The sequence below is a fragment of the Aulonocara sp. 'chitande type north' Nkhata Bay genome, linkage group LG23 (genome assembly GCF_057382095.1).
Source record: "Aulonocara sp. 'chitande type north' Nkhata Bay isolate Kocher_YH1m ecotype deep benthic linkage group LG23, A_spYH_male_GT1.1, whole genome shotgun sequence".
In the NCBI taxonomy this organism is placed as follows: domain Eukaryota; kingdom Metazoa; phylum Chordata; class Actinopteri; order Cichliformes; family Cichlidae; genus Aulonocara; species Aulonocara sp. 'chitande type north' Nkhata Bay.
The window spans coordinates 41,694,737-41,809,747 of NC_141365.1; the positions used below are offsets into that span (position 1 = coordinate 41,694,737).

General features: G+C 40.8%; 3 protein-coding genes and 1 pseudogene across 15 annotated transcripts; 2 read left to right on the forward strand and 2 right to left on the reverse strand.

Annotated features, from left to right (window-relative positions):
* The first annotated feature begins 25,145 nt into the window (after positions 1-25,145).
* Positions 25,146-29,350, forward strand: LOC147302462 (uncharacterized; annotated as a pseudogene).
* Positions 27,792-33,383, reverse strand: LOC147302463 (uncharacterized). 5 transcript variants are annotated; one of them, XM_086283045.1, is made up of 15 exons: positions 32,914-33,383; positions 32,608-32,671; positions 32,175-32,400; positions 31,987-32,062; positions 31,584-31,864; positions 31,466-31,504; positions 31,286-31,359; positions 31,103-31,180; positions 30,629-30,834; positions 30,448-30,547; positions 30,188-30,350; positions 29,979-30,085; positions 29,737-29,881; positions 29,473-29,599; positions 27,792-29,323 (listed from the first exon to the last, which is right to left on the reverse strand). In XM_086283045.1, exons 2-15 carry the CDS (start codon positions 32,613-32,615, stop codon positions 28,986-28,988), a joined length of 1,968 nt encoding a protein of 655 aa, XP_086139171.1. In that variant the 5' UTR covers positions 32,616-32,671; positions 32,914-33,383; the 3' UTR covers positions 27,792-28,985. The 5 variants fall into 5 exon arrangements, with proteins under 5 accessions (XP_086139171.1, XP_086139169.1, XP_086139170.1 ...); XM_086283043.1 differs by having other exon boundaries at positions 31,466-31,501; positions 32,608-32,747; XM_086283044.1 differs by having other exon boundaries at positions 27,792-29,290; positions 32,608-32,747.
* Positions 33,384-36,051: 2,668 nt separating this feature from the next.
* tubgcp3 (tubulin gamma complex component 3) lies at positions 36,052-52,401 on the reverse strand. 3 transcript variants are annotated; one of them, XM_086283258.1, is made up of 23 exons: positions 52,202-52,401; positions 51,034-51,141; positions 50,133-50,200; positions 49,474-49,551; positions 48,850-49,058; positions 46,992-47,170; positions 46,324-46,436; positions 45,048-45,173; positions 44,849-44,917; positions 44,629-44,761; positions 44,367-44,533; positions 42,359-42,469; positions 42,134-42,242; positions 41,198-41,387; positions 40,978-41,113; positions 40,817-40,885; positions 40,579-40,714; positions 40,312-40,400; positions 40,085-40,216; positions 39,846-39,986; positions 39,626-39,742; positions 39,419-39,513; positions 36,052-38,178 (listed from the first exon to the last, which is right to left on the reverse strand). In XM_086283258.1, the coding sequence occupies exons 1-23, from the start codon at positions 52,275-52,277 to the stop codon at positions 38,112-38,114; spliced, it is 2,718 nt and encodes a 905-aa protein (XP_086139384.1). In that variant the 5' UTR covers positions 52,278-52,401; the 3' UTR covers positions 36,052-38,111. The 3 variants fall into 3 exon arrangements, with proteins under 3 accessions (XP_086139384.1, XP_086139383.1, XP_086139382.1); XM_086283257.1 differs by lacking the exon at positions 36,052-38,178 and having other exon boundaries at positions 38,185-39,513; positions 44,629-44,755; XM_086283256.1 differs by lacking the exon at positions 36,052-38,178 and having other exon boundaries at positions 38,185-39,513.
* A 1,116-nt stretch (positions 52,402-53,517) lies between these two features.
* atp11a (ATPase phospholipid transporting 11A) lies at positions 53,518-106,332 on the forward strand. 7 transcript variants are annotated; one of them, XM_086281621.1, is made up of 33 exons: positions 53,518-53,894; positions 79,230-79,352; positions 83,410-83,499; positions 84,124-84,204; positions 84,317-84,424; positions 84,894-85,022; positions 85,315-85,418; positions 85,588-85,635; positions 86,391-86,455; positions 86,579-86,660; positions 87,876-88,026; positions 88,109-88,306; positions 88,418-88,531; positions 89,676-89,735; positions 89,814-89,980; positions 90,125-90,196; positions 90,351-90,424; positions 90,537-90,640; positions 91,775-91,956; positions 92,529-92,780; positions 92,865-93,042; positions 93,145-93,247; positions 93,531-93,676; positions 93,933-93,992; positions 94,072-94,199; positions 94,850-94,985; positions 96,245-96,268; positions 97,654-97,719; positions 97,805-97,908; positions 98,033-98,198; positions 101,078-101,196; positions 101,952-102,030; positions 104,004-106,332. In XM_086281621.1, the coding sequence occupies exons 1-32, from the start codon at positions 53,850-53,852 to the stop codon at positions 102,001-102,003; spliced, it is 3,531 nt and encodes a 1,176-aa protein (XP_086137747.1). In that variant the 5' UTR covers positions 53,518-53,849; the 3' UTR covers positions 102,004-102,030; positions 104,004-106,332. The 7 variants fall into 7 exon arrangements, with proteins under 7 accessions (XP_086137747.1, XP_086137746.1, XP_086137749.1 ...); XM_086281620.1 differs by lacking the exon at positions 104,004-106,332 and having other exon boundaries at positions 101,952-102,697; XM_086281623.1 differs by lacking the exons at positions 101,952-102,030; positions 104,004-106,332 and adding an exon at positions 100,063-100,165 and having other exon boundaries at positions 101,078-101,215.
* The last annotated feature ends 8,679 nt before the right edge of the window (positions 106,333-115,011 follow it).

Here is a 115,011-nt window from a genome sequence, read left to right on the forward strand (position 1 = left end):
CAAGGAGAGGGCAAGGTAGAGGTGTAAGAATGCGTGGTGGTGGCATTCCAAGGGCTGCAAGAACAGTAGTCAGTGATGAAATTCATGCCACTATCATTGACCATGTAATCAACCATGGTCTTTCACTAAGAGAGGCTGGTGAAAGAGTGCAGCCCAATTTGAGGCGGTCAACGGTTGCCTCCATTATACGCATCTTTCAACAAACCAACAGGTAAGTATTGCATTTTACATGGATTGTTTCTATTCTCACTTGACATGTCAATATGGTCATACAGTAATGCATATGTTGAATTTTTTGTCTTTCTAAAGAATGCAACGTCTTCCACCCTCTGGGGGAAGATGAAAGCTCCTCAGTAATGATCAGGAGCTTGCCATTGTAGAAATGGTTACTGCAAATAATGCAATAAAACTGCGTGAAATTCAAACTAGAATTGTGGCGGACCATGAGATATTTGACAATATCGATAGAATCAGCCTCACAACCATTACGCGGACATTGTCCAAACACAGAGTGCGGATGAAGCAGCTCTACACTGTTCCCTTTGAGAGGAACAGTGAGAGGGTCAAGGAGCTACGACGACAATATGTCCAGGTACAGTGTATATTCAATCCAATGTCCAGTTCTATAAGCTTTGCACTTTGCAAGTAGGTAACCTACACAATACTAGGTTACAGTACAGTATGGTATACAGTAATAACATGACTTACATAAACTTTGTTTCAGAGAGTTATGGAATTGGAGGCCAACCAGGCCCCTCATGAATTCATATACATCGATGAGGCAGGATTCAATCTGGCCAAAAGGCGTCGACGTGGACGAAATGTAATTGGAAAAAGGGCCACAGTTGATGTGCCAGGACAGAGAGGGGCAAACATTACCATGTGTGCAGCAATTGCAAATGCAGGATTACTCCTTCACAGATGTCAGGTTGGACCCTATAATACAGAGCGCTTGCTTGCCTTTCTCAATGATCTCCACCAGCGCCTGGTTCCAGAGCAGGGTCAGGAGGGTGAAAACATGAGGACCTTTGTAATTACCTGGGACAATGTGGCTTTCCATCACTCGCAAGCAATAACAACATGGTTTGAAGTCCACCCAAGACTGGTAAGTCTCTTCCTTCCACCCTATTCACCTTTCCTCAACCCCATAGAGGAGTTTTTTTCTGCATGGAGGTGGAAGGTTTATGACCATCAGCCACATGACCAGATGTCCCTCCTTGAAGCCATGGATGCTGGCTCCAGGGACATCACAGTTGACGATTGCCAAGGGTGGATCCGACATACCAGGCGGTTTTATCCCAGGTGCATCGACTTGGATAACATCAGATGTGATGAAAACATGTGGCCTAACCCTGAAGATCGCAGAGATTAGATGCAAATTTTTTGCCTTTTTTTAGCCCCCCTCCCCCCCTTTTATCTTGGCTTTTTGCTGTTGTTTTTTTGTTCAGAATGCTCTTGTGTGTTTCATGGATATTTTGTTCACTGTAAGCAATACTGTAGAACTTTCTCTGTCCTATCATACCGTGTTTCTACTGTACCTCCTGTAGTAAACAGTAAAGAAACAGAAACTTGTTTGCTTTTTACTGGAATGCTTTCGAATGTGAACATTACTGTACATGTGGACATACCAACCACATGACGGATTGGGGCTGCAGCTGCAGTAATGCGGACGCTGCACTGGTCCGTCGTGTTGAAGAGGGAGCTGAGTGTAAAAGCGAAGCTCTCAATTTACCGGTCGATCTACGTCCCTACCCTCACCTATGGCCACGAGCTGTGGGTAGTGACCGAAAGAACGAGATCGCGGATACAAGCGGCAGAAATGAGCTTCCTCCGAAGGGTGGCTGGCCTCTCCCTTAGAGATAGGGTGAGAAGTTCGGCCATCCGGGAGGGGCTCAGAGTAGAGCAGCTGCTGCTCCACATCGAAAGGAGCCAGCTGAGGTGGTTCGGGCATCTGACAAGGATGCCCCCTGGGCGCCTCCTGGGTGAGGTGTTCCAGGCATGTCCCACCGGGAGGAGGCCCCGGGGCAGACCCAGGACACGCTGGAGAGATTATATCTCTCGGCTGGCCTGGGAACGCCTTGGTATTCCCCCGGATAAGCTGGAGGAGGTGGCTGGGGAGAGGGAGGTCTGGGCCTCTTTGCTTAGGCTGCTGCCCCCGCGACCCGGCCCCGGACAAAGCGGATGAGGATGGATGGATGGATGGATGGATGGATGGAAAGAGAGAGAAAGAGAGCCAGGGACAACAACGTCACATTGGAAAGGTATAGTAATCATCCACAACTATTTTCAGTTGCGGAGGATAAAAGATTCACAAAGTTTATTCATGCAGGCCCATATGACAGAGAATGTGCATCTTCTTTTTGTTTTCATATTTATATTTAATTGTGTTGTGGTTTGCAGTGTTTTGTGTTGTTTCACTTTAAATTTGTTTAAAAGGAAAAAGCTGAAAATTTAAATAGTTAAAAGTTGAAATGTAAACATGTTTTTGTATTATATGATTTATTTATTACATTTTATGTGAAGTGAATAAATAAAAGCATATTTACGGTGGCCCCTAGAGACAAAGCACGTACAAATTCCAAAACATGTACAAACACAACAGAAGTGCTCCAGGATGCTAGGCGCAGTGTTGAGCTTTTGTTACCTAGAGGCTACACAAGCCAGCAAGTACCAACGACCGGATTTGGTGTGTGGTAGTAACAGGTAAATGAACATTTTTTTAAATTATTTGAATATATGAGTGCCTGTGTACAAATACACAAACAATACACGTATGCTTTCAATTGTGTAATTTAAATGATCTAGGGAGCTCTGTTTTGGAAGTTCAGTTAATGCTAGAAGTGTGTTTTGGAGTTTGTACATGTTTTGTCTCTAGGGGCCACCATATATATTTATATATAAACATATATATAAATAAAACCACTGTTTTTTTTGTTTGTTTGTTTACATTAGTAATTCCTTTTGTGCATAGTTTTATATTGTTGTTAATAATAAATAAATTAAAGCAACAAAATAACCTGAAGAGCCGGTTTGGAGCCGAAAGAGTCGGATCTTTTTAGTGAGCCGAGCCGAAAGAGCCGGTTCTCTAAAAAGAGCCGGAAATCCCATCACTAGTTATTAGACAGACCGATGGGGGGGAGAATAGAGAAAGGGAGGAGTGGATTATTACGAGATTTTGAAGGGCACCTCGGCAGGTTTAATATTGAAGTTAGAAAGAAGCCTCAATATCAGAATTCATAAATATTGTATTTCATTTCACTGTGATTTCCCTGGCTGGCTCTCATCAGAGAAACACACACCAATATCCTATTATAATTTGAGATATTCAAATCTTCTATCATTGAGCTGCCTCATCAGCTCTTAACTCACTAATAAGACGCTCAAACAAATTCTAGTTGGAGTGCTTGGCTTTGTGGGGTCGTTAGCAAGTCTCAGTCAGGGGGCTTCCTAATTTAAAACATCTGGAATGTGTGTATATTCACAGTTATGTGTATGACCAATACACTGCATTCATTTGCATTTCTTTCCTGGAGTTTATGAATATTCCATGCAGTAATATACAGCAATTTCGAAAAGGTATATATGAGACATATAGAAAGCAGGTGTGAAAATGGAGCTGTTCCACCAGTAAGAAGACCTCATTAAAAACATAGTTGACCTCTATAATAAAAATGACAGAAATATGCATATGGAAAGATGTGCTCTACATCTATTCATGTAAACATGGAGTGAATTTAATGTTTTTTTTTCTCTCTAAAAAACCAACAACATAATTTTCAACAAGACTTGTAGTCAGCCTGGGGTGAGCAGTTAAGTGTGGTTGAAGGAGTGAGCACAGGGAAAACAAAGGCAGCTCTATATATTCCCAGCAATGTTTTATTGCTATTGTTATTATTATTATTATTGATTTCTTTTTAAATTCATTTAGGAATAAAATGAATTTATCAATGGGCGGATGGTGTTTCCCCCCCATTAGTGAGCACTAATAGAATTGCAGCAGCTTATGTTAATAATCATTTACCAAACAATAACTCATGGATGCATGCCTCGTGTGTTGCACTGGGAGATAAGAGATGTTGCAAATGTCATTTTGCACATGAAACGTCCTGCATCCAAGGTGCACATTAGAACAGGATGAGACAGGCGCCTCTGCCTTCTTTATGGCTCGAACGACGTAACAATGTTTGCTGACATAAATCTGTTACAGTGGAACAAATGTAAAGCTGTGCCAGCTCAGACATGCTGTGGGTCACCTCCTTAATGCCCACTGACATCTTGAGGTCTTCTTCAAAGTGCTGCCACACAAACAGCGGACAGCACCTCTTAATGAGTGCAGCAATTTGCAGCTTCTTGAGGATGAATAAGGGGTTTGTCTCCGCTGTGGAACGATCACTGTGGGAATGGGAAAGAAGAGCAAGATGGTTCCAAGTGGAAAAAAGAACCAACGACAGGTAAGTCAGCATGTTGGTTCATTCACAAAACAGCTGAGCTATAGCAGGTAGGAGCCATATCGAGCGCCTTTTTTTCCTCCCCACATTTTTAGAGAGGGGCTTTTGAAGTCACAGCTCCGTGGACTGAGAGAAAGAGGGAGGGCGCACTTCCTTTGGAGATTTCTGAGAATAGGCCCGCTTTATTTCTGTCTACCTCTTTACTTCTGCGTACAAGGGGAAAAATGGACTGAGGAGAGAGAGAGAGAGTCAGGCAGACAGAGAGATCAATGCCTGACTGCAGCACAAACAGCAAGAAAAATAAAGTGTTTTTCTTTTCTGTTAGGGAGCAGTAGGTGTGCGGGCATGGTGACCTTGGCAACCGGGAAGTGGAGCACAACATGATGCGTGTGTGTGTGTGTGTCACGGGCAGGGGAGGAGGTCAACATTTCCAAATGGTAAAATCAATAGTTCTTCACTTACAGACGTGCAACGTGTGTTTTCAAAATAAAAGCCGCTCGGCCCTACATTCGAGCAGCTACTTCAGGCACACAATAGGTAAGAAGCTTTTTAGCCCAATGAGTCAGATGGTTTTGTCAGCTGATGACGATGATGTGAGACACATCGAACCTTCCAGCAGTTTCACCCGTGGGTGCAGCCGCCACTCAACCATTTCAGCCCGTTCACAGCAGGTAATTGTCCAGATCTGTGCGGTGTTTGTTGTACCAAAAAGTGGTCTTCTTCCAAACACTAATTTCCAATGTTTCCGTGTGTTTTTATTTTTTATGTGCAATGTCTTTACTTATATTGGTTAATATACTTTAGTGAGCAGGATTTACGACGAGGTCATATATGAAAAATTTTAATGAAGATCTCAGCCTGGGTGTTTATTGTCTTATGTAGTCTGGAAGATGAGTGGATGGTGGGGTGGGTGCAGTTTTCTCTGTGGTGGGGTTGGGTGGACTGTCCCGGGCTCTGTGGGGCCGGGCGGCGCTGCTGCACTGGGCCCGGTCTGGATGGGCCTGGGCCCCCTTTCCCTGGCGGGTCGCGGAGTATGGGGGTGCCTACTGGGGTCAGCGGGGGAGCTGGCCCCAGGGAGGGGTCACTTGCCCCTCCCTTCCTTCCCTCCCCATCTCCAGCCGCCTCCCTCTTCCCGCTCCACCACAACCACCCACACATGCAGGGCCTTGGAGTAGGGGTATGTCACCAGGGTGCAGAGGAGGCTACCCCCCCCTCTGTCCCCTTCTGGCTGCCTCTGCCTCAATTTTATCCCACAACTTAGACATTCACATTACTCACACTCTCATTACACATACATATAGGATCTTGGGGGTGGGCACGATACACGGAGTCCAAAGTACCATCAGGGTGTACACCCCACCCCTGGCATCGTTGCCCACCTCTCAATTTTAAATACACGTAGACATTGAGGGCTAGCAGGAGGGACCATGCGCTTACCTGCTGCTCTCTGGCAGGTAGCTCCAAGCCCTCCTGGGTTTTAAATGCACCTTAGAACACACATGCATCAACATTACAATGAGCGGGTGGAGGGAGGTTCGGAGTCTTCTCTCACCCCCGTTCTCTGCGACCTGCTGGAGCAGGGGGGCTAGGACTAGGAGGAGGAGTTGGCCGTCCGACTGCGGTCTGGAGTGTGGAGCCTTCCTGCTGCTGCGGAGTCGGGGCGGTCTGCCTCCCCCCACCGCAGGGAAAAGGGAAACACCACCTGGGTCTGGGTGCAGTTCCCCCCTCCAGGGGCGGGGGCACCTAGACCCGGTTTGTAGAGTACGCTTGGGGAGTGTGATCGTGTGTACAACGTCTCTTTATGTCTGTCTCCACGTTGGTTGAGTGTGGAGTAAGTGCATATGAGAGCATGAGGGTGGGAATGGATGTTTGTATCTGTGTGTGCCTGTATGTCTGTGTCTATATGTCAGGTTGGGTGTCAGGCGCCACCTCTCTGGGGACATCTCAGGCCCTCCAAGGTTTGGAGGCCTATCTCCCCCTACCACCACTTCCCCTGCCAGTGGCGGACCCCCTCAGACATCGGTGCGTTGGTGGTTCTTTGTGTCCGGGGATGGGCGTCCAGGTACACACCGGCTCACTCCTTGGCGGCCGCTTATCGGGGCCTGGAGCCTGGGGCTCGCTCGGGCCACTTCGGTGGTGGGGTGCCCCCGGCCTCTCGGCCTGGGGCTCGGTCACTCAGGCGCAGCTGGCTGCCGGCGGAGCTCACGGGCGCGTCACTGCAACTCCCCCTGGCTTCTGCTCCGCGGCTGCTGAGTGAGCCCTCATCTGGGACTCTCCTCAGCTCTTTCCGGGACAGTGGCGCGGCTGCCCCTCTGTTGGTCTTCCTTGGTCTCTTGTGTTCTGGGGGCCTCTGGATGTCTGGAGTTTTGATCTCCTCCACACCTGCTTCACGCCCTGGAGGACGGGGCTGTGGCCCCCCCACACCCTCTAGCAGATTATTACATGAAGGAACCTTTTAAAAAAACAAAAAACAAGCGCGTCCATGCTCACAGGTGTACACACGGGTGATCACACCCACAAACTACACCCTTTTTGGCTCCTACCTCAAAGCACACTGTGTTCTGTTGATCTTATGTGCTGCACAATAATGTTTAACATTTAGTATTTACTGTCATATTCCCATATATCATTGTGATGTTGTTTATTCTATTACTCTTGTTCTCTTCTGCTTGCTTTCTTTTTTCTTTCTCAGCAGGTGATCCAGGTGATTGATATATGCATTTTTTTTCTCTGCCCGTTCTGTTGGTTTTTGTCTTTTGCCCTTCTCCCCCGTCCCTCTTCTCAGCTGTTTCTCTTTCCCTCTTTCTTTCTCCCCTTCTTTCCCCCAGTCAAGTCTGTCCCGTATTCAGTAAGTGAAAATAAAATAAACAATAAAAGGTGAATCAAATGGACCATTACGGCAAGGCTGGGATGGTCAGTTTGGTAAAGTAAATCCGTTGGGCATCTTTCTTTGCCTTTAGACAACAATTCTGATGGCAAAAGAGCCAAACGGGACAGGCCAAAAAAAAACAAAACAAAAAAAAAATAAAAAAATTTAATGGCCTGTTTTCCAAGTATCTTATCTTAGTATCTGTCTATTATTGTATCTGCATTATAGCCAATCTGGTCCTCTTTGGCCACTTATAATTAACTTTACAGAACTATTGTTATATTTGTTACAATTTCAGCTAAAGTCTTGGCCAGATCACGCTTAAAAATACATTTTTAACATCAAAGAGATTTTTAAACTGGATAAATAAAGGATATCTAAAAGTCACTTTGCCAAAAACTAATTGTGGCATTCTTGTGACACGAATATTGTTTGTGGCTCAAGATGACTTGATATCATTCATGATGGATACATTTGACATATATTTCCCATATTACTTACTTACAGCAGTTTAAATACAGACAATAACTTTGGCAAAATACTGGAAATCAGTTTTTGGCACAGCTGTTATGCAATTAGGTAAAATCGTAGAAAAGGAGGGGAGGGGGAAATAAAGAACCTAACTTTGTTAAGCTGCTCTGGTTGACATTTTTTCTAACATTTCGCTCGGGCTGTTGTCAAAGCCATGAGATGATTTGGGGCTTTGGAAGAGGAGGTAATACATTAACAGGTACACTGATCACAGTTTGTCTTCAAAACTGCCGGAAACACAGCATATAACAAATCACTGCCTCTCCAGCGGATAACACATGGAACCATTACGGAGACAGTCAGCAGCATTTATGGGCCTTTGTGTTGAGCTGTATTACAAGAAAATCAACTTAAGAGCACCTGCAATACTTTAGAATGATGGACTGCTGTTCCGCATAATCATATCAGCCTAGGAATAAGACTGATGTTTAAAACTGTGAATATCTCTGGCATAATACTTTGAATCCTTTAAAACCCTTAATGCTCTTGTTATTTATTTATTTTTATTAAATACTTTGTAATCTAAAGTGTTTTGGTCTTCAGTGAGTGTCACTCTGAGTCTGTACCTAATGCAGAAAAGGTGGCAGGAACAGTGTAGGACTAATATTACATCTTAGTCACACCTTTGGCTGTACAATGGCTGTAATAAACTACTTTTGCTGTGTTACATGTTTGGATTATAAACGAGAGTGTACCGCCTTTTTCATTATGTAAAATAATGTAACTGCTACACTTCCATACATTCATCCATGTTAATTAAATGCTAGGTTGTAGCATATCCAGGGTTTTGGAGGGCAGCACAGATGGAGCCAACAACAACAGCTTGGTGGAATCGATTCTAAATATTATTTGTGTTATGTAAAAGTGGGGGGAAAGTATTTAGAATGTACATGAATAAAAGTTATAGAAGCTTAGTTATATAATAAAAATACAGTCAGTGTATCAAAAGTAAAAATACTCATTATGTATGATGGCACAATTGAATTGGATAATAATTATTGATCCACTGATGTCTCTTCAACCATGCAGCAGTCGATGATTTTGATTACTTTTATAGTTTAATCTATGCTAATGCAATTAATCTGCAAAATAATAAGTAACCTGACCTTTAAAATAAATGGTATGGAGTAGAAAACACAATATTTGCATCCAAATATAGTAGAGTAAAAGCAGAAATCAGCAAATGTAAAAACACTTAAACATGTACTTCAGCAAGGTACCTCTGTAAATTGACTGTATTATGTTCCTGCAGGTCCTGTCCAGGCTCTCATCCAGTGGTGTTGGGCACTGTATAATTAACAGTACTCTAGTCCAGTGGCAGACATACAGACACACCACTGAGAGTATCCCAGTTGTCATAGGGTGAACGGTGTGGAACACCCTGGACAGGTTGGCAGTCTATCGCAGGCCCAACACGGAAAGACCAGAATTACCAATTAAACTCACAAGCATGTGTTTGGACTTCACAAGGAAGCTCGAGTATCCAGAAGGAAGCCACGCAAGCATAGGGAAGAACATGAAAACTCTACACAAGAAGGTCCCAGATGACTGGTGGATTCAATCTCAGGACTCTGTATCTCAGGACACTTCTTCTTCTTCTTAAAAAAATCTCACTGTTGTTGCATACTTTTGAAATAAAAGGATCAAAAAAGGTTTTCATGCCTCATCACCTTTTTTTTTTTTTTTTTTTTTTAAAGGTTTCTTCCTGTTAAAACTGAGTTTTTCCTTTCCACTGTTCAGGCCAATTGCCCGATCATATGAGGTTGTATAATTGTTTGGGTTTTCTCTGCATTATTTTAGGGTCTTTGCCTTAGAATATAAAGTGTGTTGAGGCAACTTTTGGTGCTATATAAAAAAACTGAACTGAATTGAAATTAAAAGGATTGTTATGGGGAGCATATCAAAAGCAAGATCATTGTAGCATGTTTACCTTTCTTGAATAAGCAGTAAACACAAAGCTGAGGTGATGCAATTCCTGTCTTCAGTCATAAACAACTTCAAGTTCTGGACAATTGGACCACCTTCTCAGAAAAATGAGTGTAGGTTTCGGATCTAACCAGTGTCTGTTTGACTCTGAGCTTCGACATTAATGTTTTGATTTAGTGCCTTTGTACCCCAGGAGAATAACACACAGAGTTTCCCCCTCATTTTCCACTGCGTGATAATTAGCAGCTGCTGTACAAACTAGACATGTGTTGAATATTTTCTGAGTAAACTAATTATTAACCAAATGAATTCGTGTGCTTATTCCCAGGACGCCATGCCAAGAATGTATATTTGTCAAAATGACCTTTGCATTTGTCTCGTGTGCACACAGATGTATCATCCTCATGTATAGCCCTCGGACTGAACAGTAGAGGAACAATGATGACATACCATCTTTTGTTTTCACTGCTTAAAATATGCGACAGATAGGCAAAACAAACCCACCCTTTTCCTCCCACGTCCCTCTGTCTGTCGATCTGGCTTTCCCTCTGTTTTTGCTGTCTGTCAGCGTTGGAGACGATGGCATTTCCAGTCTGCAGACAGCTTCTCCCATCAGGCCTCATGACTGACGCTGGAACTCTTGTGCATGCGCATGAATACAAGAGCGATAATAAACGATTCTCTGCTCGTACTTTAATGTGTCCATCAATCCATTTCGCCATCTTGGCTGAATAAATATCTTTAAAGCAGCTGCGGCTTGCCCTGCACAAATGTCACACCCAGTAACTGAAATCGCACTGGCTTAATGGGCGGTGGTGTCAATCAGCTGTTTGTCCATCCAGCACTTTGTTCCACTGCATTAAATCTCAACAACCTTTTTTTCACTAGATGTCATGAGTGGGATACAGTATCAGAGTTCCACTTCAGATTTATAGCAGTGAATATTGGGCAACCTACTGAGACTAATGCCTATAGAAAGAAGTTGACTTTTCAGAGACAATTCTCATTTTCCCGCCATCACCAACACTCTGTGCACCGGCTGTCTTCATGACCTTTTTGAGAGTATCACACCTGGAGAGTTCACAAGATGATTTGCCTCACACGCTCTACTCTGGAATATTTGAACAGCGAAGTTGCATCATTCCCAAATGAGCACATGCACAGTGCTGATAAACCGCAGGTGGGAAACAGCAGTGAAAATGTCACCAGTGCTTCTTCTAGCTCCAGAGTAAAGGAAGATTTGAAAAGGAATGACACAAAGAGGGTTGTCTAAAAAAATCTCTATTCATCAAGTGCAATCAGACAGTCCAATCATTCATGTCCTCCATTTCACAGGCACAGTGTAAAAGTGCAACTCAATCAAAAGTCAGTCAGTGCATTCTGGCATTCATGCAATGTCCATATATAGCCCTAGATCTATATTATACAGTTTATAATTTCATTTTTTATATTTTTACCAATATGTTTGATAGTTTTGGACAGTCCCAAAAGATATATAGTCTCCCACCCAGCCTCAGCTACATTGCATCTTTTTCGCACAGACTGTAGATCTTTTGAAATTTTTAATAATTAAACGCTGCTCACTAATTTATAACTATTGACCCAGTCTGCACATATGGGGGGCATTACAGTTTAGCTTGTGATGGTTTTTTGTTTGTTTGTTTTTTAATCAATCTAATATAATTTACAATAATACAGAGAAACCCCAATAATCAGACAAACCTCCATGAGCAAGAACCTGGTGAGAGTGGGAAAGAAAAACACCCTTTTAACAGGAAGAAACCTCCAGCAGAACCAGGCTCAAGGAGGGGCGGGGCTATCTGCTGTGAGCGGTTAGGATGAGGGGAGGGAGACAGGACAGATACGTTGTTAGATTTATAATTAAATATGGATGCCAAACAAAAACGTGGCAATAAAGAGGTTGATGTGAAACTTCAAATGTTTAAAAATCTGTGGCAAGAAGACAACAGGTACAGTATAACACAAGCACACCATCAACTGTTCACTGTTCCAGAGGAAATGTCTTGGCTTCCTCTTCTCCCTGCTTTCACTTTTTTTAACAGAAACAGGAGGAAGACAGAAATGTGAGCTTCTTAAAAACTTCAGCTGTATTAAAAAAAGCAGAGAAAGAAAGAAAGCTCACATCAGTGGGACAGCGAGAGGAATCTGTCACAGCTTTGCACAGCAGGGCAAATTGTTTTCAATGTTGTAGCTCATTTTTCATCAGGAGGAGTGAGATAAGAAATTATTTAAATTCTGTAAAAGTCTCTTACCAGATCTGAACCTAAGATACTTTATATCAGGCGTGTGAAACAGCCAGAATCGGCCCAGTAAACAAGCTAATTTGCACCCCTGGACTGCTTTAAAAAATGTGAAGGAGGACTTTTAACATCCATCCATCCATTCGCTTCCGCTTATCCTTTACAGGGTCGCGGGGGGTGCTGGAGCCTATCCCAGCTGTCATAGGGCGAGAGGCGGGGTACACCCTGGACAGGTCGCCAGTCTGTCACAGGGGGACTTTTAACAGTGTTTTTTAATACATTTTTTAGCTTTTCCTGCTGACAAAGATCTCTCACGTGGTCAGTCACACTACAACAAAGTAATCAAGTAATACATAAAATGACAGAAAAGGGTTTTTTCACATTCTAGTATAGAAGTTGCAGCTTTTTCTGGGTTGTCAAAAAAAAAAGAAAAAGGGCATTTTTCACAAATTAACAAAAACTTTCTGTTTCATGATTACAGGACAGTCGATGTGTGATGAGCAACCAGAACCTCTAAGGTCATAGTTGTGCTGACATATTTCTTTAATTTACCACAGCATCATTATTTTTATCATGTCAAAAAACTGAAATGTACTTCTGAAATTATACTTCTTTTTCTTATATTAAGACAAAATGCATACTTAAACCAACACAAAGAGCAGTGTTTACTGGTTTGGCCCACTTGAGATCTATCATCTCACTTGAGTTTGACATCCCTGCTCAACATGGACCATCTACAAGTTACACCCACAGGAGTTTTTCAGCCATGGAAGCACATGCCATGAAGCTCCCGGCACACGGTTTTTGTGCTGATGTTAATCCCAGTGGAGGTTTGGAGTTCTTTGTGTCGCTACAAAGCTGTGTCACTGTGGTTCCTAAACATTTCCACTTTGCAGAAATACCACTTAAAGCTGGTGTGGAACATCAAAGAGAGGAAAAAAATTCACAAACTGATTTGTTCCAGTGGTGACATGCTGTTATAGCACCACACTTTAATTCACTGAGCTCTTTAGAACAACCCATTCTTTTACAAATGTTTAAAAAAGGTCGTCTAAATAGCTGAATTCAAAGATTAAGATGTGTGACCCAATAGTTTTTGTCCATAATGTTTACCGCAGATGAGGTTTATTACTTATCAGTGACACTATCGATGTCACAATGAGCCCTAAATCAGCGGCATGCTTACTCTGTATTTATTACAGGTTTAGCATGTGAGACTGTAAGGCCATATAATTCACTGTAGTAGGAGCAGCACACTGCAGCCATGAGTATAACTTGACAGCTCCCAGCCAAGACTGCATTGTCACGGCTCTCTGCAGCCTGTTGACAGGCAGCTCTGCTGTCCTGTGGACACTGAGGAGCTACAGCACCATCCACAACTGAAAATCATTTGATCCGGGGGTGATGGCAACTCAGCTGGAACTGTCGACATGTTGTCTGCTCCACGTGTTGAATAGTCTTCCCTTGTCTGAACGGTTGACCGCCCACAGAGGTGGCCTGATTCTTTTCCAGGCTGAAAGTGAGGAGGGAGATATCATCAAAAATGAAAAGCTGAAAGTACGCATTTAGAAGCGGAAAACACCGTCCTCTCCTTTGAGTTTTCCACCCAAATCTACCGACCTCTCAGTTGTTAAAGCAACACAGCACATTTGGACTAAGTATCAGAGGAACCAAACAAGGTCTCACTGCTTTTTCCAAGAGAAAGAGATGTGGTGATGACAGCTGAGACAAGGGCTTACTCAAAGAATCCAGAAGTGCCGGCGATGGTACGGGTGCGTGAGGCTTGCTTAAAATTCAAAATACAAAAGTACAGAGCGAAGCTGTCAAGAAGTAGATGTGTGCAGTAGAAGGGTAATGCAAGAGAGAGAAGGAGCAGAAAATATAGTAACCCTGCTGCAACATGAAGAAATCCAGCTGAGCTGAAGTAAGCTCACCTGCCCAAGTGTTTGAAGGTGGAAAGCTGGTGAGATGAGAGGCAGAGAAGAAGCACGTAAGATGGAGCAAACACGGATTAACAAGTGCAGGTGAAGGGCTCCTTTAATACCCGAGCGTCTCTTTATGAGTTATCTCCCGAGCCTTCCTCGTTCTGGTCTGAAGTTTTGTTTCAACCTTGTTTTTTGGGGGTTTTTTTGCTGGGTGTGTTCTCTGATCTGATTCTCTCCAAAAATTTAAGCTGTCAGCAACTGGAAGACTCAAACGAAATCATCCCCCCTTTCTAGTGTCCCTTTATGTGTTGTCTTTAATATAATGTTTGTCATTTTTTTCCCTTTTGAGGAACTAAAGAAATGTACACCTTCTCTTGTGAGACTTCAAAGAAAAGAAGGAAGCGCTGCACATTCAGAGTAACTCTGCTGCAATCTTTTCTGGTTTCCACACACTCCCACCTGACTGACACTGACAGCATTTACTACATCATATGTGGTTTTCAGCAATGATCAGAATGGATGCTAGTCCTATGTTTTTAACCACACATTGAATGTTACCATTCATCATTTATGGTAAAAATGGCAAAAATGGCAGAAAATTACCAGGATATTTCTCTTTTTATTCTTTTCTTTAAAAAGAAATATTTAATTTTTTAAGCTCTCAGATGCTTTCTTTTTCTTAAATAAGAACTCCCAAAAATAGACTGCCCTCTGCACGAGTTAAAACTTTCACAGTTTTGTTATAATAATAATAAAAAAAAATTTTTTAACAAAAGAAACAAAGTAACAGTTTTTACATAAAACTAGAGATGGCACGATACCACTTTTTTTATGTCCGATACGATACCGATATCATAAATTTGGATATCTGCCGATACCGATATGAATCCGATATAATGTTTTTTAATCAATAAAACTGTTTTTTAAATATCTTGCTGCATTTTGTATAAGTTCATACTCAAGTTTAAATAAACAACAACACTAAAGCTATTCTGCTATACCTGTATATAAAAAAATACACTGCATCTCAAAATATTTCATAGTTCAGCAATACTGATCAATCTAATAAACCTAAACCTACTCAATCCTTCCTATTCTGGTATTTTAAAGAGTACTTAGCAGAAATATTAAGCAACCTAACTAATAGGGTTGCAAACTCCCAGCAAAAAAAAAAATAGGGAACCACCCTCCATCTCATGATGCTTATTCAACGTATTCAACTTTAATTTGATGCAGTGTGAAAAGCAAATGCACAGAAATCAATTTATTTTGAAGAATAATTAAATAGATTCAACATCTTTCTTCATCAGAATTGCAGACTGCACAGATCACACCTTCCTAAAGGAAAAAGTACTATAGCTTACTAGGGTATATTAGACTTAATAGTTACTATATAGGGAGTGCAGAATTATTAGGAAAGTTGTATTTTTGAGGAATAATTTTATTATTGAACAACAACCATGTTCTCAATGAACCCAAAAAACTCATTAATATCAAAGCTGAATGTTTTTGGAAGTCGTTTTTAGTTTGTTGTTAGTTTTAGCTATTTTAGGGGGATATCTCTGTGTGCAGGTGATTATTACTGTGCATAAATATTAGGCAACTTAACAAAAAACAAATATATACCCATTTCAATTATTTATTTTTACCAGCGAAACCAATATAACATCTCCACATTCACAAATATACATTTCTGACATTCAAAAACAAAACAAAAACAAATCAGCGACCAATATAGCCACCTTTCTTTGCAAGGACACTCAAAAGCCTGCCATCCATGGATTCTGTCAGTGTTTTGATCTGTTCACCATCAACATTGCGTGCAGCAGCAACCACAGCCTCCCAGACACTGTTCAGAGAGGTGTACTGTTTTCCTTCCTGTAAATCTCACATTTGATGATGGACCACAGGTTCTCAATGGGGTTCAGATCAGGTGAACAAGGTGGCCATGTCATTAGTTTTTCTTCTTTTATACCCTTTCTTGCCAGCCACGCTGTGGAGTACTTGGACGCGTGTGATGGAGCATTGTCCTGCATGGAAATCATGTTTTTCTTGAAGGATGCAGACTTCTTCCTGTACCACTGCTTGAAGAAGGTGTCTTCCAGAAACTGGCAGTAGGACTGGGAGTTGAGCTTGACTCCATCCTCAACCCGAAAAGGCCCCACAAGCTCATCTTTGATGATACCAGCCCAAACCAGTACTCCACCTCCAACTTGCTGGCGTCTGAGTCGGACTGGAGCTCTCTGCCCTTTACCAATCCAGCCACGGGCCCATCCATCTGGCCCATCAAGACTCACTCTCATTTCATCAGTCCATAAAACCTTAGAAAAATCGGTCTTGAGATATTTCTTGGCCCAGTCTTGACGTTTCAGCTTGTGTGTCTTGTTCAGTGGTGGTCGTCTTTCAGCCTTTCTTACCTTGGCCATGTCTCTGAGTATTGCACACCTTGTGCTTTTGGGCACTCCAGTGATGTTGCAGCTCTGAAATATGGCCAAACTGGTGGCAAGTGGCATCTTGGCAGCTGCACACTTGACTTTTCTCAGTTCATGGGCAGTTATTTTGCGCCTTGGTTTTTCCACATGCTTCTTGCGACCCTGTTGACTATTTTGAATGAAACGCTTGATTGTTCGATGATCACGCTTCAGAAGCTTTGCAATTTTGAGACTGCTGCATCCCTCTGCAAGATATCTCACTATTTTTGACTTTTCTGAGCCTGTCAAGTCCTTCTTTTGACCCATTTTGCCAAAGGAAAGGACGTTGCCTCATAATTATGCACACCTGATATAGGGTGTTGATGTCATTAGACCACACCCCTTCTCATTACAGAGATGCACATCACCTAATATGCTTAATTGGTAGTAGGCTTTCGAGCCTATACAGCTTGGAGTACGACAACATGCATGAAGAGGATGATGTGGACAAAATACTCATTTGCCTAATAATTCTGCACTCCCTGTATACAGTAATGGATTTCTATACATTTTACATCAGATTAAAACTTTGGGTGTAAGATTCAGATAATCATTTATTAAAAGCTACACTTTTTATATGAGAATAAGAAAGAAAAGTATGTCTTTATGCCCCCTTTTCCCTGTTCATGCCCTATCGGCCCCCCTGGCTAAACTTTGCTAGATCCGCCCCTGCACAGTTAACAGCCATCAGCTGCATAGAAAAGGATCCTGGTGTAGAAAGTAATATTAAATAAATTCTAACAACAGCTTATCAAGGTTAAACGTGCTGCTGTTGTTCAGCCACTGGTTCAGCTGATCATTAAGCAGTTTTGTGATTCAAGTAGCTACAGGAGAGGGAGAAGAGGCAGGCTCCATATATCGGTTGTTAAGCTTAACGCTGGAATGCTTTACAAACATTCAGAGACGAACTTACACACTTGCTTTACGTCTCTCTGGGATCACTTCCTCAGAGATGAAATGCTGGTTTGGTAGCGAGGCTACAAATACACACAGCTGCTCTATGTGAGCACACTGCTCCGACGTGCTACGGTTATGAGCCGAGTTACGCCATGTTGCAAGTTTTGTGAGGTGCTTTTTTGATATTTAATGGATCGGATTACATTTTTTATTTCTCTCCGATATCCGATCCAGTAATTTATGTCAGTATCTGACCGATACCGATACGTAATATCAGATCAGTCCATCTCTACATAAAACATCAATATGTCAAAAATGGTGAAATACACCTTTAAGGCTATGACTCAGATTGAAACACATCATTGATCAAGGTGATTCTAATATTGAGTTTTATGATTTTTTCTGTGCATTCCAGCAGCTACAGAAGACAGAAACGTTGCCATGTTAGATACAGTCAGTGTTGATCACATGCCATTCAAAGATAATACATGTTGGCTGTGATGGGGTCTGACATTTTGTGGGGTGGGATGTGTATGAAAATGTGTTTTTCACTCATAAAAACACGAGATGGCATGATATCTGTTTTTCATGGAGAAACGTGTCCTCCAAATGGCCAAACGTTTTCATTTGAGAACAAGATCCTTTTTCATGTTTTTCTCCTGTGATTTTTTTTTAGAAGTGTTTCTGGAAGCAACTGAGGCAAGGTGTGAGTGGGAGTCGAAATGTCTGGGAAGGGATATCTGTAGGTGGCTAATATCAACCACCTACAATGTCTTTAGATCCCTTCTAGGGTGTTTCAGCCCCCACTCAAAACTTACCTCAGGTGCAGGGCAACATATCACAGAGATTTCACACCTTGGCCTCGAAGATGGGAATGACCTTTGCCTTTTTTGTGATGACCACATCCCAACAAGTCACAAGAACACCACATTTCACACAAGCTGTCACAAAAGGTTGTGACACGTGACAGAACACTTGGAGAATTTTTGTTGCTTTGCACTTCAGGGCCACTGTGATATTTTTACACCATTTAGCTGATTGTTTGATACTGAGGACACAACGCCAACATCGGCTACACAACGAAACGAGAGGAGATTGTTATTAACAACATTCCTGTGTGCAGCACTTGCCACAGCAATCTGCTTTGTGCACTTCGTTTGGGCTAATTTTGGAACATAATCACACTCGGAGGAAGGATAGCAAGAAAAAGCATTCCCAGTGCTTCCACTTCTTCTCACACTTAATTAGACGGTCACAATTAGGGAGACTCTAACCTGGGAAACCACTTCAAAAGGTGAAAGTTTTGAGCTGGATGAGGGGACAATTACTGCATCCTCAGCTTGGAGCGTGTTTTCACACCTTGTTCTGTATCCGGGCAAAGCTCTCAGACCTAACTGTGATCTGCCGGGCTAATTAGCCTCATTAAAATCCAACAAATGCAAATGTCCAATTAATTCAGCACTTCTATCTTCGAGACTATTGTAAAAGCAAACTGTGAACAAAAGGAGGTGGAGGTCTTGGACGTGCGGCCTTCAAGGAGCAGAAAGTAGTAGCGGCTGTGTTGTTTTGCTCTCTGCTGCAAACTGGGGTCCAGCTGGCGGTCATCAGAGACAATAGGGATCAAAAGAAGAGACAGGAATTCAGCCTTTTTTCTTTTTTTTGTTGAAAAGATTCTTTCAAATACACCTGCTGCCAGAAATGCCATTAAAATGTCAGCTGTCTGTTCCTGGTTTGACAACACACACATACAGGTTTTTTTCTCTTTCCCTGCCCTCTGTCTAGCCTTAAAACAGCGGTAGAAGGTCAAACAGGGCTTGAGTCGGTCACAGGAAAAGGAAGCTTTTCCTTTAATGACATTCACAGAGGAAATAATGAGGAGCACGGAGGGAAAAGAACGGCTGGCAGACTATTCTTCAGATCGCATTCATGCACTTGCAGCGAGCCTTGTGCATGATGGGACACGACAATATGCTTTGTTTCCGCAGGTCAAACTGAGTTTAATTCCTCTGCGGAAATGGAAGGGGCGTTACATGCTGTCCTCGTGTATCCGTTATTTAGTGAAAACTGGACCCCAGATTGAACTAACTGTCCCACTATTATCTATCAACTTTGAAGTTGTAGGTTGATGTTAAACAGAAACTGGAGCAAATATCTAAACACAACATTATAATTAGTAGAAATGTATCAGTCAGATCAAATAAGAAGAATGAAAAGCAACTTTCACTTTCAACTGCTTTCCAATACTATCTGTGCATGGCAGGCAATGCAAACTATCCATCCATAGAGCTGGAGCCTATCCCAGCTCTAACAGAGTGAAAGGTGAGGCACACACTGCTGATATTCTCCATGTGTATAATTCATTATACCAGCCATGTGCTTTACAAAGTCTCTGACATTTTTCCATGTAGACACAGGTTGACCTTGCACCATCATGTGCTCAGCTGTGATGCTACTCTCCTACACCTGCTGCAGACAGTGCTGAGAGCACTGTAAACATTAGTAACAATCCAGCTATGTTTTTTTTAACACACAATACAGCATCAATTTCAAGTTGTTCATCAGTTTCAGCTGCTTTGGTGTTAATGAAGCTAAAAGCAGGTGCACTAGAAGGGAAAACCCCTACCCCTAGAACCCCTAAAACCCCTAAAACAGCAATGATTTTTACATCTGGAAGCTACTAAAATGTTTTCTCTCCTCATCTTTTCTGACTGTTTTTTTTTCAGTAGTTTTGCATTTGGCTAGTATCAGTGTCACTACTGGTAACCACCTACAGAGGTTACACAGGTAGTCCAACTCCTCCAGGATGGTGCATCAATATGTGCCATTGCCTGAAAGTTTGCTGTGTCTCCATGGAAGGGCTGTATAAGACCCTTAACCCATCAGCTGACTGGTATCTGCTTCTTTGTGCAAGGAGGAACATGATGAGAACTGCTAGAGCTACAAAATGACCTCCAGCAGGACGTGGATGTCTCTGACCAAACAATCAGTAGCAGACTTCATGAGGGTGGACTGAGGGCCTCTAGTTGTCCCTACGCTCACTGCCTGGCACTGTGGAGCCCGACTGGGATTCGTCATAGAATACCAGAATTGGCAGGACCACCAGTGAAAATGGACTAGCCTGCTGCATGTTTTCACTCTGTTTTTCAGTGTGTTTTGATTCAGCCCTCTGTAGGTTGATCATTTTCATTTCTATCAAACAATGTGGCATCCTTTCATTCCCAGTTTATATCAGAATAGATATTCAGCATGACTTTTTTCCCACTGAGATGTTTCAAAGCGTTCCTTTATTTTATTTTATGTTATTTTCTGAGCAGTGTATTTGTGATAAAACAATGAAGTAGCAGCATGTCCAATATTTCAGTCAGGCCTAACCAGCATTGAAGAACATCATCATCATCAACAATGAAATTCAATCAGCCTTTAAAAGGCTGTTAAAAATGTGAAAGGAGAGATTCTACTAAACACACGACTTCAGTGCATCCGTGGAAGATCTGACCATCACGTCTGAGTGACTGTGAGCCCTGCGGCTGCTTAAAGTACAGACGTGACTGTTGGGCCAGCTGGATCTATGTGACAGGTATTAGAGAAGGTTCACTGCACATAGACAGATGTGAGGATACACAGGTTTGAAAAACACAGCATGCAAATAAACTCACAAATACAATTGTGAATTGGTCCTGTATTAGGTACCAACACTGAACAGTTTTTCTAAAACTGTGAAAGTGAAAATGTATTTGCTTTAAAAACACCAGTGCACAAAGAATGAACCAAAACCAGGCCAGTTTTTCTGGGAGGGCTTTCTCAATAAAAAGGTCAGCAATGAAAAGCTTTCTTTTCTGAGGGAAAAATGACATGAGGGGCCTTGGGAATACTGGGAGAAATGTTTGGAATGATCAGAAACCATTTCGATGTCATAGACCGGGGCTGACAAACACATCTGTGGGCTTAGTTATAACCAATACAGACATGTAGAGAGGAAGGAGCACAGAAAAGGAAAGAAGAGAAGAAAAAAAGAATGCAGATCTGTCTGTTCCAGCTCAGCAGTCAAGCCTCTCTGCCTCTCTGTACTCCCGCTTCCCAAATTGACAATTTCTTCAAAGTGTTATCTGCAAATATGAGAGGCTGTTTTTATAAAGGGCTGACGAGAGAGCGCTCTGGACAAGAAAACAGGTATTGACACACAAGTATACAGAGCATTCCAGCAACTGTCTGAGCAAGTGACTCGTGGAAAGAATTGGTTTTTCAGAAGAAAAAAAAAAGGAAAGCAGACAAATAGAAAGAGGCCACATGGACACTGTGTGTAACAGGATCTCGGGAAGAGGGATCTTTTTTTTTTTTTTTCTTTCAATCTGTCCCACAGAAAAGGTAGGACGTTTAATTTCTTAATAAAGAGCAGGTGAAGTAATCAGATCTCGCACACGGGCACGCTCAGAGAAACTGAAGCCACACAGAGCTGGAAAAGAGAAGCTGTTCCTCCCTCTAGTGGTTCAGCTTTTGCATAGTTTGTTCTAAAACATAAAGTGAGCTTATTACATGGGTGAGACAACGAAAACCACTTCATTGTCCTTTTGGACTAAATTTCATCTGCAGGTAAAAGTCTCTTAGCTGTTCACAAATTTAGAACTAAACCTAATGGGGGAGCTCAGAGTTGCTGCCTCTGAAACATGCTGCCTGCTGAATTAAAAGCCATCTCAACTGAGGCCCCTTTCAAACACAAACCGCATTTGAATATATATATATATATATATATATATATATATATATATATATATATATATATATATATATATATATATATATATAACCTGCCTCAGTACTACATGGAAGCTCCTGTCAGGCATCATATCGGCTAAGATGAACAGGCACATGGGTCAATACATGAGCGGGACACAGAAAGGAATTGGCAAGAATACCAGAGGTGCAAAACACCAGCTACTGGTAGACAGAACAATCAGCCGAGACTGCAAGACCAGACTGACCAACCTGTGCACTGCCTGGATTGATTACAAGAAGGCCTATGACTCAATGCCCCACAGCTGGATACTGGAATGCCTAGAATTGTACAAGATCAATGGGACCCTAAGAGCCTTCATCAGGAACTCAATGGGGATGTGGCGTACAACACTAGAGGCCAACTCCAAGCCCATAGCACAAGTTACCATCAAGTGCGGGATCTACCAAGGAGATGCTCTGTCCCCACTGCTGTTCTGCATAGGCCTGAACCCCCTCAGTGAGATCATTAACAAGACTGGCTACGGATACCGACTACGGAACGGAGCAGTTGTCAGCCACCTCCTGTACATGGATGACATCAAGCTGTATGCCAAGAGTGAACGAGACATCGATTCACTGATCCACACTACCAGGCTATACAGCAATGACATTGGAATGTCGTTCGGACTGGAGAAGTGTAGTCGGATGGTAACAAAGAGAGGGAAGGTAGTCAGAACTGAGGGGATTGAACTACCAGAAGGCAACATTGCAGACATAGAGGACAGTTACAAGTACCTGGGGATCCCGCAGGCGAATGGGAACCATGAAGAGGCCGCTAGAAAGGCTGCAACCACCAAGTACCTGCAGAGGGTCAGGCAAGTCCTGAGGAGTCAGCTGAATGGTAAGAACAAGATCCGGGCCATCAACACATACGCCCTGCCCGTGATCAGGTACCCTGCTGGGGTAATAGGCTGGCCAAAGGAGGAGATAGAAGCCACTGACATAAAGACAAGAAAGCTCCTGACCATGCATGGAGGGTTTCACCCCAAGTCCAGCACCCTGAGGCTGTACGCTAAGCGGAAGGAAGGGGGCCGGGGACTGGTGAGTGTCAGCACCACAGTCCAGGATGAGACAACGAACATCCAAGAATACATTGGGAAGATGGCCCCAACTGACCGAGTGCTCAGTGAATACCTCAGGCAGCAGAAACCCAAGAAAGAGGAGGGAGACGAGGAACCATCATGGAAGGACAGGCCCCTGCACGGTATATACCACCGGCAGATAGAGGAGGTGGCTGATATCCAGAAATCCTACCAGTGGCTGGACAAAGCTGGACTGAAAGACAGCACAGAGGCACTAATCATGGCAGCACAAGAACAAGCTCTGAGTACAAGATCCATAGAGGCTGGGGTCTATCACACCAGGCAAGACCCCAGGTGCAGGCTGTGTAAAGATGCCCCAGAGACAATCCAGCACATAACAGCAGGGTGCAAGATGCTAGCAGGCAAGGCATACATGGAACGCCATAACCAAGTGGCCGGCATAGTGTACAGGAACATCTGTGCCGAGTATAACCTAGAAGTCCCGAGGTCAAAATGGGAGACGCCCCCAAGGGTGGTGGAGAATGACCGAGCTAAGATCCTGTGGGACTTCCAGATACAGACGGACAAAATGGTGGTGGCTAACCAACCGGACATAGTGGTGGTAGACAAACAGAAGAAGACGGCCGTAGTGATCGATGTAGCGGTTCCGAATGACAGCAATATCAGGAAGAAGGAACACGAGAAGCTGGAGAAATACCAAGGGCTCAGAGAAGAGCTCGAGAGGATGTGGAGGGTGAAGGTAACGGTGGTCCCCGTGGTAATCGGAGCACTAGGTGCGGTGACTCCCAAGCTAGGCGAGTGGCTCCAGCAGATCCCGGGAAAAACATCGGAGATCTCTGTCCAGAAGAGCGCAGTCCTGGGAACAGCTAAGATACTGCGCAGGACCCTCAAGCTCCCAGGCCTCTGGTAGAGGACCCGAGCTTGAAGGATAAACCGCCCGCAGGGGCGTGCTGGGTGTTTTTTTTTTTTTTATATATATATATATAACACCCAGCACGCCCCTGCGGGCGGTTTATCCTTCAAGCTCGGGTCCTCTACCAGAGGCCTGGGAGCTTGAGGGTCCTGCGCAGTATCTTAGCTGTTCCCAGGACTGCGCTCTTCTGGACAGAGATCTCCGATGTTGTTCCCGGGATCTGCTGGAGCCACTCGCCTAGCTTGGGAGTCACCGCACCTAGTGCTCCGATTACCACGGGGACCACCGTTACCTTCACCCTCCACATCCTCTCGAGCTCTTCTCTGAGCCCTTGGTATTTCTCCAGCTTCTCGTGTTCCTTCTTCCTGATATTGCTGTCATTCGGAACCGCTACATCGATCACTACGGCCGTCTTCTTCTGTTTGTCTACCACCACTATGTCCGGTTGGTTAGCCACCACCATTTTGTCCGTCTGTATCTGGAAGTCCCACAGGATCTTAGCTCGGTCATTCTCCACCACCCTTGGGGGCATCTCCCATATATATATATATCTATATATCTATATCTACATATATCTATACATATATATTAGGGGTGCAACGATACACAAAATTCACGGTTCGGTTCGGTTCGATACTTTGGTGTCACGGTTCGATATTTTTTCGATACAAAAAAAATGTTCATGCCTTTTTAATTTGTCATTTATTAAAATTATAAATATATATTTTAACTCAAAAGTACAGTTTTTAAATTTAACCCTAACCCTTGTGCGTGTTTTTTATTTTGTCAGCGAATGCGCACCTGCGGACCACTTATGTGCAGCCCTGGTTATTTAGCTCGTCATATTGCAGCCACAGAAATTCTTTTGTCCATAAAACCATAAAGCTGCACTTTCTTTTTGCCTTATAGTCTGATTTGTCATAACTTCTCCGTTTTGTGGTAAGCTTTTCTTTGGCTGTCACTTCTTCACCCTAACCTGTCTTATTTGGCTCAGCAGAACTAAAATATATATCTGTCTGTGAAGGTTCTCAGTCATCCAGGTCATCATAGTCAAATATAAATCTATGGCGTTATTTTTGTGCCACTATTCTGAGCGGACGTAAAAAAAAATTGAGCGCACGTAAAAAAAAATTGCAGGTGCAAGTGTTGCATTTTGAGGAGAAATTTATTTTGAGCTTACAAAAGCTGAATTTGAGTGAACAAAATTCATTGCTGCGTGCAAAAAACGTATTTCAGTGTTTGCGCTTATCCATATACACACACAATAGCACCCCCTCTCGCTCAGTTTTTTCATTTGCGCTTGCTCGCAATGTGTTGCTTGCGCTCACAACAACATTCTCTGCTTCGTACGCTCAACTCTCTGTACACCGTTATAAGTGTGCCACAAAACCAACCAATCACAGACTTGGTTTCAAAAATTCTGATTGGCTCTTACGGTCTCCAATCAGCTGGCTAGCTACTGCTTTCCGGAAACACTGTCCGAAATGTAGCTAAATCCAGCTAAAATCTCTTAAACCCCAATTTGCGGATAATATCTTTAATCATTTTATTTTAAAATATATTATTTTTTAAGACTATTGTTGGTGTAGTAGAATGTAGTTGCATCATACAACCATGCCAACTGACTAATTTTTCCAAATTATACTTGAGTAGCTCTCTTTTATGTCGTCGAATACTGAATAGCAGCACGAAAAGAGCATGTCCCGGCCACATGTAAGTAATATAAAATCATTTTGTTAATTATTATTCGCTTGATAACTGACGTTAGCTAATTTGCAAACTATGCAAACTTGAAAAATGATGTACCTCATGTAGTTTGTTTTATGGGTTGTTTATTTTTGTCTGAGATACATCATTTCATTGTACTTGTCCATGTTCCTTGCTGCTTTTAACAGGACATACTGAGACAGCAAATGATGCATAGACTCCTCTCTAAACTGGAAGCTGCTTTAAACCAACAACCACTAAATCTGGATTATTTGGAGTTCTTGACTCGTCATGAGCTTGTTCTGTTTGAATCTTTCTCTCAGCAAATAGGCGGTCTGTCAGAGATTACAGAGGCTCTACAAAACGTTCATCATCTGGTTCAGTGTGAAATTAACATCAGCTCTGTGGCCATTATTGAACTGGAAACAGAAGTTGGTCTGGGACCTGGCCACCCCAAAATCGTACTAGAGAGAGAAAGACTCAAGAATTTGTTGGACATTCAGCTGCCAGTCAGCTGCATTGCTAAATGTCTTGGTGTTTCAAGAAGAACAATCTACAGGAGGATGCAAGAATTTGACTTGTCTGTGAGAGGAACATACAGCACAATGAATGACCAAGAGCTGGACAACATCATATCGGCTATCAAAAATCAGATGCCAAATGCTGGCTATCGAATGGTTCAAGGACATTTGGTTTCTATGGGTCTCCGTGTTCAGTGGTGGAGAATGATGGCCTCCATGCATCGAGTTGATGCTGTAGGGATCTTCAAACGGATCACAGAACTAGGCTGTGTTGTGCGAAGAAGCTACTCGGTGCGAGGCCCTCTCTCCCTGGTCCACATAGACACAAATCACAAGCTAATAAGGTAAAATACCCACTTATATAGCTCTAACACAAGTTGGGCAGAAAGATGCACGTTATACTTTAAATCTGCTTTAATCAACCTTATCTGATAGGTCTTTCAGTGTATTTATAATATTTTAAAAAGCACTTGATAGAGTAATATTAAGTAAAAGGAATACAGGATGTGTAACAAAACCAGCAATATTGTTAATTGTAAATTTTCTTGAGCAATTATTTACACTTTGTATATCGATATTTTCCATGATAACAAGCCTATCAACACATAATATGTTAAGTGCTCCAGAAAACTTAAAAAAAATCATGACAAGAGAACTAAAATATTTAGTCTCATTGAACTTATAAACATATAAAAATGTTGGTATTATTTTCAGCACACCTGACAAGTGTCCAGTTTAAGTCAGTGGCAAGTGTGCATACTGAAAAATTTATTTTCAATGTCTTACATGTTCTGCAAATCAAGCCTTAGTGAGATTGTTTTCCCTCTGAAACAGGTACAATGTTGTGATCTTTGGTGGAGTGGATGGCTACTCAAGGAAGGTAAAAGTGTAACTGTTATGTAGAATATTTGGTAGTTTTGAAATGAGAGCTTTATTAGGTTGTTTTTTTATGAACATCAATTATTCAGCAAGCCAACATAGTGGACGATTTGCAATTATTATTTTTTTAAATTTCTAATCAGTTCTTTACCAAAAAAGGTTAAACTAAAAGGCCATTTTCATTTTTTGATAAGTACTACCAATATTGATGTATAGACTACTCAAGCTTTGAATTATGGTTATGAACATAGAACCGTACAATATTCCTTGAACACTTATTATGAAACTGCATTATTAACTGAAAAACTATACATGATCTGAAACCAGATCTTTAATTTTCCATTTGTTTTTACTGCAGGTCCTGTACTTGGATGCAGCAACTAACAACAGGGCAAAAACTGCATTCTCATTTTGAGATCAGCCCAGCTTCACGGCTTGCCATCAAGGTTTTATGCCCTGATTTAATTTATATGCTAGCAACAAGTATCATTAAAGAAAACTTTAAAAATTCCTTAAAAATGTATTTTTATCATAGGGTTAGGGCAGATCAAGGAGTAGAAAACCTGGACATTGCACATTTCATGTTTGCCACAAGAGGAACAGGGAGAGCGAGTTTCATATCTGGAAAGAGTGTCCACAATCAGAGGTTAGTCTTTTGATGTTTTTTATATTATTATTGACTGCATGGGTAGATTGTTGTAGCAGTTCTGATATTGATTTGAAGCATGAAATACCTGAAATCCAAATTCAAATGTATTTACAGAGTAGAACGACTTTGGCGTGATGTCTGGATTGCAGTCACTAGCAAGTACCATGATATTCTTCACTCACTCGAGGAGGATGGCCTGCTTGACATTTCAGATGTCATTCATCTTTTTGGTGTCCACTACATCTTTGTCCCTCGACTCCGAGCAGATCTTGTCACCTTTGTTGGAGGATGGAATAATCATCCCCTCAGGACAGAAGGTGGTCTCACTCCTGAACAGCTCTGGTGTATGGGACATCTACAAGAGCTGGACGAGGGCGAGAGACTTGAGGTACCAGCTCATAATCTGATTTTTTTTTTTTTTTTTTTTTTTTTTTTTAATTTAAATGTTGAATTTCAAAATTTTAGTTAGCAGTTAACTCTGCTCTTCTGAAATTAACAAATTAAAACACTTGCAGCACATCTGGGAGATGCTTCTGGTGATTTTATACATTCTTGCTTATCAATTACCACTAATCTAAATTACAGTAAGAAGAACATGAAAACAAAGGCATTCTTTTTAAATTGTTGTATTTTAATGGAAAAAACGCTTACACAAAATAACATTCCTCCCAAAAGTACCTATTCTGGAATAATGACCATTATATATGTTTGTGGATTTGAAGGAGCTTCGGGATCCAGGCATTGACTGGGAGAGTGCTGTACTGCAAGAAGAATCTAACAGCACAGTTGTGGTTCCTGAAGTTGAATGCCCACTGGATGAGGAAACCCTGGAGGGGCTTCAGAGAACTATTAATCCCTTGGAACATTCTGAGTCACACGGTCGTGACCTGTACATACAATTCTTGCTACAGGTGTCAAACCAACAGTGACACTTAACATGGACGTGAAAGTCAACGTTCTTTTAAGTTCTCAAATACTGGATTTCTTTGCTAAAACATTCAGATTACAAGTAGACAAGCAAACAAAGCACTTGCTTATTATCTATCAACGTAGGACCCTACACAAAGTTTTGAAGTCTTGTCATTTTCATGAAACGGCTACGAACATCTTAACAGCTAATGTTTACAAACATTTTTACTCATTTAGTTTCCAAATTACAAGACAACAATGTGTTAAACTCTGTGGAATCCACCACCATATTTAACTGCTGCACTCATTATGGTTTTAAACACTGTGTAAGTGTCCAGATGCTGCACTGGAAAAGTCACAGTACAAGTGCATGCACTCACAACTGGGTAACAAATGGAGTGATCTCCCAGCCGCTCCTTACATTCATGGTCAAACTTGCATGTTATTTTGAAATGTCTCTTTTCATCAGGAAGGATGGGAACATGGGACTGGCCGGTCATCCACTGGAGCACATGGTGGACAGCAAGAGACTCTGATTTTTCACCACCTGCACCGCCTGTGTTTCCATCTGTGATGTTTGAAAATGTTTCTGAAGTCTTTTCTAAATAAAAAGCAATCTGGATTACAATGTTTTAAATTAACAACTAAGAATACTTTCTAGTGCCCTGCATGTTAAAGCAAAAATATTTAACAGATGCATACGGTATATATACAATACTATAGGTATATACAGCTAATACTATACAGTACCTGATACTTCAATCTCCTGCAAGAAATCTTGCAAAAAATTTATGATCTTCCTCTCAGTTCTCTCCCTAGATGTCCCTTTTTCACTGAAATGTGGTTGGCAGCTCATCATAATGAAATCAGCGTCTGGCTGTAAATAAGGAAATAAAGTAGATTATATTATAGATATATTGTTCATTCAAAACTAATAAATAAATACAGGATAACTACAGTAGAGATAAGTGGACTGTGTTTGGATCAGACTGAAGCTGCTATGTTAATACTTACTTTGAGGATTTTCCCAGGAACAAACAAACTGTGGCAAGCTTCAGGATTTACAGCCATCAGGTTCACAAGACCATACAGTTCCATGCCCTTTCGGAGCTGCTGTAGCATTGGAATCAGTCTTGTTGTAGAGTGTAAGACAATAGCACTTAAAAATAAAAATAAAAAAACAAAAAAACAAAATGAAAAACTAGTTGGGGAGGGGGGGGGGGGGTTAATGATCTCTCTGATTTTTTCTCCCTTACCGGATCATGCTTTCCTTACTATCCATCTTTATCTGGTTTGTGTATCCACAGCTGACAATTTCATCAGCCCACATCATCAGAGACTGTATGTCTGCTGCATCTTCAACCTGGAAATGTATAATGTGAAAGAGGAAATACAGAAGGTTAAAAGTGTTTAAAAACACCATACTCATAATATATCATGTGCCAGAGCTAAACCAGGTGCTCACTTTGCGGATGAGCAGGGAAGATTCCACATCTGCAACATCCTCCTTAGACAGACAGCTGAAATCAACCTCTCCTGAGCAGAGGAAATTGTAGCACCATTCTTTGAAAAAGGCAGGAGATGGGCCTCCTTGGGTGAGGCTGACTGCAATTATTTCACCAACAGTTCTGTGTAGACAAATGATTATAATTCATTTTCAGGTAACATTTACAAAAATATCGGATGCGTATTAAATGTAATACACAAAGCTCGTATGTAACCAACCTGAAGTTTTCATTATCAAGATCGGTCAGAGAATACTTGGGGTTTTTGCCCTTGTTCTCAAGTCCTTCAAAGAATCTGCTTTCAATACCTGAAATCATGTCTTTCATACAAAAAATATCCGCATTTTTAAGTTATCCATTATTTATTCACACTAGGACAAAACAGGTAATAGGCAACTCACCACTCAAAAACTCTTTCCTAAGTGCTCCTGTATCCACGCCTGCCTCTCCAATGAAAACCACCCTAAGAACACTGGTGGGAGATGCAGCTTTTTTTCTCTGCCACTGGAGAATGCCTCTGTCTGGAAGGTCTTCTCTGTCCACACACAACTTAAATTCTGTTGTGGTGTCGACTTGTTGTTCAAGGCAACGCAATACATCTTCCACGCTTAACAAAAACAGGGTAGAAAACATCCTAAGCTCTCAAAGAAAAATAATCATCTTTAGATTAAAAGAGGCTACCACATTAAACGTGATTAGAAATTATTGCAGCATGTTCTGTGCAACAACCTTTAACAATAATTTAAAGTAGTGTGATCATAAAATGTTTTATATGAAATTAAACCCCAGGTATTGTGTAAAAGATCTTACACATAATTTTAACAAATGGTTCTGCATAATAGTGTGTATATGAACTATAATAGAGCAAAAAGTACCTGTCTGTTGTGCATACTGAAGTTTGAGCTGGTGTCCCTGTAGTTTGGTCATTTTCTTCAGGCACCATGCATTGAAAGCTGATGACAAAACAAAGTTTAAAAAAAAAATAAAATAAAAATACATATGTTTGCGTGGACTGTTACTGATTAACATTTTTTCATAAACGGCTGAAAAAAGATTACCTATCCCCACACAGACTCGCATGGACTGTGATCTCATCTTCAGGAAAATCCTTAGTGCATATTGGACAAATAACCTACAATTCCAAAAATGGGTACATGTTAGGCATAGTGGGAAAAAGATCATTACCGATACAAAATTCATTGTAGTTACTATGGTTTTTAGTAATGTGCTAGGTTTACCTTGCATTTGCTTTTCACAATGCATAACTCCGATTCCTGCTGAATCAAAAAACAGTAATTGTGATACTATATTATTTAATCAAAATTGCTCATTTTGATTTCATCAAAATTGTCTCACCTCATCATCAGTCTCATCAGGAGAGAATTTTCCTTTGCACGTATTGATGTGTACTGCAAGCATCTGCAGAGGCATAACTTCATTACACTGGTAACATATCTTCTTTGGCATCTTTGAAAAGTGCTGTGAGTCGGGAGGTAGAGGAGATGTGTCTAATGTTTCCTGAAGAGGTACTATGTAAAAAGTGGATTTGCCACCTCCTGACACAGCTTTCAGTGTTTTGACAGAATATCCTTCTGTTTCAGGTGGAATTACAGTGAGCTTTCGTCGACCACTGCCACCTTTATTGACAGAAAAATAGCATAAACAATCAAGCAGCAAAAGTATCAACTACATAATCATAATGCAGTATGAGCACGCAAGAATGCCAAAAAAATACATAAAAACTGAATTAACAACAAACCTGTTGCCTTATGTAAGAGCCATCCTCCACAAAGATATTCCATTTTTGGAAAGGTTTCTTCCAGAAGTCTAGAAATCTTAGTTAAAAACACCGTTAAGCAGAATGGAACACTAAATGGACTGTGGCATATGATTCAGGCTAAATGCGTCTGCCAATGACTGATTTTAATACTGACTACACAAACTTACCTCTGCATGGTCACCATCTTCTGGAAGAGACACTGTTTGTCTCCCCATGCCAGCTTGTAGGAGTTCAAGCTCCTCAGCTGGCAAAGGTGTGTAGGATGTGTTTTTTGACAGCAAATAAAAACTGAGGCCTGTGGTCTTACTGCCTGCCTTAACAAGCTGCTTAGTAGATGTTAAACATCTCTTTTTACCACGGCTCAAGTGTGATTTGAAATATCCTGGAAATGATCTGTGGGATGAAAATGCATGAGTTTAAAAAATGCAGTGTTGCATAACATAAGGGTTATTGTTTAATAAAGTTATTAAATATGACATCAGTCCTTAATAGCACATTTTAATTTAAAAATCAATGTTGATAAATCCACAAACCAAATAACTTTAACAGAAAAGATTGCAAAAAGTTAAAATAAAAAAAACACACAAAAAAAGCAAAAACCTTGTCATCTCTTGCTGGATAGTCAGATTTCTAGGCTCCGGCTGCCCACTCTCTGTTGGCCTCCCTGAAGGATTTGTGGATATGTTGTTAAGCAGCAAAGACACCAGATTTCTTACTGCTGACTCAACTGCACCATTACCCTAAAAAACATGATTAGGATACACTGCCTCAGTAAGACAACTACGCTGGTAATTACCCATAAGGCTAGCTTAAACTCTACAGCTGCATCTGTAACTACAATTTCACAGCATATTAAACAGAAAGGACAGCAAATTACTAAATTCACACAAAAAAAATTAAACTCACCTGATACTGTGGTGTAGTATTATTGGAGCCATTGTTTGATTCTGCCATCTCTTCTTTAGCTGCAGAGTAAATCAAAAATCCCTCTATCTGCAAGAAGCGAGGCTGAGTGGACAGTGTTTCCGGTGTCCGGACAGCAGTAGCTAGCGAGCTGATTGGAGACCGTAAGAGCCAATCAGAATTTTTGAAACCAAGTCTGTGATTGGTTGGTTTTGTGGCACACTTATAACGGTGTACAGAGAGTTGAGCGTACGAAGCAGAGAATGTTGTGAGCGCAAGCAACACATTGCGAGCAAGCGCAAATGAAAAAACTGAGCGAGAGGGGGTGCTATTGTGTGTGTATATGGATAAGCGCAAACACTGAAATACGTTTTTTGCACGCAGCAATGAATTTTGTTCACTCAAATTCAGCTTTTGTAAGCTCAAAATAAATTTCTCCTCAAAATGCAACACTTGCACCTGCAATTTTTTTTTACGTGCGCTCAATTTTTTTTTACGTGCACTCAGAATAGTGGCACAAAAATAACGCCATATAAATCCTGCTGCTTTTACACGCGCACTCACATAAGCTCAGCGATTCTCTGCGCGATCAACCTCTCACATGTGTAAGCTGCGGGAGATTTCACTTGTCATGTTTGCATAGTAAGCTAACAATTAATAAGACGATGTCAGAGGAATTGGTGCACAAATTATCATCACTCACAGATCAGTGCTGTCACTCTCTATACACAGTTTGCACGATTGCAAAGTGAAAGCAAAAAAACAAGCGCAAATTCAAACGCGATTTCAATATGTCACATATTGACAGTGGCTCACCGATGCCAATGACATAATTACCCAGCTACATTTCTGAAAGAATGCAAAAGCATTGACATATATTTTTCCTACAATAGCCCGACGGGCAGGGAAGAGATAGATTTTGGTAGCCCGACTGAAAAGATCGCTAGCCCCGGACGTCCGGCTAGCGATATTGCGAGCCCTGTATCTGATTGAGGAATCACTCATCTTTGGAAAAGAGAGTTTATTACAGAGAAATGTCTCTTTCCAAAATAAAAGCTATACTATCCGCTTCTTCTGGGCTATATTCTCAGCAGCATATTAAACACATAAGGAGAATCATGTGCTAACAGCTGTCTAAATGACTCGGCTAAAGTTAGTAGCATGCTTGCTTGTTTTTTTTCTGCTTCCACTTGTCTTTGCACTAGGATGATGTCTGCGTAAATGTGCAGTCATATTCGTTGTGTTCCCACTAGTGCTTTCAGGTTAATCTCGTTGAAATGACCTTAACGCCACAACACGGCAAATCTCCATTAACGAGCTACCGCCGATCGCCCCGTGCATGGGGCTAGATGGCCAACATGTTAACGAGCTAACTGCGCTAACACACTAGCTCCCACCCATGTAATTGAGCATTGCATGGCAAACATACTGTTTTACTTTAGTCCATGACTCGCTTACCTTCAGGGTCATATGTCACATGAAAACCAAAATAATTCCAAACGCCAGATCTGAATGAGGGTGGGGGAGGTCCATCTTGCAAGGAGAGCTTAACTTCTGTCTCGCTAGCTTGCCCTGCGCTCTTCCTTCTGACGATGCTGTCTGTGTGGAGCGCTCAGTGAATCTGCGTTCGACTACTCCGCCTAGGCTGCACTGTCGAGCGCAGATCCACTGAGTGCTCCACACAGACAGCATAGTCAGAAGGAAAGTTGATAAAATAAATTAAAAATTTTGTATTGTTCGATACATATGCGTACCGAACCGAAAACACTGTATCGAACGGTTCAATATCGATACGAATATCGTTGCACCCCTAATATATATATATATATACATAGATATATTCACAGATGGTGATTTCTGCAAGTGTTCCTGAGCCCATGCAGGGATTTCTGTGATAATGCTGCCTGAGGGCCTGAAGATCACAGTAACTGATACTGATCTTTGGCCTTGTTCCTTGCACACAGAGATTTCTCCAAGTCTTTGGACTCTTTGATATTATGCACTGTAGTTGATGAGATATTCAAAGCCTTCACTCTACACTGAGGATCATTATTCGGAATTCTTCTTTAATAAAGCATACGAGTTTATTTACATTCTAATAAACTGAATAAAAATTGCAGTTCTTATTTTTATTATTCGAGGAGTCTGAAAAAGGTCATGCTCAGTGGAGCTTTTACTGGAGTGCACTTTTCTCGCTGCGTCTCACTCCTTAAGACATCTTCTATTTATGGGCTTCTTTATCCAATATTGAAGATACTACAAGACCTCAGTGTGCTCCCTTATCCCACAGAATAAGAATAGAAACGGGTAGAAAAATAAAGCTGACGGTAATCGTTGCGACTTGGGGACTATACTTTTGGTTAGCAGGTTGCTTATTCTTTGTTCTCTTTGGCTTCAAGCTTAATCCAGGAGGCTTCTCGGTCTCCTGCATGAATTATCTGCAATGACAGTTCCATAACACACTTCTGGGTCATTTTAATAAACGTGTTGTTCCACTGTTTATATAGCAAGACTGTGTCGCTGTCCTTGGTACTGAACTTAAACACACTCGTGACAGAAACTCTTTGATGCCTGTGATTGGGCAATACCGTCACCTCTCGTCCTCCGATTGGTGGAAACGTTAACTGTGCTTACTATATGTGGAAACAAAAACCTTTATGTTTTAGTCAGTTATGTAAGCACTTTTTTATGCACACCTGTTGTCAGTAGCTATAATAGGTAAAACTATGGTTAGCCACTTTATTAGTTATACACCTGGGAAAAATGGCAATGCATCACAACACAATCACATAAACCCAAAATTAATTTTAAAAAAAAAATCAAAGGGTTTTTAGGGCTGGTCATGTCTTATTTGATGAAACAGAGCTCTGCAGTGATTTGGCTTCAAAGAGAAAAGCTGGTCTGGTGTTAGTACAACATGGCCTTTAAAATATTATTTTCTATACTTTAGAGAAGATTTTCCCAGGTAAAATGAAGGCGAGGCCTAGAGTAAGTAAGAAGGATGCCTAATCAGGCGAAGCATATTCTTCTGGAATGTTTACCTAGACAAGGTCGATCCTTTTTGACTCATCCCCAGAAGGTGGCAGCAAGTTCAAACAAATCCAGCCCAGACGCAAAGCTGCATAGCACCACGTCCACCAAAGTAGAAAGCCACCACACATTGATATAAAAGCAAATTTATTAAAGAAAAAGCAGGACAGTTTGTATCCCTTTTTTGTTTTTTTTAAACTATACATTATGTGCTATACAACATAGACAGAAACATACAGCCCATAACCGCTGACCAGGTTCAGCTTTAGAGTGATACTTCATCTTTTTATGTCTATTTGAAGGAATTCATTGTCCCAAAGCATTTAAGTGGTCTTCAGACCATAAGCAGCACCCATGTGTTTCACTGAAAATAAAAAAAACAAACAAACCACACATCGAAAATCAAACTTGACTATCGCACACGTTCACACAGAGGGGCCAGGGCTTCTCAGAGGCTGTCACAAATACTGACAGTTTACCAAAATTGGAGTATAAATCAGCAGAAGTACATATTTTCCCTGTGAAATATTTTTCAGTCAGCAACACTGCTTCAAAACACAACTTAATATAAAAAAACAAACAAACAACACAACCAAAAAACCCACTACTAACAGATGTTAAAGTACTTATTATTTGAATGTATAATTAAACGCTAATGAGGGCGGGGCTAATAAGGGATTTGACAGTGACTGTAATTTGGGCCGTTAGTGAGCCTTTATCTGCAAATGTCAAAACTTTCACCTCACTGCACAAATCTGACTGATAATTCACCGCTTTGGACTTAAATGTTTTTTCAAAGCTTTTCCTCCTTATTAACAAAAACTCAAAGGTTATGAACACGAGGAGGACTTTCTGAGATTTGAAAACTAATAACTGACACATTTCCAGCCTGAATCAATGCTACAATACTTTTTCTCATATGAGGCACACCTCACTTTAATAGACTATTAAACAGAACTCTTATCTTTATAAAATCAGAAAAGCCTCAGAAAATAAAACAGACCAAGCTGACATTTATAAACAAATTATTATTTACACTCTCTTCTTAAAGAAACTCAGAAATCAGAGCGTTTTATATTTCCTGTGGTTTTCTCAGTGAGGAGGAGTGAGGTTGTTGTGGTTGCTGCGAAGATTGTGTTCCTTAAGATGATGCATCTCTTTCGTACGGACACAAAAACACAAAACTAAGGAGAGAAACAAAGTGAAACCCACACTTGCATATGATCTAAATCAACCCTTAACAGTCTTTCCATCGGCTGATACTCAGGTAATCTGATTATTTACAGAAGAAACCGGGTAAAATGAAACTAATGTTGATCCTTAATAAATAAAGTAGTCTGTATGAACACATTCTGCCTGCAAGTGCAACAGTCTGTGTGTGATGTGTGGTCAAGCTGACACTTTAAAAAAACAAAACAAAAAAGAAACACCCTGCACTGTAAGTAGGAGAGATTGGAACACTAGGGTTAGGCCGATAAACGGGTGTGCCAACTCTGATCACACTTCTTTAATATTCGATTCGCCTGTCAGTTTTAATGCTCCGACGCCTGCAGAAACACTCTTGTTGAGAAGCAAAGAGCACAAAACTGACAGTGTTATGAATATCGGCTGTATCGGCTGAACCGTAGTGAGAGCTCGGAGAGCAACAGGTGTCGCTGTGTACAGATGCAGAAACAGGTACAGACATTTTTGCATAAACACTATGTACATACATTATGTGTGTTGGGACTAGATTTGGGAACCCTGCCAAGAGGAACAAAGGTTTGTTGTTGTTTTCTCATGAGTAAGGCATGCCATGGAAGGTGGCCCGCTGTGACCCGGTGTGGTGGGGAGCTCAGTCGGACAGCAGCGTTCGTTACCTCCTCCTCCAGTTTTCCCAAAGTTCATTTTAGAATTTGAAGAATTCTCACTGGAATTCGAGCGCTGGACTTGCTTCCTTTTTTGATCCCGCTCAGCTGATTTCATTGAAGCCGTCTGCTTTGATGTCATTACTTGGCAACTGCCGCTGGTCCAGCAATCCCAGAATGCTTTTTGCGTTTCCTGGATCGCTCCTCCAAGGCATGACATCATCACCTCGACATGAAGCGCCTGAAGTCAGCTGTTCAGCCCGTGTCAGTGATGTCATACCCTGCACTCCAATGTGGGAAGCATCCAATGCTGCTGTTGCAGGATCAGATATTTGACAGTCGTCGCCCTCTGGTGGCACCAATTGAGGCGCGCAGCCTTGGCTCTCTGGCCCTGAAGAGGAAAGGAGTTGATTACACACACACACACACACACACACACACACACACACACACACACACACACACACACACACACACAAAAACCCCCAGATGATCTAATATTTTCTCTGTAAACTATAGATATGTTAGCAGTGATATCATGAAAGAAACCATTTCCCTTAGCAAATAAATAAATCACTGTTAGAAAAAAAGAAATATAAAATGACCATCAATTGCACTCTTAAGCTCCACGCAAGATCTCGCCTCCTGAACTGAGGGTGATCATGAGAAAGGTGGTGGATCAAGCATAAACTACATGACAGGAGCCTGTTAGTGATCTGAAGGCAGGTGAGCCAACACTCAGCAAGAACACCACTGGTAACCCACCATGTGGTAATTTCAATGGAACGCTCAAGGTCCTCCCTGATCATAAAGGCACATGCACAGGCCCGTCTTAAGTTTGCCAGTGAACATCCAAAGGATTCAGAAAAGGTTTGAGAGAAAATTCTGTGGTCAGATGACACCAAAATAGACCTCTGATGCATGAACTCGACCGACTGTGTTTGGAGGAAGAGAAATGCTGAGTGTAACCCAAAGAACACCATCCCCACAGTCAACCACGGAGGTGGAAATATTATGCTGTGGGGCTGTTTTTCTGCTAAGGGTAAGAAGAACCTAATGAACCTCTGTACCAACTACATTGGTAGTTGACATTCAAATCAATGTATAACTTTAATGTAATGTGAGTAATGCCTCTACATTAAAATGAAACTACCATAAAAAGTAGAGATTGTTCACATCTTTGAAAAAAGATTATTATTATTGTTATTTCCAGATTATTTCCCCCACTGGCTACATACTGTGGATGCAGCCTCAGACGCATTAGGCCGATTAGGTCATATCCTGACATGCGATTCATATCCACTGAGACCTGGCTACTGTAAGTCACATCAGTTATTTCCATTTAGAGTCCATCTGCACACTCAAAATGCTAAAGCCTCGAACAAATTAACCACTTCTCGGAAAATGCAGGAGTCATCAAATATTTGCAACATCACATGATGCATGATTTTCTGCATTTTTATGCGAGAACAATGCGCATAATTTTAGATTACAGTCACAGATTTAAGTAAAATTTATAAATGGACCTACTAAGTATTAGAACGGTAATAATTACAGTTTCAAAGGACACCAACTTAATGGAATAAACTTTGATATAGGTCATTTTGGTTTTGGAGTCTTTAAAGTCAAACCTGTAGTGCTCATTGAAGTCCAGTCTGAAGCTGAGGAAGCGCAGGCTCTCATCGGAACTGGTCATCAGCAACACCAGGAACTGTTGGACGATGCTCTGAGAGGGAGAGATGAAGGGAAGGAAAAAAGTGAAATGAATTGCAATGGCTGATTCCACTGAATACAGTTCATGACGAGCAGCAGCTTTAGGTGGTGGCTCGAGCTGGTACCTGATAGAAGTGTGTTAGGATCCGGAGCTGTGAGCGCATCTTTGGTATGGTTTCCTGGAACTCTTGAATCCTCTTCTTTTCCTCTGCTTCCTGCTCGGCCGTCACTCCCCACTGACCCTGAAAGACGACGCAAGAAACAGATGACATAGCATCACTCACTATGCATCCATCTCCAGCCAAAACAACAACAAATATACCTCTCTTCCCTTTCATTACTTACCTCCTCCTCTCTCTGCCGCCTCTTCTCCTCATACTGCAACCTGAGGCTGAGTTCCTCCAGCGCTGAGCGGTAGAGGGAGTCCTGGGCGCTTTGAAATTCAATGATTTGGTCAAATATGGCCCTCAGCTGGTTCAAAAGAGACTGGAGATACAATAACAGAGTTTCATTAGGGGTATGCAAAACAGGGAAACAGAGGAATGACTAACAGAACACAGAAATCTTGTGTGTTTGTGTGTTACCCTGCTGTTATTGTCCAGCAGGCATCTTGAAATAATGGTGTCTAGGAAGACGTCGTGGGCAGCGATTATGTGGTCGAGGTCCTGAGCCTGACGCACTTTGCTCCACAGCTCATCCCAGGAGCACTCCAACACCTGCGCACACATCACAGTTTACTACTGTAACTGATACGGTTTACTGAGGTTTTACAGCCTGCGATAGTAACAGCGCTGCTGCTAATGGACCTGACCTCAAAGGTGATGTAGTACTGCATTTGGTGGATGAAGTGGACCATCTCGGAGGCCAGGATGTGACACTGATGCAGCACGCCGGACAACTCTGCAGGATAAAGAGCACAAGGGCGGGTCATGTTATACAACAGGAAGTAGGCATGCTATCAAAATATAAATATATTTTGCCATAATGCTGCAAAAGATTACGTACAAAAAACCTGAAAGAAGGATGAGAGTTAATTTCAAGTGAGTTCTCCACTAAGTATGTGTGTGCGTTTAAGTACCAGGCATGGTTTTTAGTAACTTGGCGTTACACATCTGTCCCTTCCAGATGTCAGTCAGCGTGTACTCCATCCTCTTGGCCCTCCACAGGAAATTGAACACCCGCAGGTAGTGGCCCATGCACTCCCTCGTAAACACCTGACAATATACACACAGACAAATGGTAATACTCACATCTTCAAGCTTCCACATGCAAAAAAATAAAATAAACAGAACATGTAGGAGGCTGTGTGTAGTCACCGTTGAAATCGGTCCATCAACATGGTAGTCCAGACTGAAAACATCCCAACCTGTATCCCCAGGAGACACCTGGAGGCCACACAAGATGAGCCATAGTGAGAAAAAGGATCATTCTTCATTATTAATTCAATTACTTCCTAACAAGCAGGTGATGATGCTACCTCTAGCAGGCGTACGTCCAGCCTCTTGAGGATCTCAGCGTTATCATACTGAGCGTTGGTGGCCCTGACTGCCGTCTCCAAGATACCAGTCAGATTGTGTTGGTATAAAGTGGTGGCAGGACGGGCCAGCTCTGGTCTGCGATTAAAACATGTAGCATATGAGAAAATTAGGACTTGCAGCTTGATCATCAGTGTTATAGATCAGGAAGGAAAACCATACTTCAGTAGGTCCATAAGGTGTCTGATGAAGTCTCCCTGGCCCAGCAGCAGGTATCTCCTCATGGCCTGCAGGTGCTCCAGCAACAGGTAGTTACGGTTGAGGACATCCAGCAGGTACTTGCTGGTGTCGAAGTAGGCCGCGTCGATCTTCTCCTGGAACGCTCCCTCCAGGTCAGACAGCAGCTCTGCGGCTACGTGAGCAAGAAGGTATCAAATGGAGTTTCTCTGCTGGCTACATTTTACACATTAATGAATGGCGGTCTTTTATATAAGATGAAAAAAATTTATGAAACATTTTTAAAAGAATTTTTTTATATTAGAGTTCAAAACTGCTGATTCATGGACAAATATTAATATGGATTAAAAAAATGTACCTTATTTATCAAATTATTACAATTATTTATTCCTAAGCGTTTAGATTTTTGCTGTAATTTTGGACTAACCCTCCTATTTTCCTTTGGATTCAGGGTCAACCAAGTCTTTGAACTGTTCTACTAGACAATAAGAGAGAAAGAGAACGTCCTTCAGCTCATATTCTAAAAGCCACAGATCAAACTGGTTAGATGAAGTCCTACAGACAGAATCAATAGACTACAGCTGAGTATACCCAGTTCTTCTCTCCAGTCAAAAGGAGAGAAGGACAAGGCCCAAGAGCATCGACCAGTGTTCACTAAAAACAACAAACGTCAATACAGTGTAATGAAATCAATACGATGAAGACAGAACACACATATACACAAAAGGAGGCTCCAAGTTGGTTATGAGCGTATTTCATGAAAACACTAAAATTAAACCAACACAGCACTCTGAAAAAGCCAGCAAACCTCTATTCACAACTTCACCATACTGGTTTTTCTTCTTAATGTCCCATTATGGGCTGTCAGAAACAAAACAAATGGAAGTATTATCTATGAATTTGCTTTCCTGAGACGCTTACCATCTTTTGGAGTGTCTGCAGATTTCGACGCTGCCGTGATTTTGCCTGGCGGCGTTCTATCGTGGCAAACCTGATGCAGGAAGTTGATGGATTTGCCGATCAGCAGAACCTAAAGGGATAAGAGAAAGGGAGGAGATAGCAGCTCCTTTTCAGTCATTTCACAGTCTCGTCTACAAAAGCATGCTCTCTGGCATCCAGTGAAGACATCTGTGATGGCACGCGTACCTTGCGTGCCTGGTCCATGGTGATGAACGAAGGGATCATCGACTTCCTGAGGGAGTACTTGTCGTGCCACAGACGATCGGTCTTCACGTTGGGATCTGATGCTACAAAGAACTATGAACACACACATAGAAAAACACACACTTAACAGTTTTATTTTGCCTGCTGGGTTTAATATCCGGTGTAACAATCAGATAGGCGCTGGTACGCATGTTGACTTTGAAGGTATATTGACATACGCTACCCCACATTCCCAGTGATATTGATATAGCCTGAGGTTGCGTTACATAATCGTTTCTTTTAATTTCTCTATAGCCAGCACAGTGGTTGCATTTGACATTTTTTCCCATTACAACTAGCCCTCACTGTCCTCCATCAGCAAACAAGCCCTTTCCCATTCCCTCAGAAGTTCTACTAGATGTTGCCGACTTAGTCACCTAATATTGAGACACCTTCATCCACAAAACAAGCAACTTTTTAGACAAACTTCAGCTGCTTTTAGTTGAAGACCAGTACAGCCATATGAGCACAGTTTTCCCTGCATCTACTCCTTTCACTGAGTAGCAGCAGCACACTTAGCTGACTGCATGGCAGCTGATATGCACATGAACGACCAGTGGATGTGAACTAACTGTACTTATCCAGACAGGAAGAGGCGCTTGGCTGAACAGAGTCTAATGTAACATTTGTCACTGAACAAGTAAGTCTATAGTCAGTGTCCAGACCGTTGCAGAGGTTTCCATCCTTTGTCACATTCACTTAAATTATCCATTTACTTCAGTGTCAGTACAGCAGCCTCAACTGGCCGTCTAATGAGGGCGCTGAAGGCTGTGTACAAGGATACATTTTAAAAACTGATATCAACTGTCAGGCTCACTTTAAATTCATCGTTATGAAGCTGTGTGTGGCTGAAATAAGACTTTCACAAGCAGTGTCACTATGAAAACCACAAGGATGACATTTAAATGCCTGATCTACACGCAGAAGCAAACAGCCTTTTTGAATTCTAAAGCCTTAAGTTGGATTAAGTGTTTTTTAAGTAATTATTAAGTTATGAAGGTTTAAAAATGCTGCAAAAAATTGTATTAAAAAAAAAGTGCCAAATTTTGATCTACCTGTTTGTGTGCATGCATTGGTAAGCTATGTGATGCTAATGATGGGTAGCTCCATGTCAGCTACACCAACTACACATTTACTTCATACCATGCTTGGTTAGTTAAGTTGATTCTTGATCGTTTGTTGTTTAATGACTTGTACTTGCCTGAAATAATGAAAAATGTCCTACTACGCTCCAACTTCAAAGTGACAAGTTTTCAGTGGTAATAAAAATGATATATATTGTTCTGAAAACACAATGTGGCTGATGCAATAAAGTTGGGCCTAATTCTAGTTTGATTATTAATAACTGCACACTGTCAAATGTGCGCAGTTAAAAGGAGAAAACAGTGCGAATAAGCATTTACTGGCTCATTGCCTGAGAGTTCTGCAATGTTACAACCTACAGTGCCTTATTTATTTAAGCCTTTCAGCCATAATTACAGCTGTTGTTTAGAGTGCGTTTTCACAGGCTGTGTGAGATCTCCTGGGTAATTTCACTCCTGAAAGCTCCAGTAATTTCTAACTCTGTGTTCTTAAACACAGCACTTAAAACCAAAAGTCCAAGCGCTCGGTAATGGTCCGCGCTGGACACATAAATACTGTGTGCGCGAGAGCAATAGAAAGAGAGAAAGGGCGGGGAGAAATAAAGGAGACACATTCATCACTGTGGTCTCCATTACACTCCTCTCATCAGTTCTCATTTAAGGGGCCGTCCTGGCTCTCCTCTCTCTGTAATGTTCTCTCTCATTGGGGTCAAACATCAGAGAAGTCAGAGAGAACATGCGCTGTAATTCTCAGATTCTCTGTAAAGACATTCATCTTTCTCATTGAATTTTGATGCACTGCTCTGCATTTATTTTGATTACAAGAGGTTTTTATTACTGCGCAGAAAAGATCAGAGAGGCACGTGTACCTCGTGGTAGGTGTCTTCTAATTCCCCGTCGTATATCCACCTGTAGAGGAAGTTGAGAATGGGGTGTGACACCAGGCTGAGGATGTGTTGAACAAGCGCTCTCATCTGTGGGTCTCCCGTTTTCCCGTAGGCATGAACTGCTGAAGCCAGCTCGCCACCCTTACGACCTAATGACACACAATGCGGGGACACTTAGAATGCTATATTCAGTTTAGCATGTTCACCCACCTACATTAAAACCAACAAGCACACGTCCACACACCCTGGCAGAAGTCGACGAGGGCGGCGAGCGTTTTGAGCCTGACTTTAGGGTCGTACATCCAGACCAGCAGCCTCCTGAGGGTCAGACTGCTCTCTGTGCACACGGTCACACCCTGGTCATCCTCCACCTGCAGCTACAGCACAGAGAAATTACCTTAGATCAAGCGTCTGCTGATTTTTCCATTACACATTTCCTCATTGTCAGCACTAATTTTGTTTACCTGCGAGTGGAGGACAGAGAGCAGCCTGTAGTACTCCTTAAGCTCCTGGTGGAGTGAGGCACAGAAGCTCTGAGTGGAGAGGAGAGGTCGTGGGTGGAGAAACACAGAAACAGAAAGGTAAGCATTAGTTGAGGACTGTGTGATAAAACTGACGTGAACAATTAATTCACATGGCAAATGTGCACACGCACTCACATACCTGTCCAACCAATCCAAAGGCCCGGTCGAGGCTTCTGGCATCAGTGTACTTCCTGACTTTGTTGTGGAGCCAGCCAAGTTCAGCCAGTCTGCTGCTGGTGTCCCTGAGGGACTTGCACAGCACCACCTAGTGAGTCAGAGCACACATTACAACACATATAACAACATCTGCTTGTTTATTCTTCCACCAAGACCAGAGCGGAGGCAAAGCTATGTCCGTTTGCTAATTTATCAGCAGGACTTGGCAAAAACTCACGAGCTGTATTTCATTAAACTTGGTAGAAAAGTGGGCAAAAGTAGAACCCATTAAATTTTAGTGCAAATTCTGAGATGCAGCACTGGCTTTGGAAGACGACTGCATTATCATATTGTTCTTCTAGTTAAGCGTATGACAAAAAGGGCCAGCGTGATTTTTAATGCCATGTAGTAACTATTATGCATGCCATGATTTGACCCTGACAGTGATCCAAATACTGGAATATTTACTCTCAGCTTATTTTTAAACTATAGTATTAGTTTAATATTAGGCCTATGGAAAGGAATCTCTAGCACAGAGTTTATAGACATAATCAAGGTATAATTAAAATCTTAATCAGCCACTTTCATTAAATCGCTCACTATAATTTACGCAACACATCTATGACTAACAAGGCCGTCTTGCAGCAGACGACCTTGTTTCCGGGCTGAAAAGTTCGCATTAAATTTTCATCTGCTTAACAAAAACCTTTTATCACTGGAGCCTTACAGAGAGCTTAAGTGGCCAAAGCAGCCTCCAAAATATCTCCATCCTTGACTAATATATCTGTGCTCTCAGTGGCTCCGTCTCCATCAGGTGGACGGTGTCGGCAGATCGAACACAAGTCTAAGTTTAGCGTCACGGAGTGAGACTATGGGACAAGTTCCATCTATGGCCTTCCCATCGATAATGTGGCAAAAAGGGGAGGAGAGGGGGAATTAAATAAACTGACAGGACAGACAAAAAAAAAAATAGGAAAGAGAAAGTGGGAGAAGATCGATGTGACTCAGAGCCAAAAAGCTTTATATTGATCTGTTGAATCTTGGTTCTAAAGTTCAGTCAACAAAAACAGTCTTGATTTCATATCATCTATTATGCCTAATAAAGAAAAGTGATCTTTGAGCAGCTGGAGCTCCAGGACTTGGATCCGCTGCAAGTCACTGTGGGATGGTGATGATTATTACTCTATGAAATGTGTGTACCCTGCTGAGCTGATTGGTCTATTAAGAGCTTTTACAAAGCTAGACGCCAGTTTGGGTACCTTGCTGTCTATTTTGTAGCAGTTATCCTGCGCGCTCATCTTGATGAACTTGCCGTCAATTCCCTGGAAGACGTAAAGGATGTCCCGCACCAGCGCCGCCTCGTTCACCTCACCTGCGCACGCAGAATGTGGAGGATTATATTGTGTTAGAGGGGAAGTGAGAAATGAAAATGAAACTTTAAGATCTCATGGTACATGGATTTCTCAGATAAACTCAAATGTACAACAGGACAGACTGAATGAATAATGCAACACATGACACAACAATGGGAGACACAAGGGGACGTCTGGCTATGAGTGATAAATTGAGAGAGATCTGCTCAGAGCCTGCTCCAGGATACTTCCTCTGAATGCAACATGTTATGTATTTAGAATGTATGGAGGTCAAAAAGAGTTAACTTTTGTTATTAAAATGGTAAATGGCCTGTATTTGTATAGCGCTTTTACTAGTCCCCCATAGGGACCCCAAAGCGCTTTACACACCCAGTCATCCACCCATTCACGCACACATTCACACACTGGTGGAGGCAAGCTACAGTTGTAGCCACAGCTGCCCTGGGGCAGACTGATATTCAGTGCATAGTAAATGCACTGAATGTCATGGAGGGTTTTATTTTTTTGGCACGGTCGTGCAGACCTGAAACCCACACTGTATACATGTCACTCACCGGCTGGGTCACCATCTCGGCGAGGACGCACTACTCTGGCAGCGGGGACCGGAGGCCCGAGGGGTGGCCGAGCGGCGGGCGGAACCATAGCGGAGCTGGGCGAGGAGCTTACAGGCAAAGTCCAGGCTAACCGTGAACCCAGAGGCTGACCGCCTCCAGCTGCAGGCTGAGGTGGCTGGCTGAAACACAACAGGACATTTACTTTAGTTATGGCTGAGCCGTTCTGGATTTTTGTATATACATTTACTATGCACTGAATGTCATAATAATTAGGGATGACGCCATGTTCATGTTTACAAAAGACTGATACTCTTTTCAATGAAACAGTTATACTGTTCTGATCGAGTGGCGCCTTCTAGGGCTGAAAAACTAAACCAGCATGGGCCACTGTAGTTCCTTTAGTGGCCACTTAAGGCTCACATTTGCCAAACTATTCCTCAAAGCCTCGTTAAACATGTTAAAACAACCAACTTAACAGCATCAAAACCCTTCTTCCAAAAACATTTTCAGTCTAACCAGTCATTAAGAAGGGTGTGGTTAGCTTAAAGTCTAGGGCGTTTCATCTGTTTTTGCTGACAGTTTTGCAACCACAGCCAGCTGTAAGCAGCTGCTGTCTGCTGGACCTCACCTTAGATAAGTGGAGTGACTGAACTGAAGCTCTTAACTGTGCTGTTGGTGCCTTTTAAAGAATTTTAAATGCAATTAACTGACCAAAATGTTTGTGCTTCAGTTTTGATGAGTGAAATTAAATTATTAGTCCATTACTAATTAGCAGGTCCTTGTGTCTATACGCTGGTTACAGCTCCCTAACTAAGCTTCCTAGTGTTAGCTATTAAATTACACTGATTCTAAAAAACACAACGTGGCAACAGCCAGGATGCAAATATTGACAAAATAAGAGGTCATGCGAGTGAATACAGGATTGCCTTAGATGGATGTACTGTGTTGAAGTGGTTAGCACTGCAGAGTAAGAAGGTCTTGGGTTCAAATCCACTGGCCATCTGGGCCCTCTGTGCAACCTCAAGCTGGTGTCGCCGCAACCGCAGCACGTGTGTGCAATCGGTCAGTTTTTTATGCAATCGTAATCTGCCAGACTCACAGATTATATAAAGGGAGATGTTGAAACGTTATAAACAGTATAAAGTGCGTATAAATGGTATGGAGCTCACTGTTTGCATAACGCATAAATGGGACCTCAGCCCTGCAATATACTGGTGACATGTCTAGGCTGTACTCTGCCTCTCATCCAATCACAACTGGGACAGTGTCCCACCTTCCCCAAGACCCTGAATTGGATGTGGAAGAAAATGGATGATGTGGCTGACAATCACAGCAAAGAACAGAAATCTCACAATCAAGATTTGAGTTCAAATTTGGAATTTCTTTGGGAATTCAGCAGTTACTTTTTGATCCCTTGGAAAGTACTGGAACAGTCATTAAATAAAGCAATCCCAGCACACATCTTTGTACTGTTACTTAATTATCACTGTGTGTTGTCCAGAGCCATGGGAAAACTTGATGTTTTCAAGAGGATAAATTGCCTTTTAAAGACGCAAAGGTGAACCCAGACAGCCCAATGATCATTGTTTACTAAAGGCCCACTGCATTATTAATAAGAAAAAAAATGGGACTAAATGGCCGTTAAACTGTGTTATAAGGGGTCAAGCTGAGAGGAAAGAGGCAAGTTCACTTTCTGCTACTAAATGATACCTCTTGTATCTGACATAGGGCTTCTCACACAAACACATCAGAAAAACAACCCTTCACTGCAGAGCTTTTCGGGGCTGCCTAAAACCTCTGGTACGTGGCTTTGACATGGAAAGCTGAAGTTTTAACAAGCTGATATGAAGATGCTCACCCTGCAAGCAGTGGCTGTGGTGTTGGTGTAGGTCCGTTCAGTGTGTAAACTCCTAGACTTGAAATCCCACTGGTCCCGACACTAGCTGACAGGCCGGTGCTCCTCTCCCCATAGCTCAGGGCCAGGCTCTGTGGACGGGTGCAATAGAATGGGGTGGAGTGGGCGTCCCTGGGGAGGGCTTGGGCAAACAGTGCCCCGTAGTTTCCAACCTAGGAAGTACAATCAGACATTGAAGGTCTCCAGAATCAAGTATCAGTGCATATACACACGTAATCACTATGATCCAAAAGCTCGAGCTTTTAAACATTCAGTTTAATTTTCTTTCTACTCTTGGCTTTGTATGATATCACAGAGAGGGGATATCCTTATATATTCATCATGGCTCATAAGTTGCTATAAGCACTGAAGCTTCCACCATCTGCAGTTCAGATCATCTGTTTGTAAAGAGGTAGCCAGTCTGATGAAACCTCACCTGGGGTGTTGACCCAAGGCAAATGTAAGATATATAAGAATGACTTTTAACTCTGATTCATGTAAAGCTACTCTAATCTAAAAGATTTTGTGTGTGTGTGTGTGTGTGTGTGTGTGTGTGTGTGTGTGTGTGTGTGTGTGTGTGTTCCCCACCCTGCTGGATGGTTTGCGGGGGTCTTCAGAAAGGCTAAGCAACAAGTAGAGAACTGACCAGCGATGCTTTAGAACACCCTGCAAACAGGAAAACAACATTAAAAAAATACCACCTTCAAATCAGTTCAATTCGATCTCATTTACATAGCGCCCAATCACAACAACTGTCACCTCGAAGCGTTTTAAGGTAAAGACCCAAAATCAATACAGAGAAAACCCCAACATTAGACAACCCCTTATGGCCAAGCACTAGGTGAAAGTGGGAAGGAAAAACTCCCTTCTAACAGGAAGAAACCTCCAGCAGAACCAACCTCAGGGAGGGGCGACCATCTGCCATGATTGAGCAGGGGTGAGGAGAGTGAGACAGGACAAAAAGCACCCTTTGGAAGACTCTTTCATTTAATAAACAAAACAGTATTATTATCTGGAGGGGTGACTGTGGCGACTAGTGAGACTTATTAATAAACAAATAAATTAATATACAATTAATGACCAGTACTGTGTTATCAGCCCTTCAGAGGCTTACTCTGAACCAAATTAAACAGGTCTCTGTTTTATGCAAGCAGGCTGTATCATGCGTCAAGTGGGAAATTGTTCCATTAAAGCTTTAATACCTCTGTGGGTAATAATACCTTTCAGAGAGAAATCCAAATACCAACCTGTGTCTGAAGTTTCCTGTGCAGCTCCGAGAACAGAGCTGCATCCGCTTCTCTCCGCTGCTTCAGCACTGCAAGAGCATTAAGACCGACTGTGTTAGGTGGCGTTTCTCCTCCATGAATGGCTCATTTAACAGATGAACAAAGCTGGAAATGGTTCTGTGCCAAACAGGTTTTTAAATAACAAAAAGAAACTCTCCACAAATGGGATATTGTTAAAACTGCAGACCGAGACAAAGAAAAGTAGGAAATGTATTGTGGAGGTTCAAAGAGAAAGCCAGCAGACTGCAGCGCCCTTCTGAAAGCCCAAAGTTGCTCATCAAGATAAAGCATGCTGTGTTTGTATTTATAACTGCCCTCATATTGACAACCAACCCTCCAGCTCTGGTACACCCTGTCACTGCTGGCATTTAGAGCTGCAAGACAAATGCTATTTCTTTAGCAGTCACTGGAATACATTATTTCATATGCTCAAACTCACTCAAAATTAATTTCATTTAAATGTCTGACTGTTTCACATCATTAACCAATATAAAATATCCAGTTATCACTTTTGTGGCAATGTTGCAATTAAAATACACAAAGACTAAGCAAAAACTTCTCATAAGTCCACCTGGGATAAATAAATGCTGTACAGTAAGTGCTGTGCTATTTTGGTTTCACAGTCTGCAGCAAAGCTTGGATCAATGTTTTCCCACTAATGGTGTGACCTTGCTGCCATTTAATTCAAATAGGATTCTGTAGTATGGTGGAATAAAGATTTTCCAGCACATGTATTAAAGCTGGCATTCTGACATAAGGGGATCAGATGTCACAATGACTAAATGAAGTAATATACAGTGGATTATAATGGATTTGCTTTCACAGAGGGAGGGAGGAAAGCATCAATCCAAATGCCACTCACGCTCTTTCTTTATCTTCTCTGACACCAGGAACTCGTCTCGTTCAATAGTAGGGGCATAGTTACTGCCAATGACTCGTACTGCGTACTGGAACTGGTGGGCAACTTCAGCTGAAAAAACAAAACAAAAAACAAATATCAAGACATGACTAACAGCTTGAAGGAATGTACAAATGACAGCGTGTTGACTGGGGGATTTTTTCCCCTGTTACATCATTACTTTACTTATTTTCCAAAAGCACAAACAGGATATAACAAAATGAACTTGCAGACCAGGAGAGTGCAGATTTGCCATTACTTTAATAAGGATAATGTATGATGGGACAGTGTTACTAACACTTTAGATACATATTTTAAAAGCTAATTCTCATTGCAGTTGCTAACTACAAAGGTTTTGGGCCTTTGATCAAAAGTGACTTAAAAAAACAAAAACAAAAAAAAAAACACTGCTTCTGCCTCTATCTACAACAGGGGCCTGCAGCTAGCCAGGCAACTGCATCCAATTTACCACACAGATTAGAAACAGAGCTAAGTGGCTAGCAATCTAAAAGATAACCGAGAAAGGCGAAGCACTTTATTTGAGCAAAAGTAACGGTGTAAGACAGCGACTCGTGGAAGTACCGTGAAGCTGTTCAGCTGGATGTGCAGCATCTGGCCAAGCCAATTGGCTGACAGATACGCGAACCGAGTCCCCGCTACGTCCCGTTTTTCCTCACAGCTAAAGCGATAGCCACATAAAAAGAAATCAATATATTTTCTTAATAATTTAAATGTGACATTGTAGTGACATGTTTACTCCCGAAGGCCTTAAGAAATTAATAAAATCCTATCTTCAATTCGGCAATTGTCCGAAAGACTGAGCAGCAGTTATTTAAGTAAAACTTCAACCGTTTTCTACAATATTCAGTCTGCAAAACAAACCTGGTGAGTCGGCGCCCGCTGCTTAAAACGTTTGATAAACAGAAAAATCAGAGCGGTCTAATGTGAAATATTAATGCCGAATTTGCCACTGGAAGTTAATCACTCACATACTGCTTCGTGTGAAGCATGTATGATTAATAACAGGACGCGAAACAACAAAAAATAGATTTTTTGAATGAGGTTAGGTTTGGCAGTTCCTGACTACTACAGTAGTCAGTAGCGCGAAGCTTGCTAGCAGTAACGGATGTACCTTCGCTTTTCCCCGTGATTCTGCAGCAGAGGCTTTGGAGAAGGACGTTTGGCGATTTCTGATCCAGGGTTGCCATGCTCTCCGTGGCAAATGGGCAGTGTGTTCCCCCAATAAATGAATAAATGTGAATGAATAATATGAACTAACTCAAATCCCCCACTACGAGCAACGCCATTTTGACAACTTCAGGCAAGCTAGGAAGAATTTGACAACGACCAGCGCCATTTGCCTTCAAAATAAAAGCATACATGTTCTTACCTATTTCTTTTAAAAACTTGCACAACACTAACGAAGGCTCAATAAATAATGTACACATTAAAACTAGAAGCACTGTTCCGCAAAAAAATAACAAGACGATAATACATACGACGCCAAGAAAGACGAGGAAGACAAGATAACCAGATAAATCAATATGTAAGGGGAACTTGTAATGTAAAAAAGAACCTTTTGACTGGTAAGACCAAAGGTGCAACATGTATGCCGGATGTTTAATTATCTACCAGTCCCATTAATAAATAAATAATGAACGGCAAAAATACCAAAACAACTAAAAGCCTATTTATGACATATCATTAATAAAGTTGTTACAGTTTAAACCAAAATCCATCACGTAGGTTTTATTTTGAAGGTTCAATCAAGAAACCGTGGTTATTATTTCTATTTTTACGGCGGACTTTCAACAGAACCCGCCGAAAAGCGTCTCCAGGAAACAGGGCGCGGACAAGTGGATGAAAATATTTCCCTCCTGAAACGTGGTGCCATGAATTATTTTGTTCTGACCCCGCTGACCTGCCTGTTACAAACCGATGCGTCACGACAGCAGTAATAACTTGTAATAATGAGTCTAAAATATTATGAAAATCTCTTCTCATTTTAAACCGAGCTTGAAAAAGTGGATGAGATTTGAGATGGAAAAGGAATATAAATTTTACCTTTCAAATTCCTTATTTGTTGTATCACAAAACTTTAGTTAACCTAAGTAATAAACAAACAAATGAATAAATAAATAAATGCGATTATGTGTAAGTTATGTGTATTTCTGACATTTTCTGTAATGATTTCAGCACCATATCTATGGATAGCACCAGTCTGTTTTATTTTATTTTATTATTTTTTTAAGTTAAAAAAAATACTAAATATCCCACAGTTAACTGAAACACCCAATCAATAATTACTCTTCACAAACACTAGAGCGCGCATGCGTTCACCCCCGGTGCCAGAGCCACCACCTGGCTCCACGTGACGTAGATGAAAGAAAATCTCTTTTGGCCGCGGCGCGAGACAAGAAGATTATTAGTACACGCGCAGAGGGGGGAGAGAGAGAGAAAGAGGGAGCGCGAGAGAGCTGGATATTAGTTTGGCTTCTAGTCTTTTAGGAGGAGCAGCTCGCTGCCCGTGTGAACTGTCTTCAAACTGTAGAAGACCCACAGACAGACACTCCCCCGTTTAAAGCCCGTTGCGGGGTCCGTAGGTGAGTTTGGAAGCGAGTCCTTTTTTTCCAATTCAGGAAGAAGAAGACGGGGGAGAAGAGAAAGTCATGGACAGAGGAGTAGAATTAAAAAGAAGCTAGCGCCCGCAGTAAAAATAACCTTTGGAGGAGAAAAAGACAGAGAGCAGAAGAAGTGTCCGGAGAGGGAAGAGGAACAGGATGGGGATGGATTTCAGCACTCTGCGTACTCTTATCAGCCGATATGTAAGTTTGTTTTTCCTTTTTTCTTTTTTTAAAAATTAAATACCCTTATTTTCACATTAACACATGCGACTAGTTGCCTACAAACCAAAGATATTTCCATTTTAAATCAAACCTGTGACCTTTTTTGTTATCACCGTTGGTTTAAAATTCCGACGAAGCGGCTCTCAGAGGATTAGGTTTCAATAAAGGGAGTGGAAAGCAACTCACTGAAGAGTGGTTGGGAAACTTCCCGACACTTAAAAATCGTGTGACTAATTAACCTTTATCAACTTATATATTTTTTAACTTTTTCCCCACGTCCCTTTATTTCAACTTCAACAATGACATTTCGGCAGTTTTAAGTTACTTTTTTAAAGTTCATTGCTCCACAAATGACACTAGATCCCCACTACTCTGATCTTGAAAGCACATGTAAAATGCATCTTTCACTGATATTCTTTAAATATATATCAGCTATTTATGTTGAAGCATGTGTTAAATAATAAGCTCCTCACATATCTGTTAGTGCTGAAAAACATTATATATATATATATATATATATATATATATATATATATATATATATATATATATATATATATATATATATATATATATATATGTCGAAATGTGAGAGAGATATTATTTGGTATGTACAAAATTGTTCCAAGTACTTTTGCAGATACTGTTCAGACATCTTTAAACAACAAACGCGGTGTGATTTGAATGAGTGAAAGGTTGAGTCACCTCACAGTATTGGTAAGTGGTGGGTGGGTGACTACCTATCTGCTCATGGCAGAACATGCCAAAAAATGCAGACAGGCAGCTATTATCATTCATGTCATGGTTGCCACTCAGTCTCATTGCTACCTCCCAGTAGAACAAAATGGAACATGAATTATGTAATCCACTTGTTTTCTCCCTGCTAGTCAAATCGATGGGCAGCATCTATATGGGTTACATTAGGCTCGGCAGTAATGTGCTTGACAATAATCCAGACAGTGCGAGCCCTGCTCACATGAGAGCCAGTGAGGTTTATACCCCAGCTCCGTACTCAGCTGAAGCTTAGGCACTGCTTCCCAACTGTTGCAACTAGCTGATTAAATACAATTCCCTGCTGTGTGGAGGGTGAAATGGAGCCATGTAGCTAGAAGCATGAAGAGAGAAGCCGGTGACTGGTGTAGGATGTGGGATGCTGATGAGGTCTGCTGCTGTAATTGGTCTGGATAAATGCTTTAGGTAAATGGGTTAGGGCTAAATTGATTGCATTGCTGCTGTGGTTGAAAGAGGCTGCTGAATACTTAAGATCAGGGTCAGGAACATCCATCTGTTTGTCAGATGAAGGATTCTCCCTGTGACCAAGTCTGTAAAGTGAAGCTAAATGTAAATTCAGGCTTTATACTATTTCTGCTATGATGTAAAGAGCCTGTGGTACGAACAAGCTGCTAAAAACATACTAATAACAAATGTTTGTAGAGTATTTAAATATGACAATTGGTTTAATTTTCAGGTGTTTATAATGACATGTAAACACAGTAATAATATGCCTAGTATCTTAGTCATGTTCTCATCTTCTGAGTTTTCTAAGTATTTCATGTATAGACTTGTTTGTGGCTGTAATTCAGAAACCAGTCTCCTTTGAGTCTCTGGGCTTTAGGCACGTTGAGATTTGTTTCACAAATAGACGTAACAACTGTGACAGATTTTACAGCCTGATAAAGGATCCCTGTGATTTCACAACAGCTCAACAATAAACTGAACTGAACTATGAGAGAATTTTCATCATTAAATGTTAGTGCGTGTTTCTATTAACATGCCGACACGTGCAGTAAACATTTAAAAAGCAGCCAAAGATCAGAATTGAGGTTGTGTGAATTTGTTAATTATGATGCTTCACACAGAAACATTAAAAGGCCCGCTGTGCATGTACTGAAATTTTCGTTATTCACTCTATAAATACATCAATGTTTTCATGCAAACAGAGTGCAACTGACAGTATTGGGTTACGTACAGTGCATCTTTGTTCTAAAAAAAGTAAATATTGTGTCAAGGCTCATTGTTTCTTTAAATGAGGTGGTGTGAGGAATGTTTAGAGTGGACGCATGATGAAAAATATATCTGTACTGTGGATAATCTACCGCCTTGTGTTTAAAAAGCTGTGCCATCCGTCTTGTGCTATGTCAGTAGAAGCCACAGTAAATTTTATTATTGCGATTGTGCCAAAACTTTCTCTGTTATGCTACAGGCTTGCAGAGGGAAAGTACAAATGAAATAAACAGGTTTAACTGGGGTTGCTTTGTACCTGTTTGTTACCTTTTGCTCTGCAACAGGGTGTGGATCGTGGTGGTGAAAGTCAGTCTCGTCAGTCGCTGCCGCCTCAAATTAGGTAAAAGCTAAATGATGTCATATAAGCCTACAGTATAGCTCTCTTTAAAAGTGTAACATGCAGAGTTGTTCATGTAGTGGCTGCCTGTCCTGTCTAGACCAGTTTAAAATCAAATGTGATGCTGGTAGCACCAAGAGCTCTGAGATACAGTGTAGTTATTCCAAAACAGGTGGCTCACCCTGTTTTGTTCTTTTCCTGAGTTAATTTTAGTCACTGAAATTCTTAGAAGTACTGTTTTATATATTTTCTAACCTGTCTTCAGTGCTCCTCCTCAAGTCTTTTTTTTAGGAGATATCAGGAGAAGCACTGTTTAATTGGATTATATAACAGAATTATAAAAGAGTTAGGAAAAAGCACAACGCTACGGTCAGCTTTCTGTCTCAGGAGTGGCACAAAATACAAAGTTAAGTTTTCTCCAGAATTAAATACTTAGATCCAGTGACTTTGTGTCTATCAACGCAAATCACCCATAATGCTGTATATTGGGTGTAACGTCCCAACAGCAGACACAGCTGCTGGTGCAAAGGGACAGAGACAGATATCAGCAGAGCCGCTGAACGTAAATGGTGTTAAGTTGTAATATTTGCCCTTTTTCTCCCCTTATAAATTTCTTGTGTTATAAAGAGTCAATGACAAGATAACGGTTGCAACAGTAGGTTAATAACACACATTAGTAATACACTGGAGCATATGCTGAAAATGTAATGGACAGGAGTTGCACAGCATCTCTTTACTTTCACTATCTGAAAATGATACCAAGCCAGCTGAAACTAGCTAATAACTGAACTTTAATGGTGGCAGAGAGTTCTCAGCTCCAACTGATTCATCCCACACAGCACGTTTGTATTGGTTTGACCTCTTGTGGACACAATACAAATATTATAATCATTTAACACTGTGCAGGTGATTTTCTTTCTTTTTCTTAAGGAACAATGAAATGTTATTTTGACAGCCTATGTTTGTTTGCTTAGCAAACAGAGTTCAGTGCATCTTAGCAGAACTGGACTGTTACTGTTACTGTTACAATGAAAAACAGCAGAGTTGCAAATACCAGGACACTGAAATGTAGAACTGGAGCAGAAATGAGATCTCACTAGTTTCCTGACAGTTGCCCACTAGCCACTTTATTGGTTCTTCTGAAGGATAAATACCTTGCTATATTTTAAAATAATATTAGTAGGCATTCAAAGCATTAACCATCCTTTTGAAGGTATTTTCCTAAATAATCAAACCATATAAGACTAGAAAAAAGACAAACTAAGATTATTTTGGCTTACAGGCTGAGTAAAGTCAGACGTCATATCGGGTTGACATCTTTGGAACTCGCAGTTTGGGAAAAGGGTTAAAAATCTTTAAAATGTGCTTTTCAGTGCTTTTAACAAAACCCATGCTTAGCCAAGTGATTTTTAGTGTAAAAGCATTGGGCTTGTGCAAAACCATACACTCACACATGGACCAATCCCATATGGAAAAGAAATAGTAAAAACTTATATGATTTACTCATGAAAGTGGCCACTTTCAAGTGAGTTTTCACACTTGTATGCTTTTCATACAAGTTTCACACAAGACAGATACAAACTTTATAAGATTTATATATATCTTTTCCATATGGGATGGACCAAAATCAATATACAGCATTTGTATTATTTAGGACTACAATTATCATTTGGTCAGTTATTTTTTTGATTAAATAAGTAAGCTACTTTCAGCTGCCCTCTTGCCACAGGGGGTAACTCTGTGGGATTTGGTTTTACACTGGATGTCCTTACTGACACAACCTCAAAGGAGAGATCAGTGACTCCGGCTGGAATCTACGGTAACCAGCGATCTTTTTCCTTTCCAAGCAAATTATATCACCAGTTTTTATCTTAATGTTAGAAAGTGGTTGTAAATCTTATTCAGAATAAATTTCATATTGCTACATTACACTACTACTAATACTACTTTGTAGACTGTAACTGTGAAAATCAAACAATATTGGACGAATCCAAAATGAAACAAACCGGAGATATCATGTTCGTGTATTAGGCGTGTTCAAGAAGCCACCCAGCATTCCTCTCCAGCTACCTAATGTGGCTCTCTGAAAGTCCCGCTGGTCTCTTTTTGGCTTCCTGCCTTCACATACTAGATTAAAGGGTTACTGCTGTTCACTATACCTTCACCCACTTAATCCAGTTTGCAGCTATACTTTCAGATCTAAGCTTATCACTAAACATCTTACTACTTATATTCAGCCTAGTTTTATTTTCTAATTAGCTCACTGATCAGCAGGCTGTATGTGAAGTATGCTAACTGATCCATGCATATGAGGCCATAATAAATGTTCACGTCAGTAGTGACTGATGATCATGTTGCTGTCTCTATAGTGTCATTCATGCACATTAGTAAGAAGCAGGTAGATGGGATAGTTGTAGCCAGTTGACGCAGAGGGCATCAGATCATATGAACTCCTTGGCTCCAAATGCTTGTCAATAATTCATTAGTAGACTGGCTGACAATGAAGACTGATGTTTGTGTAACTTGTTTAGGAGTCTGCTCACTGTGGGGGCTCAGGGATGCCCCAGGTGGCTTGATGGGATTCCAGAGGGTCCCCATCTAACCACTGTGTTTTAATCACTGCAGGATATAATTTTACAACCGAGGTTTGGTGGAAACTGCAAAAAAGTCCTATGCTGGCTTTTCTAACTAATGCCCTCACAGAAGAGTAGAGATGGAAGACTTCATTGTGCAAATAAAGTCTAACTTGGCTTAACCATAAGGAAGTGCCTAAAGGTTAAACTAAGGTAATCAAGCCTGAAGAAAGGGTTACAGTCGTGAGTCCTACTTAATACTACTACTACTTAATAGTACAACAGTCCATTTAAGATAAGATAAGATAAGATAGAACTTTATTAATCCCTCGGGTGGGTTCCTCTGGGAAATTCAACTTCCAAAAAAAAAAGCACAGCAACGACCGAAGTTACAGTTACAGAATTGTTATATATATATATATATATATATATATATATATATATATATATATATATATATATATATATATATACATATACATACATACATACATACACACACACACACACACACACACACACACACACATATATAAATACAGAGACAATATAAATAAAATATACAAAGGGGATAAATAGAATAAATAGGAATAAAAAATAAAAATACAAGTGAATTGCACATTTCAAGTATTGAGTCTATTGCACTGTTGACTATTTACAAAAAGTATTGCACAAGGTATTGTACAGTGAGGTGAAGAGGCACTACAGCTTAGTTGTTCCCCCCTCCTTTGTCCTCCTGTTTCCTGTTTCCCCTCCCTCTCCCCTCCAGAGAGGAGTTAAACAGTTAAACATTTTTACGTGCTTGGGTTCAAACAGCAGAATTCACACTTCAGGAGTGCCACTGCTCTTCAGATTACAGCACTTGTGAATGAAACGACTTGTAATTTCCTTCTACATTGCATAGGCATGCCATGGTATGCCAGAAAAAGGCAATTTTTATGCTAAAGAAGAGTCAAGTTGTTGTGATGCTCAGTAGTGGCTTTTGAAGTTTACTCACGTGTAGCTCCTCCTGCATTGGCGGGTTTCCTCTTAGTGACCCCCATGCTAACAATTAAACAGCTGCTCAGCCATAATGTCGCAATCCACAAGGTTCACCTGGGTTAACCTCTTTAGGTGAAGGATTCACAGGCTCTCACTAAGCCATCTGGCCTCAAGATTGTTTTGCTGCTTCACTAGTTGCTGCTTCTTTGTTTATCTGCATTAACTCCCAGGACTTACTAGAAAACCTAGGTGACAAGGAGTAGTTTGGAATTAAAAGTACTTTCTTAATATGTGTAGATTGCACAAATATGCCAGATTCAGAAGGCAGGGAAAATTTCCAATTTTATTTTAAACGGTTGATCATGTAAAACTATTATATGAGTCACATTATGTTTTTCAGTATTGAGCAGATAAACCTTCTGCAGCCATGTTGTATCTTTACAACAACATTCTACATGTACTTTAACAACATCTTTCTTTTCTATTGGATATGGCAACATTTCCTAAATTCCTTCATTTAAAATGAAGGAATTTCAGCTAGTAGTCCATCATCACCTGCTGCATATATCCATTGATATGTGACAAAGTGAAACAGAACATTACTTCTTTCCTTGTGCTATTTGGATACCTATTCGAAATCCATAGCCGTTCAGTTCTGAATTAATTCAAAGGAGTAAATAATTTTTGTTGCATTAATGTTTCTACACCAGCTTGTTAACATTTTTTCTTTATGTGCTGACACTTTTGAAAAACATTTTGGCTCCTCACGATACTGTCTAAGCAATACCTGCAGTGGAGTGCTATAGCTCCATTAAGAGCCTGTATCAGTGTCGTCGCAGTAACATTACCAGTATATTACAGCTCAATGAACAAGTAGACAGATGATAAATAGCCTTAGGTTAATGGTGCATAGAGACCTCTATCCAAAGAGAGAGACCGATAACAGATATGGAGGGCGAGAGATGTTGTTTGAACTTGGGTCATCATAATAACATTGCTCCAGGTTGCCAGTGAAAGTGCTGAGGGAGGCAGGTGTGCACCTTAATGTTCCCCCTGTCTGAGGGAATGATAGCCGGTCGACTCTCTCCTGGAACACCATTCCCCACGGCCCGCGTGTCAGAGAGGAAGAGAAGTGAAGTGAGCCGCCTCCCCTCTTTCCAAAAAGCTGATGGTGCACTATAAATATCACCCCACCCCACTTCCATTTAACCATAATGCCTTACCCCCTTTCCCCACTTCTCCATTGCTTTGTTGGTTGGAGACATTAGCAGACAGTCATAAAAGGCTATTGATCATTTGGATTTTTGGCAGGTAGTACTTATCTATAAATGTGATGTCACAGGAAGTGAAGCAAAATTTTCTCTACTTCAAAAGTTTGGTTCCTTTTGTTGATGTTCTCCACTGGTCTAGGAATGAGCATCTATCTACAATGCAACGTTTAATAAAAGTCTAACTGAAACAATTAAATCTTAAAACTGTTACTTTACTTTTTTGTAACCTGTCCTTTGGGGCTGTACCAGAATATTTGATCTTTAAGCTTTAAATTGTTTGAAGGGGGCATGTATTTTTTCTAAACACTTTTTTACCTCATTGTTGCCAACTTAGTGACTTTGTTGCAATATTTATTGACTTTTCTATGACCTTTAGTAAGGGTTTATTTTATATATATATATATATATATATATATATATATATATAAACACAAAAAAACAAAGAAAACTGCAAATTCGTCCTTGCTCATCCTGTGCAGCTCTCGCTGTCTCCTTTGTTTTATTCATTAAAGTCACAAAGCAGCAAACTGCAGCTCTCTGACCAAATTCTTCCATATGGCTCTACAAGTGGAGCCAGCTTAAATCACTGCATGGAACAACAATTAGAATATTTGCTGCTGATCACTGCTAAAAATATCATTTTTTTTGACGGCCTAATTCTGCTTTGAAATACACAAAGGGTATATCTCCAGCCTTCTACCACAGGTGCATGAAAACAGTAATTGTGGTATGATCTTTGGACAGTGATTAGGTATACATTTGCTGACATCCCAGCTAGTGCAGTAATGTTGTATTGGTACAGAATTGTAAGTATAATGATCAGTAGTTGAAGTCATCCTTGTTTGTATTCATCTTATCTTTCTTTTCATGAATAATAATAGTAATTATTGCATGGTACCAGCCTCCTGCACTTTCAGGGAAAGTTAAAAGCTTTTCAAAGACGTCTGAAGAGAGCACTCGTAAAGCTGTGTTTACAGTTCAAAGCCTTGCAGCATTCTTTTGTGCAACAACTTATCAAAGACACCAAAGCCCCCTCCTGAAGATGCATTTGTTGCTAGGCTACAAAATACAAACTAGCCAATATTACTATCTGGGAACCAGATGATACATACAAGTGAATCTCATGTTGGTGCTCAACATCAAGCTACAGCTACTGGTTTCTTAAGTGGTTTCCATAGTTGAGCAGCTGATGCACATTGAAACAACATGAATTATAATATTTTGAATGCACTTTAGCAGGAACCCATCAGTAGACGACTGTGATCTAACTGCTCAGACTGTCAGTCTGCCAGAAAACATTCAGCCCCAAGTGATATAATAGTTAGGACACACAAAGGACTGTGCAGATGTATTTTCAGTTTCCAGTGACGCCTTGATAATGCTTAATTATGAACTGTAATATATGTAGTGCTGCAAATGTCTTATATCTGACAGTGGAAAGGACTGGAAGAAGGATAGCACAGAATAACAATATAGATATAGCTCTGATTGCAGAATTACTGTGATAAAGTAAATCCCTGAAACACACCACATGCAGCATTTTAACATGAATAAATAATCACCACATGAATATTTGAGTACAAATACCACAAGCAAAAGAGGGCACCTATAAATCTGCAACCCAACAATATTTCTCATATTGTGGATCAAGATCAGGTATTAAATCTAAATATGCTTGATTGATTTGCAAGAATGGATAAAGTGCTGTTGTTCGATCAAGATTTGGAATTATAGTTAAGCAAAAACCGAAGACAAAACATATATTTAATAATAATATACAGGGCCTGTTGCTGGGTGTGTAATATCTCCATAGTACTGTTATTTTCAGCTGAATAATATATATTTAAGGAGGAGTAACTCTTATAGTTCACACAATGTATGTACAACTCAACTACAGCGGCATGATAAAAATAGCAGAGGCTACGCTGGCGGTGGAGTAGATGTGCTCCTGAGAGGACTGGGCTTGTTCCAGGATTTATGCATCAAACCAACACGATTTTCTTCCTACAGCAAAGGCGACGGTGCATTTTTTAATATTTTAACTGCTTTATGTTCAGGAAGTCATTCACTTTGTTTCATGGCTGGTTGGTTTGACCCGCAGCTGAAGCATCATCCTTCAGTGAACAGCCAGTAGAAAGGTGTTGAGAGCCACTTTATTCATATTATGTAATTGTGACTATGCATACAATATGAAAAGCTACTACACTGGGGCTCTTATTATCTGAAACCCACAGAGAATCCATGCAGAAGAAGCAGTTTAGGAATGTATTTCCACCATGCTGCTTGGCCGCTGTCAGGTGATTGATGTTATGGGAGCCACGTGATGTCATTAGCTTCCCTCCACCCACTGCCCTGCTATGCTGTGAATTTTTTGTTTGTTTGTTTTGGGGGGTGGGGTTGAGAAGCTGGGAATTGTTGCTAAAAAGTTTATAAAACATGTGTCGTCCTCTTTAATTGACCACAAAATTGACCCCACTGCTTTCAGTAGAAGACAGAAAAGAGGATTTTAGAGGATGGTGGATGACAGACAAAATGATGATTCAGACATTAAGATGCAGTAATAGAGTCAGTGGGTGCAGAGGATGAGAAACAGGAAGACGTAATCTCATGGTTGTCAAGGAGATGAAGAACAAACTGACCATATAGTAATTTTCTCCTTTATTCGGGTGCAGCTCACTCTCATCGAGTGTGTGTGTGTGTGAATTTGCCTTCTTAGGTGACATGGAAGGGCAGCAGGATTCATGGGGGTGCATGAGAGTGTAGCACCACGAGTAGCACAGAGCAATGAAGCTCAACTGAACTGAACAAAAGTGAAAAGAAATGTACCACATCAACACAAAGCATAGAACAAATACACAATACCCCTAAAGAGCAGAACAGCCATCTCCAAGGATTACCGAGACATCAGATGATGATCACAGTCCAGCAAAAGTTTGACGAGTCTCAAGTTTTTGTGTCGCCCTGTTTTCGTTCACCGAACTGGAGCGAGCCACTCTTCTCTCAAAATGTAATTCAATGTAACAGACTATTAGATATCTGGACCTAAGAGAGCACCTCAGTGATTTAACACTGCACTGTCAGAATCACAACAGCTAGTTTAAAAATAAAATGCCTGAAGCGCTGGAGCAGAGGATGCTGCGTTTTCAGTTCCACTCATTCTTCTTACTTGTTTAACCAGGAAGACAAAGGAATGGAAGACAGGTGTCATTATTGTGGTAATTTACAGGATTTTACCGTATGGAAAAGGCTTTATGCAACTTTTTTGCACAAATTGTGATAATACTCCATAGCACATGCTCCACATGTTGCTGAAGGAAATTAGTGGGTTTCCACTTAAATGCGTAAGAATACTTATCAGGATATAACTTTGAACGATGTCCACTCAAACAGAAAAATTTATATTGTTAAAAGAGAACATGATTTCTGCATGATTTTAATTCAAAATCTTTAAATGTAAATACAGTAAAAACAGAAGACACAGCATTCATTCAGAAAAACTAATTTGACGATCTGTTAGGAAATACTGATACTTGTTTAACAGCTTTTCAAAAGTTTCATTAAACTTGAATGGAAACAAAAAGAGAGAGGCCTGGAGCAGGTTTTGACTCCAGTTTTTTATCAGTTGAACATCATGTGATCGATTTAAATTCCACTGAGCCTGGATCAGTTCAAACAACTGGAAAAATGGAGCAGTTAGAAATAAGTTCAACAGGGACACATACACACACTTACTCCTCATAGCACAACCTAAACTACAGCTTAGCTACAGTTTCTGTTTGCCAGAGAATGAGTGGAGTTTGAAGGCCAATAAGACTGAAGAGGATGATTCATGCTAGACTTTATTTCCCTGAATATGCTCCACTGTGGCACAGTTTTATTAAGACAGCAGTAACCCAGGGAGCTGATGACACGCTGTATGGGAAGCTCTCCTGAACCCAGATTTTGGAAAGTTTACAAAAATGCTGAAATATTTGAACAATGTTTTTTAAGTTGGGTTGAGTCACACAGTCAGCTTATTTAGCTTATGTTGCTGGGGAAGTAATGACGTGTTTAAAGATGTTGTAAGATGAGTCACTTTGTCTTTGTATAGACAGTGAAAACTGGAAATGATTTGTTTTGTTTTTTCTCAGTGATAATTCTGCAATTTTGAGGGTATTTTTAGTTGATAATATTAGTTTGTTTTTACTTCTTTTTATTTGGAGCAATTAAACACTTATTTCATAAAAGTGCTTTGGGCTGTGGGAGACCATAGTGGAAATTTTCACAGTTGTGCGATATTAATTAAGTTTAAAATAATGATCACTTGGAGCACTTATAATGGGATGTGAAGGTGCATTGGTAGACAGAGATTTCATATACTCCCTGTGTGTGCACGTGTGTGAGGATGATTGCTGCTAAGACAAACAGTATAATAAACACCATTAGGAAGAGGTGCCCCTAGGACAAACATTAGAGAAGGCTCCCATTAACGAAAGGGAAAGAGACGAGGAGAATGAAAAGTTGAGAAGTAAACATGTCGGAAGAAGAGATATAAAAGCATTTTGGTAGTTTTCTCTGATGTCCTCAGAGATTCGTAGAAGGTCTGATGTTACTGCAGGAAGTGAAACTGAGAGAGGTAAAATACGTGTACACTAATAGTGCTGTCAATTTTCTGCAATTTCTTTGCAGTTGGACGATTCACTCAGGATAATATAACACCTGTTTAAAAAAACATGCAGTGGATGACACTTTTTTTTGTATATTTTGTTCAACCGAACTGCAGTCAGTCCTGGTGCTAAGTTAAGCTCATCTTCTAGATGTGGTTTCAATCATCTTATCTAACTCTTAGAGGAGAGAAAATGTTCATGATTCTCCCAGAAATGTGGATATATGGAGTACCTTTCTCCAGCTGGTTGATGCTTCATATTTAACCCTGTACCATACCATGAGCTCATGTGTTTACTCAGGCTGGGCTGCTGAGCCGTTATCCTGCTTACTGCACAAAGTATTCTGCATGTATTAACAAAATGCCAATGACGATACCCAGTGACACAAACATTTGTCAATGTATGCACTGCCAATTGTGTTTTTGAAGCTGTTGATTTCCATGCAGATATTTAAAGTGTATTATGTTAATTTATGAATTGCATTCTATGTTTTTATTTTGTCTCTATTCTAATAGCTTTTGCAAAATGATTCTTTTTTTCTAAGAGTTATGTTGGGCCTTGGTGCAGTCTCTCAGTTCACCATCTATCTGAAACAAGCTATTTTAACTCCGTCCTTCCTACATTTAGGTACACTTGACTCTGAGTTAGTAGCCGCTCACAAACAGAAGGTTTGATTGGAGGGTGAGTGTAGGTGACATAGTAGCGATATCTGTGACATCATACTCGGAAACAGTGCTAGGAGCATTTTGAAAAGCTTGAGCTCTCACATTTTTGTTCAGTATGAGCCTCCGTCATTGTAAGAGTGTATATTCATCCATTTTCTTAACTGCTTATCCAATTCAGGGTGGGCTGGAGTCTATCCCAACTGTCACTTGGTGAGGGGAGGAGTAAATCCTGGAAAGGTTGCCACTCACAAGTTCATTACAGAACACATGGAGACAGATGACAAACTCTCACATTTTCACATCTACCACTTATTTAAATACAGAGGTGTTTGTCTTTTTAGCTGGAGTGCTCAGAGAGAACACATGCCAGCATAGTGAAGCCCAGGAGCAACAGTTTCTTACCGCTATGGCGCCCATGCTGCCTGTGTGCGTAGGGCATAATATGTCCCCTTTAAAAGTCTGTTTTGACAAGATGTTTAGGCTTGATTGAGATATCCTTAAACCTCCTGCTAGCTTTAGTGCACCTCTTATTATACCTCGCCCTTTTGCTCAGCGCTATCACTGCAAAAGCTGAGCAGCGCTACCAAGTCATAAGCACCCACTTCCTTTGAGTGAAAGTGCTGCAGTTATTTAAAGCCAACTGAATGTCCACAGATCAATGCAGGCACTTAGTGTGACCTGGGTACTCAACACAAACACTGACATGTTTAACTTGAGAGGAAGGAGATGGCAGATGTTGTGGTATAAATGCTTTTTCTTTTTGGTTTTAATGGTTCTCGCTGGATATATGAATTCACTGTTGTTGGTTGGATTCAGTGATATTTTGTGTTTCTGTTCTTGAACCTGTTGTGCCAAAAAAGGTTTCTGTATCGAGATTTGTTAACTGGTTTTGTTGATATTCATAGACTGCTTATCTATACAGTGATCTATACTGCATTCTTGTGTGAATAATATTGTATATTAGGATATTAGGCTTTATCAACCTCCTTTTAACCATTATAACATGTATTTATTCCCATGTCCTTTGATTTACAGCATTGGGTCAAGTCATGGGAGGGTCATGTGACACCTAGCAGTGCTTTCCTCCAGTCCCTTCCTTTCACACCCACACAGCAGACAATAAAGCAAGCTTGAGCACTGTGTATGTTTGCTCCCTTGCTATCCAAAGAATGACTGTGCTTATCTACAGGAAATCCACAACAATGGCCTTCTGTCCAGCTCTAAGGAGCAGCACAGTGGTTGGTCTATTAGCTCGTCTGCCTTCTGCCTTGTATCTCTCCCGCGTTATCCTCCATCCACTTCACTGAGGGCAATAACTGCCCAACAGCAGCAGCTATATATGTTGCCCCAGAGATTTCCCAAGTCTAACTCCAGGGGAAAGAAGGAATATTTGTAATTCTGGGTCATCAGAGGGGGTGAAAACAGAGACTGGAAGACAAGCGTACATTGTGGTAAAGCAGGTATATTATCTCAGTCCCCTACCGAGATGTGCTCTGTGAAAACCAGGCTAATGAATTTCTCTGTTTAGCTGCCAGAAGCTGGCTGAGGTTACCAGTTCTTCTCCTCTCTTCCTCTGCTGCTTTATCTTGTCCTTTTCCCACAGTCCTCAACAGTTTATCAAGGAGAGGAAATGATGATGGAGCAGGAAAGGTCGGCTACGTGGCAGTGGTTTGTGTGGCTGTAGAAAGAGAACATCTTCTACAGAATAATTTATTTTTTTTAATGTAATACATGAATGTAGATTTAATTAAGTTTGCTCAAGCTCATTTATGTGGATAAAATGATTATATAACACTTTTCACAAACCAAGTTACTCAGCTGTTTAAGCATTAACACCACCAAACAAACCATCACATAGCCTCTTTCTCACATCCACACACCCACCCACACAGCTGGTGAGTGGTCTTCTGACCTACATAAGGAATGGAGACAGGTGAATGTCTATTTCGGCTCATTTTATCTCAGTGATGGATGATCTCACGAGAGTTTTCAGCCCTGCTGTTTACGCTCACATACCTCCCCTTAGGATTCATTTATTAACACGAAACATAACATGTATTTTATTGAGAGTTTATTAAGCTGTAATTGATTTATAGTTCAATTTTAATTCTAGCTCAACCAATTATGTGTTATGTCTTAAGTCTTTTTATAAAAACAAGCTGTGGACTAAACGTGCACAAGACACTAAGACTTCTTTTTATATTATGCGTATTCATTAAAATCAGAAAACATTTAATTTTAGTGGATTTATAGGAGGTTTCAGTGAATATTGTCACCAGGAATCCAGTATAATTATGTTTTCCACTTAAATAGTAATAACTTCTTTTAGTTCAAGTATTTTTGTGGAGTGCTGTACTAAATCTAACTGAACCTCAGTCTTTTAAAAGTCATGCATTAAAGCCACACAGTATACTATACTGTTGTTCATCACTGCAGTAATACAAAATGTCAGATTTCATTACGTATCCAGACAATCAGTGAATGAATCAGACTAGATTTTGTACTGCAGAAATATGCATTGTGCCTCTTTATAAGCATTGCTTAATAATTTTGCATTGTGTTGATAAATAGTGCATGTCTTTGACAACTGACACTGTCTGTCACTTTGAGTGATGCGTTCAGTCAGTAATAGGCAAGAAGAGTTGAGTGAAGCCCTGGATGCTCAGTTTATTATTACTTTGTGGAGTTGCTGACTGAGACAGTTTACTGAAATTTTATTGCATGAATCTTGATGCGTAACCTGTAGATGCTGATAATAAATTTTGACTAAATAAGCATGCTGAAAGCGTTGGGATGAGAAGTAGTCCTTAGAACTGGTAACAAGAGCAGTTGTTGTTAAAAAAGAGGTGTTACTAAAAACACCTGGTCACAGCAGCCGTTGCAGTTAAACTATTAGTTGTAGCTTATGTAGCAGATTTAGAAACTGGGGCTACAACAAAATGATTATCTTCTGATTATTTATTTGGTCCATGCAAGATCAGAAGAATGATTTTTAGGCAAACATTACTTGACAACTTTTTTCTGGCAATTATTAAAACTTTGTATGTAGCTGTGTTAACAATTATGCAGCAAATGTGACAACTATAGTTACTGCAGTTGCATTAAAAATAGCAAGTAAGTAAGAAAAGCACTTAATATTTCCATTGTAGTGCAAAGGAGTTCATGCTGACCTGAAGAATACTGGAAACTGGCGCTCTTTGTCGCTACATCGTTCCTGTGTTTCCCTCCTTTTTGCTCCTGGTTTAACTCAGTTCTACAGATGCAAGAGTTTTTAAGGACATGCAGGTGCAGAGTTACTTTAAAAACAGTTCTCTCTCTCTCACACACACACACAAAGGTTGAACAACTGCTGAATTGTAAATTCCACTGACTCTGATTAATACAAGTAGTGCTCTCATGTGATCAGGCCATTGTGTGTGTGCGTTTGGTTGCGTGTGTGTGCATGTAGAAGGTTACAAAACACTGACGAGAGCAGTCAGATCACTAAATCCCCCGGAGACACACAGAGACACAGTTAGTTTGTGGGTAACTGATTATTTTTCTGTTGTCCGATCTCTATGATGCCATAGTGGCTTGGTATTTTACCTACACTCTCTCTCTCCCTCTCTCTCTCTCTCTCTCTCTCTCTCTCTCACACACTCACACACACACACACACACACACACACACACACACACACACACACACACACACACACACACACAGTAGTGCTTTTTCAGAATTAAAGTGTCCCCATTATGCAGTTTTGCAAAGCTACAATGTTCCAGGTCTCTGGCAAAATTAATTCTTCTCTCACACCATAAAGCACTGCTGCTACAATGTTGACCTTTACTTTGTGAGTTCCCCTTGCCACCACAGCAGGGGGAGGCCAGCGCGATGTGTAATGCTGATGGACAAAATGAAATTGTGGAGACTGGGTGCAGATTGTGCTATAGATCAATTAATCAATTTTGTCACTGAGATGGAGCCACTTATACATTCCCTTTAACTTTTAAGAGCTCATTCTTAGAGCCTTTTTCTGGTCTCAAACATGGGAAAGAAATTTAGTGGTGGGTTACTTGATGGCAAGATCAGCTCTATCACACACTCTTAATTAACATAAAGTCCAAGCTGCTTTGTCATGTTTAAATGCATAAATTCCTATTATGGAAACAGTCAGCATTTTATTTCGAGTTTGTGTTAGGATAAAGTAGTGTAATCTTAACTACAGGCTTCTGGATCACTTTTCCCAGACACTCAGCTCCAAATGCATGACTGCTAACTTCTCTCTGGGGTGAACACAGCATTCAATCACAGCGTTGATTGAAGGCATTTAAGGCTGGATGATGAGGATTTACCATTATCTCATTTGGCCTGGCCAGGGCGGCCTGGGTGAGGCTAGACAACATTGTGACAGATGGGGCACACAGCTGGTCTTTAATCTGTAACTCAGGTAACACACATGCCAAGATGATTGCACACACATATCTGTACCCTTATCAGAACATCACAAACACATAAAGATTAAACTACAGACAGCCGGGGTGAGTGAACCTCCATATCATCTGTGTGGTGTTTTATTTTATTTTTATTTTTCTGGACGTGCAACAGTCAATCGTTTTATTACCCTCCCCACGTAATTCTGAAACACATGATAGTACATGCTCACTGCTATTTCTGGCTTGCTCTTTTGCCTTTTCCTATCAAGTCCATTGAGAGAAGCCCCGCAGGGATGGTGTGAAAAATCTTCTTGTGTAGAAAATGGGAAAACATTCATGGGTTCAGAGTTAGTATGAGAATCTCCCCGCTTCTGCACGTTATCAGTTATTTACCTTTCTACTCATCTGACTCAAGTATATGAGTAATTGCTAATGCACACACACACTTTGCATTTATCGGCTAGTGATTTAGACAAGAAAGCTTGGTTTGCCTTATCGCTGTAGCGCAGTGGCAGCTGAGCGATAATAAACACTCATGACACACGTGAGGAATGTGTTTCCACATGCAAACATGATGTATAACACAGAACGTAGACTGGCTTTATAGCAGAAAGCTGTTGACTAATTTTTAGCGCTGCCTGTTGCAGTGGGAGATAAAACAATGTCGGGTTGGTCATCGGTGGAAACGATAAACTCAGCCTTTAAATCTGCAGAGGAACAATAGTTTGTGTGTTTTGTGGTGATTTCCTCTTTTGCTGCTCAGTGTCCTGTAAATGTTATCTTTACCTGCCAGGCTTCATACAGCACTGACTGAGTGCAGTGTGGAGGTTGGTTTCTGGATTGTGCAGTTAGTACAGTGAGTGAGTATGTGTTAATTTGACTACATTCAGCATGGTCATTATAAATTATTTCTTTTAAGTTGATTTTATTTATATAAACCAAAATCACAAACTGCGTTACACACCTTCTAGCCCTCTAACCTTACAACAATGGTTCAGATTAGGAAAATGAGTAAGAGAAGAGAGAAGTGGCTCCACTTCCTCATTTCTTGCGCAGCTCTTAATAAGCTCCAGGCTTTCTGGAACAGATATGTAGAGTGGATGTGCTCATTTTTCTCATGTGATCAAATGTGAAACACTCAGTCATGAGTTCAGTAGTGTGGAGATGGGTGGAAGTTTAACCAACTCACAGACACCAGAGTAACTGGTCAGTGCGCCCCAGGGTGGCTGTGGCTACAATGTAGCTTGCCATCACCAGTGTGTGAATGTGTGTGAATGGGTGGATGACTGAATGTGTAAAGCGCTTTGGGGTCCTTAGGGACTAGTAAAGGGCTATACAAATACAGGCCATTTACCATTTTACTTAATCTAATGTAGTTGACACCAGATGAGGTTGTAGAGATTTAGTGGTTTTCCTACTGTAACAACCTTTGTGTCAGTCATTAAAGAGACCAAATTATGACCTTTGTTCACCTAAGGGTGCATTCGTCATAGATTTAATAAAGATTATAAGATAATTTTAACTGTCAGTTGAGTTACAGGTGACAATGTTGATGTGCGCTCTATTGTTGTCAATCTTAAAATCACGTCTCGGCCATGTGCTGCTGTGATTATGGATTTGTATGGATCTTTCTGTATTTACCAGCTGGGCACATACCAAAAGAGCCCGATAATGAAACAATCCACGTAATGAAAATCCTCTCAACAGGTACTCCAATGTCTCGTTGGAGAGCAAACACATAGGTATGTCTTATCTAATCAAAATAACATCTCTTTTGTTGGTATTGATGGAAGGAACCATATCAACTGTCTCTCTTCTCTGGGTCCTGCCTGTCGAGCATCGTCTCTCGTTCTCTTTCACACATGAATTTGTTGCTCCTCTGTGTCTTGGTTGGTGGGGTCAGGGGTGGGGTGTGTGTCTGCTGCAGGAAGCGTCTTGTGTGTGAGTGGGTGGGTCAATGTTTTCCTGTTTACAATATGGCCCTCTGTTACTTGTCACAGTGGGCCTTCAGTTTCTGCCTCTCAAATGCTGCGTTCAGTTCTCAAGGCATTTTAAAAGTGTGCGATTTATTAAAACTCTGACGTATTCACACATTTAAATGAGATCTAAGTCAGGATAATGTGAATAATGTGATGCACTGGATGACCTTTTCGTCTCCGTTTTTCACTTCATGTTTATCTTTTAACATTTTAAATCTAACAGAAATACAGATACGCAGGTACAGCTGATTAAAGGTATTATATGTATTCACTTTGTTTGTGATTATATTATGGTAATGTGGGTGCTCGTAGTCAGTGCCTGGAAACAATCCTGTTTTAATCAAGTAGTTTTTTTCACCCTTTTCTGCCTATATTTTGAGTATTCAGTCATATTTTCCATAGGGTGTAAGTGATTAACAGCAAATCAGAAGTTAACAGAAACAATGAAATGAATTTAATTTATTTACTTTTATATTACTTTATTTTTTTTTGCAATATCAAAAACCTTAAGTAATCATATCCAGAATACAGAACGAGAGCACAGAGGAATGGAACCTAGTATTATATTTGTTGCCCTTTACTAATAATAATATTACTAATACTAATAAAAACAATAGTGACAGCTGTGACGCTGTCACTTAAAAAGCTATAATACATAAAAGATAACATTCGAAGAGCTAATTTCACTTCCTAAAACTCTCAGAGACTTGTGCCGCTGATCTTTGCACCTGTGTGTACATTCAGGCGCTAAATCTAAATGTGAAATTCCTAAAATAAGCCCGGTGCCTGTTACGTTAATGTTGACACTGGGTGGGCTTACCTCATCATTCTTGTATTATGCAGACACACAGACACAGACACACAATGACAGCACAAGTTAGGCTTGTCTAAATATACCTTGTGTCTGCACAGGTAACGTTATATGCCATTGTTCATGTATGGCTTCTCAGTTGTCTTTTGATGTTGCAGGGATGTGTTAGTCCTCGTATGTGAGCCTGTCGCTTTCCACTAACATTCAGGAAAGTGAATATGGGTGCTGAGTGAGACAGACACGAACAAAGCCTCTGAGCTCTCTCCATCTTTCTCTCCTGACCACAAATGTTTCCCTTCCAACTATAAATACGCCCCTGAAACCTCCCACGTCCTGAAACGTGAACCTCTGCTAATAGTGATTATCAAGGTCCAGAATAGCCCGAAGTTTCCAGTTACATTCAAAGTCGAAAAGCCAGAGCTAATACGGCAGAGCTTTATTTTACAAGCCTCGCTTTTATTTTGTAAAGATGCTATTTTATTTGATTAAACGCAGACAGCCTTTGATGTAAAAAGCTCAAATCCGGATGAAAGCTAAACATAATCGATAGGAGAGAGAATGTGGACTTAGAGGCCGACCGGATTGTGGTGAGAGACAGAGAGGAAAGAGGTGAGAAAACCAATAAAGTTGCATTACCGGCAACATGGACAGCGAGAGAGAAGGCCCACTGATTCTTGTGGAGTGCCATCTGGTTAGACTAAAGAAAAACAACACTGATCAATACAGATTTCTGAAATGATCATAACATCCAAACAAATTCATTGTTCTGCGCAACTTTTCGCTCAGCTTTTAAACAATAGTCATGCAGCATTACTGCACTGGTAGTAATAGTGTATAGTTAGTATAGTTGTGCAGTTGCTGATCTGTATCACAGATAAGACGGCTGACTTTATCACTAAAAAAAAAGAACAATTATCCTGGGATTCATCCCTTTAATCCATTCAGTAGTTTGGATGAAACAAACTGAAGCAGCGCAGTAATTTAGTCTAATTAGACCAAACTCTTCTGGGACTCTTCTGGGGACTGTCTGAGGATAAGTACCCTCTGAGTAGGTCCCCTGGGAGCTATTTGCCGTCGAATCCTTATTTATTTTTAATTTTTGCTTGCATTTGCCCCACGAATAGAAACTCTGAAGTAACACAAAAGCTGGCCAGCAGCTAGTTTTCCAACATCGCCTCTTGTTTTGATCCCTTTTTTTCATTTATCCCTGTTTTTAATCCTGTTTCAGCTTCTTCAGTGTCGCTCTTTATTGCTTCTCCTTGTAGCAAGTTCAAGTGTATTGCTGGTAAATATTTTAATATTTAATAGGGTCAAAAAAGCCTAAACTTTTCAGCTTGTTCATTTCATTTAGGTTTAATTCTGATTTTTTTCAACAGTAACATTAAGAGCTGCTGATGTTTAGACGCACATCTGGAGCAACCATTTTACATCTACAACACTCAAACTTCCTGTTACACTAGGAATGGTACTATGAGCTAAAAACACACAAACAAAACAGCTCTTAGTACTGTGATGGTCCTCAAATCCATAGTGTTCACACAGAAGAAAGGGGGTACTGCCTCCTGTAGGTGCTACATTTGTGAACAAGATCCTAATATTAAGCTTAGGCGCTGCTACCAATTATGAGTTAATAATCGGAGCATCTCCTACTAACTGTTATTATGCAACATGTTTATATTGGGCCACATTACGCATTGATTGATTATAAAACCACAACAACATTAACTGCCCCCTTCCTTCTGTCTTTTTTCATTAGTAACTGTATGACAGAAATGAGAAATACTTTCTGCTGCATGCTAGATATTATATAGTTTACCAGCCAGAGTCTTGTATAGAAATATGGCTGTCTTCCATAAGCAGACAGCTAACAGGAAATATGTAAGAAATGTGTGAGGTGAAGCAGACGGAGCAGGCAGGTGGGAGAGAAGAGGAGGAACAGCAACACTGTGTGGGTGTCAGGATTGGCAAGCTGTCCGTGCTATCTGGTTTTCATCCCCGTCTTCACAGAGATATCAGAGTGTGGTGATTGTCAGATATGATGGATGATGTTGGTTTGGATTTATTATAGAACGGCTTCTGAGGCACATGATGTGAACCGATCTAAATGTCAACACAGAAATTAAACTCCGGTTTTAGCACCTTTGGTCTCAATAGGGCATCGACAATAGCTTTTAGCAAGGAAGAGAGGGAAGTAGGCAGATGGTTCAAGCTTTATATGCCAGTTTTCATCAGTTTCCATTTTGCTTTTAGTCTTCCTGTTCCTTCCATTTCCATTATTCCTTTACTGTGTCACATAGATAATTGGAGGTCACAGGATATAAATGGACCTTCATCCTAAACAAGGTAATCTTAGAGCTGCGAGTTAACTTGTTTCTCTCTCTCTCTGTGTGTGTGTGTGTGTGTGTGTGTGTGTGTGTGTGTGTGTGTGTGTGTGTGTGTGTGTGTGTGTGTGTGTGTAAAAGATAGATAGAGCAAAAGTAAAAAAAAACTGGGCCATGCAGCCTCTTGACACACAATCTCATTCACTGGCCACAGATTACTGTCACCTCTCGTTAGCCTCTGTGTGTGTGTGTGTGTGTGTGTGTGTGTGTGTGTGTGTGTGTGTGTGTGTGTGTGTGTGTGTGTGTGTGTGTGTGTGTGTGTGTGTGCGTGCGTGCAGGCAGATGATTTGTGGACAAATTAAACGACTCGCTGTGTTTATTTGTTGTGATTGCTGACACTGACAGTCGTAATATGTGCAGGAAATGGCTAAAATGAGAGAGACAGACTTAGGTGCCCAGGCCTGCTTTTCATTCTGGTTACTTCAGGTCAAAATGGCCAGATGGCTGCTGCCTGCCATGACATGGCTGTCTAGATATAATTCAGACTGTTTGGTTGAAGCTTTGGATGACCCTTCTCATCTTAAAAGACTACAACCACGGTTATTAAGGACATTTTTCAAACAGTAATATGAAGGCTAAAATAGTATTTGTTCATTGTTTTTGACAAAGGAAATAAAGGTTGATGCAATGTTTGGCAATATCGCCTCAGAGCAGGAAGGCTCTGGGTTTGAGGCTGCTGGCCATCAGGGGCATTTCTGTGTACAGTCTGCATATGCAGGCTGGTTTCTCTCCTGTATGCCTCCTTCCTCTCATAGCCCAGAGACATGCATGCTAGGTGAACTGGTGATTCTACATTAGAGTAGATGTGAGGGATTGTCTGTCTGTCTGTGTTAGCGCTGTGAGTGATTGGTTACTTGTTCAGGGTGCTCTCCAGCCCTCCTCTGACCCTGAAAACAGATAGATTGTTGCAGGTATTTCAGATGTAATTTCATGTCATGGAAGCTACCTGTACTTCATTGACTGTAAACAAAGTGTGTTATCTTCTAATCATTTTACACACCTGGACCTTTTTATACAGTAACTATACTGTGCATAAATCTTATGATTAGAGTACTTGTGGATAAGAAGTGAAGATTGAATCATTGAAATTTTAGAGAAAATACAAAGAGCTACGTGTGAGAGGACTGATGTTATATTGTGTAGAGCTCTGAGGTTGCTGATATTCAAGTTCAGAGGTGAAATATATACTTTATTTATGCTCAAACGTCACAGTAGCCAAAATCATGAAAAGGAAAATAAAATCCCAATAAAAACAAATACAACATCACAAAACAATAGCTCAGAAAATGTTTAAAATTGCACAAAAGCAGCTCAATAAAATATAAAATGGAAAGAAAGGAAGAGGTCAATAAATCAAAAGTGAAATATGATATAATATAAGCAGCTGTCCTTGTGGCAGCAGAGCTGAGATGTCAGACAAAATGCTCCACGCTGAGATGTTCAGGGTCACCCATTTGTTATCTAAAGCCATTAACCGGAGCCACAGTCATTTGTTGATGGAGGAATCCAAACAGCCTGTTTTGTATGTAAATGCTTGCTTTGTAAGTGCCTATAAATTTCACATAAATGCAGCAGAGCACAAAGCACAATGTTTGTTTGAATTGCGGCACTTCCGGGCCTCTTTAAATTGTGTCAAATGAAAATGTCAATGAGCACCAAAAGAGGATGAAAATAGTTGTAGAAAGGTGCTCTACCTGCATATTTGTGTTGGTGTGGATTTGAAAAAATATTAGGCAACTGATTTCTTTCTCAGGGTTAGTGGGAAAGATTGTGTTGACATCAGAGGTAGCAAGTGTGTTTCTCATGCAGGTCCAGACCTGCCTTAAATATTTTAAACCAGTTTGCCTGACATTTTGAGCGTTAGAACGACATGCTGAATGATTGAGTTTGTCCTCTGCATTCTCACCACTGCTAATCTACCACATGTTAACTTTGAGTATTCAAGTTTGTCTTTATCACATATAAACTGAATGGCTGAAAATGTTTTCTAGTTTTCATTCAAACAATTGTGCAAAGGAAATCTAGACTAAGTTGAGTGGTTTAGATTAATATGTTTTGTGTAAAAGACATCACTTTTTACAAAAAAATAAAAATAAAATATTAGCATTAGAGGCTTTAAAATAAAATACTACAAGGAAGGAGTTTATGTATTTAGGAACTATATGATTTAACACATGTTATGGTAATTGTGATGAAAATATTTAATTTTTCTACCCTGAAGACTGTTAAGAAATATACTCTAAAACACTTCTTCAGTAAAGACTCAGAGAAGAGAAACACACAGAACGTCTTGCTAGCAAGGGCAGCCTCCAGCACTGAGGCTCGCGCTGAGAAACTGCCCCGGTCTTTATTTATACTTCAGTGAGTGTTTGTTCCTTACATTGGAATGTGGAGGTGTGTGTGTGTGTGTGTGTGTGTGTGTGTGTGTGTGTGTGTGTGTGTGTGTGGGGTCAGAGTGTGGCCCCATAAACGACTTCCCTTAACCTGCTGGTCTGGAAAATCCAACAGTTCATCTATATGTAAAGAAGCACTTAAACTAAAACTGACATAGCTACGTTAATACGTAAAAAAATAAGACAAGGTACGACCTCTCCCATGCTCCTAGGGTGTGGGGGTGAACACCCTAGAATGTTACAGACCTCCTAGGATGAGACATTCTTTCAATATGCCACCAACTATATACTTCTACACACAAATGATTACATGCAGCATTCTACCATATGCAAACTTATATCATTAAAAGATTATACTGACTACTAAGTACAATTTTCCTGTTAACAAAGACCAAAAAGAAATAAAAACAACCAAACAAACAAACAAAGGGTTGTCAAAAATAACAAACTAGCAGCATCAGCGCAGAGAGACACAATCCTGCTGTTTCATCTGTGTTTGTGTGTGTGTGTGCGTGTGTGTGCGTGTGTGTGTGTGTGTGTGTGTGTGTGTGTGTGTGTGTGTGTGTGTGTGTGTAATGCATTCCAGTCTTAGTCACATGCAGGTCTGTGTATCTGTGGCAACAAAGGCTCTCATTGATTGAGAAGAAATAACTCATTCATTGTAATTCTCTCTCAATGTTTGTGAGTCTGTTTTTGTGTGTCCCGTACGGTACGTACACACTAGTCCTCACAGACGTCTGTCAGCATACCGCATACTGTCTAAACTAAAACAATGACAATATAAACTGATACTACATGAAACCATCATGTATGGTGCAGGGTAATCAAACTTGTTCTGTGTCTTTCCTCCCATAGTGTGTCGGGGAGGAGAACTGGGTCGATAGCCGGACAATTTACATTGGACATAAGGAGCCTCCTCCAGGAACTGAAGCTTTTATACAGCAAAGATTTCCTGACAACAGAATAGTCTCTTCAAAGGTCAGTGAAACACCCACCCACACAGATGCACACATATTCAAAGCAGGACTTGCTTCATCAGGATCTGCCTGCAATATCATGAGAGTTTAGAGGTGAAGAGGTGAAGCTTTAAAATCAATTATGATTTGAGCGCAGCATCAGTGTCTAAACAAAAGGACACAGCAGAACAGAGCTGTTAGTACTCCAGCACTATTCATGCTTTGTTTTTAAAGCGTGGGCGACCACTACTTGGTAATGGGACAAAGACCAGTGAATGAGCTGTTTTGGGAAAGAACACTCTGTGCTGTGTTTTAATTTCAGTGATCAGTTTAGACCCGCTCCAACTTTTTGAAAATGTCATATCTGTGGTTCGTAAAATATATATTGTATATTTACACTGGAATGCTTGATTATACCATTCCCCCCCCCCCCCCCCCCCCCCCCCCCGCTGTTAAAGCAAACAGCATCAGGGACTGGTAGAACCAGCTGGTATTTATGCTGGTTCCAACTGCTAAGCTGGTCTTGGAGTGGACTTTCTGTTGATTAATTCTGTCCCTCCAGTCTAAATGTCAGCTTGTTATAAACTGAGGCTATGCTGCATGAACATTAATTTTAGTTTTACAAGCTGTAAATGAAAGAAGCCTAGATTTCTGACCTGGATGTAATATTTGCATTGAGTCGTAGTATGAAGAAAGATTTTGCTGATATGGTCCAACTGGCATAACTATCTATAACTAAGTCTCACTTGCTACAGCACGTTAACCAGGCCTCTCTCAACTGTTCATCACAGGTCCTTTGAGTGTTTGAGGTTTGAGTTTGTACCAATAAACATTATTTTACATGTTGCCAAGAAAAGCTTCCTCCTGCTGCCTGATTTAAAAAAACAAATAATAAAAGGAAAAAAGGAAAAAACATTTAGTAAACTCTACATTTCTCTGTTTTATAGCATATGTGTTCATGTGCAAAATTATGATTTCCTACCTATTACACGCAAAAACTACTGCAATTATTACTTTTAGGCTGGACTACTCTAATTCGTTATTATCAGGATGTCCTAAAAACTCCCTGGAAAGTGTTCAGTTAATCCAAAATGCTGCAGCAAGTGTACTGACAGGGACTAGAAAGAGAGAGCATATTTCTCCTATACTGGCCTATCTTCATTGGCTTCCTGTTAAATCCAGACTTAAAATTAAAATCCTGCTCCTCAAATACAAGATCTCACATCTTGAATAATCTGACCCCATCTTATCTTAATGACCTTATAGTACCATATCACCCCATTAGAGCACTTTGCTCTCACACTGCAGGCTTACTTGTTGTTCCTAGAGTATTTAAAAGTAAAATGGGAGGGAGAGCCTTCAGTTTTCAGGCCCCTCTTCTATGGAACCAGCTTCCAGTTTGGATTCGGGAGACAGACACTATCTCTACTTTTAAGATTAGGCTTAAAACATTCCTTTTTGTTAAAGCATATAGTTAGGGCTGGATCACGTGACCAATGTTCCCTCTAAGCTGAGCGCGTGAGCAATCGCGCACTGCTGACATGGTTTAACCACACAGAAAATCTCCGCTGCGCACACAAAAAAAAAAATCCAGCCTGAATTGGAATTAAAGTAAATACATGTATTTATTTTATTTTGCTGATTTTCTGTGCGCGGAGACTGTGTCAGCAGTGCGAGATTGCTCACGTGCTCAGCTTAGAGGGAACAGTGCACGTGACCCTGAATCCTCCCTTAGTTATGCTGCAATAGGCTGCTGGGGGATTCCCATGATGCATTGAGCATTTTTTCTTCAGTCACCTTTCTCTTTTTTTTTTTTTTTTTTTGCCTGTCCCGTTTGGTTCTTTTGCCATCAGAATTATTGTCTAAAGGCGAAGAAAGATGCCCAACGGATTTACTTTACCAAATTGACCATCCCAGCCTTGCCGTAATGGTCTATTTGATTCACCTTTTATTGTTTATTTTATTTATTTTTTATTTTCACTTGCTAGATACGGGACAGACTTGAATGAGGAAAAGAAAAGGGAGAAAGGAAGAGGGGGGAAAAACAGCGGAGAAGAGGGACTGGGATAAAGGGCAAAAAACCAAAAACCAACTAAATAAGCAGACAAAAAAATACATATATCAATCACCTGGATCACCTGTTGAGAAAGAAAAAAGAAAACAAGCAGAAGAAAACGAGAGCAATATAGTAAACAACATCACGATGATATATGGGAATATAACAGCAAATACTAAATATTAAACATTATTGTGCAGCACGTAATATCGACAGCGCACAGTGTGCTTTGCCAAAAAGGGTGTAGTTTGTGTGTGTGAGCACCCGTGTGTACACCTGTGAGCATGGACGCGCTTGTTTTTAAAAGGTTCCTTCATGTAATGATCTGCTAGAGGGTGTGGGGGGGCCACAGCCCCGTCCACCAGGGCATGAAGCAGGTATGGAGGAGATCAAGACTCCAGACTTACAGTGGCCCCCAGAACACAAGAGACCAAGGAAGACCAACAGAGGGGCAGCTGCGCCACTATCCCAGAAAGAGCTTCAGTCACCTTTCTCACTCACTATGTGTTAATAGACCTCTCTGCATTGAGTCACTGGTTATTATTAATCTCTGGCTCTCTTTCACGCCATGTCTTTTGTCCTGTCTTCCTCCACTTACCCCAACTGGTCACAGCAGATGACTGGCCCTCTCTGAGAAAGTTCTGCTGGAGGTTTCTTCCTTTTAAAAGGGAGTTGAACTCAGCTGAACTCTTCTACTGGCTCACCACAAGGTTGTTGTCTCTCTCCTCTACTGTATATTTTGTACACTAATGACTGTCGCAGTACACAGGCCAACAGGCATTTCATTAAATATGCAGATGACACAGTCATTGGAAGCCTCCTTCATGGTGAAGAGGATTCCCATGGGTCTGTTGTGGATGAGTTTGTTTCATGGTGTGATCAGTCCTTCTTAATGATTAACACCTTGAAAACCAAGGACATGGTTATTGACTTCAGGAAGACATCCCCCCATCCTGCGCTAACAGTGGTAAATGGTGCAGCCATTGAACTGGTGGACAGTTATAAGTATTTGGGGGTTGTTCTTGTCCTAGTCTCTGTCCTTTGAGTAACATCTTGCTGCTACAGTGAAAAAGGTTCAACAAAGACTGTACTTTTTAAGGAGGTTGAGAGGTTTTAATGTTTCATCTGAAATGATGACTCTTTTTTATAAAAGTTTTATTGAATCTGTTTTAACTTTCTGTATCATTGCTTGGTACGGTAATATGTCCCTGAATAATAAGACCAGACTTAACAACCTGGTTAAAGTGGCGGGCAAGATTTCAGGGAGGTCTCAGGTCCAGCTTGTGGACTTTTATAACAGGCAGGTGCTGAGGAAGGCAACCTCTGTCCTGTTGTGTTCAGATCATCCTCTCTTTAATGATTTTCAACTGCTTCCATCAGGTCGTCGTTATAAAGTGCCTGCAGTGAAGACAAAGAGACATAGATTGTCTTTTGTACCTACTGCTATTATCATAGTTAATAACACTAAACCATAAGTGTTGTTGCCATTGCACATTGCACTTTTTTGATGAAAAATCTAGGTTGTTTTCTCAGGCTTGTATTATATTATGTTATTTTGGTGAGTGTATGTGATGTGTTGGTTGTCTGTTTGTTTGTTTGTTTGTTTGGACGGACATACTGCAAGTCAATTTCCCGTTAGGGACAATAAAGTTACCATTGACCATTGACCAAAGCACTTGCTCATAGGGGGTTATATGATTGCTTGGGTTTTTTTCTGTTGTATTATTGTACGGTCTTTACCTTTCAATATAAAGTGCTTTAAGGTGACTGTTGTTGTGATTTGGCGCTGTATAAATAAAATTGAATTGAATTGAATCTTGTCACTGTGCTGTCTTTGTTATTAGCAGCAGTACTTTTTTTTAATGCCAAAACCCAGTTAGTAATGGCACATTATGTTAGGGAATCTGGTCTTAAGCCTCTTTGCTTTTGTTTCCATTATCATGGATAGATGTTGATAACACTGTGGGATCTTTTTAAACTCTATATCTTTTTAATTAAACATAAGAAAATTTCTTGTTTCCAGTACACGTTTTGGAACTTCATCCCAAAGAATATGTTTGAGCAGTTCAGGAGAGTCGCCAACTTCTACTTTCTCATCATATTTCTGGTTCAGGTAAAACATTTTCTTGCTCACACTGACTGAACTTCACTACAAGGCTTCTGCAAAGCATGTTGTAAAGATAATTCATATTTTTCCTTAAGGGAGAGTTTTCCTTGTGTGCTGTTTATCTAGAGACGTCTGCTTTCTCTTGAATTTAATGGCACTTGCATCAGAAGCATACATTAGAAAAACTCAGCAGAAACATCTCTTTCTATGAATCATTATAGTCAATCAAAGAAATGTTTCACGTAGAAACATATTTTTCTTTATGCTTCATTATTGACATGTGCAGTTCAATATACAGAGAATGGTTTCTACCTTAAATTGCTCAAAGCTGGGAGACTCACACTAAAACTGTCGTGATAGACCAGAGGAAAAACGTGTATATGGGATTTCAGAGTGAGATGTCACTTTTACTATACTTATTCACCACTGTGAATAAGGGAACAGCTTAAAGTAGCTCCACTAATCATATTTATGTTATGTTTATATTTATGTTTAGTGACATAAAGCTCAGACATGTTTTATTGCCTATTTACTGCTGTCTGTCATTTCTATATATTCTTCTTCCCCCGAAACCTTTTTTGCCGTTCATTTCTCTCTCTCACTGTATGTTCATGTGTGCGGTCACTTCAGTTGATTATTGACACTCCCACCAGTCCGGTCACCAGCGGACTGCCACTGTTCTTTGTCATCACAGTCACCGCCATTAAACAGGTGAGTTCACCTAATGTGACTGTTAACAGTAAACACTACACCAGCAGCCACACCTGCAGGCACACATGTTCACTTTTACATCCTCCTCTCTGTCTTCTCCTCTCTCTCTTAGGGTTATGAGGACTGGTTGAGACACAAAGCAGACAACGCTGTCAACCAGTGTTCTGTCCACGTGGTGCATCATGGCAAAGTGGTCCGCAAACAAAGCCGCAAACTCAGGGTGTGTGTGTGTGAAACCAGATAACTCACTCACCCCATCTAACAGAGCTTTGGTGCATTTGTTTTAGTGGCTCACACTGAGGAATTTTCCTGCTACTAAGCTCTCTGTACGTGTGTGTGTGTGTGTGTGTTTGCCTGCATTTAAAAGCAATTTAGCTTTAAAAGAACTTAGATTGATGTATGTTATGTAACGACATAAGACTGAAATGATATGAGCTTACTGCTGGTAAGTCATTAGGTGTGTTGCATTTGACTGCATTTTCCGTTCAGTGACTGTATTTCTCTACTAAAGTGCTGCTAGGACTCCTCACTGATATGCTCACTTAGGTGGTCAGAGCCAGGACGGTAGTGGCAAATTAGACCCCGGTGAATTAATTTAAATATGCAAAAAGCTCCAGCTGTTGGCTTCAAGGTATCAAGGCCCTGCATGTATTAGAAGTAAACATTTGTTGTCTCGGTCTGTGTGGCAGGTTGGAGATGTGGTCTTGGTGAAAGAAGATGAGACTTTTCCCTGTGATCTCATTCTCCTCTCCTCGTCTCGAGATGACGGGACCTGCTTTGTTACTACAGCCAGCCTGGATGGAGAGAGCAGTCACAAGGTGTGCTGGATAAACTTAATCCACTTAAATATGTACTAGATGCATTATGATTTGCTGTGATTTATGTTTTTCTCTGTCCATTTATCCATTCATTCATCTAACTCTTAATCCATTCCCTTATTGCTTTTCTTATTTCCCTTCATCTCCCTTCCGCCTTCTGTCACCATGCCACAACGTGTGTCTTTAATACTTCTCCTCCTGTGTTGCCTTATTACTTACACTCCCATTATCTTTCTCTCTTTTTTCATTTACCCAACCATTTCTTCTGTTTTCCTTCCCTCTTCCAACCTAGACATATTATGCAGTTCAGGAAACCAAAGCTTACAACACAGAGAAAGAGGTGGACACGATCCATGCCACAATAGAATGTGAACAACCGCAGCCAGACCTGTACAAGTCAGTAACACACACACACACACACACACACACACACACACACACACACACACACACACACACACACACACACACACACACACACACACACACACACACACACACACTTGAACAAAGTGTTCTTGCAAAATAAATGTGCCTTATCTCAATTATTTTCCTACCCACACAGATTCGTGGGGCGTATCAACATCTACATGACCAATGAGCCAGTGGCAAGGTAAAATAACACAAAATATTACACTTTTATATTAAAGATCATTAAAGAAATCAGCATGTGTCTATTGTATTCACCCATCATTCAAAAATAAAATTCAAAACCATCCAGACATGTATTAAATTTCTTTGATGACAAAGTGTGATGCTGCTCAATCTTTCAAAGAAGATTTCGCATTTCTGCAGAATGACGACTTAGTGCGAAGCTTACTTGTTTATCTTAATTTGATTTAATTGAGCACAGCATTAGTTCACCTCAGCTGCAATGCCAGCAGATCAGCTGATAACAATCCAAGCCCCCATCAGCTGATGGCTCACCTGATACACCTCTGCATCCATTTGACAAATCTCTTATGGAGTACACTACTATTTTTCCTTTCCCTCAGTTGCTGCACTGCTGCAGGATGCTTTGAAACCCACTTTTACTCTGCAGCTGACTTTTTAAGTGCCATATCTGTTGTTCTTGAATTATGCTTTTCCTGTCTCTAGCTTTCTGTATATGTGCATGGAATGGTGGGGAATTCCCAGAACAGAGCCATGCTGCCAGATATAAAGTTCTTCAGATGGAACCTTATTTGCCTCTTACTAGATTCAAGATTCAAGATTCTTTATTTGTCACATGCATAGTTATACAAGTATAACATGCAGTGAAATATAATATAAAATAATAATAATAATAATAATAATAATAATAATAATATTAGATCTTTTTGTTTGTGAAAGAAATACATGATTGTTTATCATCTGGACTATCTGCAGGCCGTTAGGATCAGAGAACCTGTTGCTCCGAGGAGCCACACTCAAGAACACTGAATATATCTATGGTAATTCTACACAATTAATGATAAATGTTAGAGATTACCTCAACTTTATACTTTTTAATATTCTTTTTTTTTAATGTACAGTGCAGCATTTTGAATGAGACTTTTCCTTTTCCCCCCCTGTAGCTGTGGTCATCTACACTGGCATGGAAACCAAGATGGCTCTCAATTACCAGTCCAAGTCTCAGAAACGATCTGCAGTGGAAAAGTAAGCTCTTTTCGTTTCCTCCTCTTTCATTTTTATATTATATTATGAATTGTTTCTGAAAGGAGCCTATTAGCAACGATCAGTGCTCTCATGCAAGTTTCACAGTCTTTGGCTGTTTCTGTGCTAACCAGCTTAGATAATAACTGAAATTTTTCTTACCCGTCCTTAGAGCCATCTGTTCACTTCTCATGTCTTGGTTTATTCATTGAGACTTAAGCGTCTGTGTGTGTCTCTTTGGCTCGCTGCGCTGACTGGATCAATTTTCTTTCCATCTGGTGTAGACAGTGTCTTTGTATCCAGATGTATAAATGAGTGACTGTAGGTGGATTACATTCACACTTGCTCACTATGTGTGTCTCATTAACTCGTCGGCTCATTGACTCAGCTCAGAGTAAATGTCTTGTCTCAGCTGTTCCCCTTTTCAAGTTTGAAGATTCTGACGAGTATACTGAGTTGTTTTCCAAGTTACCTTTTACATGGTGGACTGGGTTGCAAGTTTTTTGGGGTTCTAGTGCTTTTATTTTTTTAGTTCCTGTTTGTTAAAATCGCCAAATAGCTGACCGGCAGTCAGAAATCTCTTATGGATTGTTTCTAACTCCCTTTCAAACTACTTTCATTTGCACCTGCACACACTTGTGCTTTTTACACTCTCAACCACAGTGGGAAATGGTACCAAAATAGTAGAAATAGTACCAGGGCCTCAAGCTCCGCCCCTTATTTTTTTGTGTTTGCACTCATGAGAACGTGTTATCACCAAGAGAAAAGAGGGATGAAACACAAGAAACACAATCATAGCAGTTCAACATGTGATACAAGACACTTAAGCACATGCTACACAAAGTCTAAAGCTTAGAACCTGTATATGTGAATTATATAAACATGTGATCTGCCACAAACTGCCATGCTCCATCTCTCCACTTAGTCATATTAAATTCTACTCTGGAGGTTGTGCGTAATCTTTCAGGGAAAGAATAAAGCACACAAGTCATAAAGACAGATCAATGCAGGAAAAATGTAATGAAGTCAATGGAATGTTTTAAGGGAGGCACAGACTCCTCCATCCTTGGCAGATAGTTTCCATAATCCTTTTTTTTCAAATGGGGTTTTCAATCCAAATTTTTGTCCACATTGTTCAAAGCAGATTAATGAAAAACTCATCTATCTTTCACTATCATGAAGAAATATGTCACAGATCTTTAACTTCTCCCTCTGCAGGTCAATGAATGCCTACTTGGTGGTCTACCTGTGCATTCTCATCAGCAAAGCTCTCATCAACACGGCACTGAAATACGTGTGGCAGTCCGACCCCAACAAAGACGAGCCCTTTTACAACCAGAAGGCGGAAGTTGAGAGACAGAGACACGTTGTGAGTCTCGAATCCTGGAAAATAAAAATATTTCGATCCCCTCTTTATTGTCTCACACGTTCTTCGTTCTCCTCCTCCTCAGCTAATCAGGGCGTTCACAGACTTTTTGGCCTTCATGGTTCTTTTCAACTACATCATTCCCGTGTCCATGTATGTCACTGTGGAGATGCAGAAGTTCCTGGGCTCCTACTTCATCATGTGGGACGATGAAATGTTTGATGAGGAGCTGGGGGAGAGAGCTGTGGTCAACACATCAGACTTGAATGAGGAACTGGGGCAGGTAGCAAAGTGTACTTCACTCCGGGCAGAATAATGAGCAAAGAAACATTACTGTATGGAAAAGTGAGTTAGAGATAAGAATAAAAAAACACTTACCCTGCTTTCTTTCCAGGTGGAGTATGTGTTTACAGACAAGACAGGAACGCTAACAGAGAACAACATGGAGTTTATAGAGTGCTGTGTGGATGGACACGTTTATGTACCTCACGCTATCTGTAATGGACAGGTAAAACGTTCAGTCCCACTAGATTGATCTGTTAAGATATTCAGCTTCAGCCATGAACTTTTCTTACTACAAGTCTCATTCATACACAGTCCTACAAGCACTTTCTTTTCTGTGCTTAAGCACTTTGAGCCTGACGTTCACATAATCACACTGCAGTGGATGCACCGGGGGAAACTCAGTTCAGGGTTCAGGTATTTTGTCCAAGGATACTTTGGCATGCAGACTAGAGGAGCAACGGATTGAACCACCAGCCTTCCAATTAGTAGATGTTGTGGGTGTTTCAGTGTATGCACGAAAGAACCACAGTTTGTATGGATGCAGCTTGCTAATAAGACTTGCTGGATAATGTTGTGCATTTCTAAAGATACAAATAAAGGCACTCTAAAGGAGATTCCAAGGGTGGTTCAAAACCATTTTAATGATGCCACACTACTTCCATCCTTTATATACAGTCTCTTTGGACAAGGTAAAGATGGATCAATGTTTGTGATTGATTCATTTATAGCCATTCATTTATTTACAAAGAGTTCATATTTTTATGTAACGGAGGTGTAAAAATCAAATGACAGAAAGGCAACAGTTTAGGCCTATTTTAGGGTTTTTTTGTTTGTGTGTTTTATCTAATAAAAATCTGTGAGAAGAATGTAACATTCATGCGTTTAGTCATTTCTGTGTTTTCAATGGATTATTACAGATTTCCTGACAATAAAACTCCTGGGCATTGTGCGTTTAGTGTAATCATCTGTGTTCAGTGCTTAATGGTCATATGAGGAAATCAAATTGTGCCTGCAAGTCTTGCTGCTGTTTATTGAGCCATATGTCTATTTATGTTTGCCAAGTAACTGATCATGAGCATTAATTGACAAGTCAGCAGCTCATACAACCTTAAAAGTGCTGAACAGACGGTCTGTTGTAATTTTAGGAGGGTTGTTGTGTTGTAATATTATTACAATTTACTCCTTTTAACATAGGACTTCAAACATCAGAGTAAAGGGGTTCCTGTCACATAAACATGGACATCGTGCTGTATATGTCAAGTCTTAGAATCAAGCTTTAATACTAAAATGCCATATGTACATATCATCGTAGGCTGTGTTTGATAACCAGTGACCCCCAGAGTGATCTGTGGTCTGTATGTCTGTAGGTGATGCCTGGAGCTGCCGGTATGGACATGATCGACTCATCCCCAGGTCCTGCAGCCAGGGTAAGTGCAGACTCGCTTTGAATGTGCGTTTGTGGTTCGTGCGAATGAGGGTAATCTAGTGTCGGCCGTTCACTGCAGGAGCACGAGGAGCTGTTTTTCCGGGCGTTGTGTTTGTGCCACACGGTGCAGGTGAAAGAGGAGGATACTGTAGATGGGATCAAACATGGCATTCACCAGGGCAAGTCCACTTCCTTCTACATCTCCTCTTCTCCTGACGAGGTTGCACTGGTGGAGGGCATGAAGAGGTGCAGCACACACACACTCACGTTGCACACAATGGCAGCAGTAATCGCTGCTGCATTCAGAAGAATTTAGTTTTCCCATTTTTCTATTTCTGTGTTTTGGACATTCATTTTATTCACTCCAATAATGGTTGTTCTGTGCTGCAGGCTCGGTTTCACCTATCTGAGGCTCAAGGACGGTCAGATGGAAATCTTAAATAGGGAGGATGAAGTTGAAAAGTGAGTGTGCCGCTTTAAGCAACGTTATTGTTCTCTGTGAACCTTGAAAATGAGATGACTATTGTTATTTTTATCTGTTTTTAACTTCTTTAATTGATAGTTGGCTATTATTTTTTCAGTAGCATTTGTGTGATTTTCTTCCTGTTTTTATCAGGTTTGAACTGCTAGAAGTTTTGACATTTGACTCAGTCCGACGGAGGATGAGCGTTATCGTCAAGGCCAGCACTGGTAATGCGCACAAAACTATATATGTATATTCTTTATATTGATTTCTATGTGTCTGTGTTTATGTTTTTCTTTAATCCGATCCTCTTTTTTTTCTGTGTATGCGTTTGAGCAGGTGAGGTTTATCTCTTCTGTAAAGGTGCAGACTCCTCTATCTTCCCAAGGGTCATCTCAGGCAAAGTGGATCAGGTCCGAGCACGAGTGGAGCAAAATGCAGTGGTGAGAGAGCACAAACACACACACACACACACACGTGCAGGCTCACTCTCATCTTTCTCATATCGTTATAGGCTCATACAATATAACAGGAAGTTGTTTTTTCCTGAAAGATCGTGGCTCAAGAGTTTGGAGTTCGCCTTATAGTCGGAAGGTTGCCGGTTCGAGCCCCGGCTTGGACAGTCTCGGTCGTTGTGTCCTTGGGCAAGACACTTCACCTGTTGCCTACTAATGGTGGTCAGAGGGCCCGGTGGCGCCAGTGTCCGGCAGCCTCGCCTCTGTCAGTGTGCCCCAGGGTGGCTGTGGATACAATGTAGCTTGCCAGCACCAGTGTGTGGATGACTGGATGTGTAAAGCGCTTTGGGGTCCTTAGGGACTACAGGCCAATTACCATTATCTAAGTTCTTTGCATGGTTACAGTTTACACAACCACATGAGAAGCATCATGTAGTTCCAGTAAACAGAACTTCTTTCTAGGTGGATCTGGTGTGGCCTTTAATTGACAAAAGCACAAGTCTATTTGTTTTTTTTACATTTTTTATTAACATGTATTTAATAATTGTATCAGCACAGTCTTTCTATCTGTGGGACTGGCGTAGGATTTGGTCAGAAGATGGAAAGAAGAAGATTTCTTTAAATACTGAACAGAACCATAAACAGTGATGGACTCTGCATACTGTTTTCTTTATACACCCACAAAATCCTTGTGGGAAAAGTAGGAAATGCTAATAAGTAGACAGATAGTAAGAGAGTGCACCTAACTAAGCAGTCAACTGCAAAATCTCATAATGACTTCCAAAGTGCGAAAATAAATATCGCAGTCTGAATAAGACTATTTAAAGTTCAGTTTACACATGAAAATACCACGATAGCTTCAATTCGCATGCAGTAAAAAGCAGACGAGTGACACAAATGTTGCTGTGGTTGCAGCTACAGATAAATCACAGGTTTCTTTGGAAACTGAAAAATATGTGGTGAGTGTTGTACTAGTGAGGCTGAATGGGTAGTTGGCATCCACCCACCATACACTCACATTCAGAGGCTGTATTCAAGAAACAGTGTTTTATGTAGATTCGTTTTTATTGAGTCTTAAATATATACCAGCCTGACCTTGTGTGAATCTCTGTTCTCCACCAGGAGGGTTTGAGGACACTTTGTGTTGCCTATCGCTCTCTGAGCCCAGAACAGTACGAGGAGGTTTTCCAACTGCTGAACAGAGCTAAGTTAGCATTACAAGACCGAGACAAACAGCTGGCAGAGGCTTACGACCTCATCGAGAAGGACCTGATACTGCTGGGAGCAACTGCTGTCGAGGACAGGTGCTGAATTTTTTTTGGTATTAAGGACACCTAAATGACAAATTATATCAACATCCTGCACTTTTTTTTTCATCAAAGGTTTTCCTGTACAGCTGGTAGCTTGGCAACATAACCACAATTTACATTGCATGCTGTTGTCATTTCAGTTATTTGTCCTTCTCAGTGCAAATTTTACGTGAAATGCCCTTTCAAAAATTACACTTATGCACCTTTTTTTCCTATAAATGTCTAAACCTCTTCAGCTCAAGTGACTCTTAACATTACAGTAATTCTGTGTCTGCTGCCATGGACAGTGCTGTCCTAGTTCTGAGTGAACCAAAGTGAGTGAGGGAAAGTGGCAGTTTAACCCTCCAATCACACACGTGCCACTAAGGCAATTATAGTGCAGGCTTAAAACTACTTGTCAGCCCAGAGGGCGTTTCACCCATCCAGCACAGAGAGGAAATAATCCACGTGCTGGAGTACTGCACAGTTGAGCTGTTGTTGAATAAAAGGCAAAGAGAAATAAAACAAACCTATTTATTTAATGCAGCTAAAAACATGCCACCTCTTGTTTCTTGGCTGCGTACCAGGCTACAGGAAAAAGCAGCAGACACCATTGAGTCTCTGCACAAAGCTGGTATAAAGGTGTGGGTGCTGACAGGAGACAAGATGGAGACTGCAGCTGCAACGTGCTATGCCAGCAAGCTGTTTCATCGCAACACCCAAATCCTGGAGCTGACCACCAAACGCACTGAGGAGCAGAGCCTTCACGACGTCCTGTTTGAATTGAGCAGGACGGTCCTTAGGCAGCATGGGGGCATGACCCGGGACACCTTCTCTGAGTGGGTATTATGTTCACAGCATGCTTCAGACAGTGTCATCCTGCAGTTACTCGTATTTGACAGGTTTTGTGTTTTTTTTCCCAGGCTATCAGGTGATTGCACCGACTATGGTCTGATCATTGACGGAGCTACCCTCTCTGCTGTAATGAGGCCCGGCCAGGAGGGCTCAAACTCAGGGAATTACAAAGAGAAATTCTTGGAAATCTGCCGGAACTGCAGTGCCGTGCTCTGCTGTCGAATGGCGCCACTTCAGAAAGCACAGGTACGAAGGCCATCTGTACTCTGAGTTTAACTGTGAAACAGATGTTCTCACTCATGTCATTAAGATTCAGATGGACGCTAAGCTGAAATCCACAACCTGCAGATTGTCAAGTTAATCAAAGCCTCGGAGGAGCACCCAATCACGCTGGCCATTGGAGACGGAGCTAATGATGTCAGCATGATCCTGGAGGCCCACGTTGGTATTGGTTAGTATTCTGTCTATTCCTATGCAACATGCCACACTCTGGTAAAGTTTGTTTCCTTCTTAATACAGTTTCAATTTGAAGAAACTAGAAATTCTTAAAAGCAGCCCCTTGTGTACAGAAGTCAGCAGTGTGTACAGCACCTGCATTCACACAAAATCCTTTTCCACACAAAAACTGTACTTTTGAATTTCCAAAACTACATTTATGCAGAAGTGTTAAAACTGTTAGAACCATACTATTATCATTGCAATAATACTTTGCCCTGTAAATGGTCACAACGCAGGCATTATGGGTAAGGAGGGTCGCCAGGCAGTGAGGAACAGCGACTACGCCATCCCGAAGTTCAAACACCTCAAGAAGATGCTGCTCGTCCACGGACACTATTACTACATACGCATCTCTGAACTTGTACAATATTTCTTCTACAAGGTAGTCGCCCTGAACATGTTTTGAGTTTACTTCTTTTTAAAACTTTATATAGTTTTTTAAATTTGTTTTAAGATGATTGTAATTGCGGAGTCTGTGGCTTTAGCCTAAGTGTGCAGGAATGCTTTGTGTGAGATTTAATTTATTAATTTGTTTAGTTCATTAATTTTCATATTTTTGATATTTATACTCTATAAAATTAGCGTTCAGCAACAAAAAGACCTGTACACATTTAAATTGTTGTTCTTTCTTTTCGCAGAATGTCTGTTTCATTTTCCCCCAGTTCCTCTACCAGTTCTTTTGTGGCTTCTCACAACAGGTGTGCACTCACAAAACCTAAATACCATAAAAACAACAAGAACAAAAATACTAACACGGCTCTCTTTCCCAAACCCCAGCCGCTGTATGACACGGCTTACCTGACTCTCTACAACATCAGCTTCACCTCGCTGCCCATTCTGCTCTACAGTCTCATCGAGCAGCACATAAATATGGACATCCTGAAGAAAGACCCTTGTCTCTACAGGTGGATTTCTGTTTAAGATTGTCATGTCAGAAATGTGTCGTTTAGTAAGACTGAAAATCGACCAGCTGGATCGACTCTAATATCACATGTTCTTCAGGAACTTGTTCTCATGACATGAAAATTAGAAAAAGAAATTATCTCCATGTTTCAGTAATCCAGTCTTCTGCAGCAGATAATGAACCATCTGTTTTATACAAAGCAGACTGCGTGGTAGTTGGATTCTTCCGGAGATGTACTGTAACAAGAACAGTGTTGAGTTAAAGTCGTCTAAGCAACAGAAAATATAAATATTTCAATAATTCTTTAGACACTTTATACACGGCCTCCAGGTGCAAAGTAATAGCAGATGATTTGGTGTTTTACTCTGATTAATTTATATTTACATTACAGTTTATTTTACATCCATCATATGGCAGATAACCGCCTTCTTGGATTTGGTTTTGCATGTGTTCAGAGTTTGAAAAGCTACGTTTTTAGCTTTACTCTTAAGTTGTATTCTTCCAAAAAAGAATCAACCTTTCCCACAAACAATGACGCTGTCTGTATCGATGTATGTATTATACTATTAGAGACTCATTGGCTGTGAGGCAGGCAGTGTACTGTGATATTAATCTATAAACATGTGATCTCTGTTCTGTATATCTACACAGAGATATTGCTAAGAACTCTTTGCTGCGGTGGCCCACCTTCATATACTGGACAGTCTTGGGCGTTTATGATGCCATTGTGATGTTCTTTGGTGCTTACTTCCTGTTTGACAACACCACCTTCACCAGCAATGGACAGGTAATAACCATGTGGCTTTGACAGGCTCTTTAATTGAAACAAGGAGAAAAAGGCCTGGAAAATATTTAAAGTAAAGTTCAAAGTAAAGGAAAAATAGTAACTGCCTATTTTATCTATAGGCTACTTCAGTTTTCCACAAGCTCCATCTGTTTTCTGTTTGTCATCTGACTTTTTAGTCTTCTTGTGGTGTTTGGGGTTAGTTAGGGAACATAGTGACAGTGTTTTAGGTCTCAGCTTGTTCCTCAACCACATTTTGCTCTGTAAGCAAAATGGATTTACTTTTAAATATACTGGCTGTACTGTGCTTTGCTGACAGGTTTTAATGGCCTGGCTAATGCCTGACACGTAGCTTATTGTATTGCTTGCAGAAACTGATCAAGTTGTAGCACAAACTAACATTAACCCTGTAGTGTAAATGGATCTGGTATTATAAATGTGTTTTCCTGACACTGCACATTATTGTGTTTGAAAAAGTAACTATCTGGTAGTTACATGTAGTTATGAGATAATTATGGTCAAGTAATTTCTCATAATAATGACCTTGTACTGGATGGTTATTTATGTCACTTGAAAATGCAGGTTGTTGGCTGATAAAGTTTGAAGACTATTTTGCCTTTTAGTAAATAATATTTAATGTCAGTTGGATAATTATATATATATAGATGTTTAAGTAAAATCTGATGACGTGTGGTTTATATCTAAGGCCTTATTTAGACTTCTGCGGGAAATCTTTTTAGAGCCCATAACATAACCTACATAAGTGGCCGATGCTATTGGCAGGATTCACACTCGTGCTGGTGCATTATGTGGTAATTACCATGTGATCGTGTCCCAGATAAAATACTGGGATTTTTTTCCTTCCCACCGAGGTCCACGCCAGGTTACGCCATAGGCTTTAGCGGGGTTTGCGGTTACGCTGCAGGTAACAGCATAGATTTCCCGCTGAAGCATAAATCTCTAGTAAGACACGACAGCATGGCGGGGTTCCCATCATCTTCCTCTCTGTTCTCTATTTGGTTTGTTTAATTTCTCAAGCTGCATTACTCTCCCAGAAACATGTTGAACTGTTTTTGAGTTGCTTGATTTCACTTGGGTTTTCTTCTTCTTTTTTTTTTGCATCCAATTCTTTTCAATTTTTTTCCTTTCAGCCATAAAACTGTTTATGTTATTATGATTTTCTACTGGTCACATGCTCTTCTTCTTCCTATCCTCTTACCTTTGTGTTGCTTTTTCTTTTTGCTTCTCTTTCCTCCTCCCAGCTAATGACAACCAACACACAGATGGTAAGCCTGTCGCTGTCTCTCTGTCGTCTCTCCTTAGTTTCACTTCCCTGTTTCGCCACCGTCACACAGCCTGATACAAACTGCTGTTCATCTCATGTCCGGCCCTCAGTGCTTGCTGTAGATACGTCAGCTGTAGGCTTTTCTGTAGTGACTCTCTGTTTCCCAGACCCATGCTCATGTGTCCAGCTGTCAGTGACCAAACACCTTAGTTATACATCCTGTGTGCTTTGTTTGTGGCAGATGTTAGGCATAAGTGCTCCTGCTTCCATTATGTAACAGTTAGAGATCATTGCCTAAAGCATTACAACTTTTTATAGGATTACTTATAAACACATAAACAGGAAGCAAATCTGAAGCTTTTGAAATGTTAGAAAAAGAAAAGGTGAAAGAAAAACATTGAAATGCATCTGATCAATGATAAAAATCATTTTTCTGCCTCATGCGAGTGTTTCTGTAGCGCTACAATTTATGTTGTAATGTATCTGATAGTAGCTTGTACTATACTTGTACTAACAATGTAAAAATCAGAGCTGCATTTGGAAGCTGCCTCTGAAAAGCTTTTATTTTATCATTTCATGCTCATCATTTTTATTTTTTAACTTTATTTATCACGGTTCACCCAAGGTGCCTGTTTTTAGCAGAAGTATAGTGTAGCCCAAGCAGTTAGATGACCTTCAGTGTACCCATACTTTAAATTTTATGATACTAGTTCATTTTTGGTTTTGGGCTTCATCTTATTGCCACAGGCCTGTGAAAAAAGAAAATCATGCAACGGTCAGTTCTCAGTTATGGTGTACTAGAATCACTATGTTCCCCATGTACCTCTTAATATAACACCTCCGAATAATTACAATAAAGGGAAAATATGCCAGTTTTAGTGCTGCACAAAATGCTGAAGGAGCTCATTGTGTAAGTTGTATTGAAGAAGCTGCCCTGCATCGTGGTGGTCTTAAATGTGCACGATGACTTTTTTAGTGTTCATGTAAAAGGGTTTCACTCACAGAAGAGACTGATAGGAATATTCAGCTATACAATCACATCATCCTCCTGTTTTCCATCCATCAGTCATCTGATAACCAGCTCCTCACCTGAATGTTGCTACCTGAGCACACTGCCATCTGTTTGATTGATTGATTCCTTACTTGAATATGTCAACTTTTACCTCGTAGCCTAGTCATGTCATCTGAAAAGCATGTTAACGCAGGTGTGCTGAGCATTTAAGTACTGAATAAGCACAAGTCAAATTATTTACTTTAACAGGTGCTTAGAATCTGTTCACATCAAACATACAATAAAATAAATAAAACAAAAAAACAAGAAGTTGAAAGTGTTTCATGCACAAATCTCCTGATCAATAACAGCAGCTGCTTTTTTACCTTCTGCAGATGTTTGGAAACTGGACATTTGGGACACTCGTCTTCACTGTGCTAGTCTTCACTGTTACATTCAAGGTAACCACACAGACACATCAGAACATCACAGAAACACCCAGGCAAGTCTGGTTCCAGTCTCACTTCCATCGTCTCTGTGTCGTAGCTGGCCCTAGATACTCATTACTGGACTTGGATCAATCATTTCGTTATCTGGGGCTCACTGATCTTCTTTGTGGTATTCTCCCTGCTGTGGGGTGGAATCATCTGGTATGATTAAAGAAATATTTTTGTATTTAAATGTTTACTTGATGTAAAACTGTGTCAGTCAGAGTGACGTTTTATTAGATGTTTTATTGCATTTGTTTTCATGCAGTCGTTTCCTCTCTTACAGGCCATTCCTCAACTACCAGAGAATGTACTATGTGTTCATGCAGATGTTGTCCAGTGGCCCAGCCTGGCTCAGTATAATCCTTTTGATAACAGCCAGTCTGTTGCCAGATGTGGTGAAGAAGGTCATATGGAGGACACTGTGGCCCACCACTACTGAGCGCATACAGGTGGGCACAAATGCTTGCAGAAATAGAGAGTAGTTGCATAAATAAAAAAAACAAATCTTTTTTAAAGTATTATGGATATTTTGGAATAATTGCAGTAATGCAAGAAGACTGATGACCACACATCCCGTAAATATTTTGCTTCCTGCCAAAGTAGGACGTGTTCGTTAACCATTACTTCATTTGTTCTTCAATAAAGGTCGCTGCTTCTTTTCTACATGAATATTAATAATGAAAAATTCAAGAAAGCTCAGTTTACACAGGTCAAACAGCGCCCCCTGCCTTTTGCAAGGCAGAAATCAATTTTGTGTATTTACCTACAAGCTACCTGCGTTTACTGTTTATTATTCACTGGGATGTTTCAGTTCCTGACATGTCGAACTGACAATTGTGGGTCAGCAGAGGTATGCAGGGTGTGGCTACATCCCTGCTTTGGTAGTTAAGCCTCTGTGTCTGTGTGCAGCGCTCCTTTAATTTTTAAGAGGAATGCGCACAATAGTGTGTATTTTTTTTAGCGGTTAACACTCAGAGTTCTGTGTTTTATTAATGGAGAATAAGAACAGTGTCCTCTGCTGAACCAGGAGTGCCTCTAAAGGCATTAATTGTTAATGGGTTGCAGTGTGGAAATGTGCATTAGAGTTTCATAAACAGTGTATAAAAGAAGGAAAATTGCAATCGAAACTTTATTTCAGAGCAGTTTTGAAAATGAACATTAAATAATGCTGCACAGTAAGAAGAAAGAAGGAAAGATGGGATAAAAAAACATCCTGCTTATGTAAAAAAGAGAATAAACTCAAAGCTATGGACTGATTTCAACTCTGAGGCGCTGAAAGAGCAGCGTTAACAGCAGTTATTTATCTGATGCATACTGATTCATCAGGACTGAAAGATTGGACCAGAAAAACACGATTAGGTGTATAAACACTGACATGTGGCTCAGAAATAATGAATGGCAGAAGGCATTCATTAGCAGCAAAATACTGAAATATTCAGTATTCCACTGAAAGTTGACAGAAGAAATTATGTCCATAAAAAAACAAGACGATATAATGATACATAATATATGAAGCACTGGGATCCAGTTACAGTGGAGTTACTGAAAAACACAACACAAATGTTTTTGTATGAGTAGGTGCATTGCATGGATAGCACTAGATGAGTGATGTCAGCCTTTCTGGGAAGGCTGCAGTGCAGTCTGCTTCACTTCCTTTTCCTACAGATGCTAATTATTTCTCCCTCTACATCCCAAACTCATTTTCCTATAACCTCCCTGATAACTGTGGTTGTGGAGAGCTAATAACCATCACCAAAGACTTTCCAGTATGATCCAGTCTCTCCTGAGAAGCCTAAGAAGAATGTTTACATGCTGCTGTCTATCTCATAAACTGATCATGTGGCATTTTGGAAGATCTGACATGTTTCTTTCCCAGCTGTAACTCTTCCCTGCCTTTGTTCACCCCTCCTGATCTCTTGCTTCCTCCTCCTTCTCCCTCTGTGGTTCTCCTCCCTGGCAGACTAAGCGTCGGTGCCTTGCCTCCGAGCCTTCCACCATCTTTATGCTGTCTCAGACCTCCAGCAGAATCAGTTTCTAACCCAGCCCTTCTGTAGGTGACCCTCAGCCTTTCCTACTGTCTCGTCTTTCTCTTTATTTTCCTTTCAGTCTGTATCCTGTTACTTTGTCATTTCCACTGTTTTGCATGAAGTTACAGTCTTATCTGACTGCATGCCTTTGCATCTACATCTTGATTCAGTGTGGCCTTAATCACCTTTTGTTTTAGAAACCACTCTTACTTTGATGCTTCAATTTTGAGTCCGTATGGTAGATGTGTTTGTCTTCAAATGTGTGTGTGTGTGTGTATATTTGCAGCAAGGGAGAGATAATAAAAGGTATGAGAGGGCCCTGGCCTACATGAGCTCTGATTCCTTGTTGATGGAGTAGCTGTCACAGAAGCCTACAGGGCTTCAGCACGGTAAAATGCACACGTTGCTGCTGTGTGATGGTGGGTTAACTGGTGTGGTTTGACTTTGGGTTGTTGTATTTGACTAACACAAGGGTTGGGGTGTGTGCTTTATTTGTATGAAGGTCCTAAAAGCTCAACCATTTTCTTCAGGTATTTCAACTGACTTTACTTCCAGCTGGGTGATTTCTCACATGGAGCTTTAGCACCATCTAGTGGTATAATGTGTTGCTACAGAGACAGAAAAGTAATATTTGCAGAGGAAATGAACGCATGTTTAGCTTTTTGTTGACATTTGCATGTTTTTGGTGTTTATGATTTATTATTTTTTTGTTGCTCTTAACATGCTTGCTTTTAAACCTGAACAGAATGGATGGAAAATTTAACCTCACAGCTGGCAAATTAAACTAAAGGAAATGAAATACTTTATTCATTTAAAAACAACTGAAGCTTGAGGATGTAGCATTGTGCCCAGGATCAGGTGCCTGCAGTATGCAGATGTATTCATATTTGTTAGTGTTAGGTAATAAATATATAATCTTAAATGCTTATATGCTGATTATATTGGTTTATATAAGAGAGGCCCAGACTTAGTTATAATGAGCATTAATAAGTTGCTCTAACAGCACATAATGCTCATTGCTCTCATTAAGCCTTGGGGGCATTGATGGGGTTGATGGCTATCAGGTGAAGAGTCCTGGTTTACAGGCAGTTTTGTAGTTCAGGACCTCACAGAGGCATTGTTACAGGATGGAGACTTGACTCCACCAAGTCACATGCTATCTGTTCAAACTATGGCCAGCTGCGACGTGTTACCACCTTCTTCTTTTGCATTACTCCACAAGTGCCATGTTTTATTCTTTACTTTCTCTGAACTTTCTCTTCCTCCTTGTCCCCTATTCCTCCCTTTGTACCCTCATACAGAATGCAGATAAACTCTACAAGGGCCAGCTGTCTGAGTTCACCCCCTTGGCTTCCCTCCACGCTCCGTCTAAGGGTAGCAGCCACCGGCGAGGCTCGGAAAACCAAAGGAACCCTCGAAGGTCTGAACCCTTTACCAAGAAAGTCATGTTCACACGCTGGCAAAAAGCGCCAGACTACTGCACCTTCACCCCCCTCCTCCGGTTTGCTGATAGCTCCCGCCATTCAAGGCAGGGGTACAATTACAGCGGGGCCGGGCCTGAGACCTCAGTCTAATTTATTTCTTTTTCTCCGGGGTATTTTTTTTAAATCTTATATTCTAATATCAGAAACAATGTCATCCACATGGAGTTACTCAGATAAATTGGTGGAAAGCAATTTTGGAGCTTACTTACTTGCTTCGACGTTACTGAGTTGGAGTAAAATAATAAACAGTTGAGGAGACTGCAATGCTAAGTGACCTTCATAATTTCTGTCAAGTTAGCAGCCAAGTGTGGCGCAAAGCACTGTTGGACGGCTCTGGAGTGGACCCCGTCGGCAGGGCCTGGTTCGCTGCCACAACGTGCAAAGGGCTCAGTGTAATGATGTCACAGCAAACAAACTGACTCGAGCTTGTGTTTCACATGAAAAATATGTGCACTGGCCCTTTACACCTGCCTGCCTTTGATGGTAGCTGAAGTGTACTTTACTCTGATTATTAGGGTGTTTTAATGGCTATTGTGATAATCATGCTGATGTTCTATGACCGGAATGATGATAATGAGGACGACTGTAGACGTGCTCGAGCTAGCTTAAGCTTTCTGTGATCAAACATTTTCTTGTCTTCAGTCGCTGCCATCTGTCTTTATTCCCTTCTGTCTGTTTTGCCTCTTTTTAGGACTAACTGGTGTTGCCTGTGTGCAAACATGTTATCCAGAAACACTGCTTAGGACTCTGGGATCAGAAACTGCATCATTGTAAGGAGGGTTGTAGTAGAAGGAAGAATAAATGTTGAAAAATTAGTCTATGGAGCCCGGAAGTAGCCGTATAGGGGAATTAAATTATTTTATATCGGGATGAGATACAATTTTTGCTTAATTTCTGATTCATTTGTGCAAACGATACAGCAAGCTGATTGTCCTAACTTTGATTAGATGGCAAACGGTGGTCAAGTCAGTTAATAATGACAGAAAAGCGTAGCTCATGGTGCTTTCTGTGTCACAATATGTCTGGTTTAAAAACGTGTGGGAGCTTTGAAAGCTCTTAAACTAGCTCACCCTTAGCGACAAAACACAGAAAAGCCTCTTGGCTGTCATAAACATGAAGCAATAATTTAGAGCAAAATGATCTTGAAATAGAAAAAGAAAAACAGAGGTTCATTTATTTAAATAATTTGTTATTAAGAAATGTATGCTGGTGACAATTTAACAGTTTACTTAAATAACAAAAATACATGGAAAATTTACATGTAATCTGATTACTTAAAGTCAGTATTTTGAGCATGATTATGTTTTTTAAATGTAAGCTGAAATGCAACAAGTGCAAATATTGTAGGCAAATTACAATTTTTCACATTTTTTTTATCCTGTTTCCATGGTAATTTGTTACTTTGATAGTAAAATTGAAACACTTGATTAAATGTGTGTGTGTATATATATATATATATATATATATATATATATATATATATATATATATATATATAAAAAAAAAATAGTTACATTTTGTTTTATAAAGTGAACAAAAGCAGTGTTTAAGTCGATACCAAAGCCATTGCATTGAGATCATCATCATACTGTACAGCACATAGGGTGTAAATACAGAGAATGCAAACGGCACAAATAGACCAAAACATGGGAATGCGTCATATTGCACGTACGTATCTCATTGGCTACTCCTGGGCTCCAATAGCAGAGTCAGTAGGAGTTGGTCTTTGTGAACATGTCATACAGCCAACATTTAAACTTTCAGAGTCACCTTTAGGTAGCTTAGAGCTTTGGTGTGTTAGAAGTTTGCGTGCGTATCTGTGTGTGCTGATAGAAGACTGTGTGTGTATCTGTTAATCTCCATCTGTCCTATCATCTTGAACATAGATTGTAAACTTACCTTATCTTTGGATGACTAAATGTCTTGTAGTAGAACACAGAGGAACTGCTTGTGTGACCGCTACCTGGCTGTTTCTTATTGCCTTAATGTCGTCTTGTAAACTCTGCTGTATTTTTCACTGATATCATTTACCAAAGAAACAGCAGGTAACGCTTTATGATCACCTTTAGATAATAGCTGGTTGCTTGTATTTACTTTGATTGAAGCACTTTAAAATTATATATATTTCTCCTTTTAATATAATTCACTCAAAGTGCCCCAAATGGTTTGATGCCTTAAATAAATATCAAATCATTGATAATGTATTAAATTATGAAACAAACAGCCGGCACAACCAATTCAAAGAAAAAAAAGGAATCGAGATAGAAACACTTTTTTTTATTGGCCGTGAGACGACCTTTAACTGACCAGTAACACAGCAAAGTGTCCTCTCATATTCTGTGTACTGTAGAAAATGGAAGAATAAGTATATATGGGGTTCTTAAGTGTAAAAAAAAAAAATTGCATGTACAAAAAATGTGAAAAAAATCTATTTTAATAATGTGACAGAGAAGCGAGCGTCTTAATATCCTTTCATACTCATTTTCCACCTCATCTCAATAGAATAAGATGCTTTTTAGCTCTGCAGATCAGGTTGATTGTAGCATCTAACAGTTTAGTGCTCCCGCCCTTAAAAGCCTTATAACGGTGTTAGAGAAATCTAATGAGATTCTCCAGCTTAAAAAAAAGGGCCTTTACAGTGCGCTCTTTGAATTCTGTCTCACACGTTCCTGTTTCAACTCGTACCCTCTGTCTCTGTCTCTCTCTCTCTCTCTCTCTCCCTCACACCCTCCCTCTCTTGAAGCGATGTTGAAGCTGTTCCTACCTCTGTGACAGTTGTCTCCATCTGCCTCATCATCATCATTTCATCCATCCCCTTCTGCGTCTTCTCTGTCGTTCCTCCGTTCATACATCGACTCATCCATCGTGAGACAGTAGATCTGATGTTTTTAGTTCTATGAACCAAAGCCTTGTTGCTGCTAGAGATTCTTTAGCTGCTTTACATTAGGTGCCTTGTGCTAGTTTTCACAGCCTGTCTTTGCTTTGCTTTGTGGTCAATTTGATACTGTTAATAGGCGCTTCAATGGTACAAGGGCACAGCAGATGATGGATGTAACTGGAGGAATGAAATAACTACTGTAGTTGAAAAGGCGAATGTGAAATCGAGTTTTTATGCAGACTTCTACTGAACAAGCAGAACTGACACACAGTCAATGAACAAATACCACTTATGTTTAGTATCTGTTTTTTTTATAGCTTGTATTAAATTTTTTTTAAATAAATGCCCATGAGGGCATTTGTCTCTGAAATGTTATTTTTTAATTGTTTTTGATTATGTACAATGTGGAAAATTCTCCCTTTTATGACCACAGACTTGAAGAGCTCCAGCTCTGCTTTTTCAAATCAGCTACAGGTGATCAATGGTAGTTTTTCTTTTCTTTTGTTTTTTTCCATCTCCAAGTTTCAGAGATTTAAAGTTGATGGTAAAGCAAAAGGGTTTCTTGTACTGCTGGAATTGTCTAAAATGAAGGGTTGGTTTGGCCAAATTCCAAAAAAAAAAAAAAGGTATTTTCTGTTGCTGCTTTACGCACCAAAAAAAGAAGAACATTCCAGATTGATCTGCTTAGTAGAGCAGATTTCGATATTTATCGAATGATATTAGCTATTTTCCGATGTATTGGCATCAGTATTTGTAACAGCCAATAAGACAACCTTCAGTTATGCTATGAGGACAGTGCATAGTTTGTCCATCAGAGGGCACTGTGCAACATCCCTTTTGGCAACAAACAAACATAATAAACAGGTAATCTGAGCCTAAATAAGCAAACTGATAACTACACGTGACAAATATTAGGGGAATGTGTTTTTGTACTTGAAATGGAGAAAAAAATCAGCACATATATCAGAAAATTGGATTTTTAAATCACCATATATCAGTTAAAAAAAATCATATATCCGTCGGGCTCTACGACTTAGAACAATTGAAGTAAGTTAGAAAATACTGGATTTTTGTTGTTGTTGTTTTTATTATCTGAATGAAGAAAACAAAGATCCTGTCTCTCCATTTATTGTTTGCCCTGAATTCTGATTGGCCTTTGGACTAGAAAGATGTTTTTCATTGTAAACAATGTACCAAGGCTTCAGTACCTTAACTGCTAAAGAATCACACAAATAACACAACAATTGTTAATGAAATGGGAGGGGGGAAAAACAAAAGTCTACAATATAATGCCATGTGAGAGCTGACAGACACTATGACCACAGGACTAAACTAGCTGGGAGAAGCAATAAGTATAATCAAACTGAAGCTGCTTGTAAATGTCTCTCTGCAACAAATGTGACCTCTTAGCACTAGCTAAGCGACAGAGAGTCACTTATATTCAAATGTCAACCATGACAGTGAAGAATCCATTATCCTGTCTGAGATCTCAGATCAGTACTTACACAGTGGTAACTAAGCATGGTCCTTGGAGGCATCTGGAAGTCTCAATAACTTACAAAAATGAAAAGTTACTGCACTGCTATTTTGGGGGAGGGGTATCTGAGAAACCCCTCTTTTTTTGTTTTACTTTTCAGAGACAGTATTTAATGTGTGTCTTCTTTATATCTCAGAATATTCCAACAAACAAACTGGATTGTGGCAAAAAAAGTGGACACTTGTATGTCTGTATGCATAGCTTTAAACAAAAGGACAAAGAGATTTGTGGTGTTAGTTGTTTCACGGAGGTACCCCTGCACTGAACCGTCATTCCTGAGGACCGACACCTCGCTGTAGAAACTTTGAAAGCCATCAACAGACCTTCTGTACCAGTCCACACTGAATCTTTGAACTGACGGCCTTTCAACTCAAATGTTATCTTTTTTTGGAAAATGTGTTATTGTATAGCGAGCTGCACTTCACATAACCGGCAGTATCTACGAACTGAGATACAGTACTGTATATACATGTATGAACAATATTTAAATGTAGTTATGTTACTGAATGTACAGTTTTTTGGGCTCTTTTTGTATACAGTTTTTAAACGGTCATATCTTGTGGATTTTTGCCAACCTTTCTGTGGCTGTAAATGGCGAACATCTGTACATTTGCTTGGAAATAAAAGCGAAAATGTGTTACAAAATTCTTCTTATGAAAAAAGCTGCACTACACGCTTCAGCCAGGAGGGTGCAGCCGAGTGCTTCTGATGTGCTTTTGATGTGCTGCTAAAGGCTGAAGGAGCTGACAAGTCAACATATGTGAAGCTGATGAAATTAATCAAAAGTTTCTTTAGTAGAGAGATCGTGTGTGTGTCTGTGTGTGTGTGTGCGCGCAACCCACCTGTGTGCACGCCAGTGTTGTCTCAAGCTCAAATACTGGCTGTGTTTAAAAACAACACAAGAAATGGTTAAAAAAGTCATTTTTAAAAATTTATTTATGTTTTGGATTTAATATGTTCCCCAAAGTTGCTCCAGGGCTCCTGTCTGCACCATCTGAGGACGTCAACAAGATTAGGATGGAGGTTTATGGATCGATTGGTTTCCCTTCATCCTTTTCACTTCTCATCTGCGCTGATCTCCACGTCCTCTCCTCCACAGCTGGCAGCCGATGAGACCTGCAAGTGTGTCTGACAGGGATAGAGAAATATCTAGGGCAAGACTGTCAGAGGTGAAATCTGGGGAAGAAGAAGAAGAAGGGGGGAGGGGGGGGGGTTGCACAGAAAAAGAAAAGTAGATATGAAATGCTGCATCGCGTTTATATTGTATAAGGTTGTTTTTTTTTAAAATAATGTTTTTTATCACGAGTTAAAGTGCAGTGACTCATGCAGTCACCTTTCAGATGGAAAAACCAAAAGTCTTCTGAAAAACTTCAACCATGAATACGCAGTGTGAAGACCTTTTTAAACGAATCTTTACGGTGTCTTACTTAGTAGAGACTCCAAAATTATATAGAATGGTGGGCGGTGTAATTTAAGGTGTAACAGAGTCCTTTACAACCTCCTCATCACCTGTTTCCTTCTCGCGCTGCTTGAGGTTGGATTGCTCGGAGCACTTTGGTGTGTGCTTGCGAAGGTTTCGTGACAAAGACGGGAGATGAATTCACACCCCCAAGTAATGAAACGGTGGAGACAAAAATGGGACTGGCAGAGGAAAAATCTGGATGTGGCTCCCAATCGGAGACGGCGTATCTGTCACATATATAAGGGCCACACTTATCTCCCCGAAGCTGCAACTCTGGAAGCAACAGGTGACTGTTTTAAAAATACAAGCTTTCAATAGGCGCTAATCCTGTAAGTCCTCTTTTTGAAATAAGTGTTGAAGTTTGACATGTTTTTTTTTTTTGTTGGGAAAAGCACTTTAGCCCAGAGTTAAAACTAGACTGCTAACTCAACTGAGCACAAAGAGGTGGAAATAGGCGGAAATGGCAAGCGGTCCAAGGGTAACAAAATCCACCTACTAGTGCCCCTAATGCTCATTATTCAGCAAGTTGTATCTCATTTGCTTAATCCTCACAAAAGCCTCCATGTGGAACCGCTTCCCCCACCCAAACAGGAGACTCTGGGATGTTCATGGTCCCCAGTCAGGAAACACTTCAACCTCCAGTAAAATTTGGATTCGTCTTTGTTTTCCACTTTGGTTTTTGTACGGATTAAGCAAATGAGATATAGCATGTTAATTAGTGAACTTTACAGGTGCTGGTAAGCTTTTGTTTTTTTTTAACCTGTCTTGGTGTCAAGTTAAAGTAACCAACAAACATTTTTTTTCATTGAGATGAAAGTGAATGTGTGTGTTTGTGTCTGTGTGTTTTCTCATCCTATTTATCTGTGGATGGAGGGCTCTTTTTCTCTTTCGGCTGTGATGGCCCTCTTTTACAGTCCCAGTGCCACTACACACTGCCACATTCTCCTCTCCACCCTTAGATGGGTTAAATGTCTCGGGCTCTTCACACGGACAGTTTTAACTCAACTAGTTGCTCCCAACAGATGGCACAGAAAGGCTTCACTTCTACACACACCCAGGATGTCCCAGGACTCAAACACACATGCAATGTTTTTTGGGGGGGAAGCACAACCTGTTCTCTCTATAGAGGCCCTTTTAAATATTAAAGTAGACTTACTGTGATGATTTTAGTCTCTGTATTTAATTAGATTTGTATTATTCAGAGTTGTATTTAGGTTATACGTGACCTTACTGCAGCCTCTCTCTTCTCTCTCTTTTAGACCACCCTACTTTCATCTCATTGGCTGCTCCTCACAAAAAGAAGGTTTGAACAACAGGTGGGAGGGGCTCCTGTGTCTTTCTTTCCCTCACAGTGATCACTTGCACACAAGCCGAACTCGTTGTTTGAAACTTTGGCCATGTTTAATGCGAGGATTCGCCATTATAACAGTTACTATACAACAGAAAATAATGCAGGAAGTGATTGTGTGTCCATTTGCATGGATTTTATTGGCTGACCTGTTGCCAGCCAGCTTTTAGCTAGGTAAAACTGGCAAGTGCAGTAACGGGGAACAAGCGTGTTTTGCTGCACCCTGCAGTTCATACACTCAAGCTAGCCTTAAATTATTAGTATAGACCTTCCACCTCCACCTCCACCTCCCCACACACACACACACACACACACACACACACACACACCCTGAGTTTGATCTCATGGTTATAATGTCAGCATGTATCTATTCACAGCATTAAATGGAGGGAGGTGATGCAGCCATCCACACGTGAAATCTACGAATTAGCTGTGAAATTGCTGTTATTTGCCACTGATTGTTTATGACTCGGTACACAGGGTTTTTTCTTTTCTTTTCTGGCCTTCTCTTTTATCCGCACAAAGGGTTTTCTTATCATTATTATGGTTTTCAAAAGGAGATGTTTTCAGGATGGATGCACACACTCATAAATGGGAGGAACACCAAGGAAGGTTTTAACATTTTACCTATATGTTGTGCTTCAGATTTAGCTTATTCTTTCTCCATCTTATCGCCATCTCTAATGTTTTCAATCACCTTCTGCCTGTGCATCTTGTCTAAACGAGGTAAATTGTGCAGAAAGCCCCCCCCCCCCTCCATCTGTCCTCTCATCTCATCACGTCTTTGTCACTCTTGTCAATGTCCTGACACGCAATACAATGAAATACAATAGAATACAATCTAAGCTGTAAAGACTTCTAGTTAGCTGAAGGCTGAGGGGGCTGTAAGCTTCATTTAAAGTGCACGCAACCAATTTATGTATGCACACACATGTTTCTCCCAAGGTTACTGCTAAATTCTGTGTCTCACATCTGAACTGCAAATGATTTCATAGCCTATATTTTATGAGAACTGCTATAACAAAGGCATGCAGTTTAAAGCAGTGATTAATGATTGTCTGGAAATAAAACACACACACACACACACACACACACTTGGGTTAATATATATTATGAATTGTACATATCAGGAGTGCCAAACAAAAGGCCCGGGTGCCTGAATTGGCCCAGCAAGGACTCCAATCCGGCCCACTGAATTGTTTCATAAAATGTGAAGGAGGGGTTGATTTGTGGACTTTTAACTGTATTTTCATAAGTTTTATAGCATTTCCTGCTGATAAAGACCTTCCCCATTCCCGTTCATAAACACAAATGTTATTATGTAAAATATAAACAATTAAACGACAGAAACGTTTTTTTCACTATCTGCTATAGAAATATCAGTTTTGTACAGTGGGTGCAAAGTAAGAAAAATAGAGTATTTTATTTGTCTAAAAAGACAAAAACCTAAGGAGATAGTGTGGAGGCATGGTACAGACAACACAGGAGCTGTAACTTTCCATTCCGACTTTATTCATCTCCAAACTACAACTGGGCCATTTATATGGATACACCGTAATAAAATGGGAATGGTTGGTGATATTAAAGTCCTGTTTGTGGCACATTAGTATATGTGAGGGGGCAAACTCCTCAAGATGGGTGGTCATTTAGAAGTCGGCCATCTTGGATACAACTTTTTTCAATAGGAAGAGGGCCATGTGACACATCAAACTTATTGGTAATGTCACAAGAAAAACAATGGTGTGCTTGGTTTCAACGTAACTTTATTCTTTCATGAGTTATTTACAAGTTTCTGACCACTTATAAAATGTGTTCAATGTGCTGCCCATTGTGTTGGATTGTCAGTACAACCCTCTTCTCCCACTCTTCACACACTGATAGCAACACCGCAGGAGAAATGCCAGCACGGCATCCAGTATTTGTAGTTTCAGGTGCTGCACATCTCGTATCTTCACACCATAGACAATTGCCTTCAGATGACCCCAAAGATAAAAGACTAAGGGGGGCAGATCGGGAGACCTTGGGGGCCATTCAACTGGCCCACGATGACCAATCCACTTTCCAGGAAACTGTTCATCTAGGAATGCTCGGACCTGGCACCCATAATGTGGTGGTGCACCATATTGCTGGAAAAACTCAGGGAACGTGCCAGCTTTAGTGCATAAAGAGGCAATCACATCATCATGTAGCAATTTCAAATATCCAGTGGCCTTGAGGTCTCCATTGATGAAGAATGGACCCACTATCGTTGTAGCCCATATACCACACCAAACCATCACGTTTGTTGTTCCAACAGTCTTGGAGGGATCCATCCAATGTGGGTTAGTGTCAGACCAATAGCGGTGGTTTTGTTTGTTAACTTCACCATTCACATAAAAGTTTGCCTCATCACTGAACAAAATCTTCTGCGTGAACTGAGGAGAACCGTCCACTAGTCCAAAGCACGGGGCTTAAGCAAACGGCCAGAATGGCTGAACCGGGGAGGTGAGAACTGGCTGTGGGCCCACTAGCTCAGGCCGAACCTGCCATAGGTTCCATGATGATGATCACCATCCAACAGTCCGGCTGTAGATGGGCGGCCGCAGTGAGGGGCCTGGGCCCGCACCAATGGATCATCCTGCAGATGTTTAAGCCGGTCAACTGAAACTACCTTCTGCCAACCCCCGAAGTCCAAAACGAAGTGCTTGTGGCTTGGCTTAATAACTCTATATGGGCCATCATCAGAAATGGGCAGTAACGCGTTACTGTAATCCGATTACTTTTTTCAAGTAACGAGTAAAGTAAGGGATTACTATTGCAAAAAAGGTAATTTGATTACTGTTACTTTCCCGTAAGTACGCTGCGTTACTGCGTTACTAAAACCGTGATTTGTTTGCAAGAGTGTCTCATGACAATGATATAAGCGAGTGCGACGTTCGTGGCAACAGCTGTGTGCAGATCAACAATGGATAATATATCGAGTGTGGGAGAGCATATGACAGTGCAGCGTTTAAAGAGTGGAAGTACTGACCTTACTTTGAGTTTGATTCCGTAAAAAGTGACAAAAATATTAGCGTCTGCTGTTCAATGGGTGGGAAGAAAACTTCTTTTTTTTCAGCAAAAAGAACCCCTAAACTTCAGAGCAAGCACCGACAGTACGCTGCCACGGGAATGTGAAATTCACAGAGAAACTCTCAGATCCTTCCACTGACCGCTACGACACACCTGCACCAGGGTAAACCTCTGCCTGCCCCACTCCTGCTATACAGGTGAAAATAGAGCAACAGGACTGCTAAGTCTTTGATTTAATTTATTTTCTGCTGTGTTTTACGTGCATCTATTTGAAAGACTGAGTGTAAACACAAAAAACTATTTTATTTTATATGCTGGAATATGCAGAAAATAGGTTTAAATGTTAAACAAATTTCTTCCAGTCAGAGAATGTTGCATATAATTTAATGTTTGCTTGATGCATAAAGTTACAAGATTAAAACTAATAAAACAAGTTTTAAAAAGAGACTTTTTCATTTGATTACATTTTATATGATGGATTATGTAGAAAATGTAGACTTGGGCTGAAAGAGCTATCGCTTTATCACCTATTCAGGTTGTAAATCATTTTTTAAAAATAGTAACTAAGTAACTAATTACGTTTGAAAATAAGTAATCAGTAAAGAAACGGGATTACTTTTTTGGGGAAGTAATCAGTAATTAGTTACTGATTACTTTTTTCAAGTAACTTGACCAACACTGGCCGTCATAAAGCGGACGCAAAGGGGGTTGATGAGCATCGTGCCTGACAAAAACAAACTGAGAGGAGTCCAATGATTTTGGAACAAAAACGTCAGGCAGGCAGTGGTGCACGGGGCCCGGAACAGAAAAGGGCGCTGTGCAATCCCAATAAAACCCAGGGAAGACGGTCAACCCAGTTGCCACCCATCAAGGAAGCCCGGAGCGCGGCCTTGAATGACCAGTGAAATCGCTTGCACATGCCGTTAGCCGGTGGGTGGTACGCCGTGGTGTGGTGGACCTCGACCCTCAGGCCATCAGCCATGGCAGACCAAAGCTCCGAAACTAACTGAGGGCCCCTGTCCGAGGTAATGTCAGCGGGGGGACCAAAACATGAAACCCACGTCGACACGAAAGCCCTGGCCACCGCCCCTCGCCGTCGTGGAGGCCAGGGGGTTCGCCTCCGGCCACCTGGTTGTGCAATCCACCACAGTCAAAAGGTGTGTTAAACCCTGAGACTGCGGAAGAGGGCCAACCAGTATGACATGCACATGGTCGAGACGCCGACCAGGGACGCGGAGGGGTTTGAGGGGCAGAACTTTGTGGAACACACGCTGCAGCCCAGTCCTTCACCAATTTCCGCAGCCCTGGCCAAATGAACCTGGCGCTGACCAGCTTGACTGAAGCACGTACGCCCGGATGAGAGAGGGCATGGACGGAGTCAAAAACGCGACGGCGCCACGAAAGGGGAACAACCGGTCACGGGCGAGGACAACATGCTCTCCATCAGTTCGCCCCCACCCAGGCCCGAGAGGGAGAAAATCTGCTCGGCTCGCTCCGCATCGGAGAGGGTGTATCGCAACAGCAGCTCCTTCAGAGCGACATATTTCCCGTGTGTGGGAGGGTCCTGGAGGATGGTCATTGCACAGCGGGTGGCTAGCGGGTCGACTGAATCGCCACGGCGAGTGTAGCCGCTGCGGGAGGCAGAGGGCTCGCTGGTGCATCCACGGTGAGGCCAGCGTCATTCATGGCCTTCGACATGTCCAAATCTAGGGGCACCAATGTGGAGGTATGGTACAGACGACACAGGAGCTGTAACTTTCCATTCCGACTTTATTCATCTCGAAACTACAACTGGGCACATTGCGCCAAAAAACAGCAGAACCCCTCCTCCCGACCTGGGTGTGAGAGGAGCCCTCTGGTGGGCCACCACAATAGCATGATATTGCTATTAAAATCTCTTTGTGCTAACATGATATAACACTAGTTACCTTAATAACAATAAAAAAAAACAGTCTTGCTTATTTTTCTTCTCTTTTATTTATAGTTTATTACCAATTTCCCACCAAAAGAGTGAAACAGTGCCTCTCTGGGTTGTAAAGGCTGCATATGGTAACCCAATCTTAGTGGTCAAAGTGGGTACTGCAGCCTTGACTGACGGGACGGAGGGTCAAAGTTGACATGCTTGACTTAAAAAAAAAAAAAGTAAAACAGTTGCACTATGAAAAATTATCAAAAGTAAACACCGGCATCATAGCGTGAATTGACAGGCCACTGGAAAAGAAACTCGGAGGTGAAATATTCAGCGTAAAGTGAAAAGAAAGTAACAGAAAGTCAACAACATCATTTAAATGAAGCTGCCGCTAACATTAAATCAGCCATGGCGCCTTTGAAAGCAAGCGGCACTAGCAAGGAGAGGATAGGAGGAGGTCTGTCAACAAACAAACTGCACATGAATACTGCATTCATGACCTGAAGGAGAGTGTTCTTGAACATCAAATGTGAGTCAAATACAGGCTCTGTTCGCCTTTTTCCTGTATCTGCGTGTCTCTTCGCTGCTGCTCCTCCTACCATAGCGGGCTTTCTTTGGTGATTCAGTTCCTTGCTGGGTACTTTTTTTTTTTTTATACCAGCTGCAGGTCTTTTATGCTGATTGCTGTTTGTCTGAGGCTGTAGTCTTCTTGCTGTTGTCAACACAGAGAGAAGGAGCCTGCCGAGGCTTTGAAAGTATGTGATTTCTCCCAGTTTTGTTGTTTGCTGGTTATTTTGTCACCTGTTGTGTTGACTGCGAGATTGGTCGGTGCAGAAGGAGAAGGCCTCAATTTCTTGTTTTGTTATGCTATGTAATGTAACTAACGTGTTGTAAGGCTTGCAGGTCCTGGAGCTCAGTTTTTTTTAAAATCCCAGTAATATAAATGCAAACCATGTATTTTAGGCAGCTACACTGCTGGCTGAAAGTTGGCTTTACTTTAAAGTAAATACTAGCTTGTTCATTTTAAGTTTGCAGAGCTGTATAATGCTCAAAGAATGTCTTCTACAGTGACTTGGATTATTTGATTTATTTTTAGCAAGTAAAAAGTAGGTAATTATAAAATTTCCACAAAGAAAAGGAATTGCTATGAGTGTACTAATAGTAAAATTTATGTCATTGTAAGCCTACACAGGTTTTTAAGTTGTGTATATAATTAAATGTGCTGTAAAAATAAAATAGCAGTTTTTGAGCCATTTGAAGCCAATAGCAAAAAAACAAACATCCCATTTTAACGCCTATAGTTTCAGACTCTGCTGTCCCCAGCCTGGCCTCCGTAGTTTAAATGGGATGCAAGCACCAGTAAACAGAAAAGAGGTGATAGCCTGTTTCATGTTGGCGGTGGCTAAATATGGGACACCGTCTGCATCACTCTGCTGACTGTCTCCTTTTACAAGTGCTGAAACAAACTAATCTGATTATCGTGCATCACCCTCTTCAATGCTGAATGGAGTCCAAGCACTCGAGGCAAAAACCTGACATTTCTCTGCTAACTCACTGCGATTCCCT

What these genes read in the sequence shown, in the direction of transcription:
- LOC147302463 (XM_086283042.1), bottom strand. Translation starts at nt 32,961, where the DNA reads ATGGCAGAATCAAACAATGGCTCCAATAATACTACACCACAGTATCAG. An exon ending in TTGTGAAAAGCAAATGCAAG is followed by an intron (nt 31,360 to 31,465) that starts GTAAACCTAGCA and finishes TTGGAATTGTAG; the next exon opens with GTTATTTGTCCAATATGCAC. An exon ending in CTTGATAATGAAAACTTCAG is followed by an intron (nt 30,351 to 30,447) that starts GTTGGTTACATA and finishes TTGTCTACACAG; the next exon opens with AACTGTTGGTGAAATAATTG.
- tubgcp3 (XM_086283256.1), bottom strand. Translation starts at nt 52,277, where the DNA reads ATGGCAACCCTGGATCAGAAATCGCCAAACGTCCTTCTCCAAAGCCTC. An exon ending in AGAGAAGATAAAGAAAGAGC is followed by an intron (nt 50,201 to 51,033) that starts GTGAGTGGCATT and finishes ATGCTCTTGCAG; the next exon opens with TGCTGAAGCAGCGGAGAGAA. An exon ending in GCTACAAAATAGACAGCAAG is followed by an intron (nt 45,174 to 46,323) that starts GTACCCAAACTG and finishes CTGACTCACTAG; the next exon opens with GTGGTGCTGTGCAAGTCCCT.
- atp11a (XM_086281618.1), top strand. Translation starts at nt 53,850, where the DNA reads ATGGGGATGGATTTCAGCACTCTGCGTACTCTTATCAGCCGATAT. An exon ending in AACAAAGCCGCAAACTCAGG is followed by an intron (nt 84,425 to 84,893) that starts GTGTGTGTGTGT and finishes TCTGTGTGGCAG; the next exon opens with GTTGGAGATGTGGTCTTGGT. An exon ending in CTGGTGGAGGGCATGAAGAG is followed by an intron (nt 89,981 to 90,124) that starts GTGCAGCACACA and finishes TCTGTGCTGCAG; the next exon opens with GCTCGGTTTCACCTATCTGA.